This window comes from Myxocyprinus asiaticus, chromosome 20, assembly GCF_019703515.2.
Source record: "Myxocyprinus asiaticus isolate MX2 ecotype Aquarium Trade chromosome 20, UBuf_Myxa_2, whole genome shotgun sequence".
Lineage (NCBI taxonomy): Eukaryota > Metazoa > Chordata > Actinopteri > Cypriniformes > Catostomidae > Myxocyprinus > Myxocyprinus asiaticus.
In genome coordinates, this window is record NC_059363.1 from 22,686,817 (window position 1) to 22,808,712 (window position 121,896).

General features: G+C 38.1%; 4 protein-coding genes and 1 long non-coding RNA gene across 6 annotated transcripts; all 5 read right to left on the bottom strand.

Moving 5' to 3' along the window:
• Nucleotides 1-10,777: 10,777 nt before the first annotated feature.
• On the bottom strand, nucleotides 10,778-15,765 carry LOC127411445 (uncharacterized). The gene is made up of 4 exons (XR_007892283.1): nucleotides 15,613-15,765; nucleotides 15,172-15,287; nucleotides 14,821-14,970; nucleotides 10,778-10,901 (listed from the first exon to the last, which is right to left on the bottom strand). It is a non-coding gene; the product is annotated as an uncharacterized LOC127411445 (long non-coding RNA).
• Nucleotides 15,766-27,366: 11,601 nt separating this feature from the next.
• On the bottom strand, nucleotides 27,367-29,135 carry LOC127411500 (spectrin alpha chain, non-erythrocytic 1-like). The gene is made up of 5 exons (XM_051647129.1): nucleotides 28,792-29,135; nucleotides 28,239-28,401; nucleotides 27,882-28,070; nucleotides 27,695-27,772; nucleotides 27,367-27,506 (listed from the first exon to the last, which is right to left on the bottom strand). Exons 2-5 carry the CDS (start codon nucleotides 28,362-28,364, stop codon nucleotides 27,459-27,461), a joined length of 441 nt encoding a protein of 146 aa, XP_051503089.1. The 5' UTR covers nucleotides 28,365-28,401; nucleotides 28,792-29,135; the 3' UTR covers nucleotides 27,367-27,458.
• A 17,705-nt stretch (nucleotides 29,136-46,840) lies between these two features.
• On the bottom strand, nucleotides 46,841-76,303 carry LOC127411040 (EH domain-containing protein 4-like). The gene is made up of 6 exons (XM_051646365.1): nucleotides 75,909-76,303; nucleotides 72,571-72,747; nucleotides 68,443-68,540; nucleotides 62,292-62,704; nucleotides 57,270-57,434; nucleotides 46,841-50,138 (listed from the first exon to the last, which is right to left on the bottom strand). Exons 1-6 carry the CDS (start codon nucleotides 76,136-76,138, stop codon nucleotides 49,581-49,583), a joined length of 1,641 nt encoding a protein of 546 aa, XP_051502325.1. The 5' UTR covers nucleotides 76,139-76,303; the 3' UTR covers nucleotides 46,841-49,580.
• A 1,022-nt stretch (nucleotides 76,304-77,325) lies between these two features.
• LOC127411039 (TNF receptor-associated factor 3-like) lies at nucleotides 77,326-99,656 on the bottom strand. Of its 2 annotated transcripts, XM_051646363.1 has the most exons (11): nucleotides 99,359-99,655; nucleotides 90,725-90,981; nucleotides 89,692-89,743; nucleotides 89,429-89,533; nucleotides 88,741-88,905; nucleotides 88,215-88,295; nucleotides 87,994-88,068; nucleotides 83,991-84,083; nucleotides 83,611-83,751; nucleotides 80,491-80,674; nucleotides 77,326-80,117 (listed from the first exon to the last, which is right to left on the bottom strand). In XM_051646363.1, the coding sequence occupies exons 2-11, from the start codon at nucleotides 90,976-90,978 to the stop codon at nucleotides 79,546-79,548; spliced, it is 1,722 nt and encodes a 573-aa protein (XP_051502323.1). In that variant the 5' UTR covers nucleotides 90,979-90,981; nucleotides 99,359-99,655; the 3' UTR covers nucleotides 77,326-79,545. The 2 variants fall into 2 exon arrangements, with proteins under 2 accessions (XP_051502323.1, XP_051502324.1); XM_051646364.1 differs by lacking the exon at nucleotides 88,215-88,295 and having other exon boundaries at nucleotides 99,359-99,656.
• Nucleotides 99,657-100,976: 1,320 nt separating this feature from the next.
• On the bottom strand, nucleotides 100,977-121,438 carry LOC127411437 (REST corepressor 1-like). Its single transcript, XM_051646998.1, has 13 exons — nucleotides 120,645-121,438; nucleotides 120,488-120,547; nucleotides 119,833-119,913; nucleotides 119,417-119,469; nucleotides 116,581-116,742; nucleotides 116,153-116,271; nucleotides 115,870-115,948; nucleotides 115,117-115,167; nucleotides 111,993-112,196; nucleotides 108,924-109,001; nucleotides 108,783-108,840; nucleotides 107,262-107,488; nucleotides 100,977-102,423 (listed from the first exon to the last, which is right to left on the bottom strand). Exons 1-13 carry the CDS (start codon nucleotides 120,799-120,801, stop codon nucleotides 102,382-102,384), a joined length of 1,371 nt encoding a protein of 456 aa, XP_051502958.1. The 5' UTR covers nucleotides 120,802-121,438; the 3' UTR covers nucleotides 100,977-102,381.
• Between the last annotated feature and the right edge of the window lie 458 nt (nucleotides 121,439-121,896).

Below are 121,896 nucleotides of genomic sequence, written 5' to 3' on the forward strand. Positions count from 1 at the left end.
AATGAAAGGATTACAAAGATATAGGCCTTTTGTAGATATTCTCTGTCGTAATAAGGGAGAGTCCTATTTTGGTTTGCTGCCTTTTATTTATTATTGTTTATGTCGTTATGTTTGTTTTTACCGTATTAAATTGCCTAACGGTCTAATTGGTTTTCTATAATCATAATATAATAATCATACCAATATGCGACATTATTTCCCGTCAAATGGGAGATAAAATGGAAAATTTTGTGGAATGGAGAACATGTTTGAAGATTATTGTGCGACTGCATACTTCCTTCTGCATTTGTTGTAGCTATAGGCAATATAAGCTCATTGTTGCTTTACACACATTGTCATTGTATATGATATCTAACAAAAGCATACAAATCTTGCACCAGCTGCACAGTCGGATTTATTTATTTTAAATTATTATTTTTATGAATTAAAAAAAAAATCAATAATAGCATATTTTCTGTACAATTATGTCAACGCGCAACGACAGCCCACATGTTGCTTTTAATATAGGCTATTTGTATATATACATTTCTTGACCCTTTGACCAGGTAAGTGTTTGACTCGATTATTTTAGGTTGTTTATAGAAATGGCACATGTTTATAGCCCACCGTCAGTAAATAAGTTTTTCATGTGTGTGTTATTAATGTATAACTGTTCGTCATTGCTAGTCTGTAGATTAAAAGAAAGAAAGAAAGAAAGAAAGAAAGAAATACAATACAAATCCTGTCGCTGAAAATTCAGACCTTTTCGCAGGTCAAACATGCCATAGGCGGATAGTGCTCAATTTATTAGACCTCTGTCACAATTACAGTTGTTCACACTTGTATTTTCTCTTTAAATGAATGCAGTTAGTCCATGAGTTACTGCACAAAAACATTCCTCTTGAGATGTTCTCTTCGCCCATATCAGACATTGTATCCAGTGGTTATTGCAAAGTTCAGTTTGGTTTGGCCATAATGAAATTTATAGTCAAGTATTTTTTATTTGTGTAGCGCTTTTCACAACACACATCGTTTCAAAGCAGCTGTACAGCAAATCATGCATAAAAAATAAATAAATAAATAAATACATTTAAATAATAATAATAATAAAAAAAAATTTAAACTGTAATGTCTATAATGTCTTACAGTGATCATGTTTAGTTTGATTAAATATGATTGTAAAATGTGTATAGAAATTAAATAATTAAATAGTAATTGTGTTTAGAACCCCTGTGAGCAAGCTGAAGGCGACTGTGGCAAGGAACACAAAACTCCACAAGATGTTGGTTAATGGAGAAAAGACACTCTCATGGCGAAATCATCAGGATTCGTACGACTTTTCTAAATTTGGCTAATTCGTATGATATTGTGCGACTTGTTTGAATTCCTACAGCCAATGACGTCGCTGGACATGTTTCCATCTAATAAGCGACAATTACTTGCTTCTGTCACACACAACAGCTTCCTATCATGTTTACACACTGGTCAGTTAGGTTTAGATAAGGGGTTGGTTAGGGCATAATATTAATAAGTATGTCCTTAACCCTTTGTGCGCAGAACTCGCGCTTACTTCTGCATTAGATATCTAGGAATTTGCATGTGATGAAGTCATACAACTTCATGCAAGCAACATCATGCAAGAGCATATGAAACAGCCAACTCGTAAATTATGTACGACTTTTCATGAGATTGGGTTGCCAATATTAGTATAGGCCTACATAAGTCTAGTTCTCATCCGATGAGTTACCAAACAAACATGGGCAATTTGTATATTTGTTGTGCAGCTTTTGACAAATCATTATAAGAAATAAATAGGTATTAGGCTACTACTCATTAACAATGGATTATAATCTAGGCTATCAAAACTCCGCCCCTTCCTGGGCAAACGGATTATAAAATAAAGTGTGTATCTATCTATTTAATTTTGTTTTCATTTATCTGTTTTAAGCAACCTGTGTGCATACTGAGGTCCAGGTCACAGCCACCAACAAATTGATGGTTGCATGAATAATACGGCAGTGTTGCATATTGTTTTTATTTATTTATTTATTTATTTTTTTAAAATGTTAAATTCTCACATAATTTTAAACATCGACCAAATAATATTCCACGACCAAATTCATTTATAACTTCACCTGTCCATTGTACCAGCAGCAGAGCATTTGTGTTGACAACAGTAGATTAATGACGGCATTCTTGCGCGAGAGATCTCCCTGAAAAGCCTGAAATGTTCATGAACAGGTCGCTTAAATAAGCATGTTGTCAGTAACCTCAACAAACAAACGCTTGTGTTGAGATGAAAACCGATAAATAGGGAGTAGGTAATCTTGGACAAAGTCAGTCCTCTTTCTTAGCGTGCCCTCTAGCGACGAGAAAGATTGAAGCATTTCTCATCTTCTGCGCTTAGACTTTATTCAACAGAGATGATGGGGAAAACATCCCGAAATACGATTTTTGATTTGAAAAAGAATACGAGTAATTTTGAGTATTTTTCTTTTTATATATAAACACGTATACATTTAAACCACATTTAAACACAGTCTACGTTTTACACTCTTTTCATACTTATCTGTTCCATTCTAGTCATTTTTGATTTCTTAACTATAAAGAAAGGCGTTATCTTTTCGCTGTTTTCTATGCCACTAAAAACTTTAATACATAGCCTATACTGAAGAAGATTCTGATCGATTAGATAGCCTCCACACAACGAGACGTGACATGCACAATTACGATCATATGATTATTTGTTCAGCATACCTCTAGCTAAAATCTGAAGTTGAAGAATGAAATTGTGACCTCTCGAAAATCAGTAATTATTGTGCTGTCTTGTACTGTTTGCATTGTCCGTATCGTAAACTTAAGATTTTGCTTAATATGAGTTTGTACCTATGATTTAGACCTATAATTTGCCTTTCTTTTCGATATAAAAAGATACCAGAATAATGCTATGCTTACTGCACAAAAGGTGACAACAAAACTAAGTTCACATCTAGATTTCATTCGCAATTCAATATAAACAGTGGATAACTGGACACCATAATCAGTACAGGCACCATAACTAATCGTCATTTGTTGACTCTAATAATAATATTAATAATTTTAATAATAATATTAATATTAATACATATACAATAATACATAAACAAAAGCAAGTTTTGTGATAATAGTTTAAAACGGTAAATATGCGCGAATGACCATGGGAACCTTAAATTGTAAATCGTTTCAACAGCCTTTTTATTTTATTATTATTATTATTATTATTATATATATATATATATATATATATATATATATATATATATATATATATATATATATATATATATAAAATTTCTTTATTTATTATTTTTTTGTCTTATTCTTAGTTTTAAATTCCACAAATGAGGATTCACTTGCTTCTAAATAAAACAATTCAACAAACATTTTATGTTATGGAGTGTTTTCTTTAAGACCTAGTAACAAAGTCTTTCATAATCTGTAGCGCCACCATGTGGTGGATCAATTTAAATCGTGGAATTGCTTGAATCTCATTGAGTTTAACAAGTCTTAACAGTACCAAATTACTTGACATTTACAAATTATCTTTTTTTTATTAACTTTTTATATCATCTGAAAATTACATACACCTTCATTAGCATTCAAAAATCTTTGTCAGAGGTAAGAACGTTAATTTAATAAATATACTGGAAGAATTAGATCGGATACATTTCAGTTTTTAACATTTAACATAGTTGTGAAATCTACTTATTTATATCTTTGAATCATGTGCGCACATTAAAAAAAATTGCAACAGCAAGCTACAATAGATGGCAAATCCACCATTATATAAAACTTATTTTTTGAAAAAGACATGTTTTTGGCTCCATTCTCTGTCTGGTATTGTGGTGGGGGGAAAAGGGGAAGCTGGTTCCTCTGCAGACTTCTTACATTTTGGGCCTCAGTCACTGACAAATGAAAATAAAAAAAAATTAAAAGTCTCTTTTAGACACATCAGTGACACTCACAGCAAATGTGTCCCATGAGAGAGATCTGAAAGGTAATACAACATGTCAAATAAATCTTTACCCAGCACATAAACATTAAACTGCTAAGTTTATTTTATATGAGCATTTTGTTGCCTTTGAAAGTTATTTATACTTACAGTACAAACTGTCCTAAACCAGATATCAGTTTAGACAAATTACATTAAGTTATTTGGTTTTACAGCAACACTTTTCAAATATGTGAGTAACAGGTATCACATCTCACCCGAGTCTTGGCACTCTCCTCCATCAGGGTATCGATGTTTGTTTTAATAAGTGTGGGGGGGTTTTGGTGGTGGCTCTCTCACTGTCTCACAGCTCTCTGTGGAGTCTTCTGTTAATACGAATCCATGGTAAGTGTTAAACAGAAGCACACACACATATAATCACATTGGCACACATAAACAAACAGAAGCACTCAGGCTCTGTTTGTTCTCTCACCCTTTTCCTGGTTTGACTTTGTTGCAGAGAATTGTGTGTCAGATATGTCGACTGACACAGAATCACACTGCTCTGTGCTCTCTTTACTTGCTTCTGTGTTAATTCTATATGGAAGACAAATCATGACAAGCCTATTAGAGCATATAAGAAATAACTATTCTTCTATTAACTGACATACCCCTCTATTATTTGACAATGCCCTGACATAGTACTACCATTACTGTTGTTTGTTTGGTTTTACCCAGGTCTGTCTGAAGACAGTTTGATTTGTGCAAATTTGAAGCTCCTTCAACCACTTTTGCTGTTCCCCTTGAGAGGAAGCGGCAAACAGATAGTGACTGCAGTCACTGAGTCTAAACCACAGAGTAAAATGGAATCATAGATTTTTATTATTTTTTAGACATCAGCAGTGTGAGCAGATGTTCCAATGACGACCCTTTATGGTGGGTGAAAAAAATCACAACTCACATTAGTTTGAAGGTGTGGCCCTTTCTTCTGTAGTAAGGATTATCTTTACAGACTGCTCCAGCCAAGGTGACAGGTGGCCAATGTGTACAGTTCTGTATTAAATGATACTAAACTTTAATGGATGTTACTGCTCCAAGAAAATTCAAGGACATTTTTTATTGATAAAAAATATAATATGTACATTTAATATACATTTAAAACATTTTTTTTTTGTTGAATTTTTATCTAAGAATATGTATATATATATAGAGAGAGAGAGAGAGAGAGAGAGAGAGAGAGATAAATATTTAAGTCCTTTTTTACTATAAATTCTCCTCCCTGCTCAGTCAATCTCAACTATAACTTTCACTTTCACATTCTTCTTGTGTTTTTCGTGATTCACATTCTTCATGTATATCTCCCCCTACTGGGCAGGGAGAAGACTTTCTAGCAAAAAAGGACTTAAATCTTGATCTGTTTCTCAACCACACCTATCATATCACTTCTGAAGATATGGATTAAAACATGTGAGTCATATGGATTACTTTTATGGTGCCTTTATATTTTTTTTGGAGCTTCAAAATTGTATGGACCTACAGAGCTGAAATATTCTTCTAAAAATCATAATCTGTGTTCTGCAGAAGAAATTAAGTCATACACATTTGGAATGGCATGAGGGTGAATACATGATGAGAAAATTTTCCTTTTTGAATGAACTATACCTTTAAATCCAAGAAGTCCATGAACACAGCAGAAAAAATTTCTTATTTTTGTGTAGTGTTACTTAATTGTTGTCATCATGTGGTTGACTCACTGATATATGGTTGTCTGCAGAAATAACTGCCCTGCCTATCTGGATATCTAGTTTATTAATAATAAACACTACTCTCACCTTCTTTGTATAATCTGTCTTTCCCCTGGCTGCCAATAGTGTGTATAGATAAGTGTGTGTGTGTGTGTGTGTGTGTGTGTTTGCTACTGTGTTTGTCAGTGTAGAGTCATACTTCACTGGCGGCATCTTGGTCTTTAAACAGATTGAGTGTCTCTTCTTCCAGTAGTGCATATACCATTTCCCAATGATCCAAGCCCTGTTCTAAACCAATAGATCAATGTTCCACCATTAAGTGCTCTTACAGAAACAAAACCACACTATAAACAAAGAAGTGAAGCTAAGGATGTCAGAGAGCTTTTTAATCGATATCACCCTTTGGTGTTGGTTCCACTTTGTTTCAGTTTATTCTCCAAGGTACCCTCTATTTTGGCATGACCTCAACTGATCTAGAGAAGCACATAAATTATAAACTAAAATAAGGTAAAAACTAAAGAAAAAAGCAACAACAAGATGAGCAGTGTTTACTTTGGTGGCAACAGTTGTCTCTACTGGAGTGCCATTGGAGGACTCAGGTAGTGCTTGCTCTGAAAGGGAAGATGGAGGAGATGAGTGAAGATCTTCCAGGTGAGTAGATGGGGGAAGGTTCTTCTCCTCAGAGCTTTGGTTGTTGATGGAGAGTGTCTCTGTGTTGACTTTAGAGGGTGGCTCAGGGGGTATAGATGTAGGTGAACCCCACTTCTCAATATCAGGACTTGATGGTCTCTGATGCCTGGGGAAGATCCTTGGTTTAGGAATGGCACTGAGGGAGGGTTTGCTTGTAGAATCAATGTGTCTCAAAGAATCTGCCTCACCTTTGGATGTGTAGGTGTCATCAGTTTTGGAGGCAGTATGTAGATAATGGGGTCTGTAAACAGCGCTGAAGGGTTTCAGGTGGAGGATTTTCAACAGAGGAGGTGGGGCTCTCCAGAACGGAGGTGAACGGTTTGTCAGGGGAAGTTACGGTATCGCTACTACTGCTTCTGTTCCTGCTGAGGCCTGACACCACTCGTGATACTGCAGAAGAATCCATTTTACCACTACTGTTTCTCTTCAGGATGGCTGTGGACACTCGAGAGGGTGTGGATGAATTATCACTCCTGCCACTGCTGCTCTGTCTCAGGACAGGATTGGTCAACAAGAGTCGCGGAGGTAAAGCAGGACACTCAGGTGGTTTTCTCTTCAGGGAAGTCACACAAACAGGCTTGTCCCTACTGCTGTCTGTATTGTCACCTCTATGAGTTTCTTTCATCTTCTGTTCTCTCTGAAGGGCCAAAGAAAGAGCAGAAAAATCACTTATTATCAGGTGAATGAAAACTCAGATAAACATGGTTGTTTTTACTGACATTTGTGTCGTTCCAAACCCATATTAATTCCTTTATTTAATGGAACGCAAAAGGAGATGTTAGGAAGAATGTAACAGACTGACAGGCTCAGTCACCTTTCACTTTCTTTATATGGGAAAAAGATACAATGAAAGTGAATGGTGACTGAACATTCTACCCAACATCTCCTTTTGCATTCTACTGCAGAAAAAATGTCATATGGTTTGGGACGACGTGAGCAAATGATGACAGAATTGAAATTTTTTGGAGAGCTTTCATTTTAACCAATCATCTGAAAACATTTTTCGGGGGGTTTTGAGATTCAAATATGAGAGGTGTAAAAAGATCAAAAGAGAATTTTGCCTCTTTTAAAACAAAACAGCTATTTATTTATTTATTTATTTACAAAATGTAACAGAAAAGAATTTATCAATATTGGCATTTACATGCCAATATTGAGAGCTAAACCAAAATGCCATTATGAGTAATCAGAACATCTATGACAAATATTCTCCACTGGAGACAATATGATTACTTCTTTGTATATAAATGCATATTACCTGAATTCTCCTAGCTTGCAGGGCATTAAATCTCTCACTCTGGGATTGAATCATGGCCTTCAGATCCTTCTGCTTCTTCATCAACCCCAGAACATCTGAAATAGAGTCCTATCCAATAGACAAATTTGATCAAATTTTAGATTTGATGAAGCTGTTTTTATATGAGGGTGTAGTGAGAATCACCCTGGCACCAACTGAAATGAACTGGGCCTCACACAAGACACCAAAGTATGTGGTGATTTTTGACACTTCACTTAAGGTGTATTTGTGATTACTAATATCAGACGGCCCCTCCCTCCATCCTCGGGGCACCAGCTAAGGAGTTTCACCTTAACAGTCAAAGAATGATCCAAATGGACCATTCAGTATATTAGAAATATGTAAATTGGAGGGAGCTGGTCATCTGATTAATCTGAAGGATTCATAAGATTCGGCCTAACCCTTTAGAGCTCTTCTGTATCAACACAAGCAACAGAGTTGTAATAAAATTAGTTTTATTTCCAAAAAGATAAACAAGAATAACTAACAAAAACTACAAAATGGTACTAATATGTTAAAAGATAACATATGAATAGGTAAATAAAAGTGCATAGGATGGAAAGATGCAAGTGGTTGAATTGAATGTAGTAATGCAAAGTATGACTATAATCTTATGAAAGATAAATTGTTGTTAATTAATAGGGTAAAAACCTTATTTCTATTTAAACAAATAACTCAAGTTTATTTGCTAGACATTTGATATGCAGGTTATGCAATCTAAGGAACATTAGATAATCATAAACTGATAGTATATACTAATGCCAAGGTCTCTGGAAAGAGGTTTGGTAGTGATATTTCCATTCTCCTTGATCGATCGATAAGTTCGGTGATGATAACGTCTTCCACTGGGGCTCAGGGCCACATTACAGTGGGGAAGGAGCTGAATTCTGTTTCAACAGCCTTGGACATGAAGGAGCTGAGGAATGCTGATCTCCTGGAAGCACCTGGAGGGTTCTTGCAATCTGGAACATGCAGAAATACAGCCCTTATGTCAGTGCAAGATTCATCATCTGGAACACGCAGATGCACAAAACTTGAAGAGAAGGTTTGCTCGCCAGAGTTAAACCTTGTCCCTGTAATTATCTCCCTGGAATAGGGATTCTGAACTTAGTGTTGCAATGGTCTCTTGTAGTGAGACTTGGTATTTGGTCGATCATCTTCTGTCTCTCGGATGGATGATCTGTTATCCTCTCATGGAGTGAGACTTAGCATGTTGGTTGGTTTGTATTCTGTTACATCTCCTACCACTCAGGCCAGGGATTCAGAATGTTCATTATTATTCTGTTATTGCTCCCAAATTGTGCTAATCAAACAGCTGCAATTTACATAAACAGTTCAGTGAACAAACATGGAGTAGATGTTTTGCAGTTGAAGTCCATTTTAGGAGTAAAGTTTGTGTGTAAAGATTTGTCTTTGTGGCTACTTTGTTTCAGCCTTTTCTACCACATGGGATGTAAATGCTGCTTTGAGAAGTCTTGAATAGGGCAGCAACTAACAATTATTTTGATAATTGACTTATCTAACAATTATTAGAATGATTATTGGACTATTCGGGCGATTATTGCAACGATTAATCATTAGCTCTTAACCGACTATTCAGCTTGTGCCCCAACTTAAAAGGTTGTATTAAACATGCTTGCTAACAATAAAGCAGACAAAATCATCTTTTAAAAATACCTCTAAATGACATTCACTGAATTAAAGGAAAAAATACTTAAGTTTAATTCAGTAAAAAAATCACTGCAAAAAATCCTATTGTTATCAAGTGTTTTTGTCTTGTTTTCCATTTAAAATAGTCTAAAAATACATTTACTTGTGAAGCAACATATAAGATATTTAGACTTGCTTTAAGAAACAAATATAAGTGTATTTTTTCACTTGGTTATACTTCTGTGCGTGCAGCAAAGACAAAATATACTTATACTGAAGATCTATTCTCTAAAAGCAAGTCTAAATATATTATATGCTTCTTCTCGTGAATGCATCTTTTTTTTTTTTTTTAAGTATTTTTAGATATTTTAAAATATTTATATTTGTAATATTATATTCAACATTTCAGATAATTTTTTTTCTTCTTCTGCAGTATAGCTACTGTTTTAAAAGAGTTTTAGATACTTATATTGGAAAACAAGCCAAAACAAAAACAAGTCAAAATTTTGTTGCAGTGTATAATGGGGCGAAGACTACCCTCTCTCACCTTTTTGTTCACTTCAATCCATCTCACAAAAAAACTATGAGATGTGTTTTCTTCCTCTCCTCAGTCAGGCGTGAGCTGCAGTGCTACTCTCGCACGCCATCATTAGAGTTTCATATGATCTCAAGTTACGGTAAATTACATCGAATGACTATTCGACAATGAAACATTTTGTCAACAATTTTTTATTGTCGACGTTGTCGATAACATCGACTAATCATTTCATGGGGGGTTTAAGAGGTTGCTAAGAAACCACTCATGGACCAGTGACGAGTCTTTTCTAACGTGTTAGAATGTCCTTCCTGCCTTGTGAGGGGTGTCCGGCAGTTTTCCAAGCAGCTTATCTGATGGCTGTGCTTGACATTTGTTTGTGTTGGTCCTGCCATGATCCAATCAAAATCAAGCCACTCTTCTTTGCCTTGACAGTTAGAGAGGGGCTCTGCCATAAACTAGCTCCTGGAATGTCATCTGGTCCGATTGTTCACCACAAGGGTGAATGTTGACTTAATTTTAGTCTGTTCACCATACTAATGGATAATATGCCTTCAAAAGACTTGGAATATATGACACACAGGTCACATGGACTACTTTTACGACACTTTTGGGAGCTTTTAAGCTTTAAAGTGAGTCACTATCAACTACTATTGTATGGAAATTGGCAATTGTGATATTCTTCAAAATATCTCCTTTTGTGTTCTGCAGAAGAAAGACATGTGGGTATGGAACAACATGAGGGTGTGTAAATAATTTTAGAAATTTTATTTTGGGATAAACTATTCCCAGATAAAAAAATAGCAATTCTACATGCGTTATGTTAAAATACATAAAGCAATGCCACCAAACATCTGCTGTTGGAGCCCCTGCTCTGAGTGCAGTCTCATAGGTGTTGAGCCAGTGCTCGGCCTGCTCTAACTCCCTCTGCAGCTGCTGTAGTTCCAGGTCTCCCTGATACTGAGATCTCCTTTCTGCCCAGGCCTGAAGCACCCGCACCTCCAGCTACTGGAGCTCTGTAAGGTGCTCCTCCAGCTGCAAACACACACACATACATTGACATTAAAGCCAAGTGTACACCACACGACTTGCAGTCGTGCGCTCTGTGACTCAGAGTCTAGTTTTCCATCGTACTGGTGCACAGGCCATGTGTACACTGCTATTAAGATGCGTTTTGGGTGATCCGAGCACATATGTACAAGCAAGGCACATCACCAATACACCTGGCCATCTCTTTTGACTACTTGTGTTTGGATTTCGAGGAGAGAGTCTCTGATTTCATCAGGACATACATTAATCATTACGTATGTGTATTACTGAAAACCCTAATAAGTTCATTGCACTCATTTGATTGAGTAAACTCGTTCCCTCAATTCCATTGAGTAATGGGGACTCCCAAAACTTGAGTAATTAAGTTCAATTAACTTGGTTTTCAAGTAGAGTGAACTTAACTATTTAAATTGAGTTAACTACATGCAAGTAGACTTAACTCAGATTTGAATTTAAATATTGTTGTTTCTACTGTTGTACATTTTAATTGAACTGACTCAATTTTAGATCAAACAGCACAGCTCAAATAAAGATGATAACTTATTCTAGGTCAGTTATTAAATAATTCTTTACAGAAATGCATATATGCACTTCAGCTGCACATGCACAAAGAGAACTAAGATAGTGTGACCAGGGTCCAACTTGACCCAGATCACCCTAATGGTGACATTACACCAAACAACTATTTGCAACAAAGCATAAATAATATAACAAAAGAGCTAAAACTATGAATCTATGAATTCCATGAATTCTTAATAACAATTATTTAAATTCCCCAATCTATTCCCTCTGACCAAGGAAATATAATTCAAGCAGGAAGGGATTGTGGGTATTCCCTGTAGCCTCAATTTTGTACTCAATATTTTGAGTTACACTTAAAATCTTAAATCTATGGATTTTTAAGAAAAATAAGTTCAGTGAACATAAATATTTGAGTTATGAGTCCAAAACTTGACATTTCAAGTAATACTTAAAACAACTTGTTTTTTACAGTAATGACAACTTCAGGGTTTACAGTGTGAATGATAATAAAGCACAAAAGTAAAAAATGAGAAAGAAAGAGCTAAAAACCAGTGCCCAGTTTCTCTTAATTATTCGCAAACATGATGTTTAGAGCAGACTTCTGACTTATGTTAGTACTGTATACTGGCAGCCAAAAGTTTGGAATAATGTACAGAATGCTGTTTTGGAAGGAAAATGGTACTTTAATTCACCAAAGTGGCATTAAACTGATCACAAAGTATAGTCAGGACATTACTGATGTAAAAAAAAAAAAAATTGTTTCTCCCCAATTTGGAATGCCCAGTTCCCAAAGGCCAAAGTCCTTGTGGTGGCATAGTGACCTTGCCTCAATCCGGGTGGCGGAGGACGAATCTCAGTTGCCTCCATGTCTGAGACTGTCAATCCGTGCATCTTATCATGTGGCTTGATCAGTGCGTTACCGCGGAGACATAGCGTGTGTGGAGGCTTCACACTATTCTCTGCGGCATCCAAACACACACACATTATAGTGACCACGAGCAGGTTACCCAATGTGACTCTACCCTCCCTAGCAACCGGGCCAATAGGTTGCTTAGGAGACCTGGCTGGGTCACTCAGCACACCCTGGATTCGAACTCGCGACTCCAGGGGTGGTAGTCAGCGTCATTACTCACTGAGCTACCCAGGCCCCCTGAAAAAAGTCATTTTTGATCAAATCTAGACAGGCCCCATTTCCAGCAGCCATCACTCCAACACCTTATTCTTGAGTCAGAAAATCACTTGCCATTATATCAAACACAGTTGAAAGCTATTTGGTTCATTAAATGAAGCTTAACATTGTCTTTGTGTTTGTTTTTAAGTTGCCACAGTATGCAATAGACTGGCATGTCTTAAGGTCATTAGGTCAAAAATGGCAAAAAAAGAAACAGCTTTCTCTAGAAACTCATCGGTCAATCATTGATTTGAGGAATGAAGGCTATACAATGCTTGAAATTGCCAAAAAAACTGAAGATGTCATACAAAGGTGTACACTACAGTCTTCAAAGACAAAGGACAAGGACAACAGGACAACTGGCTCTAATAGATAGAGATGTGGAAGGCCCAGATACAACTAAACAAGAGTATAAGTAGAGTCTCTAGTTTGAGAAATAGATGCCTCACATGTCCTCAGCTGACAGCTTCATTGAATTCTACCCACTCAACACCAGTTTCATGTACAACAGTAAAGAGAAGACTCAGGGTTGCAGGCCTTATGAGAAGAATTGCAAAGAAAAAGCCACTTTTGAAACAGAAAAACAAAAAGAAAAGGTCAGAATGGGCAAAGAAACACAGACATTGGACAACAGATAATTGGAAAAGAGTGTTATGGATTTTAACCCTATTGAGCTTTTTTGGGATCAGCTAGACTGTAAGGTACGTGAGAAGTGCCCGACAAGACAGCCACATCTATGGCGAGTGCTACAGGAAGTGTGTGGTGAAATGTCACCTGAGTATCTGGACAAACTGACAGCTAGAATGCCAAGGATCTGCAAAGCTGTCATTGCTGCACATGGAGGATTTTTTGATGAGAACTCGTTATTAATATCCTGACTATACATTTGTGATCAGTTGAATGCTACTTTGTTGAATAAAAGTACCAATTTCTTTCCATAAGAGCAAAATCTGTACGTTATTCCAAACTTTTGGCTGCCAGTGTAACTGAGCTTCTAGTGTGCATGCTGTGCATATCTGTGTCCCTATAGTATAGTTAGCTTATTTCCCTTTAAATCCGCACATAACCAGCCATTAAGCTGTTACAGCTTAATTCCCAAACTCACAGTTTTTTTCTTGATGACATGTTAATAAACATGAAAAAACTGCTCTCACCCATTTTTGCGCATATTGGGACCATTTGCAAAGGAATTTTTTTTTATAAAAACAGCTGAAAATAATAAAAACAACAAGTAGGGAGAGGTGGGTTATGTTTTATTTTATTTTTCAATTATTTTTGTCTCCTGCTACCCAATACTTTGCTCTCCTTTTCCAACAAATATGAAAGAACGGCAGTTTTTACGCTTATTTACGCTAATTTACAAAGGAAAAAATAATAAAAACAGCTGAAAATAATAAAGACAGCGGGTAGGGAGATGTGGGTGAAATTTTATTTTATTTTCTAATTATTTTTTGTTTTCTGCTTCCCAATACCTTGCCTGTCTCTTGCGCTCTCTCTATATTTCATTGGTTTTGGCTCATAACGGTCGCACTCGTCGGGACAGTGCTCACATCTGATGACAAGACTGTTTTGAAAACTATCGTAGCATCTGGGACTAGTCTCAGCATGTAAAAAATGGCAACTCAAAACATCAAAGGAGACGAGCTTGAGTCGTTCAGTGTCCACTAGGCATAAGCAACAAAACAGGAAAAATCCACAATTTACTTTTAATAGGTTTACGTGTATCTGCTTTGACCTGGCACTTTTGTATTATTTGAACACGTATCTTTCTGCATAATGCATTAATAGAAAAGATCCATTATAAACATTTTACATCAGGGTTCCCATCCTTCTAGACCAAAAAATTAGCATGACTTCCATGACATTTCCAGTCACTTGTGATTTCTGGAAATCATTTTGATGCAAACAAATTCACTAATGCATCATTTAACAGAATTTTACATCAGCTCTCTCCATTCGGTCAAGTATCTCTGAACAGCCTCTGCCTTCTGGAGTCTTTGCCTGCACTGGAGAAACATCTTCTTCTATCACTGCAAGATCTCTCTGATAAAACCAAGTTAGTGTTCAGAATTTAGTTGCAATTGTTAAAATATTTTATAGTGGGTCATTTATTTGTTTTGGTAATAGTAATATTTCAAACATTTTTTTCCATTTTAGCTTGATTTTTGCATTATATTTCACAAAGAACCAGTGCTCATTAATATTTGGTACCTCAAAGCCTTCATGTTGGTGGATGAGAGCTTGAAGGAGATCATTCTCCTGTTCTTCTGAGTCCAGAGTCACCTCGTTTTCACTCATCCAGCTCCTGAGCTCATCCAAGTCATGGTCAAACTGGTGAACCTCTCTAGCAGAACGTAAATTCTGTCAAAAGCATTTGCTTATTACTCCTAAGTAGAACCCCATTCATTAATATCAGCAAAATACAAACCGAGTGCAGTGTTCCTTTATTTGATTGATAAGTAGTGACTGGCTATAGCTGTTTCCCCATATACGAGTGCAAAAGTACCCAGTTTTACAGGCATCTTACACTTTCATGAAAAGAACAGTATTTTTTACTGTTACCTCTGCTCTTGCTTTCATAGTCTTAAGTCCTCCCACAGCTTGAGCAGAGCCTTCTATTTTTGCTGTGCCGCCGACGACTGCACTGATTGTTGCCAGTTTACTTCGACCTACTTTGCCTAATAAGAGTGAGTAAATTGCTTTAAAAATCAAAAGATAAGGTCATAAAGAAACAAGTCTTTTTTATAAGAAACTATGGTTATAACAAGTGTGTATACACCATTACCAAACACATATAGATTTTCATGATATATAAGAACTAATATCACATTGCAGTGTGCCATGCAGTGTGTCTTGTATTCGAATGCAATATTTAATTAAGATCGGTCACATTTACCATATAAAGAATTCAACATTTCAAGAATACATTCATCTTAAAATTGTCTTTACTACCTTAGCATGTTTTTCAGCTCTCTTGGCAAAATACATTTGAGCCAAACTTACCTCAACCCCCTCCAGACTCTGCAATGGTCTTATGAAAGAGAAGCCAGTTCTGTAGATCTCTAGCTTCTCTCTCAAATACATAGAGATCGTACTGGTCTCCAGCTTGGTACGACGTTCAGCAGACAGCTGCAGCAGTGTCTCAAACTTCCTCTGCACATCTTTAAGGCTCTTACTCACTAAAATGCTGCAAAGACAGGGTGTAATGTCAAAACATTCCACTGTTTTGGTTTTCAACTTAAGACCATTCTACTAAATCAATCATTTTACCTTCAACCGACAATGAATTTTAGATTTTAAAGCCTTCTATAATCAAAATGACCACAGTCATTACAATAACATTGTTACGCCAATTAGTACTTAATTAATCAATGCTGTCTGTTCTTGTAATCTTGTGTTGAATCTGTCCTTATGGCGCACCTGTTGGGATGTCCACACTTTTCCAGTTTTCAGGAGTGACTCTACTTTTGCACTCTAGTTCTCCAACTCAAGGTCAGCTGTGTCCAGTTTCCTGAGGAAAGCTTCAGTGGCCTCTTCTCGCTTTCCTTAAAATTCAGAGTCTATCACAGGCCTCTGCTCCTCCATCCACTGCTCCAGTTGGGAGACCTGGGAAGAGTATCAGTGTCACAATGGGGATTCATCAGATTTTATTTTAAAGTGCAATTTTAACTCTATACATATACATTTTATGCATATGAATCACATTACAGAGGTTTTGTAATATATACTGATGTCAAAAGTATGAATGGTTAGCCCACCTCTGAGAGGAAGGTTTGTATTTTCAGTGCTTCTTGAAGCAGGCGATCTTCTCCTGTGTACATCAGCAGTTATGCTGCCCTCGCTCGTGAGATGGAGCGTTCAAGCGAAAACTCATTTTGTTTATCTAAAAACTGGTCCCCCACAGCAATAGGAACAACAGAATACAACACAGCTGCATACAAACCTGAGAACAGAACTTACCAAATATGTTTGAAGAGTTTACGTCAAAGAATAGATACATTGCTATGCCCAACCTTATTTGTTTGAACCAGATTACTCCGAAATTAAACAGAGACATGGAAAATCGCATGCGTGCCATTTTAATAGCGGCACAGTGGGCAAGAAAGTTCAGATTACACACAATATTATACTTTTAAAGCAATATTACGGTAAACTGCAGTCTTTACCTCACAAATCTTCTTTACTCCGGTATTTCCAGTCTCACAACGCAGATTTGCATTAAAAAGTGAACAAACTGTGTACATTGTGCTTTAACTTTTAATGGGAAGGTTTTAATACTGTAATATTGTTTTACGCAGAACACATTGGAAAGTCCCCCACACTCTTCACTGCGAAGACAGGGCTTTATTTATTTATATTTAGCCCTTCTAATAAATCATTTTTATTCTATAAATTTCATAGAATAAAATGATTATAGCACCCATATTCTATTTACAGTTCCTTCAGTCAATGAATATTAATGTTATTTATAAAATGACGTTCCATATTATCAATATGTAATGTCTGCCAATTAAAAGCTTAAGCAATTAATCACTCGTTATTCTTCTTCACTAACTAGATAATATGTGATAATTTCACAGAACACCGATAGAGGCAAGAGATTTTATTTCTTATCACTCTAATTCATGTAGGCTACTGTATATATAAATGCACACATTTCCAGACTTGTTCATTATACTCTCTTTATTATCTGAAAATATAAATGAGACATGCTGTCATTTAGAGTCACCCACAGTGCACTCATTTAGCTGGTGGTCAAGAGATTCAATGAAAATATGTATCTTTCTGATGCTCAGCCTCCTCTACTCCATCAGAAACTGTACATGGTCCATCTCTAAATGTCATTTTTGTTCTGCCTTTCAATAGGGACCTTTTAAAGCTAACAAGGAAGAGATTAGTTACTTTTCCCTAATGCTGAGATCATGAACATCTATGATGTATAGTCAGACACATAATCTTCAATTAAAACAACATCATTTCATTCCATACCAAGTTGGTGGAGGCAGATGGACCCTACTGTACATGACAACACAACATGACAAGTTTTAATGCCACTTCAAATGAGAAAAGAACACAATGGACATGTAACTCCTATCACTGTCCACCTCTGTTACAGCAGATCTTCATCTTATAATGCACATGAAGAATCATGTGTGGCCTACTAAAAAACATTACATTAAATCAATGGAAAATGATGACAACTGTGGGAGATCCTACAATTGAAAGAGGGTCTATTAATACAAAGAGACCATCAGTAACTGGGGGAAATTAAAGGTGATATGATTCTAAGTTTTTAGAAACCCCAACTGGGTACATCAAATGGTATTAAAAATAAAGGAAATACATTCAGTTCACATGACATACAGTAAAATAAAATTAGCATGCACAAATCATGGTAAACGCCATTAAAATTAATCTTTAATTGTAAACCTATAGCCTATTATCATAATATTAATAGAATATGAATGTTAATACTTATAATGAAGTTCAGTAAAACAAATAACATAACAGTCGACCTATTAAACATTAATGTAGGTGAGATAGGTCTAATATTAATGTTCAATTAAGCTTTATATGTATGGTAGAACTTTATAGTTTTATTAATTTAAAAATTCATGCAATGATTCAGTATAATTTCTGTCAAGCAAACTATCAGTTCTAAACCAATGTAGCTCCTATCGCTATTACAAGTGAAGATGAAATAATGCTCGTTTGCAGCCATTAAAACTTCATGTTCTGCTTCACTGAAATATGCCCTGCCTTTCTTCTTAGCGTCTGTTTCCATGGTGACTTGTGGATTCGGTGATCTTTCGGAGTTCACCGTGAACGCGCACAAACTCTGAGTTTCAAACTCATGGCTGAGTGAACTAACCCCGCGCAGGTGTTCTGGAAACCCCATACCGCGAGCAAGCAAGTTTTGGGTTAATTAACCAAGAGTTCAGGGTTTATGTCACGGTAAGTTAACCTTGCTTTCTGGAATACCCCTCAGACTTTTTATTTGTTCATCTGTATAGATTGGTTACCAGTCCTAAGCTAAATGTTTAAGTGAATAAAAGTGTGCAGGAATAATGGAGGACTTAAAAAAGAACCATTCTGATGAGCGTCTGAAATGTATGGTAGACCTCATAATCAGCTAACCGTCAGCTGATTGTAAGCATGACTCACGTGACCTGCCTGAACTGACGCTATACGCTTGATTTCTTTGTTAAAACACTTGACAAACTGTTAGGTAGACTATTTTTTTACAACATGAAGGCACACTTTTTCCTTTACTTATAAATCCTTGTATAATAAATGCGGAGGGTTGTAAAGCACTTCATAATTCTCAACCTCCACAATCAGTTGTTGCGGCCTTGCAAATTCGAATGAGGTAAATTGTTGCTTCAGCGACAACTGCGCGTGCAGTCACATTCACTTGTTTGTTTATCAGTGTACTTGGTCGTGATTGGTTAATATTTTAAAGCCTATACTCTATTCCAAAATGCAGTTACCACCTTATTTTGCAAAGCAGAATAAGCAAGTGGCTGCATTTCCAGCAAGTGTGATAAGTTCCGCTGTCATTGACCATAAATAACTAGAAGGAAAATACCAGAATTTAGTGATATGGGCTTATAAACTATCACACAACCACAGAATGTACAGCAGAATAATATCCGAATGTCTGATAATTTAACGTCAGCATTTATAATAAAAGAGTAAATAAATAATTCACTTGTTGCTGTGTGTTGTATTGAAGAGACCATAATAAAAATCAGCTTCTTCACCAAGAGCGTGATGATGCGGTATTCATATTTACAGTATCTGCGAAGCCTCCAATGATGGCTTTATTTACTGTTCGAAGGTGATGTTTCATAAACCATGCTGAATGCGAGATCTGAGTGTCTGTTTATTATTTATTGCTAAGAAAGTGAGAATGCTCTCTGACAAGAATGGAGAGAATGTGTTTATTATTTTGCCAAGATGAAACAAGATGCAGTTTGGGTGCAAAGTAAGTTGAAGCAGCATTTTCCCAGCAGATTTCTGCTCTCTTTCTCCTTCTCTCTCCTGGTTATGTAAAGTTTGTGGTAGTAGCCCTGACAGATGGAGCTGAGCGTTTCAGCGCCTGATCTCTCATTCATTCTGCCTGTGAAACAGCGTGTGATAAAACGATGGCAAATGATAATTATATGATCACATGTATTGCCAGCCTGCAATATAAAACAGTATAAATTAGTATTTAGCATCGCTGAAATGGCCGGAGGTGGCTTATGGAGGTGGAAGAGGTCCACATTCAAGGTTGATAATGGCAGTGCCCTAGTTACATTAAAAAATAAGGTGGATACATAAACAGGCAAAAGTCCTAGAGTTATTATTTCCTATATTTAGTTATTTTGTGTTTGTTTTTATGCAGACCTATAAATTGTATTGTATTGTAGGTTCGGTTTAAATATTTTTGTTGCTTTTGTGTCTTTTCTGTAATCTGATTATTATAGTTTTCTAAACCCAGAGTCGCTGAGTTCAGCTTAAGCCACGCAGCAAAAATAGGGTCAACGCCTAAACTATCCGCTCACTGCCATGTCTGGGACGCTTCTGGGACACTACACCTCGCGGCTCCCATTCGCAATGTTAAGGCTGTAATCTATTCATATGGGCACCGAAATGAAAACTTGCTGCTCACGCCACGCCCCGCTCATGGAGAAGAGTATAGTTTGGAGACAGAGCTCCAAAAAGGGGCTGGAGCACCAAACCGCCAGCAAAAATACAGGGAGCCCCTAACCTAACCTAACCATTTCCCTAACCTTAACTGTGTGTGGAGGTGTCACCCCCTTTTGGAGTTGGCGCAACCCTCTTTTGGAGTAACCCCACCCCTTTTGGAGATTCCGTCTTTTGACTTTTGACCGGTAGTGTATGTGAATCCGGACTTATGGCGTCCCTTTGGGTTCAAAAATATGACTTTGCACAGAGACACACACTAGCTGCGTTTACATGGACCCTGGTAATCCGTTTGTGATCAGACTAGAAGCTCAATCCGAATAAAAAAGTCTCATGTAACCACGTCAATTGGATTAAATTGGCCACATCTGATTTAAATTTCATTCGGATTGTAAGGGGTGGTGTAAACCTTTTCTAATCCGTTTGAAACTGGGACGATCTGTGTATGTTCAGTACTGACACAGTAATGGAGTCATGACGTTTCACGCACAACGACACACTTTCATTACAGTAAGCATATTTGTGACCATCAGTGTAAAGAAGCAATAGCGGTGAATGGAGAAACACCTGTGAAATGACATCAATAAAAGCATCCAAAAGTTGCTTTTGATCCATGCCAAGTGCCAGGAAAAGTGTGTACATGTCTGAAGTCTGCAGAAATGTTGCCAGATTTGACTTTCATGGTCATTTAAATATATTTTATTCACGATTAATCTCCGTACGCCGGCCAGTCTGACGTGTTATAGACGAGCACACACACTCAGAGGTATATCACCATAAACATCTCTCATTCAGGAGTTATAAATGTTTGTGTTGTTTTCTGGTCTGATTCGGCCACTATCTTACTAAACGTCTGTGATGATCCCACCTATATGAAAGTAAGATCTGCTTTTAGCTCATAAAGAGAACACAGAAAGCAACTGAGGCAAACAAACCTATGCAAATTATTAATTATTACTATTGTGTTTTATTTATGTTGTCATGCATATGTTGTCTCTTTTGTAATGTAGTTAATTTAAAAATATCCATATTTTCCATATCAACTTGCTGTGTAAATATGACTATTCTTACATTGTAATCTGATGGCGTGAATAAATTCTATGCTTCAAAATCTTGTGTGTTGTTTAATGACTAACATTAGTATACTGTATTATAAATTTAAGTGTTCGATCGTTGCTCTCCCTCTTCATCACTGGTTGACTTTGTGATTTTGGCTCTGGTATGTTAACAGTAGTATCACTTTATTAAGCTTTATAAATAGAAACAAAAGTTTTGTTGACTTTTGTCACATCCCACAGCGCAGCATACTGAAGGTATGAGTTTTGGTCATATACTGTACGGTATATGGCAGCGAGGTCATATAATGATATCACATGAAATGGGTAAATCGAACTGACCTCTTGGCTCAATTCAAAGCCTGTATATTTCAAAGCTGGATGTTTTTATTGTTGCTGGAAAATGAGTAGACGGTATATTTGAACATTATGAATGTAATGTGTGTTATTTATGATGTATTGATTATTAAAACTACAAGCCGTCGCGCAAAACATCATATCCTCATTAGTAGAGAAGTCTGAAATAATTTTGTGTGAAGTCAAGTGAGAACACCCCTTCAAACGGCGAATGCTGTATAATCGTGCAGTGTACACACGTCACAATAGCAGTTCCGATCTGATGCTTGATACATATAAACGCTCACATCAATCTGATTACTTTATGTAGCATTCATGTAAACAGTACGTTCAGAAATCATCAATCGGAATGATTTCATTCCGATTAAAACAAAAAGTGTCCATGTAAACGCAGCTACTGTCCCAATGAATGTGTCATCTGCATCTCTTTAACACGACGACTGCGTTTGCCACTTTATTTGCTTGCCTGAATGAATGGGTCGTCTGCATCTTTCATTGGGATATTAAATAACCGCCACATACCATTAAATATGGTATGTGAAGCTTGATGAGAAGCTCCAAGCTTGATGAGAAACTCAGGTCTCTGGGCTTAAACAGCTCACTGTGCAGCTGGATCCTGGACTTCCTGTCAAGCAGATGCCAGGTGGTTAGAATGGGCAGTAACATCTCCTCATCACTGACCCTCAACACTGGAGCCCCACAGGGCTGTGTTCTCAGCCCACTCCTGTATTCCCTGTACACACATGACTGTGTGGCAACACACAGCTCCAATGCCATCATTAAGTTTGCTGATGATACGACGGTGGTAAGTCTGATCACTGACAATGATGAAACAGCCTACAGAGAGGAGGTGCACACTCTGACACACTGGTGTCAGGAGCACAACCTTGTGGTGGACTTCAGGAGAAGAGATAGAGAACACAGTCCCATCACCATCAATGGAGCACCAGTGGAGAGACTCAGCAGCTTCAAGTTCCTCGGTGTCCACATCACTGAGGAACTTACATGGTTCATCCACACTGAGGCCGTTGTGAAGAAGGCTCATCAGAGCCTCTTCTTCCTGAGACGGCTGAGGAAGTTTGGAATGAACCGCCACATCCTCACGTGGTTCTACACCTGCACTGTAGAGAGCATCCTGACTGGCTGCATCTCCGCCTGGTACGGCAATAGCACCGCCCACGAACGCAAAGCCCTGCAAAGTGTGGTGCGAACTGCCAGACACATCATCAGAGGTGAGCTTCCCTCCCTCCAGGACATCTATAACAGGCTGTGTGTGAAGCTCGGAGGATCATCAGAGACTCCAGCCACCTGAGCCATGGGCTGTTCTCACTGCTACCATCAGGCAGGAGGTATTGCAGCATCAGGACCCACACCAGCCGACTTCATGACAGCTTCTTCCCCCAAGCAATCGGACTTTTGAGCTCGTGATCTCTCACGATCAATATACATCAGCACTGCACTTTATTAATCTTATTATCTCACACTGGACTGTCATAAATTATATTCTTTTAACAACACACTGGCAACTGACTATCAACCGACAGCCTGAATGTCAATACAGTACAATACAACCTACTGTACTTTTTATATATACTATATATACTATTTATTTTTTATTGTATAATGTGTATTCTATATTGTGTGTATTGTATAGTGTACATTGTATGTTATTATTTGTATATTGTGTTATGTGTAATTATGTGTATATTAGATTTTAAATTGTGTTGTGTTAATTTGATGTTATTGTAAATTGGCATATGTCTCATCACTGTCACAACTGCTATGTTGATCGGAACTGCACCCAAGAATTTCACACACCATTGCACTTGTGTATATGGTTGTGTGACAATAAAAGTGATTTGATATGATTTGAATACGCAAGAGCTATAAGTTCATCTTGACATGAAGAAATGCTAAAATACACTAGCAGTCAGACAGTGCTCACCTTTTCAGTCATAGTGCTCGTTCAAAGAGGGAGCAGTGTTTTCCTGAGGTAATGACAGAAAAACAGCATCTGGAGTTATTCACAATAAGTAATGACAAACCTAGACATGACATGTATTATAATAGGCTTGTGTGACAATTTTTTCAGGTTTATTTAAATTCAGAGTTGTTAAAACATTGATAACGATCTGTTATCCTTGTTAATAAATGATACACATATGAAAACTTACCATGGATTTACTGTAGTAATATTGTATTAGCCATGACTTTAGTAACCACAACTGTGGTAATCATGTTTTCTTTTTTTTCTTCTTGGCAGATTTTTTTGATACAATTAACCCTGGTTTTACTACAGCATTACTGTAGTATCCATATGGTAACTTGGTTTTAGTAATAGTAACAACATAATTATATCTATGATTAATTTTGAGGTTTTATATGTGGCTTATACTTACTCATTTTTAAAGGGTAAACAAAGCAGGCTAATAATTTTCTGTTTAGGCCTATACATATATAAAACAATTTAAGTAATAATTTAAGTTACTTATTTTATCCAAAGAATTAGTAAAATTCAATTTAATAGAGGTATAGGTATTGGTATCGATATCGGCGATTTTGGCCTAAAAGTACTTGTTATCGGATCGAAAAGAAAATAAGTGGTATCGCCCATCCCTAGTGGAAACGGGGCTTGCACAGTTCTAATCGGAGTTTCTGCAATACCTGCACTGGATTTACAGAGTGGAGTTACTTGCTCTTAAACACGCACATGCAGTTGGTCCGGACTACTTCAAAATGTAGCGTATGTTGTGAGTAAACACCATACGCTAAAAGCTTGCTGCTGACTGACTGCTTACATATATTTCATTTTTTTGTTTGAGTATGTGCTACATTTTTGATTGTTGAACTGGTTAAAAGTCTTGAGCTGCTATACGGATTTTATGTGTTTCACTGTTGAATTTGACTGTTGAAGTGAACTGAATTTTCCTTGCAACTTGGGATTTTTTTTTTTTTTTTTTTTGGATTTGTGGACACTTTAAGTTTGAAAATACACAGAATGAACTGAACTTCCCTGAGTACATTTTTGAATTGACTGCCTACATACCGTGGTTTTATGAGTGTGAAACTATTCTTACAAAGTCTAAGGTTCATGTATATTGTTGATATTGACTGGAAAATATTGATGGTATTATGTGCATGCAACCTTTGTATGTTTTCCTTTCATTTACTTAACTATGGACAAACTGAAACTTAACACAAACGACAGAATTCCTGTCTGGCACCCCAGCATTTTAAAAATTAAATGAAAGTGGAAAGCGTTACAGCCTTTAAGATGTGACATTACTATGCATGATAAGAACAAACATGTTCAGTGTTGAAGTGCACAAGTAAAGTGTTGACTTGAGTAATGCATGTGACTGATTTAATTCAGACTAGTTTGCTCACAAACAAGGATATTAAATGAATGCACAACAGTCAGCATCTCACTATTCGTCTAAAAACAACTTGATTTTGGCCGAGAATGCCACACCTACCTACTGTTTTGCTGAGGTCTTGCTCTCTTCAGGGTGGAGCTTTGTCACACATACACACCGGTTCAGAACAGAGAAGACGTGACAGACATTCCCATTCCCTCCGCCTTTCTCTCCGGTTCTTTAGTTCACTTTCTGTAAGCAAAACCTCAAAAACACTGCAATCTCCTGTACTCTCTGTCTGATTGTGGCTTTTTTGTTTGTGTGTAGCTCTTCAAACTCTCTCAGTTTGATTTCTGAGTACTCCGGTTAAAACAAGTAAGTCTGGGCATAGAAATGCATCTCCTCGTCAACTTCAAACTCTTCAGACATGTTCTATAAGTTCTGTTCTTTGGTTTGTGTCCAGCTGTGTTGTGTTCTGTTATTACTATCACTGTGATGGACCTGTTTTTAGATAAACAAAACAAGTTTCTGCTTGAACGTCCCATCTCGCAAGCAGGGGCAGCTTTGCTGCTATCGTGTAATCACATGAACGCAAGCAGGACAGCAACAGTCGTTAAGAGTTTTACAAAATAATAAATTAGATTTCAGTTTGTTTCTTGGATTGCAGGACTCAACTCTACGTCATTTGAAAATAAGAGTCCCCAGTGTTTTTCAGTCTTCTTTATAGGTAAAAGTCCCACATTATGCACCAAATCTGATTTTATTTTCTGAATATTATTGTGATTCTAGTTGAACGATGTATTACACCTGGGATTTTATTTTTGTTATTAACATTTTTATTGATTCCATTCATAAAAAACAAGACACAACATAAAATATGGAATCAGATATATAAATTAAACTCTTCCCCCCGAACATCCCCCCCACCTGACACAAACACGCATTAGAGTGGTGTTACAATTATAACAAAAAAATAGAAAAAATAAATAATATACTTTCAAAAAGCAAGTGTGCACATACACATCAAACAAAAAATTTAAAATCAAAAATCCCTCTCCACTGCCTCTCCCTGAGAACCCTCCAAAAAATCAAAATATCCACCCCACTTCCTATTAAACAAATCGCACTTTCCTAACCTTCTGAAGATTGCCTCCTCAAACGCCGCAACCTCGCTCATCTCCCCACACCACTCGCGAAATGAGGGTGCCCCAGCCGTCTTCCACCCCCTGAGTATTATTAGCCTGGCCACCATAACTCCGGCCAGGACCCAACCTCTCAAGTGGCTATCCCCAAAATGTATGACTTCCCCATCACCCAAAATGCAGAGTCTGGGGCAAAATGAAAACTTTGTGTCCAGCACATCACACATAAATCCTTGAATCTTTCACCAAAATTCCTGTATTTTAACACATCCCCAAAAAACATGGGTTGTGTCCCCGTCTTCCGATTGGCATTGCCAGCAGGTGGGTGTGTCTTTAAGACCAAGTCTATACAATCTAGAGGGGTTCCAATATAATCGATTCAAAATCTTAAATTGCATCAGACGCACCCTCGAATCGCTTGCGCCTGGGATTTTATTAATTTTGGACTCTTGTAGCCTCTATGTCTGAGCCCATCATAGTAAGGGAAGACAAATATATATATATATATATATATATATATATATATATATATATATATATATATATATATTTCACATTTCTATTAATCAATTTAAAAAAATTATCACTGATTAATCGGTTATTAGCCTTTTCCACCAACTTAGTTATCGGTATCTGCAAAATCCACTATCGGTCGACCTCTGGTCTTAACATTCTGTAAGAGCCTAATGCCAAACCTTTACGAGGGCATCCACTTGGTTGCGGTTGGCCAGTATCTCAGCCTCAAAGCTCTGATGTTTCAGCAGCTTAGCCAGAAGGTTAATAGGATCTCACCAGCTCTCATCAAGAGCCACAGAGTTTATAAGCAAAAGGACATTTTGCCTTTATTTTGTGAAAGGACAAAGGAATTGATATGTAAGAAGAAGAAAAAAAGGCTACTTAAATGAATCGCATCTCTTGACTTTCCAAAATTCAGCAAGAGTTTTTCCTTTGCACGCCTCATAGCTTCCTTCTAGGAACTTCTGCAGCTGTAGAGATTCTTCCAAAGCTTTTTGTCAAGCTTTGCTCATCTCTAGTATTTTGTCTTTTCTTTAAGAAAGAAATAAAACATTGGATTTTACTTTTTATTTATTTTAATCTATGAAGTTGGTTAATCACTTTTATTCTTACTGCATACCTGAGCAAAATAGCTTTGGTCTTCTTCTTGATGTTGTCAGAGTCATAGTGTTTTGCCTGAATGAGCTGCTGAGATAACCTGTCAATTTTTTTCACCCGTTCCATTTGAGCTTCTATAGAGCTCTCAAACAGAGCACGCTTCCTCTGAAGAGCCTCCACCTCTGAAAAGGATCCCAATAAAATGCCAATGAAAAACATCTATCAGCATGCATTTCCATAATTACTCAGGATAAAAAGCACAAAGGCCATTTTATGATATGTCAAGACAGATTATTTTTTGTTTTTTGGTAGTTTATTGTGCAAAATAATGCCTTTCAAATAAGGTCCAAGACTGACTTGGAGCAGGTACCCCTAGATCTTCATTGATCAAGAACGCCTCCCTGTTACTCATCCAGTTCTCACTTTGCTCAGCATAGCCCAGGAATACCTGCAACCAATAAAAGTCTCGTTATACCCCACATACCTCACAAAACAAATGTTTCTGGCTTGAGTAAGTCCAGTATAAACGGTAAAAAACCGCAATGAATCAAAGTAACCTGGAGCTTCAGTGCTTGATCCAGAGTTTTCTTTCTGTCCTGCCAAGCTTGAGCAAGCTTTGACTTGGCATCCTCGAGCTTGCGTAAGGCGTCTTTAATCTCTGCTAAATCACCGGGTCCAGACTTAACAAGATTCTGTCCAAAACTCTTAACTGAATCTATATGCTCCGCATGGGCATCAATCTCAGCCTGAAAACATTGCAGCCACATTAGTAGCTATGTATTAGAGTTAACTTTGTATTTCTTGACAGGGTTAGACAAACAATCTGACAAACTACTAGCAATAACATTCAGCAACAGGAGCAGAGGAGCTGAGAAGTTCTCTCATAAGTTACGTTTTTTTGTTTAGTTTAATACCTTCCAGTCCTGGTGCCCTAGTATGAAGCTCTCAGCTTCAGTCTTATTCTTAGGCAGGCCCTTCTTCACCATCTCATCAGTCTGCTTCCATGTCCAGTCCAGCAGAAGGCGCTGGTTAGCTTTCATCAGCTGCAGCTGGTGAGATTTTTGCAACCATTCTTTCCTACAAAAACATAGTGAAGAAATAGTACACACACACACACACACACACACACAAAGACATAAAAATCTGTCATCATTCAAAACCAGTATTACTTTCTTCTGTGGAACACAAAGAGAGATGTTTAAATAAATGTAAAATCACCATTCACTTTCAGAATTTTCATCTCCTTTTGTGTTCCACTGAAGAAATAAAGTAATACGGCTAAGGAACATCATGAGTTAATTATTTTTTGGGTGAACTAACCTTTAAATGTAAGACACTGTTAACCTTTTTATCCAAACTATCCTCCCATAAGCTTTTTTTTTTTTTTTTTTTTTTAACATTACTACTATTACTTTTATATAAATATTAATGTTATTATTGTTCAATTCAGTAACATTGGTTGCATACCTTTGTTTGACCTCCTTGTCCAGATTCACTAAAGCAAATTTGACCTCTTCCTGCTTCTTTTAAATTTGTCAGACAGGTCAGAGTGCCTCCTCAACCTGTCTTTAGTCTCCTTCTCCAGGCCCTGGTTGTATAAATTAGAGCCATTGTTTCCTTTGTAACCCTCACTTTAAGAAGAATACCTTTAGTGAGTTACACAAACCCACACTCTATAGCATATAATGCACTGTAAATACTTTATTTAAAGACTTTTGTACATACAATAGTTTAACTTTATTGGAAGGTGCTAATAGGGTCACATAATGCACAAAGAAAAGTACACAATAGATATTGCATATGAAGTGTTACCTGCAGTGCACTGAATAATGAGTAGGAATCTACGGTGGCCATGAAGTGCAAAACAAAACAACAAATCTGAAAACACAACGGCAAATCCAAAAACAAAATAAAAATTCAGAGATACAACAACAAATCATAAAACACAATGGCAAATCCGAAAAAACAAAAGGACAAATCAGAAAACACGACGCCATATCTTACAGTTTTTTTATGACTGCTTAAGCACGATTTTGAAAACAGGGCTCATTTTGTCAAAACACTACACACAATTCACACAACCACACACACAAGTAGCAATTTAGCAGAACACCTCAGATCTTTTGCAAAATGAAACACTTCATTTAAAACCATACAATAATTTATAAAAACCCAATTTTGACACCATATGGCACACACATGATTCATACGATCTGATTCTGTTTGAACCAGTTACACACTGCTGTGCTCAATCTAAAACACTTTTAACATTTCGACTTTTCTAATGATATAGTCTGGGTTTGATTTTTTCAGAGATATTGTTAGAGTAAAGTACATGAATATATTGACCAAACACAACACACAAGACCAGTACTGCACACTGATGAAAATATTGATTTCTCCCCACATTGTAAAATCAGTCAATACATCCGTGCATTTCCAAAGGTTGCATTTTGCACTGAAAATCAGAGCAAAACATATTCTAAATAGAATATAGTACATACAGTAAACACATCAAAAACATTCATGAAATAAAAAAATAAATAAAAAAAAGCATGAATAAAAAAATAAAATAAAAAAACCCTAAGCATCACCTCTTCGCCTACCTGGATCTGGCCATAGCACTTCGTCCACATCACAGGCTATGTTCTCTCTCACAAGACAGCGAGGGAAGAATCTTCTTAAATGGCAAATCCATCCTTGCACAGACCCTGCATCAATTAAGTCACAGGCCTCCTCTATGGCTTGAATGAGGACCTGACATAGGTCTGGAGATCGTAAACCTTCCACCGCCACGCTGAAAAAACCTCCTCAATGGGGTTAAGGAAGGGAGAGTATGGTGGGAGGTATTGGTGTGAAAATTGTGGATGCTGATGAAACCAGTTTTGGACCAGAGCAGATCAATGGAAAGATACATTGTCCCAGATGACAATGTACCTCATCTGCTCTGAATCCATTTGGTCTTCTGCTGTGACAATGTTGTGTAGTCTGTCTAAAAATGTGAGTATGTGGGGCATGTTGTAAGAACCTAAGATGGCATGGTGGTGGAGGACCCCATTCCGCGCGATTGCAGCGCACATTGTGATGTTACAGTACCACCATGTTGGCCCGGGACATTCAAAATAGCTCTGTGGCCAATGATGTATCTCCCTCTTCCTCTTACTGCAACGTTGCCTTCCATTTTTGTTGAAGACAGGTAAACTCACCTGTTGCCTTTTTATAGGGCTTGCAGTGCCTTGAAATGGCAAAGAAGTGACATCATGTTAGATTTCTGTCTACTGTTTTGCAAAAAGTGTAAGGCTGAGAATGTGCTTATAGTTGTGCAGATCTGGGCTGAGGTTTTGCTCCTTGAGTGTCAGGTTTCACTAACTGTGAGTTATTTTTAATTTTAGCATGTAAGTAATCGTAAAAAAAAAAAACTGTAAAACACAAGGGCAAGTCAGAAAACATCGATAAGACAGAAAACACAATGACAAGTCAGTTGAAACGGAAAGAGTATGTACCCATAGCTTCTTACCTGATTGGCTGCGTGTATAATAGCCTAATCCTTTCTTCACGATTAGTCCACTGATTATTTCAAGATCCATAAAAAACTGGAGTGGTTTCTCATTCAGTGAAACAGTAATGGGACACTTTAGGGCACAGAGAGCAAAAAGAGCAAACGGAATACAATTAATTCTAGGTATGATATTCATCTTAGGTGAAGTGCATAAGGGACCATCTAAAAGTCCATCAACTATGCTAAAACACTGGTGGCATCCAAGCATTCATTTAATTTACTTGCCTGTTCTAACTTAAACACTATTAAAAAAAAAAAAAATGTAACAAAAATCTAAATTCTAAAGGGTTCTGTTGCTGCCAATGGATAGACTGACCTACATTAGACAAGATTTTCCCAGTATGTCCAATTATATAGATACAATATTCAATTATTTTAGAAAAAACACTTAAATTCATCAAGATGTTATTTTTACATCCCAGAGGTTGTTGAAGGCTTCCAGTGGTGTGAGTGACTAACTTACTTGATTAAGTTTAATTATTTATTAAAAAAATTATTGAATTCTGTATTTGTGTAACTGCACATACTGGGAAAATCTCTCCTAAATAAAGTCAGCTGATCCATTAACAGCCCGTTACAACCTTTAGAATATGAAAATCATATGTATTTTGTGAATTTCAGTGATTTCTTTTCTAAAATAATTGAACGCTGTATAAATAATTGGACATGCTGGCAAAACTTCACATGTAGTAAGTCAGTCATCACACTGGCAGCCTACTGCAACTTTTAGACTGTGAAAATGCATTTTTAATAAGTGTTTGTTTTGTTTGAATATGCAAGTCAATAGAATGAATGCTTGGATACTACTGACATTTTAGTGCAGCTAGTGGTCATTTAGACAGTCCCTAACACAAATAGTATCTTAAAATAACTTTATCCCACGCTCACTGTTTTTGCTCTGTGTTATACAGTGTCCCGTTACTGTTTTACTGAGTGAGAAACCACTCCAAATGATTCAGTTATTTCATGGATCTTGAAATAATCACATAAGCGGGCACTGAACCAGTCACGAAGGGCTAGGTATCATCTACACTGCCAGTCAGGTGAGAAGCTATGGTACCTGCCCTTTCCATTTCAACTGACTTGTCATTGCGTTTTCTGTCTTGCTGTTGTGTTTTCTGACTTGTCATTGTGTTTCCAGTTTTGGCGTTGTGTTTCATGATTTGTTGTTGTGTTTCTGAATTGTTATTTTGTTTTTGGATTTGCTGTTATATTTTTAGATACTGTATGTTGTTTTGTTTTGCACTATACGGCCACAGAAGGAATCTGTTCTTTGTAGAACATCTGTCCACTCTATACAGTGCCTCTCTCTTGGATGACTCGAGCCTCTATTTCCATCTCATGTCTGCGAATGAGGTTCTCCACAGTCTTCACATCCACTCCACAGCCCTGACCCTGCAGCAACAGCATCTATGGCCCCAGTGACCAACATTGCTTTGTTTGACTTTTTATTACTTAAACTATGCACTTTGATTCTACATTACAGAAAGTAAAGTATTCTACATTATCTATCTGTCTATCTGTCTGTCCAATTCAAAGGACTATAGAGATGGAACACTAAATGAACACATTAATAAAGTTCAATGCAGTTGATTTGATGATCTCTAAACTGAGCAGTGCACCATTTCCTGAACTCTCATGCTGGGTAAGATGTATCCAAGCCACTATGTAAAGATATATATCACATCATATTTCCCAGCACAATTTATCAGTATAGATATGCTTTCTTTGTATCAGATTTATATACCCCACTCTATATCTTCATACCTTCTCTCCAGCTCTGTCTCTGACCTCCTCTAACTCTTCGAGCATCAAAGCATGGACCTCTAGCGCTGCCTCTAGCTTCCGCTTATAGCTGCTCAAGTTGCCATGGAAATTACTCCATCTGTTATGAGTGCGACAAGAAAGTCAAAACAAATGACAATGTGCTAGATTATAACAGAGCATGGTTGTATTGTCTAAAAATGAACAATGTGAAAACATGAGAATGAACCGTTCATTGAGCTGCTGTCTACGCTTCCTCACATTTGCCAGCTCATCACGGTTCTGTCTTTCTAGCCGAGCATGGTTTTGAGTGTTGATGGTTTGATGTGAGCATCATCCACAGTCACATCCTAAGAATGAAAACTGCTTAGTGAATTAATCTAAATTACTTTACTGAGGCATATACTGTAAGCCTGTAACAGCTGTATACAATTTCAGTCTGTGGTCTGGAACAAAATGAACCACTTCAGCTTTAACATTTTCTAGACCAAGAGGAACACAAGACTTACCCCAGAGCCTGTGCCTCTAAATTCACTGATGAAATTCACGCTTCTTCAGCAGATGCTGACCATGTTCATGATCTTCCCCAACATCACCAATATTTATCATCACGTCTTATACAGGAAAGAAACAGAGGCCAATTAACCAAACATTAAATTTTGTGGGATAACCACAGATAGCAATGTTAAGCAATATTGTTGATTGTCTGCAATGGAATAGAGTAAAAACAATAAATATCAATGTGTGAATATTTACTTGTAAATAAAAATAGTATAATAATATCAGCATGTTGATTCCCAATTTGGGTTAGATGTACACACTTTTTCAGTAATTTCTGAAATGTAATGGAATAGCTTTATTTTCTTTACCTTTTGTCTTATCCAAACTTCAACCTGTTCCACTTTCTGCAGGGACTCAAGAAAATCATGGTTATCCTCCAACTTTTCCACGAACCACAACTGCTTGCTTTAAGACACAGAGCTGTGTTCTCAGCCCACTCCTGTACACACATGACTGTGTGGCAACACAAGCTCCAATGCCATCATTAAGTTTGCTGATGACACGACAGTGGTAGGTCTGATCACTGACAATGATGAAACAGCCTACAGAGAGGAGGTGCACACACTGGTTTCAGGAGCACAACCTCTCTCTCAATGTCAGCAAGACAAAGGAGCTTGTGGTGGACTTCAGGAGAAGAGATAGAGAACACAGTCCCATCACCATCAATGGAGCACCAGTGGAGAGACTCAGCAGCTTCAAGTTCCTGGGTGTCCACATCACTGAGGAACTCACATGGTCCATCCACACTGAAGTCGTTGTGAAGAAGGCTCATCAGCGCCTCTTCTTCCTGAGACAGCTGAGGAAGTTTGGAATGAACCGCCACATCCTCACACAGTTCTACACCTGCACTGTAGAGAGCATCCTGACTGGCTGCATCTCTGCCTGGTACGGCAATAGCACAGCCCACAACCGCAAAGCACTGCAAAGGGTGGTGCGAACTGCCAGACACATCATCAGAGGTGAGCTTCCCTCCCTCCAGGACATCTATACCAGGCTGTGTGTGAAAAAAGCTCGGAGGATCATCAGAGACTCCAGCCACCCGAGCCATGGGCTATTCTCACTGCTACCATCAGGCAGGCGGTATCGCAGCATCAGCACCCGCACCAGCCGACTTCATGACAGCTTCTTCCCCCAAGCAGTCAGACTTTTGAACTCTTGATCTCCCACGATCAAAATACATCAGCACTGCACTTTATTACTCTTACTCTTATATCTCACACCGGACTGTCATAAATTATATTATTATTATATATATATTCTCTCTTAACAACTGACTATCAACCGACAGCCTGAATGTCAATACAGTACAATACAGCCTGTACATTCTATATATACTACTATATATACTTTTTTATTTTTATTTTATTTATTTTTATTTATACTTTTTTATTTTTATTGTATAATGTGTATCTATATTGTGCGTATTGTATACTGTACAGTGCATGTTATTATTTGTATATTGTTGTGTGTAAATATGTGTATATTAGACTTTAAATTGTGTTGTGTTAATTTGATGTTATTGTAATTGGCATATGTCTCATCACTGTCACGACTGCTATATTGATCGGAACTGCACCCAAGAATTTCACACACCATTGCACTTGTGTATATGGCTGTGTGATAATAAATGTGATTTGATTTTGATTTTGAAACTACTTCAAAGAGTTCTCATCAAAAAATCCTTCATGTGCAGCAATGACAGCTTTGCAGATCCTTGGCATTCTAGCTGTCAGTTTGTCCAGATATACAGGTGACATTTCACACCACGCTTCCTGTAGCACTCGCCATAGATGTGGCTGTCTTGTCGGGCACTTCTCACGCACCTTACAGTCTAGCTGATCCCACAAAAGCTCAATGGAGTTAAGATCCATAACACTCTTTTCCAAATATCTGTTGTCCAATGTCTGTGTTTCTTTGCCCACTCTAACCTTTTCTTTTTGTTTTTCTGTTTCAAAAGTGGCTTTTTCTTGCATTCTTCCCATAAGGCCTGCACCCCTGAGTCTTCTCTTTACTGTTGTACATGAAACCAGTGTTGAGTGGGTAGAATTCAATGAAGCTGTCAGCTGAGGACACGTGAGACATCTTTTTCTTAAACTAGAGACTCTGATGTACTTATCCTCTTGTTTAGTTGCACATCTGGCCTTCCACATCTCTTCCTGTCCTTGTTAGAGCCAGTTGTCCTTTGTCTTTGAAGACTGTAGTGTACACCTTTGTATGAAATCTTACTTCCTTCCTACTGCCTTCATTCCTCAAAACAATGACTGACTGATGAGTTTCTAGAGAAAGCTGTTTCTTTTTTTGCCATTTTTGACCTAATGACCTTAAGACATGTCAGTCTACTGCATACTGTGGCAACTTAAAAACAAACACAAAGACAATGTTAAGCTTCATTTAATGAACCAAATAGCTTTCAGCTGTGTTTGATATAATGGCAAGTGATTTTCTAGTATCAAATTAGCAATTTAGCATGATTACTGATGGATAAGGTGTTGGAGTGATGGCTGCTGGAAATGGGGCCTGTCTAGATTTGATAAAAAATGACTTTTTTCAAATAGTGATGGTGCTGTTTTTTTATATCAGTAATGTCCTGACTATACTTTGTGATCAGTTAAATGCCACTTTGGTGAATTAAAGTACCAATTTCCTTCCGAAACAGCAAAATCTGTACATTATTCCAAATTTTTGGCCGCCAGTGTATTACAGTGTAAAATAATAATAAAAGGTATAACACAGCAATTAATTTAGGATAATCTCTGACTGACTTCTAAACCACATTGTCTCTCAGTTCATGGGCTCTCCTCCTGGACAGAATCAATTATCTTTCCATGGGCCAGAATCTCTGCCTCAAACACCTCATGCTTCTGCAGTATTTACATTTTAGTCTGAAGGCTGCTGAGGTCCATCTTTGAATCTTCTTGAATCTTATTCATACGGCCTTTGATCCATTCCTCTGCCTAAAATACAAATCAACCAATTCATTTATTTACTTCTTGCTGCTTAAAATCTAGCTGCTTCTTGTGAGTGGAATGACCACCCTACGGGGGATCAATTTCTGCATGGTCTTTCTGACGACATTCTGGACAAGATTTATTCTTTGGATTTGCCTCCGCGCTTCGATGACTTGGTGGATTTGGCTATCCGAGTCGATCAATGCCGCTTTCCACCTACCCTGGCGGCTTATCCTCCTACACGTTCTGCCTCTCCAGCCAACTCGCCAGTCTCACGGCCTGACACTTGAGCCTATGCAAGTCGCTAGAACTCAAATCTCATGCAGGGAGAAACAGCGACAGTCTCGTTAATGGACTGTGTTTTTACTGTGCTGCTTTGGATCATCTCTCTGCTTCCTGTCCGGTAAAATGCATTGCTCGTCTGTAGGAGAGGGGTTATTGGCAAGCGCAACACCTTTGGACAAACTCCCTGAACTTCAGAAACTTCTCCCTGCCCGGCTACAGTATGGATCCCGAGAAGGAGGCCATGAACCGGTATATTAATGATTCTCTGGCAGCCAGTCTCATTTGCCCTTCCTCTTCGCCGGCAGGGGCAGGGTTCTTTGTGGAGAAGGAGGATGGCTCGCTTCACGCTGCTGTAGCCAGTGTCGGGATTTTCTACATTCCTCAACCCAGTGACTGCTCATTATTACTGTTAATAAATCCTTTGAACTGTTTCTCTGCTCTTGGGTCTATTTTTCTCACTATCGTTTGTTACTATTGTGTATCATAACTATGGCACTGTCCGAGAATGACACTAAATTTATTAGTGATACAAAACCAAGAACAGTGCCGTTTGACGCAGATGATTATTTTGAGACAAAATGCGTATTTGTCATTTTCAGTTTTGCTTAAGATGATTAAATAAAATAAAAATAAAAAACTGTTCAATAAGTGAAAAGATAGTATTTAGGGTAAAAGCCCCTTGTTGCATGGGCTAAAGTCCCCCATTAACACATTGTATTTCTTAATTGGGCCAAACAGATTTGTTATGAAAAATTATTAACTGATCATTAACTAATCTAATCACAATGGAGATCAGTTTGTTTATAGAGTACTTGAGATGAAATGCAATTTTTTTAAAAAAGAAATTAATTTGAATCAAAACAATATTCTTTTTTTCCCCACACAAATTATGTTGCTCCATCAATATTCAATAAAACAATTTTTTATTCCAATCTTGATACACTTTGTGACCAGATTTTTTTTTTCCTCTTACGGTGTGCCTTTAGCCCCATTCGAATCGAATATATAATTGTCATTCATTCATTCATTTATTCATCCATTTATAACAAATGTTGTTGTTGTTGTTTTTTATTTATTTATTGTTTTTTATACAAAATGAATGTAGTCGACAGTATGCAACAGACAACCAATCAGAAGGCAGCACAGGTAACGGTACTAGTGTTTAAACAGCATAGCAGATAAATAGAGATTGGGAAGCAAGAACACAGAGAAAATGTATGATGTGGTTGCCAAAGAACAATTCGACGTTTGTAGTTTGGCAATATTCTGGATACATAAGGGACGTCAGGTACATTTCACAAAATGTACAGTATACATTAGTTGCAACAAAATTGAGCATCACCACAAACAGGGGCGTAGATTCCGGGGGGGATGGGGAATCTACACCCCTGTTTGTGGTGGTACAACCCCCCCCCCAATATTTATACCATTATCAATGGAAAGATGTAAATGCTTCACACTGCAACCCCCCAATGTTCAAGACAAATCTGCACCCTTGACCACAAACCTTCTCCAGTGGCACAGAATACTATGAACAATCAATGGTGGCAAAGTCCTATGACAAAACCCGCACAAACAACCAGCAAAACAAAACCACCTCAACCTTTGACGTCTTTTTTTTAATTTTTTATACGTCTTGTGCAGGAGTGGGGCGTTTTTAGATGCCGATAAAAACAGAGACTAAAAAGACTTTGATCTAAAACAAAAAGAATGTCAACTTTTAAAAACGCTTATCGAGACATTTTATGTGGGAGTGTGGTAGATCTTTCTGTAGATGACATGGCAGGGTATGAAATTAGCAGGTAATTTTGCTTGTCATCTACCCGCAACTGTGTGGCAGGCGACCTCCTGCTGTGGGGAATCAGGATGCTGATGCAGCCCGTTCACCAGCGAAGTGTCAAGCGGCGAGGCGGTGTAAATGTTCGGCAGAACACTGCAGGGGACTGGAGAGTCTTCTCGTTGCCGTGAAGATCCCACCCACTGACTCGTGTATGTCGATGGCAAAGTAGTAGAAGGCTTCTAGACAAGAGATGAATCGCTGTCTTGAAGGAAGAAAATTTAGGAGGAATGGTGTTTGCGTGCCTGCTTTTATACATGACAGCTTTGCGCCTAAAAGGACAGGGCTTAAACACCATAGCCAATTTTAGAATTGCCATTATTGTAGAAAGGTTTCAACTAGGTTGTATAGAAGGACATTCCCTATAGCATCAGCTTAGTGACGCAATGTCAAGTGTACTGAGTCGTAAGGGAACTAGTGTCTCTGAACAGATCTGCTTTCTGCCTCCAACAGGCTTACCCGGGGAATGAACTGTAGGAGCTTACAGCACACCCTGCTCCTCTTCGTAGCTGTAGTTCCCATGCAAATTTATCACTCTAGAGCAATGATAAAAATCTTTGTCTGCACTTAATGCATAACTGTTTTTTAGAAACAAAACTGATTGTCTACTATCAGCCCATTAACAATATATAACCAATAAATGACATGTAATGAAGCAGTACATCAGTTACATCATAAATAATGTAGTATTTCCCAACCTTTTTACATTAAGCACCATCAAGAAGACTCAAGTACCCCTTCATCAACACAAAACAAAAGATGTGTACTAAATATCATTTAACGTTATCGTTATATTGATTATTATCGATCAATTAGTATTGGTTAGATCTATTGAAATCACTATTAAGGCTAGGTATTGATAAAGATTTCCTGACTCAATTCCAATTCACAAGCTCTCGATTCCATTCCGATTTCAATTTTCGATTCAATTCAATTCAGTTATGATTTATTTGAGTATATTTCAGTCTTAATGTCCATTTTGTGTGCATATGAAAGAAATTCTCTTTGAGCTAATGCTGTTAATTATACAGATTTTATTTTATCATTAGTTTTTCAAAATTGTTGTCACATTTTTGCTTTAAAAAAATGGATAAAATCCATGTATTCCATGTGTACTAGATACAGTACATTTTGTGTATATATATGTGTGTGAGTGTGTGTGTGTTTACTATTTACAAGTATTTACATAGATGTGTCAAACACGTGCTAAAATAGTACTGTCTCTTTAAAAATGGCAGCAGTTCAGTTGCTTAAGTGTTACAGTGTTTTGGTTGTGCTAACCAGAGTGGAGTCTCCCAACTTCTTCCGTGCTGTGTGATTTAGAATTAAACGTTTCACTGACTGTAAAGAACAGAAAGGGTATTTAAACATACATTAGTCAATGACAGATGGATTGCGTGGATCTCATCTTTGGACACATATTACATGGAATGAGTCAAACCAAACTTTTACAAACAACTGGCAGTGAAAGGATCTCGGTGCTTAACTTCACTTAGAGTAAAATATAGATTGTGGGATTTTAAGAATCAATATTGTGATACTGTATTGTGACTTTAGTGAATTCTAAAGTTGTTCTTAGTGGTGAAGAATGTAATGCAGGTGTGCATATTTTATTAACTCTAACCCTAACCCTAAACCTAAACATCAATAGAGTAAAATGTATTCTTAGAAGGAAAATAGAATCTCCGAACTGCGCTCTTCAACATGGGACCCAGGTCTCCCAAGAGGCTGATGAAACACGCTTCCGCTCGCACCACAGGAAAAGTCAGCATGGTTGAATCTATGCAAGAATCTCAGATAAGAGATGACACCTGTAAGCAGCATTCGACTTCCCGTGTGATCATGTTGCACTGTGCAGTGGATCAAGTGCAGTGCTGTGTTTTTGGCTAGCAATGTGTGGACAGTAAACTGGGGAGTATATTTTCTCAAAGAATAATAGTTTGTTATTTTTAAAGATCAGTGTGACCTTTAATCATAAACGTGTTATGAACAATGTTGTCTGAAACAGAACAATACACAGGAGCATCTGCGGAAGGGGAAAAGGAAAGGGAAATGTAAAAACATGTCATTCTATCGGACAACTGCTTGTACACAGCTATTAATAATTAATAATAACAAGTCAAGAAAGGCTCTTGTAGAACAGCTTGTCTGTTTGGACATCTTGCTGCTCTAATGATTAGTGTTTATTATGTAAGTCTCTCAGTTCACATAATGTTGTTATTGTTGTAACTACACTGTAAAAAATTGGTTAACGAGTAGTTACCGTAAAATATACGTAAAAAAAAATTTGCATTATATTTAATAAGACAATACATATAGTTTTTTGGTAAAATGTTGTAAAAATTAAATTTTTTAGATGTAAAAAGTATGATGAATTAATGGTTAAAATATATATTTGTTTAACGAGAATGCGATTTTACGGTAAATTATTGTTTTTGTTATTAACAATATTTTTATTGATTCCATTCATCAGACAAACAAACACAACATAAAATACGGAGCCAATTATATACATTAAACTCCTCCCCCTGAACATTCTGTAAGGGCCTCTATTGATGAAATTCATGTCATCATGTGCCCTTCTGTAATTAATACAGTGATTAACAATATATTATAAAGTGAAAAGCAGATTTTTAAAGTTTCAAAACGTAACATATTAAGTTTCTCATTTAATAGTATAAACGACGGTACTGCACCGTACAATATACCGTACAGGTTGTTCTGTAAAGTTGTTTACATTTTTACTGTATTTTTTACATAATTATTCTGGCAACCACAGCGGCCGTTTTTTTTGTTTTTTTCAGGATGGCAGCGCCGAGGACTCCGCAACAGCGCATCCCTCCTCCTTCCTGGATTTCGGCACCAATGTAATGGGGTGACAGTCAAAGTAACTTTTAATAACATAAATACATTTAAATCAACATAAACACAAACACATAGACTCACACACAGCGGCCGCATGTGGCTCTCTCTCGAAACTGGCACCTCCGGGCCTGTCTTTATCCCCCTCCCAGCTGATTAGCCCGATTCAGGGCCGGGTGTGCGTCCTCACGGCACGGCACCGTCCTCCTCTTCATCACAAAGATGTATTGAAACTGCATATAATATATTGCATATATACAGTATATTGTTACATATTTGTTGTTTACATGCCTAATTTGTACTACTTAAAAGTATTAGATATGTAGAACAAGTGCTTAAATGGTACTGTCTCTTTAAGACCTGTGGCAGGGACTTTGACAGTAGTGTTGGCTTGGTCGAATGGCTTCTTTACAGCATTCGTGCTATGTGTGATTAGAATTAAATGTTTATTTTGTTGTTTTTGATAAATAACTGACTGTAGAGAACAAAAAGTATATTAAAAGAGACATTATTAAACAACAAATGGTTTGCTTGGATCTAGTCTTTGGACTCACATCACACAGAAATAGTCAAAGCTTTTACTCTCAGCACGCAGTGAAAAGATCTTCTTCACCACTACACCACTCAAACACTGGTGAGTGAAATCTAAAACAATTTACCAGACAGTGGCTAATCACAGACATTTTTTGTAGCATATGGGAAGTATTTACGCACATACGTATGATTGTAGGGGATTGCAGATATAAAGAAAGAGCGATCTTGGCATTTTAAGAATTCACGCTGGGATCGCACAAATGAAGATTAAGTAGAAAATCAATATTTTTGCCTGGCCCTAGATCCAAACGCATGAGAAAGGTCCAGCATGTTCGTGAGAGAAACAGTGAATCCTGCAGGATCAGTTTTGGTCTCTTTCATGCCTCATAGAAGAGTCTCTAACTGCACTGAAAATATCATGAAATATCACGATACATGGATCTAAGTATCGATACAATATCATGAGAAAAATCGCAGTATATCGATATTTGATCGAACCGACACAGCCCTAGTTGTAACTTTGTCGAGAGGAGGATTCTAAAGGCTAGGGACATTTGTCATGCTGTCTTGTTCTACCACTATAGAACATAGCACTCATGGAAATGTATACAGTGGACATATTGTATCTGTCCTTAAAAAAAAAAAAAAAAAAAAAAAACATTTTCTGTTATGACATTCAAGGTGGTTCCATTTCCTTCCTAAATCTAATATTGGTGATGTTGATTTGAGTCCATACATTTTGGTAAATCATTTCTCCTGTGCTGATCCACCAACGGTTTGTATAGCAGTGTCTAAAAATTAACTAAAAAGTTTTCCTTCCTGTGTGTGCCTGCCAATGCCATGTTCACTGTTTATTTTTAAACTCAGTATGAGAGTGTCTCTGAAAAACAGTGTCTGCATTGCATGAGAAAGCAGCTAAGTATGTTTGTCTGCTTATCATGAGACGGGCACTTAAAGAATATATATGGTAATCAACAATTTAAAAAATAATTATGACCATACCTGGGTTCACGGGTTCACATCTAAAGGCAATCGTGCTGGAATGGGCACATTCCATTGTAAAACTAAAGTATATCACAAGACTGGATTCAGGATGGCTAATATTATTTTATACTACACTATACAGTATATTATATTATTAATATTACATTAGATATCACCATGAGCTATTGAGACAAAGTAAATATTTGTGTAAGTGGATTGCTGCAGTTCTGACAGCCATCCATCCATCCATTTATCTGTCTGTCTGTCTGTCCATTTACCTATCTATCAATGTACCCATCTATCTATCTACTTACCTATCTTTCCAGCTACCTACCTATCTACCTTCCTATTTTCCTATATATCCACCAACCTACCTATCTACAGTAAATATTTACCTGTCTCCAACAAAAATACCTATCTATATTCCTACCTACCTTACCTATCCATCTACTTACATACAGTTCTGTTCCTCTAATCTGATTGGACAAGCAGCGCTCCAAGATTTCTCATATTGACTACAACTTGTCTGTGTTTGTGCCGTTTCAGGCAAGCTGCAACTGCCAGTCTGTGCGTTGCTCTGACACACAGCTGTTGATTCTGCTTTGGCTTCATTTAGAACTATTTATGCATCAACAGACCAAAAACAGACACAGGTCACACTTTACATTAGGTGTCTTTAACCACTATGTACTTACATCAAAATACATACAATACAATGTATTTACTGTGTAACTACATGTTGTTCTGCAAAATTATCACAAGATTCACATTTACTATTGAGGTTAAGGTACGGGTAGGTAGGAGTAGGGTTAGGTTGGGGTAGGGTTATGGGTAAGTTTAACAGTGTAACTACAAATGTAATCAAATGCAGGTAGTTTATAAGTATAATGCAACAACACATATGTACATAAGTACATTGTATCAAAGTAAATAGTATTTAAAGGCACCTAATATAAAGTGGGACCCAGACATATCAACTGGCCTTATAATACTGTAAACGGTGGCAGCTTATGTAAACATATATTATATATAAGCTTCAGTCTGAGAGTTGTTTGTGCTTTGTGGTGTTCAAACAGTTTTGAAGCAAACATTTGTCATCTGTGAGTGGGGGGACACATGGGGGGCCAGAATCCTGTCACTGCAGCAAAGACTCACACGTTAGATTAATGCACATACACACAGAGATTACTGACACCTTGGAAAATAAAAATCTCATAAAGACATTGATTAGCAACTCCCCTGAGAGCAAGGCCACATTTGGAGTCTTCAAGTAATAGGTATAGGACACTTCTTAATTGCTTAATATTTTAGAATATGGGTTCATTTTAATAGCTATTTGTCTGAAAATTATATTGTGTTTTATGGTTATTTCTCATTCACACTGACGATAGTTTTGAACGTGGTAGAATGTAAATGCATTGGCTGGCTTATTGAATGACTTAATTGCTGGTGAAAACGTTCCATTGCATTTTGTGTGTATATGTGTGTACTGTAATAGACATGATCCCCAGGGAGACATAGTTCTCTGATGCCCTCGTTGTGCGTGCATGGTGTGTATATCGTCCGCCTAAACTGCAGCACCCTTTGCCAAAAATTAGTTCCCATGCCTTTGGATTGGTGGTGCCTTTACTGGATTTTTGAGAATTCAATTTATCTTCTGAGAAGCTAAAATAAAACTAAAACAGGGTACTACCAAGAAAATGAAATTTTGAAAGTGCTACATATATAATTTGAGATATGTAACTTTCAATTTATAAATCTTCTACTTTGTTCTCTGGTATTTATGAGGAACTGAAAGTATCGGGGCAATCATGCCTCACATTCTGACAGTGTAATTATGTACAAGTCTGACTTTACAGACAAAATTTAAGGCATTGTAAAAATACCAAGCATTTCCAAATCATTGAATTATCCATTTTTTAATATTGATAATATTTACTGTTGAATATATTGTGAGCAAGGACAACATTAAAAAGGGTAGTGAATGGGCTATTTTTATATATTCCATTTCAGATCTTACTCACTCTGCACCAGCATCTTAAACCTTTGGTGGTATTATATACTGTAGGCCCATATTTTAACTATAACTCCAATGACACCTGCTTTAAACAAGTCAAAGCATGTATACTGTAATATTACAAATCTTTTATTTTTGTATAACAATTGTATTCCATAACAAGCAGCACATTTTATGATTTAGTCATGTAATTTGTATACCGCAGCTATTACAAATGTATCAACAAAGTATGAAATCATATTATGTCAGGTTAAATTATGATTATTTACATTAGGTCAGTGTTGGATCAAGACAGCACATAAACTCAGCAAAAAAAGAAACGCCCTCTCACTTTCAACTGCTTTTATTTTCAGCAAACTTAACGTGTAAATATTTGTATGAACATTAAAAGATTCGACAACTAAGACATAAACTGAACAAGTTTCACAGACATGTGACTAATAGAAATGGAATAATGTGTCTCTGAACAAATCAAAAGTAAGAAGTCAGTATCTGGTGTGGCCACCAGCTGCATTAAGTACTGCAGTGCATCTCCTCCTCATGGACTGCACCAGATTTGCCAGTTCTTGCTGCAAGATGTTACCCCACTCTTCCACCAAGGCACTTGCAAGTTCCCGGACATTACTGGGGGGAATGGCCCAAGCCCTCACCCTCCGATCCAACAGGTCCCAGACGTGCTCAATGGGATTGAGATCCGGGCTCTTCGCTGGCCATGGCAGAACACTGACATTCCTGTCTTGCAGGGAATAACACACAGAACGAGCAGTATGGCTGGTGGCATTGTCATGCTGGAGGGTCATGTCAGGATGAGCCTGCAGGAAGGGTACCACATGAGGGAGGAGGATGTCTTCCCTGTAACACACAGCGTTGAGATTGCCTGCAATGACAACAAGCTCAGTCAGATGATGCTGTGACGCACCACCCCAGACAATGATGGACCCTCCACCTCCAACTCGATCCTGCTCCAGAGTACAGGCCTCGGTGTAACGCTTATTCCTTCGACGATAAACACAAGTCCGACCATCACCCCATGTGAGACAAAACCGTGACTCGTCAGTGAAGAGCACTTTTTACCAGTCCTGTCTGGTCCAGCGAAGGTGGGTTTGTGCCCATAGGCGACATTGTTGCTGGTGATGTCTGGTAAGGACCTGCCTTACAACAGGCCTACAAGCCCTCAAGTCCAGCCTCTCTCAGCCTATTGCGGACAGTCTGAGCACTGATGGAGGGATTGTGCATTCCTGGTGTAATTCGCGCAGTTGTTGTTGCCATCCTGTACCTGTCCCGCAGGTGTGATATTCGGATGTACCGATCCTGTGCAGGTGTTGTAACACGTGGTCTGCCACTGCGAGGTTGATCAGCCGTCCTTCCTGTCTCCCTGTAGCGCTGTCTTAGGCGTCTCACAGTACGGATATTGCAATTTATTGCCCTGGCCACATCTGCAGTCCTCATGCCTCCATGCAGCATGCCTAAGGCACGTTCACGCAGATGAGCAGGGACCCTGGGCATCTTTCTTTTGGTGTTTTTCAGAGTCAGTAGAAAGGTCTCTTTAGTGTCCTAAGTTTTTATAACTGTGACCTTAATTGCCTACTGTCTATAAGCTGTTAGTGTCTTAACGACTGTTCCACAGGTGCATGTTCATTAATTGTTTATGGTTCATTGAACAAGCATGGAAAACATTGTTTAAACCCTTTACAATAAAGATCTGTAAAGTTATTTGGATTTTTACAAAATTATCTTTAAAATACAGTGTCCTGAAAAAGGGACGTTTCTTTTTTGCTGAGTTTACAAGTGCACAACATACAAAAAACTTTACATTTCAGGCAGAAATTCATGATTTGAGAGTAATCCCTGAAATCCTCTTTGAAACTGATTGGCATTACGGAGTGGACTGAACTTTGAAGCTGTTGTAGGTAACAGACTGAGAGGGAGGGTAACTCTCACTCACCTGACAATGTCCTACTAGAGTCAGGATTTCATACAATTCAACAACGCATGCCTCTCAACAGCCCAATCCAGGTACAGCCGTGCCATCAGGATGGAATTTGAATTGATTCAGGGTCAAAACTGCTGAAAAAATTCAGACATTCAAGAAGATTCAGTCCAGATTAAAGTCATGCTCATTTGCTTGTTGTTCATATCACAAAAAGTGTTAGAGGCAAAAACTGTTCGTTTGAAATAGTTTATTACATTCCCTTATTCCATATAAAAGGGTGTAGAAAACCGTCATCTTTTTACAATGAATTATACATTAACAGGTGGCTTAAACTTCCACATATGTTAAAGGCTTGTTAAAGCAAATGTGGAAAACACCTAAAAGCAAAGCAAAGTTTAACATCAATTATATGAATGTAATGCCCCAAGAACAGTATGGGTGTAATCACTTTTTACAGTAATCTTAATTTTACCAGTTTCTTGCTAAAGCACAAAAACATTCAGCTGATCAATAATGATCTTGTCACAAAGTCACAGCCTAGCTCTTGTATTCCATCTCTGAGCTGACAGAAGCTAACTATATACCTAGAATCTACAGTAGTTACAATTTACATATGGTTACATTGACACAATGATTAGCATACACAATTACATTCATCACTATCAAAGTATACACCGATCAGCCACAACATTAAAACCACCTGCCTAATATTGTGTAGTTCTCCTTCGTGCCGCCAAAACAGCACCAACCCGCATCTCAGAATAGCATTCGGAGATGATATTCTTCTCACCACATTTGTACAGAGCAGTTATCTGAGTTACTGTAGACTTTGTCAGTTCGAACCAATCTGGCCATTCTCTGTTGACCTCTCTCATTAACAAGATATTTCCATCCACAGAACTGCTGCTCACTGGATGTTTTTTGTTTTTGGCACCATTCTGAGTAAATTCAAGAGACAGTTGTATATGAAAATCCCAGGAGATCAGCAGTTACAGAAATACTCAAACCAGCCCATCTGGCCACAACAATCATGTCACGGTCCAAATCACTGAGATCACATTTTTTTCCCATTCTGATGGTTGATGTGAACATTAACTGAAGCTCCTGACCCGTATCTGCATGATTTTATGCACTGCACTGCTGCCACATGATTGGCTGATTAGATAATCGCATGGATGATTGTTGGTGCCAGATGGGCTGGATTGAGTATTTCTGTAACTGCTGAACTCCTGTGATTTTCACACACAACAGTCTCTAGGATTTACTCTGAATGGTTCCAAAAATAAAAAACATCCAGCGAGCGGCAATTCTGTGGACGGAAATACCTTGTTGATGAGAGAGGTCAACAGAGAATGGCCAGACTTGTTCGAACTGACAAAGTCTACAGAAACTCAGATAACCGCTCTGTACAGTTGTGGTAAGAAGAATAGCATCTCAGAATGCTATTCTGAGATGCGGGTTAACACTGTTTTGGCAGCACAAGGGGGACCTACACATTATTAGGCAGGTGGTTTTAATGTTGTGGCTGAATGAAAACTCGTTGCATCATACAAAAGAACTTCTTTTGCACCCCAGTCATATAAAGTATTGTCACAAGCCTCCTTTAATTTTATGAAATCAAGGAAAATCTCTTACTGTCAATGTATATATTTTATCTAAATATACAATTCTTATTTTAAAAGGGTATTTAATTAAAAAGACAGAGAAAACACTTGGTAGTTTGGGACTAATAAAGGACTTATGCCTCTACTCAATACTGAAATTTTAGAATAAGTTTTTGTCCATAAATGTTTGCCGACATAAACCATCATAATCCTTATGCAACCTATAAATGGAGCGTCATACAGAAATTTGTACTGACAGTAAAAATGACAAAACACAGTGTTATCATATAATGATGGTAAATGAACGTATCATTTTAGTCAATGTCATGAAATTTTATGCAGAGCATAAAATATGTAACACCCAGTGTGAGAAGACTAAAAACATTATATCTAAAATATAAAAAATACAAATAATTTTAATTGCATCATAAACTGAATACTGTTTCTATTTCCCTGCATTACAAAATGTACATTAAAGATGTCTAATTCAGGATTTTGATGCTATTATTTTCCAGTTTAAACAACTGTGCCATCAAGAAGTTTGAATCAAGATTTAGATAAAATAAACTGTTGTGCTGCAAAACTATTAAAATATATAGATAAATATCAGCCTTTGACATTCATGCTGTGTCAGACTGAGTGAAATGGATTTTAATTTTGTTTGTGCCCTCTGTGATAGTGCTTCATGTACAAGTAGATTACGTGTTAAGTTGCTTACATGCATGTTACAACAACTGAAAAAGGTTATTTCTATTGAAGTGTAATATTAAACATTTAAAGCACCCCAAACAATGATCTACAACTGCAACAATCTACAAATATTTAGTCAAATTAAATAAAACAAGGAGATAAAATTTTGAAGTAACTCTAATTTTATGGGCTGAAATATGAATTTGTAGATATTGTCTGTCATAAATCTGTGCTCTTCTCTAACACTAAGTCAAGCCATGTTCAAACTAATCAATTTCTGTTTAATTTTAACTTTAATTTTCAGTTTCAAATGTCATAATTTACCGAAGTATGCAGTGCTGGAGAGCGTTTTCTAAAGTCTCAATTTACAGGGGAGGAAAACACTTTTTCAGTGTGGATTAAAGGCGTAAATTAAGCAAAAACAACACGTTTTCAAACTAAAACATATTAGTGTGGATGTAGGCATATTTCCTTATGTGAGAGCTACACTTAAGTTCAACAGTAAAAGCAACATACAATGTGAAAGATGGCTTAACCAATAAAACTTGCCCCTTTCAACATAGTTTCTTTACATTTTAATATTCTAATTTAAGGCCACACTGTGCTAGCAGCTGGATGATAACTATACATATACAGTATGAAGGAACCTCTATAAATGGGCGCCGGCAGGTAAAGTGATTAGTCCTCCTGGTGATTGTATAATATGTCAGCAGTGGGGTTCTTCCTGTGTGATGGAGGCACTAGGTGAATTGGTAGCTCAGTTGGGAGCTCAAATCCTTCCAGCTTGACCTTAATAAGGTGCTGAGCCAGAGCAAATTCTTCATCATCCAGCATCCCATCTTTATCACAGTCTGCAAGCTTCCAGATCTTTCCTAGTACAGTGTTGGGCAAGCGGGAATTCATCATCTCCTTCTTGGCATTGATGCCAGTCACCTTCCCATTGATAGGCATCAAGGTGTAGAAGATCTCGTCATAGCGATGTTTGTCGCGACTTACGATCCAGTCTTCAGTGTCAGCCCCTGCACTGATACCCTCACCATAACCATGGCCGAAAGGTCCATCAGAAGAGTCCTCAAAGGCTCCACCCATTACCAGCTGAGGTGGCAGTTTACTTTCTTCCTCTCGGATCATGTTCATCAGACTTGAGATCTTGGTTGACAACATCTTGTCCACAGATTCAATCAACTTCACCTTCAACGACGGGAACTTGCTGAAGTCGTAGTGTTGGAGTTGCTCCTGCATTGATACATACAGTGACAGAGTGAGACACCTTACAATCTAAAGTTTGTAATACTAGATTTAAAACTCTGTATTAAAATTGCATTAACAGTTAAAGCACAATGGGTAACATACACTGATCAGCCACAACATTAAAACCACCTGCCTAATACTATGTAGGTCCCCCTCGTGCTGCCAAAACAGCACCGACACGCATCTCAGAATAGCATTCTGAGATGATATTCTTCTCACCACAATTGTACAGAGCGGTTATCTGAGTTACTGTAGACTTTGTCAGTTCGAACCAGTCTGGTCATTCTCTATTGACCTCCCTCATCAACAAGGCATTTCCATCCGCAGAACTACCGCTCACTGGATGTTTTTTGTTTTTGGCACCATTCTGAGTAAATTGTAGAGATTGTTGTGTGTGAAAATCACAGGAGTTCAGCAGTTACAGAAATACTCAATCCAGCCCATCTGGCACCAACAATCATCCATGCGATTATCTAATCAGCCAATCATGTGGCAGCAGTGCAGTGCATAAAATCAAGTAGATATGGGTCAGAAGCTTCAGTTAATGTTCACATCAACCATCAGAATGTGGAAAAAATGTGATCAATGATTTGGAACGTGGCATGACTGTTGGTGCCAGATGGGCTGGTTTGAGTATTTCTGTAACTGCTGATCTCCTGTGATTTTCACACACAACAGTCTCTAGAATTTACTCTGAATGGTTCTAAAAACAAAAAACATCCAGTGAGTGGCAGTTCTGTGGATGGAAATGCCTTGTTGATGAGAGAGGTCAATAGAGAATGGCCAGACTGGTTCAAACTGACAAAGTCTAAGGTAACTCAGATAACTGCTCTGTACAATTGTGGTGGGAAGAATATCATCTCAGAATGCTATTCTGAGATGCGGGTTGGTGCTGTTTTGGCAGCATGAGGGGGACCTACACAATATTAGGCAGGTGGTTTTAATGTTGACGCTCATCGGTGTATTTGTTCATTATTTATTACTTTTGTTTATTATTTATAACCAAGACATTTAAAATAAAATTTAGTAATGAAAAAGGATGCATCAAAGCCCTGATGTTGTTATTTCGGTGATATGATGTCTAAAGCTGGAGCTAATCAATGCTGGCTGTTGGGTCTAGAGTCTATTTAAAGCATAGCCTTTAACTTTATCAAGTGCTGCAGGGAAACAGTCCAGTCTGAAAGGCCGATGCAAGTACTGTACATGGACAACTGATTTATATTTGTGTTATCTCATGCACTTAAGTATATAACTCATACACTTCTTATGCATGAGACATTTATTGTGATTTGTATATGACTATGGCTATGTTCACACACTGCAGCAGAATGTGGCCAAAATCTCATATGTAACACAGATTTGTTAATAGTTTAAAAGTTAATTGTGAATATTTTGCGATATACAGGTGCTGGTCATATAATTAGAATATCATCAAAAAGTTGATTTATTTCACTAATTCCATTCAAAAAGTGAAACTTGTATATTATATTCATTCATTACACACAGACTGATATATTTCAAATGTTTATTTCTTTTAATTTTGATGATTATAACTGACAACTAAGGAAAATCCCAAATTCAGTATCTCAGAAAATTAGAATATTACTTAAGACCAATACAAAGAAAGGATTTTTAGAAATCTTGGCCAACTGAAAAGTATGAACATGAAAAGTATGAGCATGTACAGCACTCAATACTTAGTTGGGGCTCCTTTTGCCTGAATTACTGCAGCAATGCGGCGTGGCATGGAGTCGATCAGTCTGTGGCACTGCTCAGGTGTTATGAGAGCCCAGGTTGCTCTGATAGTGGCCTTCAGCTCTTCTGCATTGTTGGGTCTGGCATATCGCATCTTCCTCTTCACAATACCCCATAGATTTTCTATGGGGTTAAGGTCAGGCGAGTTTGCTGGCCAATTAAGAACAGGGATACCATGGTCCTTAAACCAGATACTGGTTGCTTTGGCACTGTGTGCAGGTGCCAAGTCCTGTTGGAAAATGAAATCTGCATCTCCATAAAGTTGGTCAGCAGCAGGAAGCATGAAGTGCTCTAAAACTTCCTAGTATACGGCTGCATTGACCTTGGACCTCAGAAAACACAGTGGACCAACACCAGCAGATGACATGGCACCCCAAACCATCACTGACTGTGGAAACTTTACACTGGACCTCAAGCAACGTGGATTGTGTGCCTCTCCTCTCTTCCTCCAGACTCTGGGACCCTGATTTCCAAAGGAAATGCAAAATTTACTTTCATCAGAGAACATAACTTTGGACCACTCAGCAGCAGTCCAGTCCTTTTTGTCTTTAGCCCAGGCAAGACGCTTCAGACGCTGTCTGTTGTTCAAGAGTGGCTTGACACAAGGAATGCGACAGCTGAAACCCATGTCTTGCATACGTCTGTGCGTAGTGGTTCTTGAAGCACTGACTCCAGCTGCAGTCCACTCTTTGTGAATCTCCCCCACATTTTTGAATGGGTTTTGTTTCACAATCCTCTCCAGGGTGCGGTTATCCCTATTGCTTGTACACTTTTTTCTACCACATCTTTTCCTTCCCTTCGCCTCTCTATTAATGTGCTTGGACACAGAGCTCTGTGAACAGCCAGCCTCTTTTGCAATGACCTTTTGTGTCTTGCCCTCCTTGTGCAACGTGTCAATGGTCGTCTTTTGGACAACTGTCAAGTCAGCAGTCTTCCCCATGATTGTGTAGCGTACAGAACTAGACTGAGAGACCATTTAAAGGCCTTTGCAGGTGTTTTGAGTTAATTAGCTGATTAGAGTGTGGCACCAGGTGTCTTCAATATTGAACCTTTTCACAATATTCTAATTTTCTGAGATACTGAATTTGGGATTTTCCTTAGTTGTCAGTTATAATCATCAAAATTAAAAGAAATAAACATTTGAAATATATCAGTCTGTGTGTAATGAATGAATATAATATACAAGTTTCACTTTTTGAATGGAATTAGTGAAATAAATCAACTTTTTGATGATATTCTAATTATATGACCAGCACCTGTACTGTATTTTCTAGATAATGCATTCAGTTCCTTTTTAAGAAAATACATTTATAGGCTTCAACAGCTGGCTTCAGCGATTCCCTTGCTAAAAAGAAGTAGATTTATGTAACAGTACTCTTTGCCAGTGTCACTTTTACAGTTTCTATTTTTCTTAAACTGTAAATCTCAAAATAAGAATGCAAGTCAATGCAAATGTGAAGTAATTAGATAGCAACTCTTCTTACCTTAAATATTTGTAATCCTGTTTTTCCCTGTCCTTTGATTTTATGGTTGTTTTGCAATAATATTTATATTACTGAGAATGAAATTCCACCATACAACTACAAATTATTTTATTTAAATATACTTTAATCAATTTGGTCTTCCTCTGTCACTTGCTGATACAGTAAATTATAAGATAGGCTCTCTCCCTAACAAAACTGACGAACTACATCTCCTCACCCACACAAACAAGGACTTTTCAACCTCTGCTGCCTTGTGCTTCACAGAAACCTGGCTGAGTGAAGCCATTCAGGAAAGCGCGTTACATCTGCCGGGCTTTCAGCTGTTCAGAGCAGATCGTATAGTGGAGTTAACGGGGAAAACAAGAGGCGGTGGAACATGCTTTTACATCAAAGAAAGTTGGTGTACAGATATAACAACATTAAAGAAGATGTGCTGTCCTAATTTGGAAGCGCTCTTTATTAACTGTAAGCCCTTCTACTCGCCGCTGGAGTTTTCCTCGTTTATTCTGGTGAGTGTGTATATCGCACCAAACGCGTGTTTGAATGCCGCGCTTTAACAGCTGGCTGATCAAATCACAGACACAGAACAACAATACCCGGACTCAGTTATTATTATTCTTGGGGATTTTAACAAAGAAAACCTCACACGTGAACTGCCCAAATACAAACAGCACATTACATGCCCCACCAGAGACAGAAATATACTGGATCCCTGCTACACAACAATAAAGGATGCATATCGCTCTATTCCTAGTCCCAAAACTGCTCTATCGTATCACTGTCTGGTTCATCTTCTTCCAACCTACAGACAGAAATTAAAATCTGCTAAGCCTATAGTAAGGACTGTAAAGAGATGGACCAATGAAGCAGAGCTGGAACTACAAGCCTGCTTTGACTGCACTGATTGGAGTGTTTTTGAAGCTGCAGCCACAGACCTGGACGAGCTCACAGATACTGTTACATCATATATCAGTTTCTGTGAGGATATGTGCATTCCTACTAGGACTTATTTAACATTTAACAACGACAAACCATGGTTTACAGCAGAACACGGGCAGCTTCGTCAGGCCAAAGAGGATGCTTACAGAGTTGGGGATAAAGTCTTGTACAATCAGGCCAGGAACACACTGAATAAGGGAATCAGAGTGGCTAAAAGAAGATACTCTGAGAAGCTGAAAAACAAGTTTTCAGCTAACGACCCTGCATCAGCGTGGAGTGGCATGAAACAACTTATGAATTACAGGACTCCTACCTCCAACCTTGTGGTGGACCAACAACTGGCTGACGACCTGAATGTGTTCTACTGTAGATTTGAAAGGCCCAATCTCACACCCCACACCCACTCTAACCTAACCTTCACACAAACACCAACACCTCCTGCAACCCCCCTCCTCCCCCCTCCTGCTACTCAACCTGCACTTAAGATCTGTGAGGATGATGTGAGCCACGTCTTTCGAAAACAAAGGATAAGGAAATCGCAGGGCCCAGATGGCGTTTCACCTGCATGTCTTAGATCCTTTGCTAACCAGCTGGCCCCCATCTTCACACAGATCTTCAATAGATCACTGGAACAGTGTGAAGTCCCATGCTGCTTCAAACGTTCCACTATCATCCCCATCCCAAAGAAACCAAAAATCACAGGACTTAATGACTACAGGCCTGTTGCCCTGATGTCTGTGGTCATGAAGTCATTTGAGAGACTGGTGTTGGCCCACCTGAAGGTCATCACTGGACCCTTTCTAGATCCCCTCAAATTTGCTTAGAGCAAACAGGTCTGTGGATGATTCAGTCAACATGGGATTGCATCATATCCTGTAACATCTGGACAGACCAGGGACATATGCAAGGATCCTTTTTGTGGACTTCAGTTCGGCTTTCAACACCATCATCCCAGCTATTCTCCGGACTAAATTACACCAACTCTCTGTTCCCACGTCTATCTATCAGTGGATTACCAGCTTTCTGACAGACAGGCAGCAGACAGGGGAAATTCACTTCCAGCACCCATAAAATCAGCACTGGTGCCCCCCAGGGATGTGTGCTCTCCCCACTACTCTTCTCCCTCTACACCAAGGACCCATCTGTCAAGCTCCTGAAGTTTGCAGACGACACCACTATCATCGGCCTCATCCGAGATGACGATGAGTCTGCATACAGAAGGGAGGTTAAACAGCTGGCTGCCTGGTGCAGTCAAAACAACCTTGAGCTGAACACACTCAGAACGGTGGAAATGATTGTGGACTTTAGGAGGAACCCCCCAACACCGACCCCCCTCACCATTCTAAACAGCACTGTGGCAGCAGTGGAGTCGTTCAGGTTCCTGGGCACTACCATCTCACAGGACCTGAAGTGGGAGACCCACATTGACTCCACTGTGAAAAAGGCCCAGCAGAGGTTGTACTTTCTTCGCCAGCTGAGGAAGTTCAACCTGCCACAGGCGCTGTTGATACAGTTCAACTCAGCGGTCACTGAGTCTGTCCTCTGCACTTCAGGTTCAGCTACGAAATCAGACATCAGAAGACTACAAAGGACAGTTCAGATTGCTGAGAGGATTATTGGTTCCCCCACCACTGTTGCCTTCTGGCCGACGCTTCAGAGTACCAGAACCATCAGGCACAGGAACAGTTTTTTCCCCCAGGCTATCCATCTCATGAACAGTTAAAACTGTCCCTTTGAGCAATAATGAATGTGCAATACACAGCTTAGTCTTTTTTTATTATCCAACACATCCTACCTCTTCTGCCATTACATTCCCTTGCACTGTACATAACCGATTTGTATTTAGATATGCACTACGTATGTGTAAGTATGTATGTATGTATGTATGTATGTACGTATATATATTCATATATGTGTATGTATGTGTATGTATATATATGTATGCATGTATATATGTCTTGTGTATTCTATATATACTTTTTTCTTTTCAATATTTATTTTTTATTCAATTTTAATTATTTTTTAAAAGTCTTGTTGCTGTTTTTGTATTGTTGTGTACTGGAAGCTCCTGTCACCAAGACAAATTCCTTGTATGTGTAAGCATACTTGCCAATAAAGCTCATTCTGATTCTGATTCTGATTCTGAAATGTTCGGCTAAAAATAAAACTCACAACTAATTACAATTGTAATAATAATGTAATTAATTATTCATATTATTATTAGGAAAGGCATCTGGCGTAAAACCTGTGCCAAGTCTAATATGCGGATCACGGATGGTCCGCTGTGTTGACCCCTAACGGGAGCAGCCCGAAGAAGATTCATATTATAATGATGAACATGCCAGGGTTTGTTATGCGCATGATTAGGGAGTATTATACATATGCAGGGCAGTTTAGGAGTGTCGGCTGTCCAGACCAGTATCTGATATGGGCTATATTTAAAAAGGCATGTGAACCACCTACTGTATACAGAACAAAAAAAATCAGATTTGGCCCACATGCAGCTACAGTGTGAATGTAGCTTATGACTAGTATTTATGTATAAGATCTACGTATACGTGCATTCTTATTTAGCACTGCAGTCACTGATCTTGCAGTAACCTCTACTGTGTGTGTCATCCTGGGTAAACATCCTTAGGCGAGACCTACAGAAAGAAAAATGCCCGACCCTGCTTTGCAGACAATAACAGGGTTAGGATGAATAATTGTCCTCTGGGAAAACAAGACCATGTCATTCTTAAAAAGAAGGAATAAAAATAATGTACGATTGCTCATACAATTCCACATAAATAATTGAAATAATCTGCTTATAAATAATCTGCGTATAAAATACATAAACCAAAAAGTTTCTTTCAAAATAAGATACATCCTGGTTAGTTTTGCAAACATACTGTATACAGCCTATTTGGCCATGTTCAAAAGACAGGCCAGGCCTTACCTGCATTTTGATGACATTAGGGAAATCTCCAGGTGAGATGTGGTGCTCTCTCTGCAGCATCTGATAGATCTCAGGCAGGTGGGCAATCAACTCCTCCTTCTTCTTCTCTTTCCCAAACAGGGATGGCATCTCCTTCTTCAAGTAGCTGATGATGTAAGCATGCACCTACAAGACACAAAGTAGATTAAGGTCAGTAAATTGGAGTATGGAGAAGCAATGTGTATGGAATAAGGTTGGATATATATATATATTATACACACACACACACACACACACTACTGTGCAAAAGTTTTAGGCACTTGTGGAAAATGTTGCATAGTGAGGATGTTTTCAAAAATAATGCCATAAACGTCCACTTATCAATTAAAGTCATACAAAGTCCAGTAAACATAGAAAAAGCTACATCAATATTTGGTGTGACCACCTTTGCCTTCAAAACAGCACCACTTCTCCTAGGTCACCTGGACACAGCTTTTCTTGGTTGTTGGCAGATAGGATGTTCCAAGCTTCTTGGAGAATTTGCAACAGTTCTATCTATTAAGGCTGTCTCAACTGCTTCTGTCTCTTCATGTACTCCCAGACTGACTCTCTGTTCAGTGGGGGGCTCTGTGGGGGCCATGCTATCTGTTGCAGAGCTCCCTGTTCTTCTACTCTAATCTTTTCTATTTGCAAAAGTAATGTTTGTGAGTCTAACATTTATATTTCCTATTGGCACACTAAAGCTGAAGATATATATATAACCATCTTAAGACAAATGTTTTTGTGAAACATCTTATGTGCCTAAGACATTTGTACAGTACTGTGTGTGTGTGTGTGTGTATATATATATATATATATATATATATATATATATATATATATATATACATACATACATACACACACGTATATATATATATATATATATATATATATATATATATATATATATATATATATACACATACACACACACACACACACAGTGGCGGCCAAAAGTTTGGAATAATGTACAGATTTTGCTCTTATGGAAAGAAATTGGTACTTTTATTCACCAAAGTGACATTCAACTGATCACAATATATAGTTAGGACATTAATAGTGTGAAAAATTACTACTACAATTTGAAAAAAAAAATGTTTTTTACATTTTTCTTAAACTACTTCAAAGATTTCTCATCAAAAAATCCTCCACGTGCAGCAATGACAGCTTTGCAGATCCTTGGCATTCTAGCTGTCAGTTTGTCCAGATACTCAAGTGACATTTCACTCCACGCTTCCTGTAGCACTTGCCATAGATGTGGCTGTCTTGTCGGGCACTTCTCACACACCTTACAGTCTAGCTGATCCCAAAAAAGATCAATAGGGTTAAGATCCATAACACTCTTTTCCAATTATCTGTTGTCCAATGTCTGTTTTTCTTTGCCCACTCTAACCTATTCTTTGTTTTTCTGTTTCAAAAGTGGCTTTTTCTTGCATTCTTCCCATAAGGCCTGCACCCCTGAGTCTTCTCTTTACTGTTGTACATGAAACCAGTGTTGAGTGGGTAGAATTCAATGAAGCTGTCAGCTGAGGACACGTGAGACATCTTTTTCTTAAACTAGAGACTCTGATGTACTTATCCTCTTGTTTAGTTGCACATCTGGCCTTCCACATCTCTTCCTGTCCTTGTTAGAGCCAGTAGTCCTTTGTCTTTGAAGACTGTAGTGTACATCTTTGTATTAAATCTACATTTTTTTTTTTTTTGGCAATTTCAAGCATTGTATAGCCTTCATTCCTCAAAACAATGATTGACTGACGAGTTTCTAGAGAAAGCTGTTTTTTTTCTGCCGTTTTTGACCTAATATTGACTTTAAGACATACCAGTTTATTGCATACTCTTGCAGCTCAAAAACAAAGACAATGTTAAGCTTTTATGTTTTATGTTTAATGTTAAACATCCGCTAGTGTATATATAGTATATATATATATAGTATGTGTATATATACAGTATTTACATGTATACTGTATATATACAGTATATATTAGACAAATGAGGTTGTCCAAGGAGATAAAACTGAAAAATATATTATGTCTAGTTAAACATTTTTTAAAAAAAAGTTTGTAAAAATTTAATCTTTGTGTCCATGTTTGTTTAATAAAATAAAATAAAAAAAAATAAAAAACATTTATTGCAATATCTAAAAAAAAAATGTATTTAATGACTTCAAAAATGATAAGTGGTGTAACCATTAAGAGGTATTCAAATACTTTCCTAGCATCTTTAATACAAGTGTACATAATATAATTTTGAGTCACCAATATCAAGATGTTTTCTTAAGGTTACTCCATTTCACCTGCACAAAATTTACTTTTTCATAAAAAATGTCATGATTTTTTTTTTTTTTTTTAAGATGAGAACAAAATGGCTACCTATGTTGGATAAATCACCTGACTTTGATTTGGTGGACAAACAGTACAACATTTGTACAACATTATTTAACTGCTACTTTTTTTTTAAAGAAATACTAATAAAAGATTATTCCAAACTACCAATGCCACCATTTTTTCTGCTTTTAATAAGGTTGTTTTACCGTCAATGGATAGTTAAACCACTTAAGACAGTTCCAGAAAATATATCAAAATGACTTTGAACTTTGAATTTTTTCAAGTAATTGAATTGGTTCTGAACAAAATAAAATTGCGTCACATCATTGACCCATTTACTGCATATTTGTTTGAGCATCCCAACCAGCCTGAAATAGCAACATTGTCTCAACCAATGGCGTGACTTTGGGTGGGACTATCTGTTTATTAGACCAATGGCAGACAGTGTTTTGGAAGTGTTTTTGAAACCTGTTTGAAAAATTTTTTTGCGATTCTGTTTGGTGTCGCTAGAAGCCCAAAAATTTGTGGAACACAACTAGATAATCCATCCTAATAAAATGAAATAAAATTGTACCATTATCAAAATATCAGATTGATATCAGGGATCAAAAGTGGGGGAAGTCTTGCTGTTTAATTCATGCAATTTCTCTCTCATCTGCAAAACATCCACCTACTGCTCATCTAGGCTGATTACATAATCAAACACCATGTGTTTACACCGTGGAAACGCCCTTGCCAAAGGAACATTGAGGAGCGTCTGTATTTACACAAACTCTTTCCTCAATTAGAGGAAGTACACTGCAAGATATCCAAAATAAGGCTGGCCTTTTCCCCTATAAGCCATGTTTATTCCTCTGACCGGGCAGAGGAGGACAGGAATGGCGTAAACATGACGAGTGGCAAGATTGAGTGGGGTGGAGAGGTTAGGAAAAATAAGGGCCATGCTCTCCTAGAGCACATTACACACATTCCTTTGTACCACGGAAAGGGACTTAGCTGGGCCTTTCCAGGAGAGATGGTGTTTAACTGCCTGCCTGCCAGCTACAGGATTCCTGTTTGCTGAAAGTGTTTGGAAAATATTGCGGAAGAGATAAGACGAACTTCTGTCATGGTTCCATGAGTGGATTGTTTAGAGCAACTCAATTTAAGTGCAAGACGCAACCAGGCAGTTTTTACTGGGGCTAATGTGACCCAATGTTTCAGTTTGTATAGTGCTGCGGTCTGCCAAAAACAATAGTGGTTGAACTAAGGTCAAACACAAGACAAAACAGACAATGAGCAGCCATGATGGAAGGTTGAATCAACATGAATCCAGGAGGGCCTGGGTAGCTCAACGAGTATTGACACTGACTACCACCCCTGGAGTTGCGGGTTCGAATCCAGGGTGTGCTGAGTGACTCCAGCCAGGTCTCCTAAGCAACCAAATTGGACCGGTTGCTAGGGAGGGTACAGTCACATGGGGTAACCTCCTCGTGGTCGCGATTAGTGGTTCTCGCTCTCAATGGGGCGCGTGGTAAGTTGTGCGTGGATCGCAGAGTATGAGCCTCCCGTGCTGTGAGTCTCCATGCACAGCGAGCCACATGATAAGATGCACGGACTGACTGTCTCAGAAGCGGAGGCAACTGAGACTTGTCCTCCGCCACCCGGATTGAGGTGAGTAACCACACCACCACGAGGACCTACTAAGTAGTGGGAATCGGGCATTCCAAATTGGGAGAAAAGGGGATCAAAATAAATAAATAAATAAAAATCTACATGAATCCGTATGTTCAGCCATTACTGTTAGGGTTAGTTCACCCAAAATTGAAAATTCACTCATCATTTACTCACCCTCATCATGCCTTCTAAGGTGTGTATGATTTGCTTTCTCCTGCAGTGCACAAACAAAGATTTTTAGAAGAATATCTCAACTCTATAGGTCCATACAATGCAAGTGAATGGTGGCCAAATATTTGAAGCTCCAAAAAGCAGATCAAGTCAGCATAAACATAATCCATCAGATTCCAGTGTTTAAATCAATTTCTTCTGAAGCTATCCAGTTCGTTTTGGGTGAGAACAGACCAAAATGTAACTCCTTTTCACAGCATTCTCCTTGGTGATCATGATTTCAAGCTCGATTACACTTCCTATAGCACCATCTAGTGTTCTGTGCATGCGTCAAGCACTAGGAATCTAATCAAGCTTAAAATCATGATCGTGCCTAGAGACTGCAATAGCAAGATGTAGTGAAAAGGAGTTATATTTTGGTCTGTCCTCACCCAAAACCAACTGGATAGCATCAGAATAAATTGATTTAACCACTGGAGGCTTAAGGACTATCCTAATGCTGACTTCATTTCCTTTTTGGAGCTTGAAAGGCCTGGCCACCATTCACTTGTATTGTATGGACCTACAGAGCTGAGAAATTCTTAGTTTGTGTTCTGCAGAAGACAAAAAGTCATACACCTCTGTGAGAGAATGACGAGAGAATTTTCATTTTTGGGTGAACTATCCCTTTAATTAAAGACTATAAAAAACATACAGTATATTTTACTATACTATATAAATAAGGTACATTTAATATGGCAATAATATAATACATACTGTATAAATGCATTTCCAAGCATGAAGAACAGGATTGTGGACCACTAATCTAGGGCACCATGACATCTAAACACACTGTTTCTAGAAAGCCTACCTTAGCAAGACGAGCTCTTTTGATGAGGTCATTAAGTTTACGCAGGGCAGCGTTTCGAGGAAGACTTTGGATGTCTCTAAAGAGATCCTGTGTTTCAGCTTCAAACAGGCGGCGGTTCTCTGCGTTTTGGAGAGGCTTGGCCCAAAAGGAGCCGAGATAGACCCTCACCACCTCTGGTGTATTGATCACCTTCCCCAGTGACCACATCAATGCACCATAAACCCGCATCAGCTGCTGAGTGTCCACTTGGTCAGCCTTGTTTAGCACCACACGGATTTTATCATCCTGTCCACGGAAAGCTTTGATCGCTTCAGAAAACTCATCGGATATGTCCAGCTTGTGAGCATCAAAGAGGAGGATGATACGGTCCACTCGCTCTCCAAACCAGCGCAGAACTTCTGTGAAATCATAGCCTGTGTGGAAAAATTTAAGATTACACTGTCAAATAATTAGGATTGAATTAGGGAGTATTTAAAATGTCCCATTAAGGGAAATTAGTTTTGATTTTGTGAACAGCAGCCTTTTGACTTTGGGCTTGTGAAAACCATGGACGTCAATATGATCACATTAGAAATCGACATGTTTCCGGAAGTTCACGTACCCTGAAATCAACCCCATTTGGCCGAATTATTATTTGCATCATTTCACATGTGATCACCTTTCCCTATAGCGATACTGATAGCATGTCTTGATAGCAATGACAGAGACACAGGTTCAGGTCCCATAACAACCAGAAAGTAATCACGTTCACATAAACAATCATGAGCATGATTCGGAGGTTGCATTTTAATTTTTATGCCACTGATGGTTAAGTTATAGGTTGGGGTTTGGATTAGGGCGTAGAGTTAATAGAATATACATTCATATTGACTGTTACATCATTTACAACTAAAAACACAAAAGCTTTTGGTGCAACTCTGTGGACATTTCCTGGAAACTTAAGCTCACACATGCACATATGTCCAACAAAACTTCCAGATTCAGCCACTGGGGGAATCACAAACCAATTTTAGTAGCAGAATTTTCAACATAATGTTGCTGAATTCACAGTCAGATCGATCTTGACACAATCAATCACACACATATACAAATAAAACAATAGTTTATGGTGACAATGTCAATAGAAAATAAAATGACACAACAGAAAATAATTGTGAAAACAGCACAAATTGTTGAATATAAACCAAATAGTTCAGACTCTACATTTTGTTTGGTTTAGTCACGTTTAAAGCCATTGTAAACACACACCAGTGACCGCACATTTTATATAGCTCTGCTCCACATTGTGCCTAATAACACCCCCCACCTGTGGTAAAATCACTAATGTATTGCCACTCATGGCTTATTGCTTTAATATATAATAAATAAACATTTGGAAATAACACACTGTCAATAATCTGATATTCAAGACTCAAAAATAACCACAGCGAAAACACAATGCTCAAATAAGAGGTCGGGTACATTCATATTGCTCACAAAAATGAATTTGAATGCTCGCTTTAGCATGTGCACGTGTTGCACCCTTTGACCCCACTGTAATTACCACAACACTAAAAACAGGTATATGGAGAGAAATTATTTAATGACTGGAAAATATGTTGTTCAACTGTACAATTGTCACATTCTTCACTCATGCAATAATAATGACTGGTTACACCTTTTTCTGTCGGTGGAAAAAACAGGTATAAAAGAGAGACGGAAGTGACAGATCAATTTTCAAGCTGTGTATCAGTGCGTAGGTCCCTGACCTAGCAGGACCATGAGAACCTCATAGAGAAAGGAACTGCACATCAGTCCTCATTCACTGGTTGATACATAGTCCTCATTATAAACTCATTACAAACCTCATTACTGGAGTGTTGGCTCAGTTTCAGCGCATGCACTGATAAACGCACATTTTAATGCTATGAGATGCTTTTCCATACACCCAACAGCCACGAGGAAATTACGTTACTTCAAAAACAATGCCATGGATTACACATTGTGATAACAATTTTACAAAAAGCTCTGCCAAGATTTAACAAAGGAGGAGCTCAGTGCTTAAAGTGTGGGAACCATCGATGCTGTTCCATGTCAGGCAACTTTTTATATTAGAAGGAAAGGCTTATCCTCACTCTAAATTAACCTTAATGCCAAGTCTCAATCCTAATACAAATATGTTGCCCTCATTTATGAAATCTGCAGATTGCAACATGTTTCAGAATTTCTATGCAGTAAATTTAACAATTTACAAGTGTAAATTCTGTTAATTTCAAATTCTGAAACATTCTGTTAAAAATTCATAGTTGTTTTAAAAATCAATGCACAAGCTTATGCACTAGCATTATATGTATCATTAGATGTGTCAGAGCTAGCGTTAGAAGAATTAGGCTGGCGTTAGAGGAATAAAACCTCAGCTGAGCAGAGCTAAAGCAGAAACAGATGTGTAGAACGCCCATGTGTCTTATCCTTAAACAAAAGCATTCTGGTATTAAATGTTTCTCTTGATCGCTCAGTAGCCTGCTACATATAGGCATACTGATGTATGAGAGTGCTGATTCAAACCCTGATGTGTATTTGGCAAACTACACCCAAGCTTGCGAAATGAGGCAAAGACAAGTGAGAAATGCTGACATAACATGACAGTGTCATCTGGGTTTCCAGTGTGTCGGTTGTTGCCATGTACTAGGAGACAGGGATGGAAATGATAGAAGTTTACAAAGAAACAGGCCTGCATCTGGTGACTGAAATGAAAACTAATGCCTACAGCATTTACTCTGGAACACTCCCTGAGTCCTGAGAGAGAACTCGCCTGTCTGCGGTAATGCATCATATCAAATCGTTTTTTTTATATGGGAACTAGCCATAGAGACTCCAGGATGAAGAATTCTGCCAAGGCTGGACAGCAGAGTTCATTCTGTGCTGGTCATGTGACATTTCTTACCATCCACTAAGCCATCCAATTCACATATTAAAGGATTAGTTCACTCAAAAATAAAAAATTTTCAAGGCTGTGTATTCCAAAAGTGTTTTGCTGTGTTCCAAATGACGCACTATACACTTACAAAACAGACTCTGCACTCAGCCATGTAGTGTATGAACTATAAAAGTGTAGTATCGTCCCAAATGAAACACTTAACATTTTTTTACTACATTAAAGTATTCGCTGTTTAACAACTGACAAAAATGACGTTTCAAACAAGTGATGCTTTGCTGCAAGCTTAGCGCGTGAGCCAGCCTCAGTTCAAAACTTCACTGAAGTTTCGCTAGGTGCTACATTTTCCATTATTTATACTTGATTTGTCTGGTCAATTGCAATGCAGCCAAGTGACTCCGCCCCTTCCGCTACATACGACAAGTCACGAGCGCTATGTGCATTAAATGTCCAACGTTCCACACTACATTTTGACGGCTGAAGATGATCATAATCAGAGTGTTCACTGTCCACTTCTTTTTGTTGCATTTTCAGTTAACATACTGCTCGCACTACTTATACTTGCGACGCACTTTAAGACTTTTACCCGTAGAACACAAGAGGAGCAATTTTGAAGAATGCTGATGCTTTTGCTTTCCTAGACAATGAAAGTGAGATTGTTGGTCTCATATATTCTGTTCCATTGACGCGATGCAACGACTTGAGGCTGTCTACACTGGACGCTTCAACACGAACATTCTAAACCATTTATTTGTGTTGTTGGCAGTAGTAGTGCCAGCGCATGCTGCGCAAAATGGAACGGGACACCTGTTTACTGTTGGTATGACGCGACGCATCCCAGTGGGCGCTTCAAGTGTAGACAGCATCATTGATTATAATGGGTTCTATTCAGGGCTACAGACTGCGACTAAAATGGTCGTAAATGCGACCAAAAATAATTGATTGCGACAACAATTTAAAACGGGCTGTGTGCGTTCATATGCGGTTTCATCAGATATCATCTTGTCAGTTACCGAATACGTCTTTAGAGCGCACACCACCAATGTCTCTCAAGCTGCTTTTCACCGGTTCTGTTGTTATGAGCTCCCTGCACTGCACACAACAAACCCAGCGCGAGAGAGTTGTGACCAAATGACTCTTTTGAACCGGGTCTTTTTCATGAATCACCTGAAAAGAACTGAGGGTGTGAACTCAGCAGCTCAGGTTAGCAGTTTGAATCAGAGTCACTTTCTCAGTGAATCATCAAAATCAAATCAAATCCCTTTGTCACTCAACCATATACACAAGTGCAACAGTGGGTGAAAGTCTTGTGTGCAGTTCTGAGCAACATAGCAGTCGTGACAGTGATGAGACATATACCAATTTACAATAAATATCAGATTTAGACAATACAATTTACATATATAATATACACATAATTACACACAACACAATATACAAATAATAATATACAATGTACAGTATACAAGACACACAATATAGAATACACAATATACAATAAAAATGTTATATATAAAATATACAGTAGGTTGTATTGTGCTGTATTGACATTCAGGCTGTCGGTTGATAGTCAGCTGCCAGTGTGTTGTTAAGAGAGAATATAATTATGACAGTCCAGTGTAAGATTCATAAAGTGCAGTGCTGATGTATTTTGATCGTGAGAGATCAAGAGTTCAAAAGTCTGATTGCTTGGGGGAAGAAGCTGTCATGGAGTCAGCTGGTGCGGGTCCTGATGCTGCAATACCTCCTGCCTGATGGTAGCAGTGAGAGCAGCCCATGGCTCGGGTGGCTGGAGTCTCTGATGATCCTCCAAGCTTTTTTCACATACCGCCTGGTATATATGTTCTGGATGGAGGGAAGCTCACCTCCAATGATGGCAGTTCGCACCACCCTTTGCAGGGCTTAGCGGTTGAGGGCAGTGATGAGGCCAGTCAGGATGCTCTCTACAGTGTTGGTGTAGAACCGTGTGAGGATGTGGTGGTTCATTCCAAACGTCCTAAGCCATCTCAGGAAGAAGAGGCGCTGGTGAGCCTTTTTCACAACGGCCTCAGTGTGGACGGACCATATGAGTTCCTCGGTCACTGATGTGGACACCGAGGAACTTGAAGCTGCTGACTCTCTCCACCAGTGCTCCATTGATGGTGATGGTGCTGTTTTTTTACATCAGTAATGTCCTCACTATACTTTGTGATCAGTTGAATGCCACTTTGGTGAATTAAAGTACCAATTTCTTTCCATAAGAGCAAAATCTGTACATATACATTTTTTATGTGTATATATATATATATATATATATACACACACACACACACACACATTTTATATATATGAGATCCAGCTTTTGACACTTAGGACAATTGAGGGACTTGTACTCAGTTATTAAACAAGGTGCAAACATTCGTTTATGCTCAAGAAGGCAACACACTACTATATGCATACTATGTTTTATGTAAATATCTGCTTATGTAGATTCTAAAGGGCAGTACTAAATAAAAAAATGTTTTACCTCTTATATTTGTATAAATTATGAAAGGGGTGTGAACATTGATGAGACAAAAGGGGAATGCAAACTTACGTACCTTCTCAACTATGTATGTTTATTAAACCACCGATTAATGGGTTATCAGCTGTCTTCCTTTTCTTGTGCTTTCTATCTTGTTTCTGAACAACAATCTAAATCGAGCAATTATATGATCTGGTGACTAAAAACAGCCATTTGGCTCCTTAATGTTTCAGTTAAGGAACCAATGGCTCCTAAGTCATTTTTTTTAGTCTGGAGCCCTGGTTCTATTGCTTATGATGCAACGTTCGCGTCTGGTGTAAACAGGGTGTGCGATATATTTTTGTATTCCACAGAAGTGTTTGGAATAACATGAGATTGAGCAAATAATGACAGAATATTTATTTTTGGTTGAACAATGCCTTCAACAATCTGTATATCAATCGAGTTTTAAATATATAAGTAGCTCTAATAAATATTTTGGAGGGGCACTTGAGAAGACTATCAGAGTAGAATAATATTCGAAGTTGTCCACTTTGTCATCTGATGTCCCATTGTACTCTCTGACCACTGTAGCATGTGTCTGGATATGAGTCAGTGTGTACCTACCAGTCTTTGTTTACCATACAATACAGTATGGATTAGCTCCTGAGCACACACAGACACTACAAAGGCACATCAAATTACAACAGACAAAATATCATTCTATACAGTAAAAGCTCACTGTAGTCACTGACCTCTGCTTATGCGTTGCTTCTCGCCAGACAAGATCCCCGGGGTGTCAATGATGCTAATGCTATGCAGGACTTGGTTGGGCATTTGCGAGCAGATGAACCTGGTGAGACAGATGGAAGGAGTTCATCACCTTATGGTATACACTGGTAGTGCCACTATGTTTTCTTGTTGACTCAAATGATCGGAGTCATGAGATAGCAAATTTGTTTATTTTTTTATCTTGAAACATGACAACATGTTTAAATGGTCCAATCTAGCAATGCAGTAATTAAAATGTATCAAATGAAAAGAGTTCCAATTCAGACAATAGACAAATGTACAACTGTGTACAATCTGATGCATGGTGTGCACTCCAATGTCATTTTTATCAATTCAGGATGTGATGTTACATCCATCCCACTATAGGCGATTACTTTTGCCCCTTATCCATAATTCTACACTCACCAGCCACTTTATTAGGTACACCTGTACATCTACTTATTCATGCGATTATCTAATCAGCCAATAGTGTGGCAGCAGTGTAGTGTATAAAATCATGCAGATATGGGTTAGGAGTCAGAATGGGGGAAAAAATTTGATCTCAGTGATTTGGACCGTGACATGATTGTTGGTGTCAGTCAGGCTGGTGAGTATTTCTGTAACTGCTGATCTCCTGGGAATTTCAAGCACAACAGTCTCTAGAGTGTAAAGAGAATGGTGCGAAAAACAAAAAACATCCGGCGAGCAGCAGTTCTGTGGATGAAAATGTCTTGTTAATGACAGAGATCAGAGGAGAATGGCCAGACTGGTCCAAGCTGACAGGAAGGTGACAGTAACCCAAATAAACACACTTTACATCAGTGCTATGCAGAAAAGCATTTCTGAACATACATGTCAGACATTGAGGCGGATGGGCTACAGCAGCAGGAGACCCCTCCGGGTACCAGTAGCTAAGAACAGGAAACTGAGGCTGCATTGGGCACAGGCTCACTAAAACTGGACAGCAGATGATTGGAAAAACATCACCTGGTCTAACAAATCTGGATTTCTGCTGAGGTACACAAATGGTAGGCCCACTGCAGCCTCAATTTTCTGTTCTTGACTGACAGAAGTGGAACCCAACGTGGTCTTCTGCCATTGTAGCCCATCTGCCTCTGTAGCCCATGTTGGGCATTCTAAGAGGCTAATCTACTCACTACAACCGTACAGAGTGGTTATCTGAGTTACTGTAGCCTTTCTGTCAGCTCAAACCAGTCTGGCCATTCTCCATTGACCTCTCTCATCAACAAGGCATTTTTGTCCACAGAACTACCACTCATTGGTTGTTTTTTGTACCATTCTCTTTACACTCTAGAGACTGTTGTGTGTGAAAATCCCAGGAGATCAGCAGTTACAGAAATACTCAAACCAGCCCGTCTGACACCAACAATCAAGCCACAGTCGAAATCACAGATCACATTTTCCCCCATTCTGATGGTTGACGTGAACATTAACTGAAGCTCCTGACCAGTATCTGCCTGATTTTATGCACTTCACTGCTGCCACAGGATTGGCTGATTAGATAAATCGCATAAATAAGTAGATGTACAGGTGTACCTAATAAAGTGGATGGTGAGTGTATATGGCAATTCTGTGTATATTATGTTTTTAACTTATGACAACATAAATTCAAAATGACAACGAAAGTGGTAATGCACCTAATAAATCTTAAATATTAACCATTGTGTTTTAATGTAATGTTAGATGTGTAACTCCCTTGAAACACATCATTTTGGAAAATAACCAATTGGTAATGATTAGATTCTTGTTGTAAAGTAAAAAATAATAATGTAATAATTCATGCATTAATGTGGTATGTACAAATTGCCATGTAAAGATTGGATAGTCCACACTTTTCCTGAGCAACCACTGGGCAGCACCATGATGATTCTAATGGCCTATTTTCTGTGTCTGTTCTGAGACGCAATGTAAAACTAACCAAAACAAGCGATCCAGATGGAGAACAACAACCCTTTAATTGTTATTTGGAGTAAAAATGTATTTCTGGCTCAAGTTGTGCAGTTGCTGGCTGTCATAACTAGTAAATAAATTAGTTAACGAATTTAATGTATTTAAACTCGGACTGTTGTTTCATGACATCTATTCACTCAGATGAGGCACTGTAAAAAAAATACAAATAATAAATTACAAAAAAATTACAGAGTCATATCAACTCTGTGAAGTATCTGCACTATAGAGCCACATATGTAATTCTTTAAACATCACATTACCCGCTAAGTATATATGCTGATGTAGGTGAAAATGGGAGACTGCAGACAGGAAAATGAAAACTCCAAATTGTGGAGCACTTCCGCGTTCAGGCAAAAGGCTGATAGGATTATCAAAATAAGGTTAGAAAACAGATTGGAACACGGTATCAAGTTAAGATTTTTATATATATTACACACACACAAAAAAAAAAACAGAGAGGAAATTGCAACATCTGTGAGCAAACATTAACTGTGAGCTGCAAAGCAGAAGGACAAATTGAAAAATAGGAGAACCAAGTTTCATTTTCAAGAAAACTGTATAAGCCTATTTATTCAGAAAGCTAGTATGATTAGAAGAGAGAGACAATGAGAAAAAGAAACTGTTGTGCCTAAACAAGCCATCACATGACGCACAACAATGTCCACAGGAAACAAAGTGCATTGTTTTAAGTTCCTCTGCAGGAGAGGAGATGATCTGTTAAGCGTGCTTTTGACCTTTATAGTGGTCACTGTCAAAGAATTACTTACCCATTTCCCCTCTACATAAATATCCAGCAAACAGGGGGAAAAAAACCTGTCCAACTGTCTATGTGCTAAAATTAAACATTAAAGCTTGTGGAACACAAGCAACAGCTACAGTTACCTAAAATGAGAAACAACCAAGGTCCTTTACACAGTTTGTATAACACTTAGTGAAATATTTGCCTTTTGTAGAAAATAAGATTGTGTTGGATGAGAGGATGCACTACAATAAATGGGAGCAGAATGAGCAGTGTTTTTATTAAAAGTTAACTTTATAGAATGGAAATGACAAAACTGCACAAGCAGTTTGTGTCTTTACTTTTCATGCATGGTCTTTAGTCTTTTTATCCTTAGTTGTACTGTAAACCTTGAATTGTACACTTCTGCCTTTCCAGACTGATTTTTCTTTTCCTAAGCCACCATCAGAGCTTAGAAGTATGTTACAGGCTTAGTGAACTAACCCTTTAATGGAAAATCCTTGTTTTGATAATGGCCTGGGCAAGAGGGAAGCCTGTTACAGCATCTACTGAGAGAGCTTGTGCTTACATCCCAGATCTCCCAGCCTGTATGACATGGTGTCTTACGACCATTTTCCTGAATCAGACTTCACAGAACATCTGATAAACAGTGAAATATAGCAAATAAACTTTACCAGCAATATCACTCTGCAGCTCTCATCTTGTTACCCACTGAAGCCAGGAAGGGAGACTGAAAACTTCAGTTGCTGCTGGAAGAAGCCAGCAGGGGGTGCTCACCCTGTGGTCAGTGTGAGACCTAATGCGTATAGTGAGACACTATAACGTAAATGGCACTGTCTTTTGGATGAGATGTTAAACTGAGGTCCTGACTCTCAGTGGTCATTAAAAATCCCAGGGTAATTCTCAAAGAGTAGGGTTGTAACCCCTGTGTCCTGTCCAAATTTGCCCATTGGCTTCTATCCATCATGGCTTCCCAATAATCCCATATAAATGAATTGGCTACATCACAGTACTTTCCTCTCCACCAATAGCTAGTGTGTGGTGGGCATTCTGGCGCACTATGGCTGCCGTTGAATCATCCATGTGGATGCTGCACCATAGTGGTGGTTGAGGAGATTTCCCAAATACTATGTAAAGTGCTTTGAGTGCCTAGAAAAGCACTAAATACTGTAAATGTAAGGGAATTATTATTTTTTTAAACTGGCCTAAACTACCAATTTATCCACACCCATTCTCTACCACCAGACATACTCAATTTGCACAGAGATTCATCTCCTATGAGCAAGCAAAGAGCCTTTGAATCAATTGACTGTTTTAGACACTTGATTAAAATAATATTTCACTCTTAAAATATCTTCAGTCATGACCTTAAAATAGAAGGGAGTCCCCACCGGATCATTACCTGTTTAAGAAGGCGTTTCCAAAGGTATTGAGTTTCCGGAAAGGTTTCTTTTGGTCTACAACCAAGGCATTTCCAGGAACGACCCCCTCGTTCTCATTATACATCACAGCAATGAATCCATCTGTCGTTGGCTCAGGGCCAATTCGCATCCCTGGGAAATCCTGCTCCAGAAGATACCTGCAAGAGAAAGAGGTTAAGCATTAACTTTAAACCACTACTTAGTGGAGAAGCATGTGACAGCACATGCAAACTCCAAAATGTCATGGTTGAAGGAGAATCAAACTAATGAAATAAATACTTGGGACAACATGAGAGTAAGTAAATGACCAAATTTTTGTTTGGTGTGAATTATCCGTTTAAATCCAAGCATTAATCAATAGCCTTCAGGTTGAGACAATGCAATCCCAAAAAAAAAAAAAAAGTCAGAAATTAAAGCTGATTGAGCATCAAAGCGAAGCACCAGATGAGTTGCACTCCTAGAATGTGAAAACAGAGCTATTCAGCCTTGTTCTTCCTGTAACTCAAAGGCATAATAAAGCTCCTTTCCACGTCCTGTCAGAGGATGAGAAAGAGTCAAAGGTCTTCAAGCAAAGAAACACACATGGGGTGTCATTAACTTTTTACATAAATATAAGGGAACTATAAATCGGGGTGTTCATAGTTGAATACGGTACAAATTTCTCCTTAGTGCATATGTCGAACAGGAGAGAAACTTTTGGGAAATACATTTTACTGGAGAAAGAAAGCAATGCAAACGTAACTTGTATACACTCTAATACAAGCAGAACTTTGAAACCGTGGTCTTTCATTTTCCAGGATTTAGATTTTACAGGCGGGTGTAATGTATAAAAACAGCCTTAAACATCCATCTTTCCAATAATGCCTGAATGTATCACATTATGAAGTTCAAAGTTACCTACTCAAACTAATCCTAGTCTGAAAGGCAGCACATCCTGAGCTAATTTTTTTCCCCCCTTACCAATTTTGCATGCCCAGTTCCCACTACTTACTACAGCCGTGGTCAAAAGTATTGGCAGTGACATTTCTGTGGTATACTGGAAAACAATGATAAGCGTTTCATAAGTCTTAAAGGCTTTGTTTTTGCCAATAATTCAATATATGCAAAGAGTCAATATTTACAGTGTTGACCCTTGTTCTTCATAACCTCTGCAATTCGCTCTGGCATGCTGGATATCAGTTTCTGGGACAAATCCTGACAGATGGTGATCCATTCTTGCCTTAGTGCTCGGAGTGATCACAATTTGTGGGCTTCTGCTTGTCCACCCGCCTATTGAGGACTGACCACAGGTTCTCTATGGGATTAAGATCTGGGGAGTTGCCTAGCCAAAGATCCAAAATTTCAATGTAATGATCTCCGAGCCACTTCATTATCACTCTTGCCTTGTGACATGGTGCTCCACGCTGGAAAATGCACGGATCACCAAATTGCTCCTGGATCGTTGGGAGAAGTTGCTCTTGCAGGGCGTTTTGATACCATTCTTTATTCATGGCAGTGTTTTTGGGCAGAACTGTGAGAGAGCCCACTCCCTTGGATGAAAAGCAACCCCACACATGGATGGTCTCAGGATGCTTCACTGTTGGGACCACACAGGGCTCATGGTAGCGTTCACCTTTTCTTCTCTGGACAATCAACTTTCCAGATGTCCCAAACAGTCGGAAGGGGGCTTCATCAGAGAAAATAACTTTGCACCAGTCTTCTGCTGTCCAATCCTTGTACTTCCTGCAGAATTTCAGTCTGTCCTTGTTTTTCTTGGAGAGAAATGGCTTCTTTGCTGCCCTTCTTGACACCAGGCCATTGTCCAAAAGTCTTCACCTCACTGTGCGTGCAGATGCACTCACAACCACCTGCTGCCTATATTGAGCAAGCTCTGCACTGGTGGTGACACAATTCCGTAGCTGACTCCTCAGGAGGAGACGGTCCTGGCACTTGCTGGCCAGTCTGGGACGTCCTGAAGCCTTCTTCACTGCAGTTGAACCTCTCTCCTTGAAGTTCTTGATGAGCTGGTAAACGGTTCTTTCAGGTGCAATATTCTTTGCAGCAATTTCCTTGCATGTGAGGCCATTTTGATGCAAAGTGATGATGACTGCACGTCTTTCTTTGGAGGTAACCATTGCTAACAAGAACACAATAATTGGAAGCACTTCTTCCCTCCTTTTATAGCAATCAGTCTGCTCTTATAATCCAACCAGAATGATAGAGTGATTTCACCTGACTAGTACTCCTTCACACTTTCCCAGGTGCTGCTGATATGATTAGTGAATTGATGTTAGCTGATCATTTTGTGCCAGGGCCAAAAAAAAAAAAACAGTGAAATTTGGGTTTTTGTGATAAAGTTAATTTTTTTGGCCAATGAAGCTTTTTGCAATTATTTAAAATGCATCTGATCACTCTAGAATAATAATCTAGAAACAGTGTGAATCAACACCACAACAACTGAAGCAGCAAACTTGGCAAAACACAAAATGTATGTCACTGCCAATACTTTTGGCCATGGCTGTAGGTCATCGTGGTGGCACTGTTACTCACCTCAATCCGGAGGACAAGTCTCATTTGCCTCTGCTGCAAAGACAGTCAATCCGCGCATTTTATCACGTGGCTCGTTGTGCATGACACGCAGAGACTCACAGCACGGGAGCCTCAAGCTCTGCGATCCATGCACAACTTACCACGCGCCCCACTGAGAGCGAGAACCACTAATCGTGACCACGGTTCCCCATGTGACTCTACCCTCCTTAGCAACCGGGCCAATTTGGTTGCTTAGGATACCTGGCTGGTGTCACTCGGCACACCCTGGATTCGAACTCACACTCCAGAGGTGGTAGTCATCGTAAATACTCGCTGAGCTACCTAGGGCCCCACAGCCTAAACTATTGGATTTTCTCATTCATTCTGAGACTCCCTGTCTTGGTTATGCCTTGATGAGATTCAACAGAGACATCAATGAGGGGAGGTACTAAGTAACAGTGAAAAGTCAGTAAGAAGGACAATTCTGCCATTTATGAGTTGTTTGCATACTCCCCAGCCATCTGAAAGTCTTCACAGACTGTGTAAGCTGACACAAGCTGTTTTTGCAGTAACCACAATGAGCTAGCTGTACTAAATTTTCCACTTGAATGTGCTGCTTTTCAGTAACTAAAAATAAAAGTGTATACGTGCATGTTAATACTGAAAATCCTTTCTCTACTTGATAGACATTGCATTACATTTATTTTAAGAATACTGGCTTTGACTTTTCTGAATAGGTAGGAAAGTATTTTGTGTTTTCCTTGAAGAGTTTGACTTAAATTTTACTTAGTCTCAATGCAAATGTCATTACCTTATGAAAGTGGTCTTCCCTGTGGAATACTGTCCGACCAGGAGGACCATGGGTTTGCTCTGGAAGTCCGCCTCCTCCAGTGCAGGTGAGTGGAAGTCGTGGAAGAGGTACGTCTCCTCTAAAGGCAGCAGCTTCTTGGAATAAAGACTCTGGAGTCCTTCAGTCACGGTCTGAAACATATCGCCCTCCTTGTTCCTTCCACCCTGTTCCTTATTTACCCAAGTGAACATGTTGCCGTTCCTTTTGAAGCTCTCTTTTATACGTTGTGTAACCTTAGTTCCTCTTTTCTATATTCAAGGAATTTAAAACTTTGTCCAATGTGTTTTTCTTCTATTTGTAAATAAAGACGTGACACCCGTCTGTCCTCTGCGCGTGCTGTCCAGCTGTGACGCTGTGACATCACCTGTATATTTTTAAGAGACGCTCGTGCTCATTAATATTCATGAAGTAAAGTGACGCACGGGTTTCACAGTGGAGCGTTCTCTAGTGAGGGAGGTTTGTTAGGGTGGAGTTGAATGCAATGACGCGTTCAGCACTGAAATCTACAGGCACTGCCTTGACTGTCTGACAGCTGTAAATCACTTAAAATTTCCTAGTGTTTGTAAGAAAGTAGCTGACATTACGCAAACCAAAATCTAAAATTAAATGCTCTCTCACTTGTCGTCTCGCTGTACATTTCTATATTTAAAAAGGTTTGAATATACACCGCAGGATATTTTAAAGAATGTGTGGCCAAACAGACAGACATATATTTTAAGCATCTGTATTGTAAATCCTGTTTATGGACTAGCACACTCTTTTACGGCGTTAAGGAGTCTGGGTTATGCATTTATGCCACCTCGTGGCCAGTAATCAAATGACAAAACATTGTATTTTATTACAGAATATATCGCAAAATATTGAATAAACTGTAAGAATAGCACTACCATAAAACGGTGTCCCTTAAAAGAGGTTGACTTCCCGAGTCAGAATGGGTCTAAATAATAATTGTCCAATTTTAACTTTCATCGTGTATTTTCAACTCAAATGCTGAGTTCGTAATGGCATACTACTCTTACCACTGCTGCCATATGTGTCTATGGCAGAAGTAGTAAGAGTAGTATGCCATTACGAACTCAGCCAAAGTTTCTCAGCGTCATCACTCAGGTGTAAATTATTGTTCAGACCGAGAAACCGTTGTCACGTGGACACCTGTTACTTTTCTAAGCGCTTGCTATGTTGAACTAATCACAGTGGTTTATGATTATAGCAAGATTAACATTGCATTTTTTTAAAAAACATATTTTTAAAAGAAATTACTGTGTTATTTATTTTGTATATATATGACACTAATCCTTAAAATTTATTGATTTAAATTATTTTATTTATTATTTTAGCGTACAAATAATATCACGTCTTCAGTACTAACTTCTGAATGCGCCTCACATTATTCACGCTAGCGCCATCTTTGTTTTTTAATGGGAATGACAACGAGGCTGTGAGGGACAGACTTACAGTCTCTTCAATGGCACGAACGGTATAAACCTGTAGAAAGATCCTAGATCATAAATGATTTTCCACAACTCATATTGTCTGGAGTTGTCTGTGGTCTGTAGATATTTTATCAATGTTTTGTCTGCGAAAACACTTAAACTGTAGTACAGCCCATTGAAGAGACTGTAAGCAAGGGCGTAGTTTCCAGGGGAGATGGGGGAGGTAACCCCCTAATACTCAAAACAAGCAAGTACAAATATTTAGTTAGCGACATTCTCACATATGCCACCTCAAAACTGCATCATGCTGAGCTAAATTAAGACGGTTTTGTTCTACTTCTAAAAACCATTTCTATCACAGTATTTGATTAACTACATACTGATGAGAACTGCATTTCCATAGGTAAATTTCTGTTCTGTTCAATAATTTTTAATAATATATTTGTACATATTACACATTCAAACAATACTTGTGCAAAAACCATCCCTACCATGAAAAATGATCTGGATTATTGTATGTGTGTCTGGCAGCATGGCTGGAGGCATAAAGGCATTATTTCAAACTGTTCTCAAATATAAAAGAAAAAAGAAAAACAAAACACACAAAAAAGAACTAAATATTCTGATGCATAGCATCCATTAATTATAACATTACAAAAAATAATGTGTCAAAGTGGTAAACACAGGGAAGGTTAAGTCATGTAAGAATAGTTTTTACATCCATAAAAATCTGAGGTTTTGCTTCTTGACAATGGAACCCCTATGCAGGGTCACTGTTTAGTGCCAATATAGTCCTTCATGAATGCTCCATAGTCGGGTCCTTTATAACTACTACACAGAACAGAAACACATCCACCCCTGCCCACATAAACAAAACTTCTCTCTCTAGTCACAAAACACTGACAACAGATGTTAGCTCAAGTACTTATTTGCATATTGTACAAAATGCATACATACATCCAAATACAAAACTTGTCATGATTACCAAACATACAGGGTTATCTTCCAGATTTAACCAACTATAGGTGAGATGACTATTAGCCTCAAAATACATTCACACACATTTAAGGCTAATAGAAAGCTGGGTTTCCATCCAACTATTTTTATGCGCATTTTGAAATTATGCATAAGAAATCCTGAATGAAACGCTTGCTTAAAATTGAATGCGCTTAGAGGTGGATGTTCTAGAGTTTTGCATTAGTTAAAATGCGCATTATGGTGATGGAAACAGTTTATTCACAAAACAATGACGTGTTCTGACCATATGTGCATGTGTTATTAGTGTGCGATAACTTGATGTGAATGGCCCACCGAAAGGTCCGACCTTGGCACAAAATACTTTGAACATAGCGCTTGACTTTCGGAAGTGTTTAACCCACAGCTGGTCGATAAAATGGTTCCTCACAATCCGCCATAACAGTTTAGAGAACGGGCGCTCCAAGGTATGTGGAGACTGGCGGCATGTGGGCATTGAGCTATTTCTGCCCCATTATATCAGATATTACACTTATTCTGAAATGTCTTCCGGCAGCATTTGGTACAATTGCTCCAATCCTGCAAATAAAACTCTCCCCGAAGCAAGGAGGCCATTCAGATGCTCCACCATGACAAGGGCTTCCTCCTGCGCATTACGCAGTGGATGGAAACGCACAAAGGGTTAGTATTTTCTAAAGTAATTTTTTTTTTAAATGTGGTTAAAAATGTTAAACATTTAGATGGAAACCCAGCTAATGACAAACAGTAAACAGTTTCCTCACAGATTGGACTTGCTGTTGGCCACCAAACACATTACACACTGTTTTCTTTTCAATTTCTCCCCATTCTCTAGCACCAGAGAAATTCTCGTGCTTATTTAGAGTTGAAGTTTCTTTATCGCTTAATGAGGCTGGCACTGGAGATCTTAAACTTAAACTGTGCAGCAAACACGGTCCAGTTAGACCTCCTCTTAAAGGCATTAGCAATCTAGCCCAGCAAGGCCCTTTTGTTTCCCGAAGAGCGCACCATCTCGCAAGAACAAGCTTACTGCTCTAACTGTTATGATCGCCCAGTTAGATGCACAAACTTGTCCAGGGTTCCTCGTCTCTTAGCCCTGCTCTTTGAAGCTGCAAAGTCTTGGCTGGGAGGACCGTGTGACTTTGTATTAGTTGGACCCAATAAAATTGCAATCAAGGATCTGGCAGGTCAGAGGTATCAACAGTCACCTTGATGAAAATGGTGTCGTCTTTGATGTAGGTTCCGTTCTCCAGGACAGTCTGAGCCACAAAGAGCGGACAGCCTGAGGCAATGTTCATCTCACCAGTGGGTCGGCGAAAGCTACTGCTAATGGGGTCTGGTTTGAAGGCATCACCTAAGTGTTTCCGTGCCGGTCCCTGGTCCATTAGCATCAACGTTACTTTCTGTTTGAATGGCCATGGCAACAAGGCGTCATATTCGCCACGCATGACCACAAAGAAGAGGGAGAGATGTGTGCCTTTACCCATACCGTCCCCATTTAGATAGACGCGGGCGCACATCTTGTAGCCGAAGTAGCCTGTGTAGAAGGGTTGGCTGTAGAGTGAGAGGGTTTTGGAGGCCACGGCTTCCTGTTTCCGCCGCTTGTAGTCACGGATCTTCCAAATGAGTGTACCGTTGAAGCTGGCCGTCTCTAGCACCTGCAGCTTCAGGTCCATCTCTGCCAGGCGGATATCATGTACACTCAATGTGTCATCGTGGCGTGAGAGCTGCTGCTCTAAGAAGCCTGGTGACAGTATTGAAAAGGGTTACTAATACTCATGTGACAGTAATACAAATATACTTTGGAAAGACATTTAGTTGATATTATTGCTCAAGGACACAACTTTAATAAGAAGTAGCTCTGTAACTCCACTCATTTAACCGCTCCAGTTAACCACTCATACCATAATATAGCAATATAAAAAACAAATGTAAACATAGGCAATGTGAGCAAAATCAGAAGGCTCACAAGATCTGTATGCTCATATAAAGCATAGGCTAGTAACTGTAGTGGGCCAACAATTTGAAGATTTGAAGTGCAATCCAGGATGTTGCCATCACAACATCACCCAGGTATTGAGGTGTTTATAAAAATGGTACAAAACTGTTTGCCTTACCCAGGGTGGGGGAACCAGAACTGGATCCGACACGGCCCGAGTCCAGGGATGATACAATTGACCGCATGCTCTCCATTGACACTCTGAGAGCTTCCACCTCCTCCCTAATCGCTCGCAGTGGACGAAGCTCCCGTAGCTCCATCTCAACCTCGAGCAGTTTCTCTGAGTGAGCACTCATCAGTTTCTACACACACAAACATATACACCAAAAAATGGTCAAATAACCATCTAAATGCAAGGCTAAAGTCATACTCGAACAGAATAGCTCAGACAGACCATGTCCTGTGAAAAGCCTGATTTATACTCTGGAAGAAGTCAAATCTTTTCTTCTGGATGAACTAAAGCACCCTAGGCAAATTAAGCCGGTGTTTATACTACACGCGGCATCATTTTAAAATGAGTTTGTTGAGGGTGATGTTCCTGTGTTTAATGTAATGTTCCAGCCATGGAAATGATGGCAAAAATGCAGGTCTTTCTCACCATGGATCGCCGCTTTTTGTGCTGCATCGCTTCTTTGTGTTATTAAGCTTGTCACGGAGCCCCTTCCACTTTTGGTGACAAGTTATTTGATAGGAGTTCATAAAAACTCTCCACGCATTTGTAGTGGCCACGCTGTCTTTGTGGAGTTTGTGCTGCGAATCATATTAAAAAATATGCTTCTGAATAATCTCTGAAAGACGGGCTTCAAAGTTATCCATTTTAACCACAGTAACCAAGGTAACAACTCTAGCTGGCACGCAAGATTGCAAATAAATAAAAAAAGTCACGTCCAAACCACACCCACAACTAGTTTTAACCAATCATCAACACTCTTCGACCTGCCTAGTTCTCCAAAGTCAAGAATTTCAGAGATGTGTGCGAACATGAGAAATATCACCAAACGAACACATTGGCATTATTTTGTAATGCCAAGTAATTTTCATTATCATTATTTGTAGGCAAACTAAACAAAGCCTTTTCGCCCAGTAAGTATAAATTAGCCTTAAGTGTATATTGGGCAGATTGACAAACTCGTTTGCAAAATGGATTTTTGCAGACTCTAAGCCAGTAATAGACTTATGTTCAATGTAAATTAAAAATATATATTGACTTGTATATTGAGGCCATATTTTGTAATTCTTGTTGGCCTCAAAAAAAATCTTCATATGGGGCTTTTCTCAGCAAATATTGATGTCTGTGAATAAATCAGCATATATATGTCATTAATTCTTAAAGTTTTTAAATGGATTGACAGCCCTAAAAAACACACAATATATAACATAAGACGTGTTACAAAAAAAAAAAAAAAATGCCCAATTCTTATGTTACTATTGATTATTTAAAGGAATCGTTCACCCAAAAATAAAAAGTCCCTTATGGCTTTCTTCTGAGAAACACAAAAGGAGATGTTAGGCACTATGTTAATCTCAGTCATCATTCACTTTTAGGGCTGCAACTAACGATTATTTTGATAATCGTTTAATCTTCGTTTATTTCTTTGATTAATCAAAGAAAAAAAAATATTTCCTGTATTGTATTAAAATTTGATTTTTTTAAAAAAACAGAAATGAAGGGTCGTAAGGATTTGGTTTGATTTACATGACTGAATTCATGATTCTATACCATCACAAAACTTTGAACAAAGCCTGAATCATGAAAAGTTAAATTTTAATTTATTATTATTATTTTTCAATAAATATGCAAAACAGTTCCTTTCATTACTTCTAAAACTTTGTAGGACAAAAAATACTGTTCATCAAAGAGTAAAATGAAACACCCCAGCAGAGGGCAATGACGACACTAGAATAGAAATATTAATAATTCTGCCCAGCTGAAAAAAAAAAAATCATAATTATATTAGATACATTTGCTTGTACAATGTTACTAATTACATACATTTTAGCATTTTAAATGAATATTGTAGGTTTTAAAATAGTATTGTCGCTGATTACATTTTTCTAAACTATTCTTTTAAAAAATATGTGTTTATCCAGTAAAATAATATTTGCCAAGGTATAAATTTACTGGTGAAATCAGACATTATATTTGGCATTATCAGGACTATCAAATATCAGGACCCTTAGCATTATCATACATTATATTCAGCATTATATACTGTTTAATATAGTAAAATCATCTGTAAATGCAGTGCAGATTCACTCTCATGCTGAAGTCTCATCCCTGTGCTCACTGTATTACATGCGCTCACATGATGAGAAACAATCTAAAGCACTTTAAACCACACACTTTGACCTCTGAGACATCAGCGTGACATCAATGAAAGCTGCACAACTGATTACATTGAAACTGAAAGTGCAGCATGATGTTGCAAGAGTTTAATCAAAACGATGGCGCTCCCATTCTCCATTGCGATCAGTTTGATTGACGTGGATGCGTGCGCTCGCTTGCTCAGTGAAGTTTAATGGAGACTCGCATGTGGTAAAACAAACAGTGTTGCGAAATACATGGAAATAACACGCCTGATTTTGAATTCATAACATGTATATATTATAAAACAAAATAGCAGTAAAATGTAAGCAATGTGCTGGAGAGAAACAACTCTTAAGCACATCAAACGGCACAATCACTCTTTCAACGCACCTAATGCAGCAACCACTCTACATTAAACTGTATGCTTATTTTGTAGTGTTTATAAAGTGCTGTGCGCTGGACAACTTGGGTCGTGTTTTTTCTGCTTTAACTTGTCTCCTTTGTTTTTCAAACGAGTTTCATCATGCGACACATTTTCCACCGGGCTGTAAAGTGACGTCACTGATGGAGCTTCTTCATGCTTGCGGCATATATCCAACTAATCGATAATGAAATTCGTTGTCGATAATTTCCATTATCGATAATAATTGGTTTTATCAATTAGTTGTTGCAGCTCTATTCACTTTCATTGCATCTTTTGTCCATAAAATGAAAGTGAATGGTGACTGAGAGTCATTCTGTCTAACATCTCTTTTTGTGCTCCACATAAGAAAGTCATACAGGTTTGGTGCAACATGAGGTTGAGTAAATGCATTAACTATTCCTTTAAGTACAGCTGTTTTACATCACTTTATACAAAGTGGAAGATATTTATAGCTACACCAAATGACTCAAAAGGAAATAAAACCACTACATTCTGACGGCTCTCACCTGCATGCCGAGTAGCTTCTGTTCCAGCTGTCGGTTCTTTTCTCTTATCTCCTCATATTGTGTTTCTACCTCCGCCAGACGACTGCTGAGGCTGGGCAGAACCTTATAACGCTCCATCAGCTCACTCTTAACATCTTCTACCTATACACACACACACACACACACACATTGCATGTATGATTGCTAACACCATTAACATTAATAAATGTATATGATGTTTGATTTGATTACATTTATGGTTGAAAAATAAACAGAGAAAAACAGATCCATTTTCACACAGGAAACAACTGATGTTATTAACAGACATAAAACAGTTTCTTGCTTCCAATATGAAAATTCAGCTGTAAAGTCTATGAGATGCAGTTTGTGTTGACTTGTACCTTGGCCTCTAGTGTGGTGTTTCTGACTGTCATCAGTCTCAGGTGCTCAGAGGCAAAACTGGCCTCATGTTCCCTCATCTCTTGATTCAGCCCCTTTCAAATAATCAGACACATATTATTAAGGACAATTCAGTCTTAAAAAAAAATACTTTGACTCTTCCAGTGTATAATGTAATAATATTATACATAGATATACCAGTATATACACAAAAAGATATACAGTACTGTGCAAAAAGTCTTAGGTACATTATATTTTTCACAAAAACATTTGTCTTAAAAAGTTTCTTTTATATATTCTGCTTTTATTGTATCAACAGGAAATATTAATTTTAGATTTCAACATTCCGTTTGAAAATAGAATTGAACAGAAGAACAAGGAGCTCTACAACAGCTGGTATGGCCCCCACAGAGCCCGGATCTCAACATCGAGTCAGTCTGGGATTACATGAAGGGACAGAAGCAGTTGAGACAGCCTAAATAGATAGAAGAACTATGGCAAGTTATCCAAGAGCCTTGGAACATCCTATCTGCCAACAACCAAGAAAAACTGTGTCCAGGTGTACCTAGGAGAAATGGTGCCGTTTTGAAGGCAAATGTTTGTCGCACCGAATATTGATTACATTTTTTTATGTTTACATTGTATAATGTTTATTGATAAATGAATACGATTAAAGGCAGTGGAATTTAAAGTTCCAAGAGGTCCTGTCTTGACATTTCCATCCCACCAAAGGTCTGGACAATAATAACTTGTTTTGTTCGTAGCCATTCTGACAAATGACAATGTGTAAGAAATGCACATTTTGTGGAATAGTTATTATAAATTTCCAAGTTGGCAGCAATAGTACTTAGTAAAATAAGAAAAAAAAATTATAAATCATAAGACATGCCAGTATTTCATACTGTGGCAACCCAAAAACAAACACAAAGACAATGTTACGCTTCATTTAATGAACTGAATAGCTTTCAACTGTGTTTGATATAATGGCAAGTGATTTTCTAGTACCAAATTAGCAATTTAGCATGATTACTCAAGGATAAGGTGTTGGAGTGATGGCTGCTGGAAATGGGGCCTGTCTAGATTTGATCAAAATGACTTTTTTCAAATAGTGATGGTGCTGTTTTTTACATCAGTAATGTCCTGACTATACATTGTGATCAGTTGAATGCCACTTTGGTGAATTAAAGTACCAATTTCCTTCCGAAACAGCAAAATCTGTACAGTATTCCAAACTTTTGGCCGCCAGTGTATATAAACCAAATGTAATATTTTCAGTTAATATGTCAGGCTGTCTGCAAAAAAACAACATCAGCTTATGTTAACCTGTTTCACCTTGTGAACATAAATATACAAAAACACAATGTTCAGTCTTTGAGGTGTGGTCCTCTAAAATGTATTTAATAACTCTAAATTTACATCTGCACTGCTGAACACAATTAAGGTTCCTGTCACACAGTGTACAACAATCAGATGCAGCATATTTCAGTTAGCCAGGCTTTGTAAACTTTTAAAGTAAAATCTGATGCTTTTCATTTCATTCAAGCTGAATAAAATGTCTCGCACAACTTTATTGCACTTGCTTGGTTGACTGAAGGGATGAAAAGCAGCCAATCGCAGAGTGTAATGCAACTATTGCGCAGTGTAGATGCATTTGGGAGTTGTAATTTTTATTCTGATTGTACTATACAACACTTCATGAGCTTCAATCTAGGGTTGGGAATCTTTAGGCATCTCACAATTCGATCTGATTCCATTCTGGTATGCACTGTTCCATCAGTTTGCTCTGAAAGTAGAAGTCTCACCTGCTTATCATTTATCTAATGAGCTGTCAGGTGTGCACAATCTTCCCGACGAGCAAGGGACCGGCAATGTGCAACAGCAAATGAAAGAGTGCAAGAGGATTTAAAGACATAGGGAACCAGCAGACAAAAAATTATTAGAAAATAAAAACAACACCCACATCTCCCAAACCGCTGTCTCATCATTAATTTCAGGTGTTTTTTTCCCCTTGTTGTGCAAATTAGTGTAATAATGGGCGCAAGCTCGTATTTCATGTTCTTTGTTGTGCCTAAATATTTTTTCACAGTTGCACACAGTAATTTTCAGTCGACTGAAATGGTCACACTGTAGAGCCCTGTCATAAGCAGAGAACTCGTAATTTCAAAGTTTTGGTACTTTTTGCAATCCATGCCAGAGATGACGCTATCTCTATTCAGACGGGCAGCATCTAGTGGGACTGGGGAAATTCACTTCCAGCACCTGTACGATCAGCACTGGTGCCCCCCAGGGATGTGTGCTCTCCCCACTACTCTTCTCTCTGTACACAAATGACTGCATCACCTACGACCCCTCTGTCAAGCTCCTGAAGTTTGCAGATGACACCACTGTCCACCACTGTCAAAACAACCTTGAGCTGAACACACTCAAAACAGTGGAGATGACTGTGGACTTCAGGAGGAACACCCCAACACTGACCCCGCTCACCATTCTAAACAGCACTGTGGCAGCAGTGGAGTCATTCAGGTTCTTGGGCACTACCATCTCACAAGACCTGAAGTGGGAGACCCACATTGACTCCATTGTGAAAAAGGCCCAGCAGAGGTTGTACTTTCTTCACCAGCTGAGGAAGTTCAACCTGCCACAGGTGCTGCTGATACAGTTCTACTCAGCAGTCATTGAGTCTGTCCTCTGCACTTTAATAACTGTCTGGTTTGGTTCAGCTTCAAAATCAGACATCAGAAGACTACAAAGGACAGTTCGAACTGCTGAACGGATTACTGGTTGCCCCCTGCCCTCCCTTCAAGAACTGTACACTTCCAGAGTTAGGAAAAGGGCTGGAAAAATCACTCTGGACCCCACTCACCCTGCCCATTACCTTTTTGAACTGTTGCCTTCTGGCCGACGCTTCCGAGCTCTGAGCACCAGAACTGTCAGGCACAGGAACCGTCAGGCTATCCATCTCATGAACAGCTTAGTCTATTTATATTTATCTAACATATCCTACCTCTTCTGCCATTACATACTCAGCAGCTCTACAATGCGGCGCCTCATTTCACGGGCTGAGGAAAAGAGGCAACGTGTGTAGAGTGCGAAAGGGCATAAATTAAGCGTGTTCAGTGCTAGAGAAAAATATTTGAGGATACAACGCTGAAAGATCAGTGCTATCTATGCCCCAGAACTGTGTGTGTGTGTGTGTGTGTGTGTGTCACATTTTCATGGAAATTATGACTTTTCAAATAAACTATAGTTATACAGAATGCAAATTTAATTCTTAGTTTATACAATACTGTATATAAAGTTGTTTTTATGTTGATATAATTAGCAAATAAGTGGGAAATTCTCCACTTTTTCAAATATAAATTCAAATAAAAGCATTTAAAGGAATTATCCAAGTTAAATACAAGTTAAGCTCAAATCAACAGTTTTGTGTAATAATGTTGATTACCACAAAATAATTAACTCATCCCTGTTTTAAGAAAAAAAAAAAACAGAAATCGCTGTTACAGTAAGGCACTTACAATGTCCTTAAACATTAAAATACACATCGTTTCAAAAGTATATCCACAAGATTTGTATTTGTATTTATTATTATAAGTAGTATTAAAGGAAATATTAAGAGCGGAGACAGGAAACAGGATGGGAAAAGTGGGACAAATGGCGGAATCGGACCCGGGTCCGTCCGCATGAGAAAAACACATCCATTCCACATAATCATTACACACCACACCACAGCAGTGATACTAGTGGGAGCAGTTTGTCTACAATTTCTGTGTTTCCACCAGACTGTAAAGAAGCCTTACTGGTTTTAAATAAACGAGGGATGACCAAAAAAAACAAAAAACAATCAACCGTATGCTACAAATGCTGTCAATTAAGCTGAACTTGTATTGAACCCAGAACATTCTTTTAAGTCATTTTAGCAGCATTACAGACAGTACTGCTAATATTAGTAAATATCAAATGTCCTTTCATCATAAGTCACAAGTCACTGTGATGGAAAATCACCTGGTAGGAGCATCCGTAGCGAAAGAAGGGGCAGGACACCTGGGCATTTGGACAGTCGTGCTGGTGACTGGACAGCTATAGGAGACATCTCATAAGTACATCACAATGAATCTGCCTTTACAATTATTTCACAGTTCAAGTAATCTTTCATGCATTTAAACGCCAAACATGAAACACACGTTAGTAAAACAAAAGCAATGCTCTGCGCACTCCAAACCTACCTCGCTTCTTAAAATGGAAGAAAAGGAGCAGTGATTAGGACATGCTACAGGAAATGCAGGACAGATGGTTTCTTTGTGTTTCTGAGAAGAGAGATGGCTATTAGAATAGAATGCAACAAGAAACTTTTTATACTGACACTGTCATGGTTCAAGACAAGAATGAAGTATAAACGATGGTTAGTGCATTGAGTAATAATGACAGGTTTAACAAGGTGGACAAAAAAGACAGCAAGCTGTGATGTATGTTTTCACTTCAAGCACTGAAATGAAAACATACATCAGTCACTCTCTAAATGACAGACAACATAACGGGAGATTCCCCCAAGTTCCCTGTACAAATGTGAAACTAAAGGTCATGGGACAACAGCACACAAGGGGAATACTTCTCATAGAGGAACTGAGAGGTCCACTAATTCCAATCCATGAAAAAGACTCAAAAAAGTCGGTCATGATTTTATCAGTACTTTCCATTAGATTTCAGGTCCCTTTTATGGGAACTGGGGGGAATTTGGGCAATCTGTGTTACCTGTAACTCCGTGAGGGCCATCTTGTGATTGCAAAATTCACAGGTGATCTCTCTGTGTTTGCATTTGCGGTTCAAGTGCTCGGGCATGTCTTTCCTCATCATCTTCTCCTTACACTTTCCCATGGGGCAAGGCACCTCAAAGTATGGACAAACTTCCAAGTGCATCTGTACAAAAGAGAAAAAACTCGATTGTGTAACAAAATACAATACATAAAAACAAAAATCTAATTTTCAGTTTCTTTAAACTACTTATTATTAATCATATAAATCCATTTAAAAAGTGCCAATTTGACCCATATTTGAAGAACCAGTTATGACCTTTCAGCATGTTATTCAGTTATATTTATTTATATAAATATATAAATCTTTGAATAAAAATTTGATATAAAATATTTTACATACGTACACAGTGTTCTCTAGCAAATGTGACCCAAGGATCACAGGTGGATGCTGCTTCTTAGATAATTGGATGGGAAACTGAGCAAGCTCTGCTCTTACATTACATACAATAACATTTAATCTCTGCATAAAACTTCATACATTCCCCATTCACATTCAACAACGAAGGATACAGCTGCAAAAATAAAGTTAGCTTAAATCTAATCTCCTCCTTCTTTGTGCCTTCTAGAGAGGAGGAATTTCACATATGATATATATAGACATTGTAGCTAAGAATAATATGACTTACCATGACCCGTTGCAAACTCATTTGTTCTTTACATCCATTTTTCTCACTCCGGCAGTAGACTTGAAGAGCCATAATTTCCCTATAGCAGCAAACATCCCGGAATATCTGATGAAGAAAGAAAGAAATCCATTATCAAGCCTGTCTAAAACAGATGTGTTGTATTCCGCCTGTTATATGGCACACATTTCTTTCACTTGTGCGAGTGAGATTTAATATCAAACAGAGTGGGTGTGGTCTCGACTGTTTTGGCTTCACTTTCTTACCTTATCTTCAAAGAGTGGTTCGAAATCAGCTGGACACACTGGGTTAGGCTTACTGAAAAAGAAATTCAGACCCAACTGTAAGCAAACTATAGCCAATGTTCAAATGACCTACATTTAAAAAAAAAATTTTAAAAAAAGAAATAAATGGAAATACCCAACATTATTTTGCTATGACATTTGTAAAAGAACGTATCCAATAACACTTTTTCTTTAGACCACAATTAATAATATTGGCTTTGTAAGACTAAGCATTTTGTGTTGGTTTTGACCAACATGCATGAGACAAGTTCATTTTCAGCTGTTTATGCATCAGATTTGTGACAGAATATCTACATTTCTTGGCTCTATCAATTCCTAATTAATATTCCCACACTTTCCAATTTCCAAATCCTACAATTTCCATGACCTTTCCAATTGTTTATTATTACTGGATTTCTGAAAATAATTTTTTTTGAGATGGTGCTCACAAAGAGCACTTTATTTCCAAATGATGGTATTTACTTTTGAGCTGAGCAATATAATATTGTCTATAGAAATTACCATGGTTTTTCTATGACTTCCAAGATTTTTTTTTAAAAGGTGCACACTTTTTGCTACTCGCCAATGTTTAAACAGAGAGAAATAAGAATAGAATAGTATTTTTGAAAAATATGTTTAAAATGAGATAAAGACTCTTAGATAAAGAGTCTTAGATAAAAAGCTGCTTTATCCTACATATGGTACCGGGTGCACAGTCATGAGTGGCACCATGTTGAGATCATATGACCAGCTGAATACTGCTCGCTTTATCTCAATAATCCCTTGTAATTGGACACTTTCACACACTGAATAAATTCATCAATAGCACATTTTTACAATGACATCAGAAACTGACCCCTCTGTTTTTGTGTGATGCTGATGCGCAACATAAACACACATTTTACTGGGTGCACCTATTATCCATGACTTTTCCAGTCCTGGAAATTTCAATGACCGTGGGAACTCTGTGTTATTATAACTTCTGTAGAAACTGTACAAAAGAACCCTTGCACACCTAAGCAGATCTGTGATGCAGCTCTCACAGAAGCGATGTCCACATTCAGTCTGCCGAGGGTTACACAGCACTAGCCTGCAGGACTTGCAGCAGTACTTGGGCTCAGGCGTCGTGACAAAGTGGTCCCTGAAGCCGCCATGCACTGGCAGGAAGCCTGGCTCGGGCCTGGGCCGCTGGGCCATGGAGGGCATGGCAAGAGAGGGAGGACGCTGCTGCAGGGGAATCTGCTGTTCCACATTACGCCCTGCGGACATGACCTGAAAAAACAGACAGATAGATTAGGGTCTAAATATAAAAGAAATGATAGACACATCATGATCCCCTGACATGACAAACACACTAGAATATGTTGGATATCTAAGACTTAGGGTATTGATAACATTCATAAATATATCCATAAGTTAAGAATATACAGAAGATCCTGTTTTTATAACAGTAGATCAATCATAATGCATTCCACAGTGAAGATCCCATTGACATCTGCAGACAAAACTGGGATTACAGACTGAAAACAGGCATAAATAGAGGGTACTCTACTGTCATTTTTGGCATATTAAATTTGAATGGGCTACAACAGCAGAAGTTACCGTAGCCTTTCTGTCAGCTCGAACCAGTCTGGCCATTCTCCATTGACCTCTCTCATCAACAAGGCTTTTCCGTCAGCAGAACTGCCACTCACTGGATGTTTTTGGCACCATTCTGAGTAAACTCTAGAAACTGTTGTGTGTGAAAATCCCAGGAGATCAGCAGTTACAGAAATACTCAATCCAGCTCGTCTGGCACCAAAAATCATGCCAATGTTGAAAACACTGAGATCAAATTTTTCCCTATTCTGATGGTTGATGTGAACATTAACTGAAGCTCCTGACCCATATCTGCATGATTTTATGCACTGCTGCCACACAATTGGCTGATTAGATAATCGCATGAATAAGTAGGTGTACAGGTGTCCCTAATAAAGTGGTCAGTGAGTGTATATATGATGCTTTAAATTGATCAAGAATTACAGTAAAGACGTTTATAATGTTACAATGACTATTTCTATTTAAACAAAGGCTGTATTTCTTTGTTCATCCAAGAGTCCTCCACTTGCAGCAATGACACCTCAGGTCAAGTCTCATCCTATGCTTTCTGCAGCACATTCCAAATAGAGTAATAGGCTTGTAGTGCACTTCTCAGATTTTCCAACCAAGCTTTTCTAACAACAGTTCAAACTTTGATTCATCCATCCTATACACTTATTCCTAATGATTTACCCACTCAATCTTTTAAGTTCTTCTGCACATTCTACCCTTTTCTTCCTATTTGCCAGTTTCAGATGTGGGTTTTTCTTTGAAAGTCAGCCTAAAATGCCAACATCCCATGTACATGAAACTGGTGTTTGGCATGTACTGATGTATTCTTGTGCATTTGGGTCATCCGCTTTCCTCTCTATCCTGGTGAGATCCTATTTGATTTCTTCTTTCAAGACTCAAGTAGTGCATGTAATTGCCTTCATCTCTCAAAAGAGCAATATACTGATGGATTTCTAGAGAGTCACTTGCTAGAAATGCAAACTTGTTAGCAACATAATTTAAAAGAAAATCACGGAAGCTTCAAAATTCACGATTGGGGTATAACCGTGTGTAATTTACAGTATGTTATAGAACAAAACGTCCAAGTATTTCAAGTAATGTTTACCACAGACCTTATTTTACTCATAAATCCAAAACTGCTATTATAAAAACCCCTAGGAAAATTCAGAGGGAACTCAAGGCTCATAAAATGCTAATTTTCTTCCAGGTTTTTGGACTACAACCTAAACAGCTCTATAGCGGAAAGTCTAATTAGAGCACAGCACAGAAAACCTCTGTACAGACTATTTCACAGACATATCTAAGATAACAGAATATAAAGTTCTGCTTGTGGATATCCATTTAACTTGTTTTTATAAGCCTCAAACGAAAATCTGAATACCTTTAAAATATTTGATGTCGCAAACTCTGGTAAATTCATTGATTGTATCAACCATGAACATTGTGAACACGATTGTGAACACAATTAAATCGAAGTTCCATTAAACCAGCCAACCAGATTGCCACTTAATAAATCAAGAATGTGTTTTCCAGTTTTGTGTGCAATATGCATCAGACAGTTAGTGCACAGATTGTGGGCGGCCTGTGAGGCCAAAACAAGTTCCACTCAAGTTCCACTTAACAGGTGTCCTAGCAGAGTAACTATAAAGGTATAGTTCATCACATTTACTAAGAACATTTCAAATGCTTGAAACTAGGTTTGAATCATTTCTGTGTGTGAATGTCTCTACAAAACTAAAATGTAATTAAATTGTAATAATTAAAAAAAAGTTTCTGAAATGAGTTGGCCTGGAGAGTAAAGTAAAAGCAGCCAACAGGTGCCTAGTATGGAACTCACTCAAGACTCCTTCACATGAAGTTGGTTGGGAGAATGCCAAGAGTTGAAGAAACTGTTAATGTGGCAAAGAATGGTTGCTTTGAAGAGGCATAAAATATTTTGTTGAGTTGTTTAACATTATTTAGTCACAGTTCCCATACTTCCATTTGTGTTATTTCTTAGCTTTAATAACTTTACTATAATTCTAAAATCTGAAAAATAGTCTAATAAAGAATAAGTGGGAGAAAACACCCTTTCCTTGCCTTTCCTTGCCTTTCCTTTCCCAAAAAACAAAACAAAAAACACATCAGATAAATATACCGCAACTCTACTGTGGAACACGTATATTTTAAAATTATGTCAGTATTTTCACACTATAAAAAAAAAAATCCTGTTAAATTTACGGTAAAAATCTGACAGCTGTGGTTGCCAGAAATTCCCCGTAAAAAATATGGTAACCAAGTGTCAGGCTTTACGGGATGTAATTTTGATGCCTGTATATTTTACGGTGCATTACCGTCATTTATATTATTAAATAATAACTTGATATATTAACCTTCTGAACTGTAAAAATCTGCTTTTCACTTTATAATGTATTGTTAATCACCGTAGTAATTACAAAAGTGCACGATGACATGAAGTTCATCAATAGAGACCCCTCCTGGAGCAATGGCCAATAAACATGTAGAGACAGTGCTCAATGTCACACAAACACTAAACACCACCAGGGTAACACATGTGGAATTAAAATAATGGAGTAAACATTAACTAAACTACATCAAATATAACACAGAACACCCCAAAGTACATAACTGATATTAAAAATAAGAAGAAACATAACTATTCCCATAAAATATAATGAAATGAACTGGGTCACGCAGGGAATTCTGGGAACGCCCGATTATTGTTTTTTACCGTAATTTTAACAATTTACTGTAAAAAGTACATGTACTCTCATGTTAAACAATGTACATTTTTACTGTTAATTATACAGAAAATCATACTTTTTACATTGAAAAAAAATATATAGTTTTACAAAATTTTACTGTAAATCTACATTGTAACAGGGGTTTAAAATGGGCAAGGAGGAGGTGGGAACTGGCTGAACAGTCAAAATAATGTTCAATTAAAACGTAAAAAGACACAAATAAATACACACACGGCAGCTGCATGTGGCTCTCTCTCTCTCCCGAACTGCCGCATCCGGCTGGGTTTATCCCTCTCCTCGGCTGATTAGCCCGATTGAGGGCCGGCGGTGCACGCTCACGGCCCGGCCCCGCCCTCCTCCTCATTGCATACATGTATTGTCTTTTTAAATATATTAAAAAATGTTACCGTATATTTTAAGGTAACTACCAGTTAACCAATTAACGTTTTTTTACTGTAGCATTTTTACAGTCTTTTACCGTTAAAAATATGACATTTTTTTACAGTGCACATAATTTTCACAAGTAGGCCTTGACTAAATTTCAGCTTCATTCATCTGGACTGCGAGTACGTCACAAGGGCAACAGTGAATATATTACACTCTCAAACACCATCTGACATCACAATGGCACGACTTCTGTCTGTCTCACAACAAATAAACTTGGATCAAGCTTAGACAGTCAAAAGTTAGTCATCTCCTTTTACATTTTCATATGCTATTGCCTGGCACTGAGGCGACGCTTTACCATTGTGCTTACATTGCCACATCAACAGCTCTTGACCGGCAGCTCTCAGGCTGGGAAATCCCTTCATAACAGGCATAGCGCTCTAGCTCTAATAATATCTTGCCTATGAACCAGCTACACTAACCACACATGCAGGAAGATCTGCCACTCATTGCTGCTAGAATTCCTTCAAGCAGATGATACCACAGTTATTCCACAGTAGTGTCCACCGCAGATGCCTTTTCTTCAGTACTGAGATGTTGACACCAAAGGAAACTAAAATTATAGCCATTTATGGAGAATTTTAATGAAGGCAAATCTCATGAAGAAATTATTTTCAAAAGGGAAAATAGCAGTGCGTAAACCAGTCGAAACAGTCAAAAGACTTGAGTCAGCATGGCATCCTTCCTTTGATGTGTGATAATTAGATCTAGTACCCAGGTAAAGGGACGAATCTCACAAAACCTGTCAAGAACATGTCTGTCACATTTCACCCCAAACTCAGAAGAAATTGGAAAATACATTTTGTATGACACTGAAAATATTATTGTATTTATTTTTTGCATTTTCACAAAAATATGATAATCAGTCACTTTTCCCCCTAAAATTGCTGTAATTATCATTTAAAAAATATTATTCTCATGACTGTAATGCGAAAAATAATTATATATTATTTAAAGTGCAACATACTTCTAAATCATAGAAGTATTTGTTGTACTGCCTACCATTAGGGCTGATTTAAAAAAAATAAATAAAAAATAAAAAAATAAAAAAATTTGTTACAGTAGATAATTGTTTTAAAGTAATATAGTACAAAAAAAACTTGGGCTTTCATGTTTTCATGAGATTTACCCAAAGACAACTGGTTCATGATAAGTAGCCTACTATTAGAAATGGAAAATGAATTTGACACTCTTGTCCTTGTCACAACCATAAACAGTGTCTGTATTATCAGCTTTTTTGGCAATCAAGAAATGAATTAGTATCACTATAGTCATCACTATTATTATTGCACACTTAGAGTTAGGGGTTTGTTCAAATCCGTAATCTTAAACTTCAGCGCATAAGGGTCCGTTTCACTCAAATACGTTTTTGTGTCCGTCTGTGCTTTTTTCAGTGTTTTTTCTATGTAAACATGCAGACGGACGTCTACGACTATTGCACCCCGTCTTGCTTTTTCTTCAGCATTTTAGACGTCGTTTCATCTTTTAAAAATACGTCTTTGAGACACCTGCGTTCTGTTCCATTCATTGTGCAGCGTCTAGCATTTTTTTAATGCAAGAACGTGCTCGGTCTGACCAGCCCCTTACTTGTCCTGTACCATTAAGGCCCAAATTTTTGCGTGTTTCGGATCGGCTCGCTCCTGGTCGACCGCATTGCCTTTGTGCGTGTATCCTTCTGACCGCAAGCGAATACGAACGCGTTTGACGCATGCCCACTACAACTTCTTTGTAATATTTAGAAGTCAATGGCCGGTGCATGCACCGATGATGCACACAGACGATGACTGTGTCCACGAGTCGAGAAAGTGCAGCCTGATCGAGCATCGGCCAGATTATCTGGATTATGTCCAAATTTACATCACATATACTGTGCGCAGAGCGATCCACAAAGCTGATGCTCGAAGTATACTTTGGCCTTTAGTGCTACGGACATGAGTGATGCCTCAATGTTTTGTGGCTTGTTGCAGAGAGATGTGTTATTACTGTACATTTCAAATAATCTGACTTACAACTTCACTTGGCAGATAATTAAAAATGTTCTTCAGAAAATTTAAAATATAGGCTAGTTTTCTATTCTTCTGCTGGCTCTCAAAGGCTTGGTTGCCCAGATGCATGGTTATTGGGAGGCCGATGACAACCATGTTGGATGCTCACACACACAGTCACACCCATCCAATTATTCACACACTCAGCAAGAAATGTTAAATCCCATCTGACATATAAAACATGTTAAAGCCTAAAGGAGGGGCGTTTCACAAACACTCCATAGCTCAAGATGCCTTACATAAAATTAAAATGACAATAACTCTTTCCAACCCTTTCTTTATTGTAACTTTTAAGCAAATGTCCAAAATAACACATTTGTTGGAATATTTGGTGGAGATTGATGCTGTTTTTGTTTTGGTTTCACGGTAACAGCCCACCTTTATCTACCACATTGGATTACACCACTGAATTCAAAGGAAAAATTTCCTACAAGTTTGAATAAAACTGCCCCTAAACTAGTATGCTCATTCCAGAAACTTTGAAGAAGAAAAAAACTGCACAAAAAACATTCCTTTACAACAGAGTGCAAATAAAAATCTACTCCCTGTACTGGTTGACCAGTATGTTCAGTTCTCTAGGGATTTCCAGGAATATTTAAGGGGCTTTTCCATTTGCTGCCTCATCCCTCTCTTTCACTGCTGACAATACACGCTCATACACACACACACACACACACACACACGAATGCAAATTATGGAAAAGCAGTCGGTATGCAACTATTGTGTATGCGAGTAATTATGCAGTGTTATTCAAAATTAAAAGAAAAATGTGACAATAAAAGTGAATGGTGACAGAGACTAACATTCTGCAAACACTCAAAAAAAAAAAAAAAAAAAAAAAAAAAAAAGAAAATGCCCTATTTTTAGGATTTACACTTTTCAATTTCAGAACAAAATTCCAACAAATTGAACTGTGTAATTTTAAACTAAATTAAATTAATAAAACAAAAAATATTACATTTTTATTGTATTTCGTTAAAGATTGCTTGATAGAATTGTGTTATACAATTAAAATGCGTAAATCTTAAAATAATTTTTTGAGAGTATTATCTCCTGTGTTTCTCTGAAGAAAATCACAGATTTGTAACAACATGATTTTTAGTAAATGACGACAGAGTTTTCATTTTTAGGTAAACTATTCCTTTAAATATTCAAACAAAAGTACATAAAAATTGCTTGAATGCAATGCCACACAGTACAGTTTTGGTTAATTGCATAGTGTTAATTATGCCAGAAAAATAAAACATCGATTAAGTCCTTCGTGACCTAGTCAAAGGTTTAAAGCTATAATTAAGGTATCTGTCACAAAAAACTAGATGAAAGACAGAAAATAATAATAATTCAATCCAATGGACCATAAATTTGAATTTTAAAAATGAATTTTGTCGCTCAAAGAGAGACTGCAAATAAGACTTAAAGATCCTATCATAAAGCCGACAGCATCCAAAGTCATCTAGAACTTAATACCAACAAGAGCTGCAGGTGAAAAGTGTAACACAATACATGTCAGACTGCAAGTTTAGGGATGAGAAGTGTCAAGGTAATACAGCTTCTTTTAATGTATTTGCACTGCAGGAGATCTCATAACAAAAATGAAACGGAAGAAGGGGAATATGCTTTATTCTCACCTGACCTTTTACCAGAGAAAGACATATGTGACTACCATGGGTCACTTACGGGAATAAAATGTCATTTCGCATATGAACATACTGGTAAAGGTGTGATGGTAAAAATGCACTGCCGAGGGGTTACTTAATGTGAAAACGCAAAGACCGTAATCCAACTTTTTTCCTTCTCTTCTTCGCTTTTTGCTGTTAGGAGAGTGTCTACAGTCTGTCTGGTCCAACTGCTGATGAAATCAAGCCCCCAAATGTGTGTCTCCTGTAGTGTATCACAGCACTTTACAGTGTTATTCTGAGAGTGAAACTAAACTGGATTTAAGTAGTCTCAGTTTTGATCTGCACAGAGCAGCACATGTTGAACTATTTTAGAATACTTTTCTTTCCATCAATATATTCAAACTATATCAATACAGAAGCGTCTGTGTGTTAGCACAGATAGAAAGTTATTTTCATATTGATAAAAAACAGCAGCACACCCATCTCTCTGTTACAAACTGCATCCAACAGAGGAATACAGTATGCCATCATGGTTTTTTCCATCAGTAGCGTACCTACAGACCTAAATCATGCAAGACTTTTGCAAGTTAGGTATTGCCCCCAAAGATTAAGACACAGAAGATTAAAGGGGGAAGAAAAAATGTAATATCACACTGTATGAATGTGTGTATATGTATTATGTATATTCATACAGTGTGATCTTTAATTTTATATGGCTTTAGTTCCAAAGCCTGTATAAACCAGATATGTGGAATGTAAAAATTCTTGTAAAATCATGATCACAATTATGAAGAAAAACAAAACAAAAAACAGCAACAGTGTAAAGTTCACATACAAATGCAAAGGTTAGTGGCCGCTTAAGGTCTTCTACCATTAATGGCAGCAGTTCTTGCATATCTATCATGATTTTTTTTTTTTTTTTTTTTTTTAAAGGAGTTGTTCAGGATTTAAGCTGTAAACATTCTCATTGCCCTGTTTGTTTTATAACTTATAGAATCAGAACCAAGAAGACCCATATTTATCCTGGAGCAGGTGAACATCTCAGATGAGAACATTAGACTGGACTGAGATGTGACTTTGATCACAGAGGGTAAACCCAGAGACCTCAGCTCAAAGTGCTTTTGGCTTGTTTTAAGCATACCTTTTCACTGACATGAGCTACACGGTATTTTACGTGCAGGCAATTAAATAGCCATCCACTCACATGAATCAGTAGGTCAGCGATGTCGTCCAATGATCCAACCGTGTTTCTCTGAAGAATTTCACGAATGGAGCCACGGATGGTCCACTCATATGACAGACGCCGAGACAACAACGTCCAAATTCACGCGGCCACAGCTCCGTCCTCGCTTCTCAAACAGGCAACAACGGCCGCGGGATCAAATCCTTTCATTTTTAAACCGGAATGCTTCAAAAACGACTCGGTAAAGGTACGCGAATAGGTAGAGATGCCGCTACTGTGGCAGGGTGCTGTTGATATCAAGTCTAGTAACTGGAAAGCCCCCTTGGTCTGACTTCCTTAGGAAATCCCCGTCATGAAAAAAAGAAAAAAATGTAGCTTGTTAATGGACGCCGTAGAGAAAGAGCAGGCTGTAGCGTGACGTGTGGTCGCTGGGTGGCGCCAGAGAGAGCTCTCTTTAGAAGCGCTTTCACTTCAGCAGGTCTTCCACGTGTTTCGTGACTGACGGTGAGAACTACGTAGTGTTCACTGTTCAAATTTATCCGACCGACAGCTGACACATGAACACGAGGTGAGATGAGGAAACGATGACAGTGATTCTGTTACAGAACACATGTAGTACGGTTCTGATTACATTTGACATGCAGTTTTATTTGTGGAAATGTACATTTGTACGATTTATATATTCGCGATCATATTTGTGCATAATGTGTATAAGGTGTGCAGTGGCCTAAACCAGGTTTTTGGACTGTTGAGCCACTCGTAAAAATGTATTAGATAGATCGATTTTTGGATAATCTAATGAAATTACAATACACCTGTAAGTGTCCAAATAAATGTAGAGATGTACAGTACTGTCCAAAATTTAATTTAAAGTTTAATTTAAAAATAAGTGTATGTGCTGTCAACTAAATACAAATGAAGTGTTTTCCAGATAATATTTTAACTTCCTTTTGATGAGTATCATGACAACATAAAATCTATTTAATTTTGCACAAATCATGTAATATGGGTGTTTATATATATATATAAATATATATATATATATATATATATATCCCAACCATTTCTCGCACACAATAAAGGGGTCTTTTTATACGTAAATATATACAGCAGACTTTTTATTTTAAGGATTGTCTCAGACATGGAGGCAACTGGGATTCATCCTCCGTCACCCGGACTGAGGCGAATCACTACGCGACCACGAGGACTTAAAGCACATTGGGAATTGGGCATTCCAAATTGGGAGAAAAAAGGAAAAGAAAAGAAAAGAAAAAAAAAAAAAACTTTTTTGGAAGGATGTGCCTTGCTCATGGATCATCATATGTGGGGGTCCTTGGCATCAAAAAATTTTAATGTAATTAACAGACGTAGAGTAAAATAACTGACACTGTAAATGCAATGAGACAATGCCTCTCCAACAACTCACAATGTTACAAGCATCATCTGTTCTTGTTAGTCTGAACACACAACACTAAATAAATCCCCTAAATAGTCTGTTAATTTTCTTTATTACCTACTGCAAAACAAGGATTCTGTAGTCACCAAAAGTTTACCAAGCTTCTAATTTAAAATGTGACAATGGTAAATTCAATAAATGTAACAAAATGTAATCTGTGTTTTAAAAAATTGTAACACAATGCATGGGACTGTATATATCCCTAAAGTTTATTATGACTAATGTGTGATAAACTGATTACACATACAGGAGAAGTCTATGGCCACATTAGATCACACCCACACGCAGACACACAAAATCTGACCTCAACCATTTACATATTATCAGCACATATAAGCTTAAAAGAAGTTCACACATGTATGGTACCAGTACAGTTATTACAGGGGGGAAAGTTGGTAGAAACAGGTGAGATGTGCATGTTATTTAAATAATTTTCAAATTAAAAACATAACTCATGTACATTTTTTCTTCCTCCAAACACCATATTGAATTTAGATGTATAAAATTATCTACAAGTGTGAAATAAGAGAAAATGTAATGTGCTCCCACATCTTGAAATTCATAATAACTATGCATGGCAATTCATATTTTTGTTTAGAAACCCCAAGAGGGTGAAAAGCATAACCTTGGCACTGAGGCTGTGTCAAGAAACTGTTCATGCATAAAGACTGTTTTAAATAATATCTTTAAAATCCAAGCAAGAACAAACATACTTAAAATACAATTCCCATTCCATAACTACACTTTCCTATTCTTAGTCAAAGGCCTCGGCCAAGAAACATTTTGAGACAGTGAATTTCAATTAAAATTCAACATGATTAAACATACGTATATTCCGACCGAATATTAGACCAATTCACTTGAATAATATATAAGAGCTGCAAACTCTCATTCTTAAGATTAATATTAAAATTTACATTAAAACAATTTTGAATTTAATCTACACTGGCATTTTATGTGTATTGATACAGTGCAGTTCTCATAATTTACACAAATAAATATCTTAACATAATCCAACCAGAGATCGCTAAACCTCCCAAAAGTTCTACTTAAAAAAACAAATCATATAACTAGAAGATACTACAGTAACAAAAAGGTAACTGGAAGGCACGTTTGACTAGGACCAAGTCAGGGTCCTATGAATATAAAAAGAAAAAGAGAGATGGTCAGTGACATTGAGAAACACTATGAAATAGCTCCTTACGACAAATATTTCAAGAGCACAATTCAATAACCAATTATGTTTGGATGGGAGACTGTCTTTCTCCCATTTGACAGACTATAAGTTTAATTTACCCTATGTGGAGAAGGCTAACTAAACATGATTGTTGGAGCACCAGACCGGTAGAGACAAGACATGGACTCTACTTCTGTTGGCAGTGGCAATAAACAAGGAAGATAGTCCTGGTTCCTTTGAGTTTGCGCTCCCATGCGGTAGCATCTGTTTGAGTCCTGGGTTCAGCTGGGTGGTGGGATTTGGTGGGAAGAAGAATGTCCATTAAGAAGAGGCTACACTTAAGCCTTAATGCCCCTTATGAACAGCTGCAGTATCTTCTGAATTGACCTCATCTGACCAGTGGTTGAGAAGTCAGGAAGCTGAAGGGTTCTGTGTTTCCATTGTCGTTGGTTCCTGAACAAAATATTTATGATGATTATTCAAAGAGAGGCAGCTAAGACTAACAAAAAAAAACAGGTGCTTGAAAAAAAATCCTTAACATAAACCCTTATCATACATGCAGCGACTTTATTGTTTAATGTTGCTATCTCTGTACTGTGAGGTGGCATTCCTACTGATGTCGCTCTAACTTTACTGGTGGACTGCCTGTCTGGCCTTATCTTTAGAAAATCAGATCACAAATGAGACATTTTGCCGGTACAACTAAGATTTAATTCAAATTCGACAAGGAATTTGTTTTCTTGTCGCTAAAAATGAATATTCTACCTTGGTTTTATATAAACTCCTACCACGGTTTTCAAACTGGGAGGCGCACCTCCCCAGGGGGAGCCAGTGCATGTCAGGGGAGGTGCGGAGATTGATGATAAATTCACTAAGTGAAAGTGAAATCAAAACATATATAAATACTATAAAAAATTATTGTGGGGATAAACGAAAATGATTGGCTTTACTGACCATAGTCCAGTTTAATACACTGTAGCTCTATGCCGTTATAATACTGTTAATGTCGTGAACGCATGCATATCATCCGAGAGTGCATCCACGTACCTGTTGCGCGAGCGCAAATCGCTCTGCTCGCACGTTAAAAACTGGACGCGTGCTCTCAAATATACGCTGCTCTATGAAATCTCCCTGCTCTCGCTCAGAGAGTGCTTGTGCATGTCATATGGACTCGCAAATCTATTTTGAAGCCTTTGTTCATTCATAAAAAATATTCTGCCTCTGTAGACGTGTTATATCAAGGGAGAAAAGAATCAAACTCACCATTTGGCCAGCAAAATCTTTTTGTGAGAAATGCAGCATAATACATGGTTAAATTTGTATTGTAAGCATGCTAGGCTATTGTGATGCTTGCTGACGATGTAAGTGGACGATGTAAGTGTCTAGGATGCAGAAAATCCTAAACAAAATCACGACAGATCCATTATAACGAGTTCAACTTTATATAGGGTCGACATGTCTTCATGTGTTTGAGACCAGTGCAGTTTCAAAATTGGATGGAGTTTGGCACATGTGATGCGAGTTTATCACAGATATAGGCTAAAACAATTAAGTAATCCCATTGTCATGAGGACAAACCGTATTTTTAATAATAATAATAATGCAAAATATGGTTTCATATTATTAATAGAAATATTTATAGTCGTTAATCACGCATCAATGTATAACGCATTGTTAGACTGAATTAAAGGTTATTGATCATCATTGGTGAATTGCTCCAATATCTGAAATATGATAAAAAAATTAAAAAAAATTACATTTAATTTTAATTTGGAATGCCCAATTCCCACCATTTAGTAGGTCCTCGTGGTGGCAAGATTACTCACCTCAATCCGGGTGGCGGAGGACAAGTCTCAGTTGCCTATGCTTCTGAAACCGTCAATCTGCGCATCTTATCACGTGGCTCGTTGTGCATGACACCGCAGAGACTCACAGCATGTGGAGGCTCATGCTACTCTCCGTGATTCACGTACAACTTACCACGCGTCCCACTGAGAGCGAGAACCACTAATCGTGACCACAAGGAGGTTACCCCATGTGACTCTACCCTCCCCAGCAACCGGGCCAATTTGGTTGCTTAGGAAACCTGGCTGGAGTCACTCAGCACACCCTGGATTCGAACTCGCGACTCCTGGGATGGTAGTCAGCGTCAATACTCGCTGAGCTACCCAGGCCCCGAAATATGATACAGTTTGTTAATATTACACTAGAGGACAATGCCTGAAATATCTTCAAATAAGTGGCCAGAACATAGGCTTTAGCATAGGCTATGTTATTTATTATTTACTATTGTAAAGGCCTATATAACATTATTGTATGGGGGGTGGGGGATCTAAGGGGGGTGTGGTCTTGTAAATTTTCTCAGAGGGCGGGCTTACTGTCCAAGACTTTGAAAACCCCTGAACTAGTACATTAAATTATTGACCAGATAAACCATCTATCAAATGTATGAAATCAAACTCATTTAGACTGCCAGCTATTTCTAAAACGTCATTCTAATTTGACAAAGAATTGTTTTTTTTGTCCCCAAAATATTACATTCTGCAATTTTTAAAATTAGCTTTTCTGACAGTTTCTTTTTTTTTTTTTTGTGGATTTTTCCCCTTTTTCACCCAATTTGGAATGCCCAGTTCCCAGTGTGCTTTTTAAGTCCTTGTGGTCGCGTAGTGATTTGCCTCAATCCGGGTGGCGGAGGATGAATCCCAGTTGCTTCCGCATCTGAGACCATCAACCCGCGCATCTTATCACGTGGCTGGTTGAGCGCGTTGCCACGGAGCGCGTGTGGAGGCTCCGCGGCATCCACGCTCAACTCACCACGCGCCCAACCAAGAACGAACCACATTATAGCGACCATGAGGAGGTTACCCCATGTGACTCTACCCTCCCTAGCAACCGGGCCAATTTGGTTGCTTAGGAGACCTGGCTGGAGTCACTCAGCATGCCCTGGTATTCGAACTAGCGAACTGCAGGGGTGGTAGCCAGCGTATTTTACCACTGAGCTACCCAGGCCCCCTTCCACTCATCATTTTTATTAAATCCATGTACATGGTTTCAGACAAATCATATAGAACAGTGAAAACACTCAAAGAAACTTCTCTGTCTTGCCTGCACTCAATGCTTATATCTCACAGGAGACGGATGACATGAGCTCCACTGACATTGCAGTGTTTCCCCTATATGCATTCAGTGCACTGCTGCTGAATTAAGAGCGCCGCTATTATCTATTGACATTTCATATGGTTCATTAATATCCATAATGTAATGTAAGACTTGACAGCACCAGTCAGTTGTGTGCTTATACTGCGTGCAGTCAAACGGGACACCTGTACAAAGCGAAAGGGATTCCACCATATACACGCACGTATTCACAGTGATGTCATCGTATAGCAGCCCATCAAAGGCTGTTCACGAGTGCGTACACATACACAACAGAGAAGCAGGAGACCCGACATAATACCTCTTCTAGCTGAAAGTCTCTTACTCTGATAACTTCTTTGGCAAAGGTAGTAGAAATATAGGGCTCCAGACTGCGACTAAATGGTCGCATCTTGCAATCATTTTTCCCCACCGGTGAGATTCAAGTTTTTTGTTTTTTTTCTCTGAGGTCACACCGGTGGGACTACAGTTTGCCAACTCTCTTTGACACATCTGTTTTCTGTTTCGTATGAGAAAAACAGAACTTAACAGTACTGGCCAATACTCGGATCAATTATCAGCCAGCTCAATGAACAGAGCAGCGCAGAGCAGTCTCACCCACGCAGTGCAAATCATTATAAACAGCGCTGTGAGAAACGTGGCGCAAGACGTGAAACTCATTTGAATTTGACTGTGGAAAACCCTAAGAAAACCCTTAGTGTCTCTTGCCTTGGTGATTTAACGGCACACCATTATAAACAACACTGACCAGAACATAAAAAAGGCTGTACAATCCACACATACACATTAGTGGTATTCTGACATACATGCACAGTATATCTGATTTAAAATGGGGTTCCCACAAAATAGTGCTGGAATGAGTGACTGATGAGAGATTGATAACACGCATGTTTGAGTGACAGGAGCGCACGTTACATTGAGTTAAACCAGAGATTATTTAACCCGAGACGGAGCACTTATATTAAAATATTGCCGATCACCGATTTTAAGACGAATATAATGTGGTAATTTATAATGTTATTAACTAAATATTATTTTTGTACCACTGCACAGCTATTACTGACACTTTATTTCCTTTGTCCATCTGAAACAAAATTATCTTTTTCAGAGACACCTTGTGCGTTAACTGCTCAATATTAATTTTCTTTGTAACTACATAACTACAATAATTACTTATAATAATAACTTCTGGCATTAGATCAAATCCAGCTTATGATAGCATTAACTCTTGTGTGACATTTTTGTCTTTTTCATTTTTGTTTTTTCAATAATTTTGTCCATATTTGGGAAATATGTACATTATAGTTCCTATAATACATCTATAATACACTGTGTACACAAAATAGTTACACTCAGAACCTTAAAGACAAAAATGTCCCCATTGAAACTGCTTTCATTCGAGCCCTGGCTTCAAAATAAAAACATATTATATTTTCCACCAGATGGTGCCATTTTTTTCATGTTTAGCCTATGGAGCAAGTAAATGCTTTTTTCCCCATTTTCTGTTTGCTGTATTATAGAGCACTGCATGCCAATGAATAAATGATGCAGCTGAAATTGTGTGGGTGTGTTGGTATGGGTGTCAGTGTGTTTTGTATGTGTGTATTGAGAAATGTGTGTGTGTAAAAAACAGTGGAATAAATGTAAACAAATGGGCATTTAAAGGGTTAAAATCCTGAAAATGATTAAATATTTGGGATTTATGATCAGGACTGATGTTGGTAAAAAAAAAATACAAATTAACTCCCTGAAAGTGGAAAATAATATTAATATATAATATTATTATGGCAGTTTTTTGACACAGACATTTTTGTCCTCTAAGGACCTCCGAGTAACTTTTTTAAATTGACGCACAAGGGTTAAGACAATGAATTAAATAACTTTGTATGCTAAAAGTTCCCAAAACTTGGAGTAAGACCCTGAAGTGCTGTTTGTTTGTAGGCAGGTTATGTAAAATGGTCAAGTTGCTTCATTGTTTGGCTCTCAAGTCAGTGAAAAAGTGAGCTGGTTCTATCAGAGGTTCACAGATTCACTGACCTGAGCATTGTCTCCTGCATCATTTCAGTGAAAAAGGAGTAACAGCCCATTAACTAGAAGTGCTGATGGGAAACTGTGGGAAGCACATAGCTACTGACCTCTGTCTGATTTTCTGCAGACCCAGGGGTGTTCCCCTCCTCCGAAGACACCTCAATCTTTTCTTCCTCTCTTCCCTCAACACCGTGCTCAGCCTCCCACTCCTGCAGCACCTCGTCCAGGTTGAAACGTCGACGGTAATTCACAAAGAAGTTTTTTACTTGAACCACAGACTTGTTGCCGATCACATCAGAAATGGCTTGGAAATCCTGCCCATACTTCCTTATGGCTAAGAGAGGGAACAGAGAATTGTCCAGAATGAGACTAGGATTCAGAGCAGTGTAACAAAGTTTCTGTAAATTGTAGTGCTTGGCGATATGACGATATCTTGTGGCGACGATAAAAAGTGTCAATCGATAGATTTTTCTATATCGTGTATATTGTGATATGTAAATCTATGTGCACAGTGTGAGCTTATCTATTAGAGGGCAGGGCTTTAAGTGAAACTGAGTAATACAAGCAATCTGTTTTAACACCTCAAAATTAAGCATGCTAAAGAATATTATATTATTAAGCAAAAAGATGTGCTCTGCATTAATTGGGCCATCATTTTTGCAAGAAGTGTTTAATAGTTTTTTTGAAAGAAGTGTTTAAAGTGTGAAAGTGGAGATTTAGAGTAAAAAAAGGCATTTTGATTTTGATCTGTTTCTCTTAAACTTGATTTTGTGAATAAGCTACAAACATTCATTCTCTCTCAGGGGAGGAGTCTTTGTCTCCTCAGGTGTGAATCACATCAATATTCATGAATATCCATGCCTCCTCGTATATAGCCTTTCTAACACTAAAAGTGTCTTACAAAAATTAAATGACTATATTGTTTTGTATGAATGAGTGATCAGGATGGTTTTCACATCATTTGTGTAGCAAAAATTCTAGGCTACAAGATCCAGTCCTCAAAAGTCTTGTGAATAAATGTTTAGTATGTGTTATATGGCCTTATTTCAGTGACTTAAAATTTTTGTTTTTTCAAAAACCACACATAAACATTATTTTTTCAAAAATACAAACATGTACATACATATTACTCACATATTATTGTAGCCCAGTTTGTGCTGAATACAGTGTTATCAGACTTTAGCCATTAATATGTTTTTAAGCAACTGAAAAAAGCACAAATGTCAAGGCATGTCAAAACTTCTCTCAGACCCCAGAGTCTTGTGGATTATTTCTAGGTTTCCTTTATGTGATTTTTGGAGCTACAAAAGTCTCATCAACATTTACTTGCATTAAAAAGGACCTACAAAGCTGAGATACTCTTCTAAAAATCTTTGTGTTCTGCTGAAAAAGTCATCCATATCTGGGATGGCATGAGGGTGAGTAAATGAGAATTTTCATTTTTTGGTGAACTATCCCTTTAAAATAGGACATACCTAATTTCTACACCACTAGAGTCACCATATTGAATTGCAAAAGTGATAATGTTTTCCCGAACACTTCCCCACGTATTTTAACACTGAAAAAAATTACACACTTCACCTTTAAGTAAGCCCCACATCTATTTTGAGAAATTTGGTTAAAATTACCTTGTACTGCAAGCAGCTGCTCTTCTGTGGTCCAGCGTGTATTAAATTTCTGAATAGCCTGAGAAAAACACATAAAAATAGTAAAGATGGCCGTCTTTATCTGTCCATTAAGAATTCTGAGAATTCAGTAAATATTGTTACCTCAGATGGCCTAAACTCATCTACGCCTGTTTCCAGCTTGTCTCTCAGGGAGCTATTGTACTGTTTGATGCTCTGAATCTGTAAAAGAGGTTAGAATTATCTACATGATTTCCAAAATTTGCAGTTTTAGACTTAATTACTTTGCTGTTGTTAGATTTACATCTAGCTCTTCCCAATGTCTCAAACGTAACACACTAAGATGAAAGTGAGGTTAAAAGGTGCACTCATTAAGTTTTTAGCTGGCTCTTATTCATCCCAATAATATCAATGTTTTTTGACTTTATGCTGACACCTACCACCATGAATGCACAAAGTTTGTTTACTAAATGCTGCTGCTTCACACCGAAGATGTTTATCCTCTGTTTTGTTACTTTTAGTCTGTGTTTTTCTCCATCTCATCCTATACACATCCATATAATGGACATTCATGGATTAAATCCAAGCAAATGTTTATGCGCTCTTGCACACTGGACTGTGACAGGACTGTCCCGACTTGCATGCTCTCTGGCGGTTGTGACTGTCATGTGTTTGCACTCGGCACTTGATATTGTGCCATTTATCCATTATCTGTGGCATGATAGCTGCAGGTAGTAGCAGTTTGTTTCATGACTCCAGCAGGGACCTTTTGTCTTTCCACTTGCACTCATTCTGTTTGGACTGTCTGGTGGATCACACACTAGTACACAATACTGTTGACTCAGGTTCCTTTGTTGTCTGCAGTATGTACTGTTTATTGTGTTTGTTATATTGTTTGGTTTGCTTTTATTGTTAACATGTACTTTTATGTTTGAGCACTGGCGAAAAGCACTATAAAAGTAAACAAGAAATGATTATTGTTTTTATTAGTAACTACTCTGTCGTTTGCATGACACAGACTGTCATGTGACGTAAACATGGCAGCACCAATCAGGGGCGACTCGCTCAATCACCCCTTTGACCATGTTAACGGATAAGTAGCGTATTGATAGGTTTTTGAAGAGTGCACGTGTGTGGAACAGATCAGATAAAGTCCGTCACTGGATGTAGCCTTGCATCATAACAAATCAACACAGTGGAAAGAACTCAACATTTCTGGGAGTACAGTGAGGGGGGAACACACACCATAAACTACACAAATTTAGACACCAATTTTAAATATTGACTACTGTCTCTCATAACCACATATGCGCTCAAATACATTGGGGGAATACCGGAGTTTGGAATAAAAGGGATAACCCCACTACTGCAGCGCAATTCCGCTGCAGGCCGCGATGGAAAGTTATGGAAACAAACATTGCAACTCAAGAATATCAGGAAATAAACAAAGAATAAAAAATAGCAAAGTTGTACTAAGATGTCATGTTCATGTACACAAGCATCGATGTATAAAAAAGCTGCTTACTGACCGAGCCGCATGTACAGTTGAAGTCAGATGTTTACATACAATTAGGTTGAAGTCATTAAAACATTTTTTAACCACTCCACAGATTTCACTACCTTCAAACTCAGTGCCTCTTTGCTTGACATCATGGGAAAATCAAAAGAAATTAGCCAAGACCTCAGAAAAGAAATTGTGGACCTCCACAAGTCTGGTTCATCCTTGGGAGCAATTTCCAAATGCCTGAAGGAACCACGTTCATCTGTACAAACAATAGTACGCAAGTATAAACACCATGTGACCACGCAGCCATCATACCGCTCAGGAAGGAGATGCATTCTGTCTCCCATGAACGTAGTTTGGTGCAAAAAGTGCAAATCATTCCCAGAACAACAGCAAAAGGACCTTATGAAGATGCTGGAGGAAACAGGTAGACAAGTATCTATTTCCATAGTAAAACGAGTCCTATATTGACATAACCTGAAAGGTTGCTCAGCAAGGAAGAAGCCACTGCTCCAAAACCGCCATAAAAAAGCCAGACTACAGTTTGCAAGTGCACATGGGGACAAAGATCTTACTTTTTGGATAAATGTACTCTGGTCTGATGAAACAAATTGAACTGTTTAGCCATAATGACCATCGTTATGTTTGGATGAAAAAGGGTGAGGCTTGCAAGCCGAAGAACACCATCCCAACCGTGAAGCATGGGGGTGGCAGCATCATGTTGTGGGGGTGCTTTACTACAGGAGGGACTGGTGCACTTCACAAAATAGATGGCATCATGAGGAAGGAAAATGATGTGGATATAATGAAGCAACATCTCAAGACATCAGCCAGGAAGTTAAAGCTCAGTCGCAAATGGGTCTTCCAAATGGACAATGACCCCAACCATACCTCCAAGTTCTGGCAAAATGGCTTAAAGACAACAAAGTCAAGGTATTGGAGTGCCCATCACAAAGCTCTGACCTCAGTCCGCTATAAAATGTATAGGCAGAACTGAAAAAGCATGTGCGAGGCCTACAAAACTGACTCAGTTACACCAGTTCAGTCTGCAGGAATGGGCCAAAATTCCAGCAACTTATTGTGAGAAGCTTGTGGAAGTCTACCCAAAACGTTTGACCCAAGTTAAACAATTCAAATGCAATACTACCAAATACTAACAAAGTATATGTAAACTTCTGACCCACTGGGAATGTGATGAAAGAAATAAAAGCTGAAATAAATAATTTTCTCTACTATTATTCTGACATTGCACATTCTTAAAAAAAAAAAAAAGTAGTGATCCTAACTGACCTAAGACAGGGAAAGTTTTCTACGATTAAATGTCAGGAATTGTTAAAAACTGAGTTTAAATGTATTTGGCTAAGGTGTATGTAGACTTCAGATTTCAATTGTATCTGTCCAAGAACATTCAGTTTACAAAGAACTCCAGACAACATGAGTTGTGTGAAAACCAGATGTGATCTAGGAGCTTTATACAGCTTTATACCGTTTGAGCCATTGAAGAGATGTTAAGTCTATCCCTCACAGCTGCATTGTCATTCCCATTAAAAATCAAAGATGGCGCTAGCATGAATAAGGTCTGTTGTCTTATATTGAGCTACTGACATCTAATGTGTGTATACCATCCTAAACAGATTTCTAAAAAGTGCTATTCATATCTTTGTGTAAAAAGAATGCACCTTTAAGTGGAGAGGTAACGAAACTCTCACCTGTCGTTTAATGCCGATGAGCTCCATATCTAGCTGTCTCAGAAGGCTAACTGCAGCTGGGCCGCTGCTGGAGACTGCAGTCACATCACTGGAGTTTAAATGCATTCCTTTGGGAGGTTTCTTCTTTGCCCTGTGTAGGTTCCTCCCAGCAAGTCCCTGTGCTTCCTTTTTAATATGCATTGATTTTTCTGCAGTGTTTGCTGGCTAAAAAAGTAGAAACATACACTGCATTGTTGATACATTGCCATTTGAATGCACCTTTGATTTTAAAGACCTTTACTGATATAGACACATATACAGTATATCAGTAGGGCTGTAATGGTACACAAAATTCACGGTTCGGTACGTACCTCGGATTTGGGTCACGGTACGGTTTCGGTACAGAAGGGAAAACTAAGAATCTTTCTTTAAATTATTTATTTTGAAAACACAGTGGCTGATGGGCAACAATTCTTATTGTGAATGCTCATTTATACATGACTGCATTATTTCTTCAACAAAATTACAATACAAAACTTAAGAGCCTCTTATATGCACATTGTATACAAACAAATGTAAAAAAAAAAAAAAAAAGTGCAATTATAATAATTGTAACAAAATTAAGACATTAGCAGTGCATATTTCTGTGTATTTTGCCTTTCAGCTCACCACTTGTACTTACTCAATTTTCAAGTTTTTTTTTTTTTTTTTTTTTTTCAGGAACATCAGAATATCCACATTATCAGAGGAGAGGGCAGATCTGTTAGCATTGTCCCCTGCTGGACAATTACAGCGCATGCTTGTTTATATAGAGCAGGCACTACAGGATTGCTGAAATGCGTTCTTGTAGGAACCTTATACTGGGGATCAAGCATGTTAAGCAGACACTTAAATTCTGTGTTCTCAACAACTGAGTATTGTCACATATCTGCAGCAATAAATACTCCTATGGCATTCGTTATCTTTTTAGCTCTGTCTGAGCTTGCAGCGAGAGGCTGCTTGAACGCTGTGGCGAGACTAACTTGCACAGGCTGTTTATGATTTGCTCCCGTAAGCTCAAGAGACACATGTGGATGATGTCGCCGCAAATGAGTCATAATGTTAGATGTGCTTTCTGAGACATTTCACACTTCGGTGAAACAGAGCCGAGACACAGCCTTCGTGCTGTTCACTACTCGTTGCACAGTATTACTATAGTTTACGGCAACCAAAATGCTTCCAAACAACAGATTTTAGAGATGGCAGTGTGTCTTCAATCTCTGGCTTAAGTCCGACATATTTATATTTTGTTTTGTTTCATCACAGTTGGGAAAAATAGCGAGCTAACTAGTATAAACTTCGAATGCATTTATCTGATCCGCAGTTTCTAGTGTACCGTCTGGCGCTCTGTTCTTTTAAGTTTTTGGTTCTGTGCAGTCCTGTGTTGCTCTGCAATCTTTTTTCATTTTAGTTCTAAACAGTGTGTTGTTCATTTTATATTGTTTTAATATTGGTTTCATGCACGCTAAGATATGTTATCATTCGTGTGACTGCGTGTTCCGCACCGAAGGCGCTGTATCCATTTGGTTCAGAGTGGCTACATGTACCGTTACAGCCGTATAACCAACAATCCGATGCATTGATGCAACGCGTAAAAATCAAGTGTAATTTTTAGAATTAACAGTTATTTTGACGCTCTCATGACAGCCATGTCTGTAAGCATTTCTATAGAAGTGCGAGGCAAGCGCCAGACGATGCAGCAACCTAGCACTCTGAGCAGTAGCAGCCAACAAAAAAGCACAGATGAAGTTACTGAATAAAAGAAAATGCTTCACTCCAGCACTCCCAGGTTCTTTTGACAGTGCAGAAAAGGACTGCTTTCTATGGGTGCCCACTGTACAAAGGTGCCACGGTTTGTTCCTGGCAGGCAGCAGATACACAAATCCCACCCCCACCCTAATCAAATGTAGCCTGCAAGGCAGAGTAGCCTGCCAGGAACAATGGATGGCACCTTTCTTCCATCGGGTCTATGGGCACTTCGCTGAAGTTGTTTGTGGGGTTGAAACACTCAGTTTCCGAAAGATGTTTTTAGGTTTGGAATTCTTTAAATTCCCACCAGGGTTGGGAATATATTGATTGATCAGGATAAACTCAATTTTTGACATGATTTATGAGATTTCATGGATCACCATCATTGTAATTTTAGACCCATTCACCCCACAGCTGCTGTTGGTATATTTGAACTTTTCGTGACGCAATCGCACAAACTCTGATCGCAAACAGCTGTTTTTAATTTCCAAAGTGCAATCGCCGTGACGGCTATGAGGCCAAATATGATCTAACGATGAACAAGACTCATGAAAGATAACTAGAAGAATGGAACCCCGTCTCTACCACTGCAGTGCATAGGCTACTCTTTGTGAAACAATATGTAAATAAAAATATCACAATAATGTAATACTTCTAAAATTATGTCTGTGCATTTATTTTGACTGCAGTAAGTAACTTCAATCGAAACTGGCTGTTGTTAGGTTTGAATATTGATGAACATTGATGATCACATGTGTGACTTTATTTCTATATTATTATAAAAAATAGGCACATGATATCATTTCATATTGATTGCAGGCCTCTGAATTATATCAAAACAAATCACATCGTTGCACACTTTGAGGTATCGGCAAACATCGGATCACTGGCTAAGAGAATCGATGTAAGATTGTATCGAGATGAAACTGCCAATTTACACCCCTAATATATATGCAGTATAGTAAATGAATATCACATTAGGTGAAGTGTGTAATTTCTGCGCCACTAGCATCAAAAATAGAATTGCAAAAATTATGACTGTTTTAAGCAGGTTTCTTGGACACTCCCCACACCTGCCATTGGTCTGAAAAACAAACAATTCCACCCAAAACAATGCCATTGGTTGAGCAAATGTTGCTGTATCATGCTGGTTGGGATGCTCAAACAAACAGCGCAAATGTTTTGATAGCGCCACAGGGCCAGTGTTTACACTGAGGAAATCAACCTACGTATGTGGATGGCTTATACTTGTCTCAGCATATTAAACTGGGATAGGAGCAAATATTTTAAAATCCAGTTACACACACCATCTTTAACAAGACAAGAGACTAGTAGGGAATTTGAAGAAGTATTGTACCTTCTGCACAACTGCTGGTTTTGATTCTTGCTTTTCAACTCCAGATGTTCCCTAAAAAAAAAAAAAAAACAATATAAAAAAATATAGCTGCAAGCAGCAATTATCGGGGATCAAGCTGCATAGGGCCTTTAAATGAATGTGTTACAAAATATTAAGCATTATTCAGATAGCCTGCAAGCACCTAAAATAGAGATAAAGAAATATAATTTTCAGCAGCATTACATAGAGATGTAGTAATTTTAATGTTCCTGACTGTTATTGCTCCACCTATTATCCAATCTCCAGCAAATATTGCATGCTTCTTCAGAATCATATCTCATGTAAGCATTCTAATTTGATGAAAATCAGAGGTTTTGTTTAGGAGTTATAAGTTTTTGGGTAAACTAGGCCCATATTTTTACATTTCCCTGTTATTGCCATGACAAACTGGTCGATGGCTGCATGTTTTTCAACATGCAACTGTCCTCATAGAACTTAATGGCACCTTGGACAAAGACAAGGCATGCAAAATTTCAAGTCTATCAAACCAACAGTTCCATAGTTAGAGCTATTTTTAGAGAAGTCTTTGGTATAGCGCTACCAAGTGGGTGAGTCACGCAATTTCTTTCATGTGTCTTCAGATTGTCCTCATAGTTTCTATTTACAACAGTGACTAATCCTTCATCTAAATATGTGATTGCAAAACTGACAATCTGCTGCTGGAAAATTAGGGCAATAATGCACAGAAAGAGGAAACGTGTCAGTGTATATTACCTCTTTCTTCTCTTCCTTATTTGGCTCAATTTCAGTATCCCTTGGGGAATTGCAATTGTTTTCTTCTGCTTCATTATCACTAGAGGCGAAAAAAAGGATGAAAAAGTCTGTCTGATATCTGATATTTCCTTTTCACCAATGACAAATTATTCTAAAAATAGATCATGTTAGCATTCATGACAGCACAAATCATCTTTGATCAAGATTCTTAAAAACCAAAGAAAAAGCACTAAAAGTTTGCAGTAACAAACATCCAATCAGCATATTCATGCCAAAGGCTAACCTCTCCTCTCTGTCTCTCTTTTGTTTGCGGGCGTGACGGTCCATCACACTCGTTTTGCTGCGCGTTTTCTTCCACGAGTAATAGAATCTAACCAGGCTTGCAATAGACTTGTCTGGTAGCTGATATAATGGAAACAGTTCACAAATCAAACAAACAAGCAATGAAAACATCCGATATACCAAAATGAAGATCATTGTTCATGATCAAAGCCAACACTGATTCAATTGTAGTTCAGCCAATGCATTTTAATTTAGAAATTCAGGACTTGAAGGAACCCATTTGGTTTTCATATGCACAAGTGACTGTCCTAAACAAGCTGAATACCTGAGGCTCCTTGTGATTGGTTGTAACTTTAATATGTGAAGACTGATTCTCTCTAATGCATGTTTTGCAGTAATGGTGAAAGTGTTTTTTGCCATCTTACTCACCATCTGCTGGATTCGGTGAAACGTCTTTCCGTGAAAGCTGAAACCCTGTTCAAACAGCACCCTGTCTTCCACTGTCCACTCATCTGGAAAAGGGGTGAAGTTGGGAAGATCTGCCAAAGACTTTTCAATATTGTGTTTGTGCCAAAACAGCATGCCCAATGCCTGTTTAACACAGGAAACAAAAAAAGTTTAACTAGAATTGCCCTAGAATTTCTAAGTAGATTCGAAATGTTAGCCCTAAAATAATAAGTTATGTTTTGATGTTATGAAATGCTAACTACAGGTGACAGGCAAATAATGATGAAGTGATGAAATTCAAAATTATTGACAAAAATGTTATCCTTTTAAGTTAAAACAATACAGATGAACAGGAAAAGTTCACCCAAAAATAAAAATTCTCTTATCATTTGCTCACCCTCATGTCATCCCAGTTGTGTATGACTTACTTTCTTCTGCAGAACACAAACTAATGTTTTTAGAAGAATACCTCAGTTCCGTAGGTCCATTCAATGCAAGTGAATGGTGGCCAGGCCTTTGAAGTTCCAAAAAGCAGATCAAGTCAGCATAAAAGTACTCCATAAGACTCCAATGGTTTAATCAATGTCTTGTAAAGTGATCCAGATGGTTCTGGGTGAGAACAGACCAAAATGTAACTCCTTGTTCACTATACATCTTGCCACTGCAGTCTCCTTGGCAATCATGATTTCAAGATTGATTACACTTCCTAGTGGTTGACATTTGCAGAGCGCTAGATGGCGCTAAAGGAAGTGTAATCGAGCTTGAAATCATGATCGCCAAGCAGACTGCTGCCAAGATGTACAGTGAAAAAGGAGTAACATTTTGGTCTGTTCTCACCCAAAACCAACTGGATCACTTCAAAAGACATTGATTTAACAATTGGGAGTTTAATGGATTATTTTTATGCTGACTTGATCTGCTTTTTGGGGGCTTCAAAGTTCTGGTCACCATTCACTTGCATTGAACTGACCTAAAGAGCTGAAATATTCTTCAGAAAAATGAAAGTCATACACATCTGGGATGGCATGAGTGGGAGTAAATCAGGGGCAGTGGTAGCTCAGCGGTTAAGGCTCTGGGTTACTGATCAGAAGGTCGGGGGTTCAAGCCCCAGCACCGCCAAGATGCCACTGTTGGGCCCTTGAGCAAGGCCCTTAACCCTATCTGCTCCAGGGGCGCCGTATCATGGCTGACCCTGCACTCTGACCCCAGCATGGCTGGGATATGTGAAAAAAAAAAAGAAGAATTTCACCGTATATGTGCAAAATGTATAATGTGTGATAAATAAAGAAAATTATTAATTAAATTATGAGAAAATCATTTTTGGATGAACTATTCCTTCAACATTGGCCTCAAAAATCTATGACAAATGGGTCATTGACAAATAATTTTCTTTAAGTTAAAAAATAAATATATATATATATATATATATATATATATATATATATAAATCTAGTTTAAAATACAAGTGTCAAGTTTGCAGAAAAATAATCTTTGGGACCAATTTGTTTTCATACATTTTTGAAAAGCATTTATAGCATTTTCTATAAAAATTTATTTAATGACTTATGTAGTGTAACCATCAAATTGCACCTTGAACACATGAGCATGCACAACTGCAATCATTAATTTAAAAAAAAAAAAAAAGGTTAAGGTAAAAAAATATATATATTTTTTACAATTATCATGAATTTTCTGAGTCAAGAATATCAAGTAGTTTTCTCAGGGTTGCACCACATGGCCTGAACAAAATGTGCCTTTTCATAAAAATGTAAAAAAAATCAGATTTTTCCCCCACTCTTGAGAGTCTAGTGTTCCTCTGTTTTGTGGTTTTGGTCAACATAAACAATAAAATGGCAAACTACATGTTGGTTACACCACATGACCTTGTTTTGGTGGACAAAACTTATTCAAGTATTAAACATATTAAACCACAGTTGTTTCACTGATCTTTTTTATTTTTTAAGAAATATTAAAAGATTATTCTGCACTATTAATGCCAATATTACTTATTTCAAGAATTTCAGCTTTAAGAGGAAATTTATTTACTGTCTCCAAGCTGTTAATCCCTGTTCACACCGCCAGCGTCATCGCGCAAGGCGGCGACAACATCCCATTTATTTTCAGTGAGAGCACAGCGACTTCCGGCAACACGAGCTGTCGCGACCGTTGGCGACAGAGATTGCCATAGGGAGTGACAAGTTGAGAAAATTTCAACTTTACGCAAATGACGAGCAACATTCGTGAGCGACTACCAATGAGAGTGAAAACAGAGGAGCTTACGTCATCTGTCTCCAGGCAGGGTGAGTGTGAGATACTGGAGTTGACTCGAGTGCAGGCAAGACGGAAAAGTTAAAAGTTTCTGTGAGCAATTTCACTGTTCTATATAATTTGTCTTTAACCACATACATAGTTATAGCCTAATAAAATGATGCGTGGAAAACCGTGTCGGCATTCTGAGCAAGTTTGATTCATATATTGATATAATGTTTGTCTTGTTTAATGATATGATGCATTAAGCACTGCAGCAGGTTATATAACACGCTCTCCCCTGCAGAATGTGCATTTTTAGAGGCTGATTCTTTGTCAAATTATTATGATATCTTAGTTTTATCGGCAGTATTATCTGTAAACAGCATTTCAAACGCTACTGTGGCCAGATGTGCAGTCCACCAACAACGGTAGAGCGGCGGCAGCAGTAGGAACACCCACCAGCGACACAGATCACAAAGTCTAGCGACATGCCACCCGCGGTGTGAACGGGGCTTTACACCACATGACATTTTTACTTTAAGCCCCAATGATTTTTAAATGATTTTACCTGCTCCATATTGTACCCATGTTTTTCTTTGGCTATTGCAATATACTCATCCACTGTAATAAAAATGGCACAAAAACAAAACAACCTTCAACAGATATTCAAAATTCAATCAAATGTTTAATGCTACAAATCCTTGAAGGATAGCCATTTTACATTTATTAGACATTTCTTTTTAGACTGTGTGAAAAATATATAATGTTAAATTATCATTTCTTATTTTCTTCCAAAACGCTACTGTGCAACTGATTTAAGCCAATATTTAAATTAAAGTGGAAAAAAATAAAAAAAATAAAAATAAAAATCAGAAACAGTGTAATGCTGTAAAATAACATGGAATGCCAATATTTACTATCAAGTGATAGTTAATGCTGATTTATTGTTTAGATTGATCATTAAAATCCTTATAATTGACTCACATTTGGCCTCTGATATGCTCTGATTTGGAATCCACACCAGCATACCCAGATTCTCTCTCTCATGGCTTGCCTTTGCTATTTCTGATGAAAAAAAAAGAGACATAAGTGGATTAGAAAAGAGCAGGCTTATCTATTTTGGTTTCAAACACTCTGTTAGGGGAAATTCTCTGTATGCAAATTAAACCTAGTCATGGAATACAATTTACTACTAATGGCAATACTCCACTACAAAGCTTTTTACTACGGTGAATTAATGAATCCATGAAAACAAATATTTCAAACAATTAGATAAAGAAGAATTACATTTACTATATGATGAAATTTGAATTCATTTTAAGGATTACTCATTTTAAAAATAGTTGTGTCTGCTCTGCTCTTGACAGATGTAGTCACTCATGGACGATGATGTGCTCGTGATAAGTTTCAAACAACAGTACGTTTTTCCATCTTTTGTTTTTGTTTGATCGTCTTAATCCATCATAACTCCAACAGACCACTTTCCATAAATTGGCAAAGAGAAAGAATCAAAACCCCGTATTCTTGCTAAAGATGAAGTGCACTGGACAAACTATTCCAACAACGGACAGTGTTTGAGGCTATTATGCCTTCAACCCTATTCTGCCAATAAAGATTCCATAAACAAAATTCCACATACCGGGATCATATTCGGGAACAACTGCCTGATACTGCGATCCAACTCGCATCCCTCCCGCACCTTTAAAATAAATAGGGTACAAATTAAATTGACTAATTACATTCATCATAAGAGTGTGAACTTGTGAAGAAGGACCGAGGCTACCACCATGACTTACCATGCTCGTCATCACTTGAGGAACCCGAACTTCCTTCCTCCCATGAATTGTTACTGTTCCCGTTTGAAGTAAAACTTTTGGTCGGGTTATTAACAGACGTTCTGCCTCTTCTTTTACCCGACATCTCGGTGGTGCCCTTCTCTAACATAGCAGGCATCTTGAAAGCGAAACGCAAAGGGAGCCTGAGGAACTTCGTCTCGCAAGCTGCTCGCGCTACAGCTAAGCTAACTCAGCTTTTTACACCAAAAAAAAAAAAGGAAAAAAAAGAAAAAAAAACACCGTCCTGCACTGATGCAAACTCTCCCAACTGACAAATAAAGCTATGATGACTCGAGAAGGTGCATCGAATACATAATCTTCTGCACCAACGCTTAAATAAGTAAAGATTGCCTACGGAAGCAGATAAATGCACATTAGGCTGCAATGTTAGCAGAGCGGCTGTTCTAGCGTTAGCTCTCTCACTCTTTCTTTCTCTCTCTCTCTCTCTCTCTCTCTCTCTCTCTCTTTCTGATTGACCTGCTTGAGCTAACGTCAGTTCCTCTTCAAATCACACATTTTTCACAAACTTATCCAGCAAATAATAAAGAACGCGACTGTTTTCCCCACGGCGTCAAGACAGAGTTGCTCTAGAAGAGATAAATTTGCTACCAAAGCAACTCCAGGCAAGTATACAAGCAGCTACATCAGCTGGTCCTCGAAACTTACGGACTAGTTCAACGCAATGTCTGCCTTTCTAATGAATGCATGATCCATGTATCAGCCAGCAGCCCTCACGTAGCACCAATGGTATTGCACAAAACGTGGACGGGGAGAGGGAAAATTTGAGACATAGGGCGTTTTCCAAACAGCATTTTTGCACCCTTGAAGGGCACTTCGCCACTCGAAAGGTTGTTCTAAACAAAAGTAAAAAAGTACTTTTTTTTTTTTTTTTCCCCCATAAAGGGCCCTTTCAGAATACTTTTAGTTAAGGCTACATTTAAACTGTGATGCCATGTTCCCTTCAGAGTGCCCACCTCAAGAGCTCTGTCTTTCGTAGTGAGTAGGGCATAGGGATGATCACTTTCGATTGGCATTCGCCCATACTGTATATTGGAATGAATATAATAATAATAATAATAATAATAATAATAATTTTAGAAATATAAAATCAGATGTTCTTGATCATGAAACAAAGGACAAATAAACTAAAAATGAGATCACGAAAGTAGAGCACAATAATAATAATCGAATTATCATAATTATAAGTAACTGC

Coding starts and splice junctions, on each gene's coding strand:
- LOC127411437 (XM_051646998.1), bottom strand. CDS start 120,801: ATGCCTGCTATGTTAGAGAAGGGCACCACCGAGATGTCGGGTAAAAGA. Junction 119,914..120,487: donor TGTTCCCGAATATGATCCCG/GTATGTGGAATT, acceptor TTTTTTCATCAG/AAATAGCAAAGGCAAGCCAT. Junction 109,002..111,992: donor TCATCGGCATTAAACGACAG/GTGAGAGTTTCG, acceptor CCTCTTTTACAG/ATTCAGAGCATCAAACAGTA.
- LOC127411040 (XM_051646365.1), bottom strand. CDS start 76,138: ATGTTCACTTGGGTAAATAAGGAACAGGGTGGAAGGAACAAGGAGGGC. Junction 72,748..75,908: donor GGGAAGACCACTTTCATAAG/GTAATGACATTT, acceptor TTTCTCTTGCAG/GTATCTTCTGGAGCAGGATT. Junction 50,139..57,269: donor CTAATGTCATCAAAATGCAG/GTAAGGCCTGGC, acceptor GTATCAATGCAG/GAGCAACTCCAACACTACGA.
- LOC127411039 (XM_051646363.1), bottom strand. CDS start 90,978: ATGTCCGCAGGGCGTAATGTGGAACAGCAGATTCCCCTGCAGCAGCGT. Junction 80,675..83,610: donor AGAAGCTACTCGGCATGCAG/GTGAGAGCCGTC, acceptor TTGTGTGTGTAG/AAACTGATGAGTGCTCACTC. Junction 80,118..80,490: donor TTCTGGTTCCCCCACCCTGG/GTAAGGCAAACA, acceptor TACTGTCACCAG/GCTTCTTAGAGCAGCAGCTC.
- LOC127411500 (XM_051647129.1), bottom strand. CDS start 28,364: ATGAAAGCTAACCAGCGCCTTCTGCTGGACTGGACATGGAAGCAGACT. Junction 28,071..28,238: donor TAGGGCACCAGGACTGGAAG/GTATTAAACTAA, acceptor CAATGTTTTCAG/GCTGAGATTGATGCCCATGC. Junction 27,507..27,694: donor TGATCAATGAAGATCTAGGG/GTACCTGCTCCA, acceptor GATCCTTTTCAG/AGGTGGAGGCTCTTCAGAGG.